We start from the raw sequence: 144,179 nt of genomic DNA on the forward strand, positions 1-144,179 counted from the left end.
ACCTACAGTCAATTAATCTATGACAAAGGTGGCAAGAATATACAATGGAGAAAAGACAAGTGGTGTTGGAAAAACTGGACAGTCACGTGTAAATTAATGAAGTTAGAACACTCCTTCTCACTATACACAAAAATAAACTCAAAGTGGCTTAAAGATATGACATGATACCATAAAACTTCTAGAAGAGAACTTAGGCAAAACATTCTATGACATAAATCATAGTAATGTTTTCTTAGGTCAGTCTCCCAAGGCAAAAGAAATAAAAGCAAAAATAAATTAATGGGACCTAATCAAACTTAAAAGCTTTTTTACAGCAAAGGAAACCATAAACAAAATGAAAAGACAACCTACAAAATGGGAGAAAATATTTGCAAATGATGTGACCGACAAGGGCTTAATTTCCCAAATATACAAACAGCTCATACAGCTCAATATCAAAAAAACAAACAACCCAATCAAAAAATGGGCAAAAGGCCTAAACAGACATTTCACCAAAGGAGACATACAGATGGCCAACAGGCACATGAAAAAGTGCTCAACATTGCTAATCATATGACAAATGCAAATCAGAACTACAATGAAGTATGGTATCACCTCACACTAGTCAGAAGGGCTATCATCAAAAAATCTACAACCTGGGCTTCCCCGGTGGTGCAGTGGTTGAGAATCTACCTGCCAATGCAGGGGACACGGGTTTGAGCCCTGGTCTGGGAAGATCCCACATGCCGCGGAGCAACTGGGCCCGTGAGCCACAACTACTGAGCCTGCGCGTCTGGAGCCTGTGCTCCTCAACAAGAGAGGCCACAACAGTGGGAGGTCCGTGCACCGCAATGAAGAGTGGCCTGCCCTCGCTGCAACTAGAGAAAGCCCTCGCACAGAAATGATGACCCAACACAGCCAAAAATAAAAATTAATTAATTAATTAAAAAAATCTACAAACAATAAATGCTGGACAGGGTGTGGAGAAAAGGGAACCCTCCTACACTGTTGGTGGGAATGTAAATTTGTACAGCCACTGTGGAGAACAATATGGACATTCTTTAAAAAACTAAAAATAGAGCTATCATGTGATCCAGCAATTCCACTATTGGGCATATATCCGGAGAAAACCATACTTCGAAAGGATATATGCACCCCAGTGTTCATTGCAGAACTACTTATTATACAATAGCCAAGACGTGGAAGCAACGTAAATGTCCATCGACAGACGAATGGATAAAGAAGATGTGGTACACATATACAATGGAATATTATTCAGCCATAAAAAAGAATGCAGTAATGTCATTTGCAGCAACGTGGATGGACCTAGAGATTGTCACACTAAGTGAAGTAAGTCAGACAGAGAAAGACAAATGTCATATGATTTCACTTATATGTGGAAACTAAAAAAAATGATACAAGTGAACTTATTTGCAAAACAGAAACAGACTCACAAACATAGAAAACAAACATGGTTTCCAAGGTGGGAAAATTAGGGCTAATTTTAGGGATAATGAGAGATAATAAAAATTAGGGATAATGAGAGGGATAAATTAGGAGTTTGGGATTAACAGATACACACTATTATATATAAAATAAACCACAAGTTCCTACTGTATAGCCCAGGGAACTATATTCAATACCTTGGAATAACTTATAATGGAAAAGAATCTGAAAAAGAATATATATATGTATAACCAAATCACTTTGCTGTATACCAGAAAGTAACACAACATTGTAATAACTCAACTGTACTTCAATAAAATAAATAATAAAAAATTAAAATCTCATAATATCTCATAACACCTAAATACCACCAAATATCCAGTCATTACTCAAATTTCCCCAGTTGTCTGATCAGTGTCTTTTTCATTTGAGCCAGGATACAATTAAGACTCACACATTGTATTTGGATTGTATGTCTCTTAAGTCTTTCTAAATCGATAATAGTAGTTCCCCATCTATTTTTTTATTCCTGCCATTTATTTGTTGAAAAATGCTGGGTCGCTGGTCCTGTAGAGTCTCCCCGATTCTGGATTTTGGTGATTGCTTCCTAGTGGTGTGTTTAACCTGTTTCTATTAGCAGGGAGTTAAACCCAGTGGTTCAGGTAAGATTGTTTGGGCAAGAGTATTTCATTGACAGCGCTTCCTATTAATCACACCAGGAGGCACATATTATCTGTCTCTTGTTTGATCTGATTGACTAGTGGGTTCAGGTGCTGCTGGCCTGGTTGATCTATTAGCAATGAACTCTTTGGTCTTTCACCTGGTGGTTAGAAGCCATTGACGATTATTGGCCATGACAATTTTCTTTTGAAATCCACATAAGAGAAGTTACCCTCTTCTTTCTTTCTCAAGGGTCCCTCACGACAAACTTTGCTCTTCCTCAGTGATGACCAACGTAGCTCACACTACTGCTCTCAGCAGTGATTTCTAAACTTTTGTGAGATCACAGATCCCTTTAAGAATCTGGAACTTCTAAAGAAAAAAAACCCCACCAGGTATGCATGGGTATGCATAGGCATGCAGAATGCCAGTGTCAGAGGCTCTTGGACCTCAGATTCGCTTGCACTCTACAAGCTTGTGGGCAGCTTTGACCTCATACGTAATCTTACTCCCCTGACCTCCCCCTCTAACTCGAAGACTTTACCTCTCGCATTTAAGTGATCCTGTCTTTTGTTCTCTGACTTTACAATTTTTCTACTTCCTCAAGCCCATTGATCTTCAGCTCCACTCAACTCTATTTCCTGTAGTTGTCACAAAGGGGATGTCATTCATTGTCGCTCGAAATTTTTCCTTTGCCGAGAATCCAGACTCCGCTTCCCTCAGGTAACCAACGCTTTACCTTTCCCTCTTGTTTTCTTTTGTACCTATTGAAGCTTATTTCAAGCCACATCATTTCCGCTAATCTTTTGACCTTTCTCAGATCATTGATCCAACCCGACCCATTACAGAGCCTCATGTCTATAATGGGGCATCTCAGGGTTGCTTTCCCTCATGTTTTAGAATCTTGACTCCTTGGTGTTCTACCATGTGCCAATCTGTGGGGCCCACTCTCACGTCTGCCCTATCTGCCCTTCCTCCCAAGATGCTGACAGTGGCTGGAGAAGGTTACTAAACTATGTTGGCAGGGTCCTTACGAATTCAGACTAAGTTATTAACTGGGCTCTCAGTGCAGTTCATGCACTTTCATTCATCCTCTCCTAATTCCCTCTTTCTTTGCAACTCAAGATGTTGCCCATGGGCTTCCCTGGTGGCGCAGTGGTTGAGAGTCCGCCTGCCGATGCAGGGGACACGGGTTCGTGCCCCGGTCCGGGAAGATCCCACATGCCGCGGAGCGGCTGGGCCCTTGAGCCATGGCCGCTGAGCCTGCGCGTCAGGAGCCTGTACTCCGCAACGGGAGAGGCCACAACAGTGAGAGGCTCGCATACCGCAAAAAAAAAAATGTTGCCCACAGACCAGCATCACCAGCATCACCTATGAACTTATAAGAAATGCAAAATCTAAGGCCCTTCCTGGAACTACTGTGTCAGAGTGTGCATGTTTAACGATATCCCCATGTGGATCCTATTACATTAATGATTGAGGAGCACTGTCCTCTTTGTTCTCCACAATGCTTGTTCTAAATTTTTCTCAGAATACTTAAACTTATCCTTGATTTCCCCTATGGATGACTGCATCAGTCAGGGACCAACCAGGAAAACAGAAAACACCCTAAAGATTTGAAACAGAAATAATTCAATGTAGAAAATGGCTTATACAGGTGATAGAAAGGCCAGGAAGCCAAACAGGAGTTGGTGAAATGACCCAGAGATTAACAATATGACAGAAGCCATGGCCTCCTTAGGCTGCAGGGACCAGTGGAAGAGGTGACATGACTGGGCCCCAGGGGCCAGGCTTACCTGGCAGGAGATGGAGCCTCAGAGAAGATGCAGCTACCAGGAGCAAAAACGAATTACCTTGTTTTCTCCCATTTTCTCACCTACTCCGCCCTCAGGGACCTCACATTAAACCCAGCCAGAAGTCAGCTGAGAAGGCAGCCTGTGAAACAGGGGAGGGCAGAAAAGGCATTGGACGGCGAGCAAGCCTAACCCAGGCACAATGACCTCCCCTTCTCCTGCTTCACTTCTACTTCCTTCCTCATGACCTCAAAGCATGTCTTTAGCCATTTTCCTTCCTTCTGTCCAATCTTGGAGAAAGAGATGTCCTTTGTCCTTTTTCTAAGAGGACTAGAACTGGTATAAAATGTAATTAAAATGCCTACAAAATACAGAATCCATAAAGGAGACCCTCCCAGCTCTATACGTCTCTAGGACATGAGGGAACTCTCTCTTAACATCAGGTGATAATGATGCTTCTGGAATGACACTACGGGTTGTGGAGAAATTGCCTGGTGAAGTCCTCTAGGAGACATGCCTCCTGCCGTAAAACAGGGCCCAATACCTTTCTTGATTTGTATAAGTAATAACAGACTCACATGCTAACTAAATACGGACAAGCTATTTCTATTAGACAAGTCACTGACATTTGGATTTAATATGCAGTTATTAAAATTAAAATCAAGAATGATCTCTCTTCCCTGAGTCCTTTCTCACTGCTGTCTCCCTCTTACAGACAACGAAATTGAGGCCAATGATATCAAAGCCTGAAACCATCATCTCTTTTTACAGTGAGGAGGTATAAAAAGCACGAGAATAATCTCACCAGTGAACCGATTCCTGCCAGCCTTTCACTGATTTTTCTGACTTGGGAGGACTCGGCTGAAAGAAAATTGCCTGGCTCTTCAGAAGCATGCAGGAGAGCACGTCTGCGTCTGCCATTCCAAGCTTTGAAAGCAGCATGGAGCTGACTGACCTACTCAGAGCTCATGCATTGTATGCCTTGCTGCCTGAGGACCTGGCTGGTGTCAGTGTGAGTCCCCAGTGTGCCCCCCGCCAGAGCCCAGCCCTCTGCCTGGCACATGGTAGAAACAATGTTTGCTGAATAAAAACTCAGAGCCAGCAGACCTTAGTCCCCGAATACTGACTGTGCCATTTTCAGCTTTTCGTGGAAGCTGAGTCTCAGTCCCACCATCTGTAAAATGGGAATCATAATACCCCCCGCCATTTACTTCACCGTATTATTGTTAAGATCAGATAAGATCATATTTGTGAGTTTGTTCTAGTAAGCAAAGAGTTTTTATAATGCTCTAAATGAACAAGAAATTCACATACTCATGCTTGCATACACATTTATTAAGATGCAGCCAAGTGAAATGTGTCAGCTCCTCCTGGGTACAATCTTCTTTATTGGTGTGTAATAATGCCCAAGGGCTGGATTAACTACATAATCAAAATCAAATGCCAGCCTTTTACAGACTTGGCCAAAACAGTGCCACCCGAAACACCATTTTAAACTGCAAGAAATCGGAGGACATTTCATTCATTTGCTTTTTATTGTTATTGACACATACATTTTAATTTTAATGCTCATTGCAGCTCCACATTTAAAGGAAAAAAGCTCTTATCCTAATTTAGCAGAAAGCAGAGCTATCAGTGTGAAGGACAATAAGATATCAAAATACAGCTGCTTTTCATCCATACTTGTCTAAATTAGAAACATGCTGCCATTCACAGGGGCTCTGACAACGAGTGCACTTAAGCAACACCAAGGAGGTCTGACAGGTCAGGTCGTGTGGGTTTCCACTCAACATCTTCACTTTACTCTGGGTCCTTATCCTCACCTGAAAAATGAGGGACTGACTTCTTCGCCACAACATTGTCCAGTCTCTGTCCTTGCAGATATGGATTGACACTCTGAAAAAAAAATACATGGTTGGAGTCATACGTGGACATCGGATACAGACATCGCACAGAAGTGAACGAGAATTGTTTCTGGCCTATTGGGTTAACAAGGTAACAGTGGTGCCTACTACCTACCAGATGATTCCTCCGGTGCATTAATCAATACCTCAGTGGCCAGAGAAACACTGACTGACAGATGTGCCTCTGTCTTTCACACAACTATTTCACACAGCTAAGTAACACATACAATTTGGTTCCATCCCCTTTTTTGGCATAAAGATTTGAAGTGAACCAGCTAAGAAACCCTCACTATTAACTTAGATACAAAGCCTCACATGAAACAGAATTATTATCCTATGGCCTTATCTTAGGGGAGAGAGAATGTGAACCGCATTAAATCATTTTACAAGAAGCATGTTCTAAAGACGATGACAGAGCAGGGCCAGATGGGGATTAGTATCTGCAGGGTGGTCACAGATCACCTGTTGCTGTGACTGATTCTTTCAAAGCAGTGTTCTACTTAAAGAGGACGCATCAGGGGCTCTAGCAACCATTTTCACCTTCCCTCAGTCAAATTCAAAACACGAAGAAAAGAAGGAAGTTATACAGAAAGCTCCTTTAGTTTTGACTCAAGACTCCACCATCTGAAATCCTTTTCAGCTGTTGGTATTCTGAATAAGTCAAGGTTTTTCCATTCCTTCTCTAGTCCATATCTATGTTTTGAGGTTTGGATTTGAACTAGTAACTGGAGCTTTACAACACAGTATTTAGCAAGCAGAAAAAATTCAGAAGTTTTGGAAGATATCTGTTTATTGAAGTTGCCTGCCAATAACTGAACAAAAACATAAGAAAGAAGCTGTAGTTACAAATAATCAGCTATCCCATCACACCTCTAGTCCCCATGGATGCATGGAGGCATTTTGCAGGGGGTCTCTCTTGCCCACGGGACATTGTCTGCCATAACTTTCGAAGGGTGAGCAGACATTCTCCAAAAGACAAGGCCTGGAATCTGAGTTTAGTATTTAATGAATGTCCTTCCACGTTCTGACAGGTAAAAGCATGAATGATGAAAGGTCCCACACATTCTGCAAAGATGCATCACCAACAAGCTGAGAATTACAAAGTATGCAATGTCCTCATATATCTGAAAAGTGATATGTCACCAAATAACAGTACTTTGCTGGGAAGCATCTTTAAAATATTTTAAATAACTAAAATACCTTTTTATATCAGGAATTGTCAACTGGAATGGCCTGGCCTATCCCAGGGAATCGTATCAGAATCTCTGGCTAGGTGGAGCGTGTGTGAACTGAAAAAGTGTATTCAGGATTATAAATATTTTGATTGTTTTTTAGTAAAAATATATTTTACTAAAACTTCTAATATATTTTAAAAGGATATGAGATATTCATGTTATCAAATATGGGAATAAAAGGTTGATAAACTCTTTAAATAATAGATCTCAAAAATCAATAAGATACATCTTAAGAGTTAGTTTGCGAAGTCATTTAAAAGGTGAATTGACCTTTTACTCTTGAAGCAACTAGGAATTCAACCAGATTTGAGCAAGTATAGAAATTTGCATAAAACCACCTGAGGCTCTGTTGTAACTCTGGGGAGAATCCCTCCTGGCAAGGGACTGTCATGGCAGCAAGTCCTTTGGCCCAGACCCGGAACATGCCAAATGATAGAGGGCAGGGGAAAGTGAAGTAATGAGGAAGTAACAGGAGCAATCAGTTGGACTTTTTTTTTAATTTAAACTACAATAGTATTTTTAAAAAAATATTTATTTGGCTGCACTGGGTCTTAGTTGCAGCACGCGGGGCTTGAACTTTCTTGATAAATGTCTATGAGTATTGAATCCTACACATAAGAGTAATAATAATGATGATACTTGGTTTTAATTATCCTCTGAAGAACTCAAGGCACTTAGATATTTACCTTCTCCCTTGGATGAGAGACTGGCTAGGTTACACAGAGAACATTATTGCCCCTTCACAACCGGCAGAACCATTGGGATGGGATCCCTGCTTTTAGTGACCTCTGGAAACCACAGCAGACGCTGAGCTCAGTTGGAGAAAGCCTTGATTTTTCACAAAAGCCCATAATTTCTTTATATTGATTCGCACACTTGAGGGAGTCGTTTCAAGTCTTCAGTCGAGGTGGGAACACCACCTGAGGCCTGATGACAGGGGAGGCAAGTTCTGTTTCTCCACCAGACCTGAAAGACCCCTGGTTTACGGCATGAGCGTGGATCTTTGTATCAATAGACGCCCAAGAGTAGGAAGAACTTGATACCTCTGGGTCAAAGTGATCGTTATTTTCATAAACTCTAAGCCTTTCCTATGTGGAGGAAGTTGAAGCCAAAGTAAAATCCTTTATAACATGTATTCTAGCCAGAGTCCTGAGTTTTGGTAGTCGCTGGTCTCATGGAAAAGTGACCTAAATCATGACCCACAGTCATTAACTGAGTCAGGGCAGAAGGAATAGTGAGCGAGGAAGGAGAGGCGATTAAAGCTTCATGCTAAGTTACTCATTTTGGTACGGTCATTGGTCTGATTTGGAAATATCCTTGTTGTGCCATGGGGAGATGCTCAAGCCATCTTACTGGTAAATTATGGGTATTCTGAGCTCTTGGAATAGAATTTCTTGATGTTCTCTCAAGACCACATTATACCTTTTGGATCCTTCCTGCCATCATCTGCCACTAGAAACTGTAATCACCCAAGAAAAACCCCTAATAACATCGTTAACTCTCTGAAGATCTGTTTACAAGCAAAACTTTGCTTCTCAAATAGAAAACTGGCCACGGGTCTTCTGTATTTTGTCAGGGGCTTGGAACTTTCTGTTTCAGGTGACCTGAGGAATTAATGCTGAGTCCAGAAAACCCACACCTCTTAAAGCATTCTCTGCCTGGATTCGGCAAAACTATTCAGAATGGCCACAATTACCACTGTCCAGATTCCCAAATTTTGCCAGGATCCAGGCACTTGCTATTCTAAATAAACAGTCAGTAGCCTTGGGTATACAGTCTGGTTTGTATATTTTAACTAAAACGGTGACTCCCTGGTAGCACTTTGCTATGTAATAAGCAGGACTTTAACTTTTTCCTCCATCTGATCCAAAACAAATGGCAGGTGGTTTTGTCTAGTAAGGCACCAACCACTGACCACTTGTTCAGTCTCAACACCATAAAACGCATTGTAAACCCAAAGCAAATTGACATCAGCTTTACGAGAGGCATCACTGTAGTGGGTAAATGCACAGCACCTTGGGCAGTTCAGAGACGGTTAATAACTAAGCCTGCAGTGAATTCACCAGTCAGCGAACAAATATAATGGATCTAGTGAATTTTTACATCAATCTGGCTAGAGCAAGGGAAAAAAGTATGTAGAAGGAATGAGGTTTGTTCATCTCATTTTCTGCCCCTACATTCCTTCAAAATTACTGCCTGGAGCAGGCAGTTCAACACTTCCTGGCTCCTGTCTAGAGTTTTTATATAATTGATGCAGAGGTGTGAGCAGTTTCCCCCAGTGGCCTACAGACCCTTTGAGGAAAGACATACCCTCCTGTACTCCCCGCGTCCCTACACCCATGGTAGGGATGCAATTAACATTTTGTGAGTGCAATGGAGCAGGTAGAATTGCCACAAAACTTAGCATGCCACTAAAAATTACATGCTAAAGCTTGGGGAAGACATCGCAGAAACCAAGGGCAGACTTTTTAGGCATGGCCCCTGTCACTCGGGACCACTGTTCAGCATATGAAAGGATTCTGCTACTTTCCAACCACTGAGGCTAACGGCCTGTCAACTGCCCCCGCTCAGAAAGCTCCAGGCATCCCCACAGCCCGCCAGCCAGTCAGGCGTTACCCTCCGCTTGCGTCTCTGTCCTCCTTTCATCTTCTCATAAAGGAGCTTCTTGTTCTAGAGTGGGGAGAAAAGGAAACACAAATGCAGAAGCATGGATCACATTTGGTCAACGTCTATTTTACACCTGGTGTGTCCCCCTGGATATTTGCATACACACATTTTGGAAACGAAGCCAGGTGAAAGGAACGTCCTGGCAGAAAGATAGACCACAAGAGAAAAGCCAGTGGTTGTACAGTTTTTAATAAAGTGCTCTGCAATGCCCCGAGGCACACCAGTGTCATCAACAATCACATAAACAAGAAAATACGACATTCTAACACACAAGGGGCACTGGAGACCCATCTCCTCACTTTGAACAGGCTTTGTTTAAAACAAACAATTTTATCTTATTTTACTTTGGTATCTAACTTCCTTTTTATGAGCTGTACACATAAATCGTTCTCTAGAGTAGGGTCTGACTATTAGTAACAATCCTCTGTGTAAGCAAATGAGACACCTGACTTCTGTGACCCTTCCTCTTGTGGCTTGAGTCAGTGCCCCCAGTCAAGGCAATCGGAAAACCATTCAGTCTATAACATTTTTACTAGAGTGAACCTTTTAAAAACTGCCAAAAAACTTCTTGGCAGAAGGAAAGTTGTGTTGGGGCTGGGCGGTGGGGACAGGCTCCGTTACCACAGTTTGTGTAAGTGTTGCCTCACGTTGCCAGATTTCAAACACGTAGTGGACTTAAATGAGCTCTAGGATATCAGACACTGAATAGATTTCCATTCTGTTGGGATTACAAGAGATAGAACACTTAACCCGAGGGAGAACGGGAGAAGGGGAATTGGGGTTCTTAGCTGTTGTTTTATTTGATTTTTTAATCAGAAGGGAGATAATGTATAAAAGAGGTGATTCATCTTACTCTAAATAAAATACCCTGACATTGATTGAAAAAAAAAAAAAAGGAGACGACAGAGTTCTGGTAAGGAACAAGTTTCTACAATCCTAGTATCTCCTGAGTTGTCTGGATATCAAAGTTTTTTTCATGATAGATTTGCAAATGAAAATGACAAATGCCAAGAACGAGCTTCATAGTTTTCACGTTCATTAAAACCTACTCCACCCACAATTTACAATGTGCATCTCTTGCCCAACCTCAACTATGCACGGAGGCTGTGCCAGGGCGTCAAGGAGCCTCCACAGCCCCAAAGGCCGGCCCTGGCCGCAGTCTCCATCTCATGCTCATTTGGAGAACTGATCAGTTTAATCTCAGAAGGGAGAAAAGACGGACTTGCAGATCATTCACTCGAGGAATGAGGATATTGCTGTGAAGCTCATTCCCATTGTCTGTACTTGCCTTTCTGTGGATGAAACAATTCCTGATGCAAGAGAATGTCCTGGGAGTTCGTGCTAAAGCTGGGGAAGGGGGTTGGGAGATAAGGGGCCAGGAAAGAGGCTTCTTCATGTGTAGCACCGGGATCAGCTGCCTGAGCGGGAGGGAGGGCACCGGGGCCCACGAGCTGGTACCATGGGGTGGGACAGACAATCAGCCATAGCAGAGGTCCGCTGTGCCGCCAGCAGGGTTAAAGACAGCAGCATTTTAGTTACTCCCCTTTAGAAGGTCATGGGACAGGTTATACTCATAAGAGCCTTCATTCAAAAAGAAATGCAAAGGTCTGTCAAGTCTTCCTCTCAAAGATGGTCCCTGTGTTTCCCTAAGAGCACAGGTTAGGATTAGCAGGATGTTTTCCAACCCCTGCCTGACAGTGGCCTTGGCATTCCCGATTAGCCCCGCTATCGTATGGATTTAAAGGCAGGGACTGGCAGGTGGTTGAAAGAAGTATACGAAAACGAATGAGAAGAAACCAGCCCCTCTCTTGACACCCATTCCCTGTAGGCGGGGTGGGGAGGGGCGAGCAGTGAGCCTGTTTTCCAGGTGAGTAGCAGGTTTGAGTTCATGGAGAGAGCTTTCCATGGTGCCATCCAGATTTTGGACAACTGCCCAGATCTTGGCTTCAAATTCCATTCCTAAATGGAACCAGAGAGGCTTCTTAGAGAAATGTCTGATTCTAGGGCTAGGGCAGGGAAAGTACAAGGATGAATTAAGTTGGGATACCTAATTGGGCCAGAAAGTAAGGAAGTACTCAAAAAGTGATGAGACATAGTGAAAGGAAAGAAAAGCCAGCCTGCAGAGACTCCCACTGGCTAAATCTAGGACAGTTTGAACAGCAAAATAAATAATAATAGGAAACAATGAATCTATACTGATAATAAATTTTAAAACAAATAAATAAATGGGGGAGCAGGGAAAAAGTCTTGCTTAGAAAAGAATGCCAACCAAGAAATGCCGAAATAGTAGAGTTTTAAAAAAATCACCATTTACAGCTACCATAGTTATCATTGATTCTGGTGAGCGTCATCAATGGATACTAAAATTGTTAGTTGAAAGTTTAATGGGTACAGAATATTTATACAGTCTTGAAGTAAATCCCCATAGATCAACGATTAATTTCGAAGGGAAAGATACTGATTTTACACTGGAGAAACTTGGCAGACACCACGTTGCCCAAGTCACCACCAATTCTGGGACAAACTGGCTTCATGGGCCTCCCGAGGAAAACACTAAGAACACATCAGAAAGGCATAGCTCATGTCTAATGACACGGAAACATGAGAGAAACCCAAACTGAAGAGCAGGTGACTCTTCAGACACACTGAGGGCATGAAAGATAAAGAAAGGCAGAGGGTCCTGTGTCTCATTTCTCCCATGGCTCAGGTTCATGGCTCCGTTCAACTGCATCCGATTAAAGACCTGAGCTGCTGATGAAAAGATGTGGAAAGCACTTGGAAAGGAGAAACGTTTGCTTTCGAGACAACTTTTGCCTAAGTGAGTAACACTCAGCAATGAATGTGTGGAGGGGGAGATGGCTGACATCTATGGTAGCCAGCCTTTGATATGGCCGCTCAATGCCGTGGATACACACGTCGTCTGAAAGACAACCAGTCCTAGATAGGACTCGACAGGACCGCTGTACAGGACACACTATGAGCGATGAGCCAAGAAAAGATACGGAATTTATCCAGTTTTTACAGAACTCTCAGAGTTGAATGGTCTGGTTCAAATCCCAGCTCTGCCAATCATCAGCTCTTTGGTATTGGGCAGGCTATTCAAACTCCCTAAGCCTGCATTTTCTCATCTATAAAATGAGCATGATAGGGAAGGGCAGACTGAATGAAATAATTCATGTAAAGTATTTCGCATAGTGTCTGCCTCACAGTATGGTGCTCAACAAATAGGACTATTGACTATCTTAGTATAAAATACAATGACTATTATCATCGTCTTTGTATTTCCATCACCTAACACAGGGCCTGGAAGGCATATGATGTGCATTTAATAAATGTATCCTGATGTATTAACAAAGAGAGAGGAATGCAGGAAATTAGACAGACACTGATATTTATAATATGTGAATCGCTGCTCAAAACCCAGCTGAGCTCCAGCTAATATCAAAGACAGGGAAACATTACTAGCAAATAAGGAATCAGGGTCTTGTGTGCAGGTCTCTTGTGAAAGATAATTCCTTTGTTAACTTAAAGGGTAGTGGAGCTTAAGACAAGCTTGAGACCATCATTCTTTATAAACACTAAGGAAAGCTTCGGGACCCCAGCTTGCAAAAGCAAGACATACTCAATTCACACCTCCATGCGAAGATCAAGCAAATCATGTTTGACTGCTGGGTGGTAATGAGAAAATAAATGAAGGAAACTTAAGTTTAAACAGACACATAATTACAGATGAGAAAGGTGTGTAAACATTGTTCCTGGTCATTGATCTGTAATAGTCCTAACTTCTAGTCTTTAGCTCTGATGTAGACAAAGAATGGGAGTGACTGAGAGAAAACAAATCAGTATTTAGAGAAGGAAGCAAGAAAAGAATGAGAGATGGTGGCTGGCCTTGCACTGGAGTGCTGGGAGTGAGTGGAACGTGATGAGAGAAATCTTTAAAGGTTTTCAAGAAGAGATGAGGAAAGTTGGCAACAGAGAAGTTTCCATCTCTCCCACTTCCTCAGTTGGGCTCTCTGCCCTCACTCAGACTGTTCTCCATTTCCCCCTTGCATCTTTTCCCTCATTTCAGGCCTATCAGTCACGCGAGGTAGACATGTCACCCTAGAATTCAGTGCTGCCCTTTTTTAGTGTCTTTGACGCCCTCAATTGTTATCATACAATTGACCACGTGAGTCCTCAGTCCTGGGTCTTCCTCTACCCTTCTCTTCCATTTTCCCCCAGTAATTTAACCTGGTATACTCATGCTATAGCTGAATCAGGATCAGGAAGCTGAACAGTGCTAAGTTGGGTTCATTTTATTTTCATGCAATTCATCACAAGATGGCAAGCTCATCGAAGACCACTACCATGTTGATGACTACTGTATATCAAGAACCTAGCACAGTGCCTGGAACAAAGCAGGTTCCATCCTGGCCCTTGCTTCAGTTTGGCAATACTTCTGCTCATCTCTTATGGATTGCTTCCCAGTGCTCTGCTGTCGTCTTCTACTTTTTCCTACCCTGTCTCTGCTTCCTTCTTTCTCTGCTACCTCCCTCTCTTCTTCCTTTCTTTTTTTTTTTTTAATTCCCTCAGAGGAAAAGTTCATACCTTCCATTTCTTATAAACCTGATATAGCTCTTTTTTCCTCCTCATGCTATGTATATGCCAAATACCAATTCTAGTCAGTTCCCTGGCCCCCTTTGAAATGTCTTGGATTCTCATTGTGTTGGTGAGATTCACTTAAATTCTCTATGTTCACAGCCTTCATAAATAGAATTACCTTCTCTATTTTTTTCCTGCCTTTAGTCTCTTCTCTATATACTTCATCATTCTCTATGCCACCCTAATAACTTTTATAGAAGACTTTCATGATTTCAGTCTCCTATTCAAGAACCTATAGATGATTGCCTATGAAATTCAACATATTTAAACACTGCTAGTAGGCTTCAGGACGGCTCTACAAATTCTCCCTAACAGAACTGCTTATGAAAAAGAAGAGAAATAGAATAATGCATAATGGAAGAAGCAAAATTAACTTGTTGCTTTGTTGCTTTAAGACAGGAAACATGTGCATGTTGACAGGAGAGGGAATCAAACTGCTTGGATGATGGAAAAATGAAAGTGGTTATTAATGAGGAAGGACCTCTCTCTCTGAAACAATGTAAAAGGAAGTGAGAGAATTCAGTCCTGAGATCACAGTATTCCTAGTAAAGTAGGCAGCAAGCCGGCTGCCAGTAATGACCTGAGAAGAGACCTATAATTTTAGAGGGGCTTAGGCAATTAGGAGTATCTCCTCATTCCTCATTCACTCACTCCTTCCACAGATGTGATGACCACCTATGTATATGCAAACTAACACTTCTTAGTATTTTTCCACTTTGCTCACATGGCTTCAGCATTTGATTACATCATCCAAGCCACAGGAAGATAGATCTCTCTCCACTCAATTGTGATCTTGTTCAATTCATTGTTCCAGCTTGTTAGGATCTTCTTGAATCCCAACTCTGTCATTCAGTGCTCTCCCTTCCAACTTCGTGTCTTTCTGAAGAATCTGATAAGTTCATGTTCTATAGTTTTTATTACAAACATTTATAAAAATGTGGAGTGCAATAGCGCTAAGACACACAGGATACCATGTGAAATCGCTCTCCCTCTTGACACGGACTCTTTAAGAAACTCCCTTCTGATAATTTTCTCCTGCCTAGGTTGTATCCCTCCACTTCTTCAAACAGGAGATCATGAAAGAGCTCATCAAACACTTTGCTGAAGTCCAAATGCACCATGCTCACTTCATTTCCCTCATCAAGCTGGCAAGTAAATGAATAATGCTGGCAAGTGGAAGAATACAATTAGATTGACAAAACTTGTTTTTTAGCAAACCTACACCAAATGGTCATGATTTCTCTTCTAAGTGCTTATAAACAATCTCCTTAACTGGCAGTTACAGATTCTTGCCTGGTATTGACAGCAAGTTCACTGCTACACATTTTGGAATTTATCTTCTCTTTCCATAGAGCAGGATTACATGTCTGTTTCTCAGCTTCTGGCATGGTCTTCCCTTATTTCTGAAGAGATCATCTCCCTCAGTCTAGAGATAAAACTTGCAAATTTTCTTAGTATCCTTTTTTTTTAAAAACAAAAATATCATATACTTCCTATAAGAGCTGCATGAAACACTGATAAGACTTTAGGACGTGTTGTGACACAGGCTATGGAGTAGACCAGAGTAGAAGCCTCTGGGACTACAGCCGATAAGACTGGTTCAGGTCCCTGACTCTTCAGATGGATTGGTGTATTGAGCCCTAGAGAGTGAGTGTGGTTTGGAATTAAAGTCCCTCTCAACCAGAGATTTCTGGAAAAAATCAGCTTCTAAGCAATTTTCCTTCTCTCTCCCCACCCATGTTGCTCATCTCTGCCATCAGTACCTTTAGAGTACCAGAGTATAAGACCTATTAGCAATTAAGATTGGACTTACCCACTTGCCCAAGCCTGGATAGTCATGTTCTGGATCAAAAAGGTGCTGGTGTAACTGGAATTCTCGACTGAACTCTGCTGTGTCAGGGGTGTTTTCTAGACATCCATCATCTACTGCAAACAACAAAAGGTTTTTGAGGAACAGCCACGACATCTACTGTTATTCTAAGAGTTAATTTATTAAAAACAACTAGGCACCCAAAGGTCAGAATCTATTCACATCAGTCACTCTAAGTCACTTTCCTTCTGGGATTTGCTCATCCCAGACTCCCACTCCTCTCCTACCCATGGCAGAGACTGGTCGGCTGCTCCCCAAACCCACTTCCTATTCCCCGTCGGCACATGGCTAATTTCCCAGCCTTGCTATGCAATCAGGTGGAGTCATATACCTGGGTTTGGGCCAATGGAATGTGGGCAGAAGTGATGTACTCCACCTCCAGGCCTGACCCATAGAAACCTTCTATATGACCCCCTCTCCTTCTCTCCCCAACCCCCCGCCTTCTGTCAGTCTGCTTGCTACATGTTGCTGACCAGGGGAACTGTAGATGTCAAGTGCAAAGATGAAAGATGGCAGTCTGCGTTGCTGAACCATCCACCCCTACCACACCCTCACCCACCTTTGGCAGGACTTCACACAAACAAGAAATAAACTTCTATTGTGTTAAGCCACTATTATTTTTATCTGTCATAACGGCAAGCATTTCCTTCACTGGTATACTTCCATTCCACATGACTCACTCTGTTTTCTCTTGGGTGGGCTCTTTAGAAATGATTCTGGCTTCTTGGCAAAAGTCCATTATATAAGAACAATAATTATTAGACAGTACTTGATGTTGTGTGTTGTAGTGGTAACAGGGTAAGCTTGGAGTCAGAAAGCTAGACCCAAGCTCAGGGTTCAAATCCTAACTCATGAGTGATAGATGGGTTTAGTTTCTTGGGAAAGTTAACTTAGTCTAAGTCCATTTATTCATCTATGAGATGGGAATAATCAAATCCTTACCTTATAGGGTAGCTATGAGGAATAGAGATGATCATATATAGAGCATCTGGCACATAATAGGTTTCCTCCATGTTTTAGTTCCCTTCTCACCATCTTTCTTTAAATGACAGTTCATATTATCAATGCTCTTTGAAATAAAGCATGTCTTCCATTCAAACCCAAGAAAGGTTATCCCTCTTGGCTGCTGCTTTTACCTAAGCCCTATCATTAATAGACACAATACTCTGAAAATAAGCCATTTTTTTTCTGTCTCTAATGTGTTTTAGACAACAGCTTTAAAAAGGGGGGCTGGGGGGCCTTCCCTGGTGGCGCAGTGGTTGAGAGTCCACCTGTCGATGCAGGGGACACGGGTTCGTGCCCCGGTCCGGGAGGATCCCACATGCCACGGAGCGGCTGGGCCCGTGAGCTATGGCCGCTGAGCCTGCATGTCCAGAGCCTGTGCTCCGCAGCGGGAGAGGCCACAACAGTGAGAGGCCCGCGTATCGCAAAAAAAAAAAAAAAAAAAGGGGGGGCGCTGGAGAGGGATGTGAATTTTGTGCAGGACTAGAATGAAAGAGACTTCCTTTCAAAGGGATAGGGAGGCATCAAAGTCAGTACTAAAGGGGGTCTAATACAATCAGTCAGGTAGTCTGGTCTCTTGAGACTGCTCTGACACCTTCCAGCAACTTTAAGCATCCAGTCTCTCAGCCCTTAACAGCATGAAGCTCCTGAGGAAGGCACTAGCATTTGGAACAAATCCCTAGTGTGGCTCTGACGTGGCTCCCCACTTCTCACTGAACTATTTATCTAACTTCATTTAGAGCAATTAACATGGAGGAAAGGGATAGCAAAGCAAGAGAGGTCAGGCAGTCTGCATATGGCAGTGTATGTTAGCTTAATGAAAAGACAGGGAAGGAAATGGCAGGTAATCTCAGACAAGAAAGGTCCTGGGAGCTGGGTCCTATTATCCAACTCTATCAGCCCACCCTGATTGCTCCATCTCGGAACTCCTAAGTACTCCTAATTATTGCTTGATCACATAGATCTATATATTGCTTTTCTTTCAGGATAAGCTAGGACGACACTGAATTTTTTTTTAAGGCACTGACTATGTCTTCATTTTACAGATGAAGAAACTGAGGTCCAGGGAAGTAAACTGATACACTATGATTAGGACAGAAACTCAGATCTCTTGGCTCAACCTCTGGTTCTCTTTCCATTCTCCAACAACAGTTCTCAAAACTTTGGTATGCTCCAGAATCACATGAAAGGCAGGTTAGAAGATGAATTTCTGGGTCCTATCCCCGGAGCTTTTGATTCAATATGTCTGGAGTAGGGCCTGAAAATCTGCATTTCCAGTAAGTTTCAGGTAATGCTGATATTGCTGGGACTATATATTAAGAACCACTGTATCATATGATATGGAATCAATTTAACCAAATCTCCATGGAGCCTGAATTGGCCTTCCTTCCTTCCCATCCAAAGTCCCACAAGCAAGTAAAAGGTGGCTGATTCAGATTTTCCTGTGGTCCTGGGCCAGCATCCCTGCACTAGCTTGGCCACATCCAAATACTCTGGTTGTTCCATCCCAGGATGAAGCCTCTGTCCCCCATGGAAAACAGAGATCTCGCCCTAAATGAAAAGAGGAATATCTTTCAGAGAGAGCCTGCATTGTGTTTTAGCAAAGCTGAGGGGCCAATACTGACCGAATTTTCAGAGCAAGACATCACGACATGGTGGTTGCATGCACAGTCCTGAATCAGGTAGATCCGGGTTTGAGCCTTGACTCAACTACTTGCTACATGGATAACCTTGGTGAAGTTACTTTCTAAGTTTCCTTATATGTAAAGTAGGGATAATAAATACTACCTAGTATTATTATTAGGTTGTGGGGAAAAGACTACTCTGTTGCTGGAAGCGAGTACAAGCCCAAGGAAAGAGATTCATTTCTTACTAGTGGCAAAGCTATTTATAATCAGGATGACATTTAATGAGTCCTTACTCTGTGCTGGGTGCTGTACCAAGTGTTTAACATGGATAATTTCATGTAATTCCCCAATAACCCCCATTTTGCACATAAGGAAACTGAGGTGCAAGTGGTTCACTAACTTGTTCGAGGTCACATATCTTGACCTTGGGTTTGAATTCCAGTAGTCGTCAGTCTAGAGCCACTACTCTGAACCACCAAGGTAAACTGCTCAAAGCCCAGCATAAGTGTAGCACACTCACCATTCATTCTCTTTGGAATTGGGTGGTAGGAAAGTGGGAGCGATACATGAGGAGCAAGGAAAGTTTCAACCTTCTCCCTTAACCAACTTCTTCCCTTCCAGGGCTCCCCCCTCTCATGCCGCCTCCCAGCCCCCAAAGAAATATTTCAGGATAGATGCTCACTGATTACAACATAGTTGAGATATCGATTGTCAAGAGAAGGTAAGGAAAACAAATGAGCATGGATCATCCACATACTAAAAAGTTCCAAAGACACTAAAAGTGTGCAGCGATTGTATCATAGAAGAGGCAAAAAAAGAGAAAATCCGCCTCCCTTTTATTAAAATTGGAGCCAGTGCAGAAAAGAGCATCAACTCCCAAAGAGGGAGAGAGACAGAAGATAAAGCCTTGGCTAGGGGAGTCCTCTGTGGGTGTATCGGAACACCAGAACTCACCAAGGGTTCTAGAATCAACTTCCCTTTCCAACCCACATACAGATACACAGGGGCTCATCGGAATAGAAATACTATTTCTCTGAACGTGTGCAGCCAATGTTAGAATTTTTAATTTCCCCCCAAAGGCTCTACCTTTCATGAGAACCCAAGGGCATGCCCACTACCTGTTTTTCCAACTGGACAGGGATTTGGAGGGTCTGGGTAGCCCTGATCTTCACTGAAGTCCTTGGGAATGTTGTCACCGGTCAACTCTGCCACAATGTTTGGGATGTTGCCAAAGGGACCCAAGTGCTGAAGACCTTCATGAGCTCCACCTGCCAGGGAATCATAAGTAGTTCATTTCAGTGCAATGACATTCATTTCAACTAATATTTATTCGGGCATACCATACAGACAAAGCACTGTGCCCTATGCTGTGGAGAGAAAAAAGGAAATCCAACAGTTCCTACCCTCTAGGGGGTTAAAATTTTAGTTGTGGAAACAGACACATACTGCACATATACCATTTCCACACAGGGCACACTGTATATGTGCTATAATAGACATGTTAAAATATAGCATTGGGAGCAGAGTAAAGGGAGTGTTTCATTTGGCTGATAGGATGGGGAGGGCTTCTTGAATGAGTTGGAGCTTGAGTGGCACTGACACAGATGGGCTGGGGTTTGGAAGCTGGGCATGGAGCTCAGGGAAGAGGATGCAACTGGCATCCAGGTAAAAGAACAGGCTGAATGACAACCAATGACCACAAAAAAGGGAGATGAAGGAAAAGGTCTTTGTCCTCCTGCCATTCTAGATCAACCACTTAAAACTGGGTGCATTTGCTTCAATTTTCTTCTCTGCACATCTTTTTATATCTAAGTGTTTATTGGTTTTCCACTTACTATTAAAGCATGTGGCTGCATGGTCTCTATGCCCTTGATAAATGAATATGTAGTCTCCTATCCAGTGGCTCTACCACAACATTTTAATCATTCCCACTTTGTGGGATGTTTAGTGTTTCCCAATTTACTCTTGGGCATTTAACTTTTTCCATATTTTGGATTCGTTTTCCTCAGGAGAGACTCCCAGAAGTCAAATTACTGGGTCAAAGGCTATAAATATTTTATGGCTCTTTATAGTGTTAAACTGTTTTCCAAAAAGGAGGTATCAATTAATAAAATATCATCAACAAAATCTGAGAATACCATTTTTATAACATCTTAACCAGCATTGGGTTCTACAAAAATAAATTTTTATGTTGTCTTTGCTAATTTAAAATCTTTTAGAAAAATTACTGCTTTATTTTGAATGTCTTTGATTACTAGCTCAAATATTTTTCCATGTGTTTATTTACTAGCTTTAATTTCTTTTCTGTGAGTTGTCTGTTTATGCTCTTGGAATTTTAGTGTTTCTCTTATCAATTTGCATGAACATTTTACATAATAAAGATATCAGGCCTTTGGCCATTACATTTCCTGCAAACACTTCCCCATGTTGTCTGACTGAATTCTGGTTATTAAATTTGTAATATCGATAGTTTGCTAACATAAGTTTTTAATATTTATTCACTCAGATTTGTTATCCTTTGTGATTTCTCCTCACCTTCTAAACTTACAAAACTATTGCCACTTCAAAAGTACTATCAACATTTAGATATTTCTTTCAGTTTTTCTGTTTTTAAAATTAACTCTTTGGTACAGCCACTATGAAAACAGGGTGGAGGTTCCTCAAAAAATGAAAAATAGAACTATCATATGATCCAACAATTCCACTCCTGGGTATTTATCCAAAGAAACTGAAAACACTAATTCAAAAATATATATGCGGCCCAATATTCATTGCAGCTTTATTTACAACAGCCAAGATATGAAAGCAACCTAAGTGTCCATCAACAGATGAATGGATAAAGAAGATATATATATCTTTATATATATATATATATATTTTATATATATATAAAGAATATATCTACCTATCTATATCTATCTATCTATTGAGAGTCAGTGGAATATTACTCAGCCATAAAAAAGAACGAAATCTTGCCACTTTTGACAACATGAATGGACCTGGAGGGTATTAAGCTAAGTGAAATACTGTATGTTTTCACTTATATATGGCATCTAAAAAGCAAAACAAATGAACAAATATAACAAAACAGAAACAGATTTGCAGATACAGAGAACAAACTAGTAGTTGCCAGAAAGGAATGGGGGTGGCAGGGGGTTGGGTGAAATAAATGAAGGGGATTAAGAGGCACAAGCTTGAGGTTATAAAATAAAAAAGCCACAACGATGTAACGGGCAGCATAGGGAATATACTCAATGATATTATAATAAATTTGTACATTGCATAACCTATAAAAATATTGAATCACTGGGACTCCCCTGGTGGTCCAGTGGTAAAGGATCTCCCTTCCAATGCAGGGGATGCGGTTTCGATCCCTGGTCGGGGAACTAAGATCCCATATGCCGCAGGGCAACTAAGCCCATGTGCAAACAACAGAGCCCATGTGTTCTGGAGCCCATGCCACAACTAGAGAGAAACTCAAGCAGACTGCATGCTGTAATGAAAAAGATCATACATGCCTCAACAAAATTTCCGTGTGCTGCAACTAAGACCCAACGCAGCCAAAAAAAAAAGGAAAATAAATATTTTTAAAAAACATCGAATCACTATGCTGTGCACCTGGAACTAATATAATATTGCAAGTCAACTATACTTCAAAAAAAAGAAAAGAAAGAATTAACTCTGTAATCTATACGCTATGTGTTTTAGTGCCTGTAAAATAATTAACCATTTTCGCATTTGTTAAGTGATTCTGTTCTTCCCCACATATTTCATTCCTTCAGCAAATATTTAGGTGCCCCATAGATACCAAAACCTGCTCTGAATATCAAGGCACAGCAGTGAAGAAGAGCAACTTATGTTGTGTAACTTGCTTTACTTAAATATAATGCATATCAACTTCCGGACTCTCCTCTTGTAGCCTTAATATCCTATAAGGTTCAGGAACCCTTACTTTTCCAACCCTAGAGCAGCCATTTCAGGAATGAATTCCTATTTATTAACCTTATTGTGACACAGCTCCCTTGATGCACAATCACCCTGTACCTAGACCTATACACAAAGGGCCAAATCAAAAGGTTCTTGTTTGATGTGCATGAAATCAGAACAAAATCAGGCTAAGGTAACCATACTTCCACCGTCATGAGAAGAATGGTCTTGCCAACAGTTTATATTACCTAAGTCTAGCTGGGTGAGGCCCTATTTTCCCCTGGATGAGCTGAGCCAAGGTGTGCCCTCTGACACTTGCTTTATATTTTTCTCTTTTTTGGTTGAACTAGCTCCCCTTTGGATCAACACAATTTTTCTTTGGAAATATTAATATATTCAGTAGGATCATGGCTAGCTCTTAGGGTCCTGGGAATCATATTGTCTCTTTGAAGGGACATTGTATCTTTTTGTCTTAATTTATTATGTTGAACATTTATTCTTTTTTGTTTGTTTCTTTGTTTTTTTGACCTCACAGCGTGGCACGTGGGATCTTAGCTCCCCAACCAGGGATCGAACCTGCATCCCCTGCAGTGGAAGTGCGGAGTCTTAACCACTGGATCACCGGGGAAGTCCAGATTAACATTTATTCTTAAAAGGATAATTGTACCTCCTTTAATTCCAAATTCCTCTATCTTCCAAATATAGACACTGTAAAGTAACCGGGTTGTTTTGTTTACATTTATACAATATTTCACTGCTTTGTGAGCAAGCCTGCAAAATGTCTACATTTAAAGAAAAAGATATTATTTTTATAAATTTTCCTTGTGAGTATTTAAGATGTATTTTTATATAATCCATAAACATCTAAATACAGCCAAGGGCTTCCCTGGTGGCGCAGTAGTTAAGAATCTGCCTGCCAATGCAGGGTACATGGGTTCAAGCCCTGGTCTGGGAAGATCCCACATGCCGCGGAGCAACTAAATCCGTGCACCACAACTACTGAGCCTGCGAGCCACAACTACTGAAGCCCACGCACCTAGAGCCTGTGCTCTGCAAGAGAGAAGCCACCACAATGAGAAGCCTGCGCACCGCAACAAAGAGTAGCCCTCACTAGCTGCAACTACAGAAAGCCTGTGCACAGCAACGAAGACCCAACACAGCCAAAAATAAATATATAAAGTAAATATGTTAAAAAATATATAGCCAATTATTCAACATTCTTAATCATATTCTTTTATGTCCTTATTCATATTTTACCTCTTTATCATAATCTGATGGCTACGTGTTAAAATCTATTACTACCAATAAGTGTCTGTCAGTATCTTTTATTTCTCACCGTTTTTACTTTAGCATTTTGATGCTATGCTAATTGGCATGTCCAAGAGTATAAATTCTTCATTTTAATTGTTATTAATGGGCAAAGTAAAAAATTAATGGACAAATCACATCTTATTTTTAAACATCTTTATTGGAGTATAATTGGTATACAATGGTGTGTTAGTTCCTGCTTTATAACAAAGTGAATCAGCTATACATATACATACATCCTCCCTCTTGGGTCTCCCTCCCACCCTCCCTATCCCACCCCTCTAGGTGGTCACAAAGCACCGAGCTGATCTCCCTGTGCTATGTGGCTGCTTTCCACTAGCTATCTATTTTACATTTGGTAGTGTATATATGTCCATGCCACTCTCTCACTTCATCCCAGCTTACCCTCCCCCCTCCCTGTGTCCTCGAGTCCATTCTCTGCATCCGTGTCTTTATTCCTGTCCTGCCCCTAGGTTCTTCATAACCATTTAATTAATTTATTTATATTTAGATTCCATATATGTGTTAGCATATGGTATTTGTTTTTCTCTTTCTGACTTAACTTCACTCTGTATGACAGACTCTAGGTCCATCCCCCTCACTACAAATAACTCAATTTCATTTCTTTTTATGGCTGAGTAGTATTCCATTGTATACATGTGCCACATCTTCTTTATCCATTCACCTGTCGATGGACACTTAGGTTGCTTCCATGTCCTGGCTATTGTAAATAGAGCTACAATGAACATTGTGGTATATGACTCTTCTTGAATTATGGTTTTCTCAGGGTTTGTGCCCAGTAGTGGGATTTATGGGTCGTATGGTAGTTCTATTTTTAGTTTCTTAAGGAACCTCCATACTGTTCTCCATAGTGGCTGTATTAATTTACATTCCCACCAACAGTGCAAGAGGGTTCCCTTTTCTCCACACCCTCTCCAGCATTTATTGTTTGTAGATTTTTTGATGATGGCCATTCTGACTGGTGTGAGGTGATACCTCATTGTAGTTTTGATTTGCATTTCTCTAATGACTAGTGATGTTGAGCATCCTTTCATGTGTTTGTTGGCAATCTGTATATCTTCTTTGGAGAAGTGTCTATTTAGGTCTTCTGCCCATTTTTGGATTGGGTTGTTTGCTTTTTTGTTATTGAGCTGCATGAGCTGCTTGTAAATTTTGGAGATTAATCCTTTGTCAGTTGCTTCATTTGCAAATATTTTCTCCCATTCTGAGGGTTTTCTTTTCGTCTTGTTTGTGGTTTCCTTTGCTGTGCAAAAGATTTTAAGTTTCACTAGGTCCCATTTGTTTATTTTTGTTTTTATTTCCATTTCTCTAGGAGGTGGGTCAAAAAGGATCTTGCTGTGATTTATGTCATAGTGTTCTGCCTATGTTTTGCTCTAAGAATTTTATAGTGTGTGGCCTTACATTTAGGTCTTTAATCCATTTTGAGTTTATTTTTGTGTATGGTGTTAGGGAGTGTTCTAATTTCATTCTTTTACATGTAGCTGTCCAGTTTTCCCAGCACCACTTATTGAAGAGGCTGTCTTTTCTCCATTTATATTCCTGTCTCCTTTATCAAAACTAAGGTGACCATATGTGCGTGGGTTTACCTCTGGGCTTTCTATCCTGTTCCATTGATCTATATTTCTGTTTTTGTGCCAGTACCATACTGTCCTGATTACTGTAGCTTTGTAGTATAGTCTGAAGTCTGGGAGCCTTATTCCTCCAGCTCTGTGACAAATCATATCTTGATACATATTTCTTCGATTAGCTTTGCCACTCTCATTCTGTTGTTTTGTCTGGTGAATCTTTGATCATTCTTTTATTTTTAACCTTTCTTTATCTCTCTGATGACTTTTCCAATTCACACTGAGGTGCCTGCCTTCAGAGACATTCTAGAAATTCACATTTATTAACTCACATTAACCCAAGACCTGCAAAAAGTTAGAGAGACAGATCAGTACACTTGGTATTGATATATTCGACGTTCTGTACAATCTTGGCATTAGAGCCACCACTGTGCTTGCTATAGGGCATGCCTTCTGGTGTGTCAATACATGTCTCAACTTTTGAAAGCACCCTAGCCTTAAGTGCCAGGAATTATCCAACTTGGCTTCAGGAAGAGTGCATGTCTTAATGCTCCATTAGTAATTAATGAAAGAAGCAAACACAGTTTCCTTTATGGAAGACCTGCCAAGGCTCTGTTTACCTCTGTGTACCAGTGCCATTAGAATGAATGGCACTCTTGTTAGGAAGCAACAGATGTTTAGCACCAGGCAGATACATTATAACACAGGCTCTTTTAAAACTATATTTAATGACATCAAATCAAGAAATACTGAGGAACTATGGGACATAGATGGAAGTAAAACCAAAAAAAAAGCTATCCTTTGCTCTCCAAGAGCTTGAATTTTATAGACAAGTAACCACATATAGAAAATAATTAGAAAAAGATATAATTGAGTATACAATCAAATGCTAGTTATCTGGTTCAGTATAATGTTTAGATTATGCTGATCTATTGCACCTGAAACCAAGTCAACCAAACTGTTAGGATGCCATGGATGCTATTTGGTCCATTCGTCTCATACTCAACCAAACATATTTTTAAATCATTATTCAGTCAGCTTAAAAAACTATGTACTGAGTACATACTACACATCAAGACGTGGACTAGAGGGTCAGTGATGAACCAGGTAAATATGGGCCCTGCTCTCACAGAACTTACAGTCTGTAAGAGATACACAATGAAACACATATTTAATGATACAGATGAACTTATTTACAAAACAGAAATAGACTCACAGACATAGAAAACAAACTTATAGTTACCAAAGGGGAAAGGGTTAAAGAGGGGAGGGATAAATTAGGAGTTTGGGATTAACATATACACACTAATATATATATAAAATAGGCTACTCTATAGCACAGGGAACTATACTCGATATTTTGTAATAACCTATAATGGAAAAGAATTTGAAAAAGAATATATATATATATATAGGTATATAACTGAGTCACTTTGCTATACACTTGAAATTAACACAACATTGTAAATTAACTATAACTCAATAAAAAAAAGAAGCACAGATTTAAGATGCAGAGTTGTGATGCACTTATAGTGTAACTGGGATACAGTGAGATGTCACAGGTGTGTAGAGAAGAAACATCTAACCCAGATCTAAGATGTGGAGGATTGCCTGCAAGAAGCAATGTACCAATGATTATGTGCAGTGCTGTAGAAGACACAAACATAAAAGACACGATTCCTGCTCTCTACTTGGTTCTTCATTCTAGTTGGTTGTTTAACACCAACACAATAAGCCAGTGGTACGTGATAAGATACATTCCCTGATATAATTCATTATGGCATAGACTATAAATGATGTAGACATTCAGGAAATAGGGAACCTTCCAGGAAAACTTCCATGGAAGAGGTGACACTTAAGTTGAATCATGAAAGGCAGGATCCATCCTTATAGGTGGCAACGAAAAAAACCACACGCGAGGGCACAGAGGTAGGTGTGAGCATGGGATATTTGAGCACCAGCGATGAGCACTGCTGGGGAAGGGAGAAGCTGGATGGGATAGGAGAAGGCCAATGCCAAGCCGAAAAGTATGAATTGATATAATAACATATAGCAACCAAAGCTTTCTGGGCAGGAGAGTGATAATAATAATTGGATGTTGTATAGAACATTAATTTATCAACAGTTTAAAGCCCCCTTTCCTACCTCGGGGTGCACATCAGTATCACTTGTGGAGTTTTTCAAAATTCCAATGCCCTCTACTCCAGATCCACTGCACCCAAGCATCCTCCTGAAGACCACTGTACATAGGTAAATTGGAAGGAAGTTAAGAAGACCTAATAAAAGGCTATTGCTAACAACTCAGGGGAGAAGCGATAAGGATTGGGGTTGGGGTGGCCACAGCATGAGTAGAAATAAGAGAAATTTCAAACAGTGCACAAGGGAGAGATGAGTCAAGAGTCCATGAGGTTTCCAAAGTCTAGAGTCCCCTTGATTTGGGAAAATAATGCCATTGGCAAAGACAGGATCTTTCATTACAGCTTTTAAATTATTTCAGGCAATTAATTATTTCTATCCTGTGATGATACATTATTTGTTTCCGTCACAGCCACATGTTTCTAGAATAGACAGAAAATATTTAATTCTTGCCAAATAAATTATAAGCCCTTTTGCTTTTATAAACCTTGCTTTATACAATAAAACTGGGACCACCCAGCTGTTTATTTTCAAATTCTAGATATCAAATCATTGGTAGGTTTTCTCTGCATTGTTATGGCAATAACGTGCCAGTCAGTTGTGATGTTCAGAGGCAAGGGAGAGCAGGGAAGGGGAAGAAGGGAAAGAGACCTGGGTTGGTCTGACCTAGGCCAAGGCCCTTAAATCTCCTTCTTGGCCTGCACTGGAGCCCTCCATAAAAATCTGCCAAGGCTGTTTCCACATCTTGGGGGAACTTCTCCAACATCTCTCAGCTCTTTCCTGCACTCCCATCCCTGCTTTGTGCTGGGATTCTCCCTCCTCTGCGTGTCCTTTTAGTTTGGCAATTCTGATGGGTGGTTGATCTTGTTGGTTTCAGACAGCTCTCTGGTCAGCCTCAGCTCCATGCTTTGCCACCTGTAGCCTTGGCCGGTCTCAACATGGCAGCTCCCAGCAAGACTCCAGAGGACCACCAGCCGGGAGCCAGCACCACCAATAATCACTTATCCAGGAAAAGGCACTCACTCTTCTAGTTAATTAAAAACTCCATTCAGTTTCAAATCCATTTTCCTGCCTTAGTGATTCTGAAGATCAGTTGTCATTATCTAGTAAATGAAAATACGAAAACTGAATACTACTTACTGATCCCTAAAATTTTACCCGGCTCTGGACAGTCATGGTTTTTTTTTTTGTTATAACAGTTGAATTTTTTAGCTGTTTAGTTATGCAGTAAATCTTCTGTATCGCACCTTATCTTGATGTCATCTCACTCTCCTGAATGTAGTGCATAAAAAACAAAATCTGAATAAGAACCTGCTGTATAAAAAAATAAATAAAATTCAAAACAAAAACAATAAAATCTGAGCGAACTGGGGTTTCCAATTACAGTAACGTCTCGCTTATCTCTTTACTGGAAAATGTGGTTTTCCACATAGTATCCAGATCACTGAAACACCCCCATGAACATCAATATTCATGTATTTAACCACTTTAAGGGGAAATTTTCACCATGAATTTTAGGTAAATACTGTAAACAGCAGCTTTGAAATATGGCTTTACCTCTTCTTGATAACGTGGGCCTAGTATTGGGAATAGCCGTGACTATGTAGTTTTGTAGCAGTGTGTTCTCAGGGCATCAAAATGCATATAGCAATGCAACTGTATTAGACGGTCCCGGCTGCTAGGGCTCTTAAAGTTCTTTGTCTCCTCCCTCTTTGTAAGCTATTAATCCCAGTCATCCCCAGTGCTTTTCATAATAAAGCTCAGTGCGTAAATAAATAAACTGAGTGGGTCAAGGCCCTGTAAGTCTTGTCTTCAAATTGGCTTCACCACACACATATGCATCACACGAGGATCTCGTCAAAATGCAGAGTCTGATCAAAAGATGGGGTGGACCTGCCTCTGCCTTTCTTACGAGCCCCCAGGTGATGCCGATGCTATTGCTCCATTAACCCCACTTTCAGCAGCAAGGGCTCGAAAACCAGAGGGCCAGACTTATTCGAATCATATGCAAAATAAGAGTCAGCACTGAGAGAGACCTTGGAGTGACCACCTTGGTTCATGGAGTTTGTGACATTCAGCATGGCTGCTGAGAGGCTTTTTAAAAGTCACTTGAGGTTTCAGATAAGGGAGCTCTAGCTACAGCTGAAGTCCCTTTATTTAAGGTTGTATTTTAATTACAGAGGCACTCGCACCCATTTCACAAGAAAAGGAGCCCACTGCACCCTTTCCCATTCTAATTAATTCTGTGGGCACTGGAAGTAAAGACCTGCTCATGAAGCACGAAGGTATGTTCTCAGGGAATAAGCGACGTCCTCCGCGGAGCCCGTTGGTTCGCGCCACGATGCAAGAGCCCGGGGCTGAGGGGGCTGGTTTTGGTAGAAGTCAAGGTTGGTCAGAAAAGAAAAAAATGAACAGGGGCTGCACCACACCCCCGCCTTTTTGTAACGCTCTGATTTCAACACTTTCAAAGTACTTTCATCTCCTTATTAAAACCATTTTCGTGAGGTCAGTGGGACGAGAGTTACTACTCATAACTGTGAGAAAGGGAGTCCTAGGAGATCGTTACTTGCCTAAAGCCGCTCAGCGAGTCAGTGCTATTGGGAGCCTGGGATCCCAGCGCTGTTTCCAGGCACCAGGAGAGCCCCCCGGGGCCTCCTGCCGTCCATCCAGACCCTTTCCAGCAGCGTCCATCATCCACAGATCAGCTCGTGCTCCCGAGCAATAGTTGGTAGCACGGCCTATCCACATAAAAGGGGCCTCTCTCGTATTTTCTAGCTCACTCCGAGGCTCCAGAGTGTCAGCGACCAGGGCGGGGGTCGACGGCTCCCCTCGAGCCAGGCACCAGCGGGGTGACTCTAAGACAGGGCTCCAGCCGCGGGCCTCACCACCGTGGGTCCCGCGTGTCTGAGCGCCAGCCTCACGCCAGAAGGCTGACAGCGGCCAGGCACAGCCCCTGCCCGGCAGACTCGGCTTCACAATCCGGCAACACCCTGCCAAGCTCGCAGCCAGGAGTCTCACCCGCAGCCCCGCGCTGGGGCCGCCGGGGGGACCGTGCGACGGGGCAGCCTGGTGCCAGGGAGCCGGTCACCTTCCTCCTAAAGAAGGAGTTCCGTGAGGAGAGTTTGGCAGGCAGCGGGCACACTCGTCTGAATACCAGCCATTCGGCTGAAGGGAACGGATCCAGCAGTTTTCACTTATGTTACCACAAACAGCAGATGCTAAAAATACACTGCGGTCTGGGCCTTCATTCCAACCGCGTGTCTCCATATATCATTTATAAAGCGATGTCCAGCTTTCCTTTTGTTCACGGTCTGGGAGACTGAAGCAGCCAGAGAGGTGATCCCAACTAATGCTGCCCTCTTTTGGTTTGTCCCTTTGAAGGGGCAAAGGAGGGGGCAGCTGAGAAAGGGGAAAGAAAGCCGAAAGACAGCAAAGGCCCCCGGCGGGGGCTGAGGAGGAAGGAAAAGTGAAGCAGGCAGGGCCCCTCATATTGGTTTCCGAGGCCACAGGGCAGGTGTGGGTGTCGTGATCAGGTAGCCCCGGCTGGACATGAGGGGACAGAGGGGGCCTTAAGGAGGAAGGGCTGGCTGGCCCCAAAAGCTTGCGGGTTTTTCCCCACAACCTATAAACACACTTTTACAAAAAGTGCCGTCACTTCTCAGCTTGGAGTACAACAAGCGGGCCTTGGGGATGTGGCGGGTTCAGTTCCAGACCACCACAATCAAGCAAATATCACAATAAAGCCAGTCCCACAAACGTGTGGGTTTCCCAGCATATATAAAAGTTATGTTCCCACTATACTGTAGTCTGTTAGGTGTGCAATAACATCATGCCTCAAACAAAATGCACAGACCTTCATTAAAAAATACCGTCTGGGGCTTCCCTGGTGGCGCAGTGGTTGAGAGTCCGCCTGCCGATGCGGGGGACGCGGGTTCGTGCCCCGGTCCGGGGAGATCCCACATGCTGCGGAGCGGCTGCGCCCGTGAGCCATGGCCGCTGAGCCTGCTTGTTGGGAGCCTGTGCTCCGCAACGGGAGAGGCCGCAACAGTGAGAGGCCCGTGTACCGCAAAAAACAAACAAACAAACAAAAAAACGTCTTACTAAAAAGTGCTAACCATCCTTCAGCAAGTCGTAGTAGTAACATCAAAGATCACTGATCACAGATCACCATAACAAATACAATAACAATGAAGAAGTTTGACTTATTGAGAGAATTACCAAAATGTGACACAGACACAAAGTGAGCAAATGCTGTTGGGAAAATGGCACCGATAGACTTGCTCATCACAGGGTTGCCACAGACCTTCAATTTGTCAAAAACGCAACATCTGTGCAGTACAATAAAATGAGATATGCCTGCAACCTGTCACCTCCCGTACAGCCATGGGTTTCTCCTTAGCGCAGCGTTCAGGCAAGTTTCAGGCAAGCACACGACTGTCTGCACTGGAGCAAAGACAGAAGCAAGGAGAAAGGGCTAGAAAGAGACAAACAACTTAGCCCTTATTAACGGGGGAAAAACACCTGAAAGAAATGGCCAACTTAATGGGTGAGATTTTTAAATTTTTGATGTCTGACACTTGTTTCTTCTTCCTTCAAGCCCAATAATTTAAGTGGGATAAAAGGAAGAAATGAAAACAATTAAGAGTCGTTTCTGCAGATTCACAGACATAGAGAACAGACTTGTGGTTGCCAAGGAGGAGGTGGGGTGGGGGAGGGAAGGACTGGGAGTTTGGGGTTAGCAGATGCAAACTATTATACATAGGACGGATAAACAACAAGGTCCTACTGTATAGCACAGGGAACTATATTCAATATCCAATGATAAACCATAATGGAAAAGAATAGGAAAAAGAATATATATGTATATGTATAACTGAATCACTTTGCTGTATAGCAGAAATTAACACAACATAGTACATCAGCTATACTTCAATAAAATTTTCTTTTAAAAGTAGCTTTCTGGGGCTTCCCTGGTGGCGCAGTGGTTGAGAGTCCGCCTGCCAATGCAGGAGACACGGGTTCGTGCCCCGGTCTGGGGGGATCCCGCGTGCCGCGGAGCGGCTGGGCCCGTGAGCCATGGCCGCTGGGCCTGCGCGTCCGGAGCCTGTGCTCCGCGACGGGAGAGGCCACGGCGGTGAGAGGTCTGCGTACCGCAAAAAAAAAAAAAAAAAGTAGCTTTCTGTACATGTCCATTCTCAAAACTAACTCTGTGCATTAAGGCCTTTTTTGCTTTGATTCCTGGTGAGAAATGAGAGTCCTAAAATTCAAACATAGTTATGAAAAACAACTAATTTTCATTTACTAAGACCCACAGACAAGAGAGCACGTTTTATATAAAGAAGCTTTATAGCCTCCCTTTGTTCGGGCCCTGGGTTCAAATCCACATGCTGTCGCACATCTGGTGACATCCCAAACTCTTTTTCACTTGGGCATAATTTGCTAATTGCATAGCTAAGTGCCTGGAATGTAGTAAGAACTCAATAAATGTTAACTGCTTTCATTAACCAATCCATGTTTCCTAACAGCGCAATTAACAGAGCCCAAATTCACGATCCTACTTATTTTTCATTCTGATGCCCACAGTTCTGTATTTGGGGCAGTGAGAAACAGGGGCTCAAAAACAGTTGAACTTTTTACTTACAGCAGCGCCTCCTCATCCACTAAAAACTAAAAAATTAATGCTTGAACTCATTCTACTCAGTTTTTTCAGGGCAAGCACCCCTCTGCCTCAACCAGGCAGCATAATCTCTTTCTCAAGGCTTTGCCATCCACTTACAGGGGACAAAACACATCCACATAAACACATATAGGTGCCAATTTCATGAAACAGACCATGAGCACAGTGGGGGAAAAGAAATACGTATCCTAGAATGAGAAAATGAGCATCTGATCAGGTACAATTAGAGATGGATGTTATGTCCTCAACTCTCCTCCCTAGTAACAGAATGTAGTTTAGGCTGTTTAGAACGGTGAGGACTTATGTTGCAACATTCACATTCTCTAAACTCATGACAAGTGACCCCAAAGCACACAACATTTGGTAATTGAGAAAAACAAAGGAATGATTCTATCTATGCTGAACTGGCTTATTCATCGATTTGCCCCAGGGCAGGGGGCTGGTCCAGGCAGCTTGCTAAAGCTATCCTAATGCTCTGAGTGCGAGCCTGGTCCCTCAACAGGGACTTACCCACGTAGCCTGCATCACTGGCAAATGCACCCCATTTCAGCGGTATCATCCTATACATACCGGACAGATCTGAATTGAGTTGCGCCTGTTGGCAAGGAAGCAAAAATGAAACTCACTGTTGATATTTTGTCTTGAAAGGCATTTGTTTTCATGGCTTTTCTTTCTTCTTTTGCTTCCTCCCTCATCCTAGGATCTAAAAGACTCAGGCTCCTTTGGGACCAAAGGCAACATTATCAGCTTCTACTCGGGAGGCACGCAAACAGTGAAGGCAGAAAGTCGGGGTTGAAGTGTACTGCGTTTGTAGCTTTCACATCTCCATATGGTCCCAATTTAGGATCACAAGCAGAGTTGTTTATTTTAGAAAAGCTTTTTAGTTCACTTTTAAGGTATTTTGCTTAGGCATTGCTTGCTTTTCAAAAGGAGAAAATGTGTATTTTTTTCCAAAGTGGTGTTTGTTTTGGCTGTTTACTCATTTGCAAAAGTTCAGATTCTATTCTGTGAATTTAACTCATTTTCCTGCAGCCACAAGCCCCGCCCCTGCCCAACACATACACCCCAAAACTCCAAATTAAAGCAAAATACATTAATTTGAAAATGAGGCATTTTTAGGGTAGCTGTGAATTTTGTGGGTTTTGAAAAAATCATTTTAACAGGTAATTTACAGTAGCATTTTCAGTCCCTTCATGTAACTTCACTTGCTGCCTGAAATGAAGTCTCTATTTGGCAATTTGTATGGAGGCCAGGTATGTTTTTGTACTGAGGTTAAAACCCATTTAGGGTCCTTTAAAACCTGTAGTCTATGATTCTTGCTGAAATTATATGACTTAACTGGGAGGCAGTGGAGCTTAAGTTGAGGTATCAACTAATGTTGAAAAATGGGACATACAGACAAAATTGTGGGGGGATTGGTATTAGGTGAGGATATTGGTAAAAAAGTCAAACTATGAACTTGGACCCTCTAGCACCTGGTTCCATCCAGGAGTCCTGCTGTCTCCAACTATTCAAAGCCCCCAACTGCATCTTCCTTTCTGAAACTTCACTTACTGATGACATCCTCTGTCCAGAGCCTGGGCGTCATTCCTGACACAAATCCTGGGTGTCATTCCTCTACTAAGAAGTATGAATTAACACGTGGTACTCTGCTCCTGTATAATATATTTGCACCTTAGAGAATTCTTGGGATCATTATTTTAACTTAAAGTCATAACTCCACTGACAGGAGTTCCAGTCCCCCTGGTGTACCAGCTAGAGACAAGCAGGCTATGTCAGGTTCTCAGGTCAGGAGAAAGGACAATGGCAGTGACAATCCTGATAGGCAGGCAGAAATCAACGTAAGGAGGACATCAGAGGCCAAACCGGAGCCAAGTAAATGGCTGCAAGGTTCATGATTAGTGATTAAGCATCCAAGGAAATAGCTTCCAACACAAAGGGAAAAAAAGGAGGTCTGCAGAAGTGTAGAAAATAGGGAAGCAATGACTGGGTGAGCAGACAGGTGACGTCAACGACAAGCCATTTCGGATCGTGGAGGTGGTCCCCTGCTCCAGACTTAAAGCTCTTTGATAATTTCTTTCCCACCAGCTTGAGTGTTACAGGGGCAGCAGGTCACTAGGAACACAGGGCTGAGAAGGAGGCGTGAATAAGGGGTAGCAGAGGCCATGGCGGGTCCATTCTGGATGGGATGGAGATGGGAGGTGACAGGGCTTGGCAGTCATGTGCTCGGTGTCAAGAGTCTCCTTTCTGAGGTTCTGTACTGGCCAGAGGAGCAGCAACCTAGCCCAGAAGGTACATGCCCAGGAATGCAATCATTTCCTATGGCAGTCCCCTTGTCTTCAGATTAAGACAAAGGGACTCAATTCCGGTCAGGGAAGGCCTCTGGGCCATGACAAAGAACGATCCCACCTGGTCTTACCAATTGGTATCTGCATTATCAATCCCCTATTTCCCTTTCTCCATCCAAAGCTGCTGTAAGTAACTAAGCATCTTATAAAGAGCTAGCATAAACATTTGTTTTGGACAAACAGTGATCTCCTTATAGGACATTCTTTTCTGAGTTTCTAGCAGTTATTACCTTTTTTCTTTCTTTTTTGTTTTTGAATTGCAGCCTCAGGAGGAGAGGGCAGGTGGTGTGTGTGTTGGAGGGTTGGTGGGCAGGGGGAACACCGGGACTAAATCCTCCGCAAACATTTGGTATAGTTTTTCTGGCCTGTAGTTTTCCCATCTCACACACATATTCCCAACTTCTTCCTTTTGTAGCCACGTAATCTCTGCCTGGCGATGTTATTAAGAATAAAACAACATCGTCACACACTGTGGATGGGAATGTACTAGGATACAGCTGCTTCAGGACACAATCTGGCAGCTCTTCAGACGGTTCAACAGAGCTATCATATGACCCAGCAATTCCAGGTCTAGGTATATACCCAAGAGAAATTAAAACATACACCCACCCAAAACTCGTACTCAATGTTCATAGCAACATTATCCATCATAGCCAAAAAGTGGAAATAAACTAAATGTCCATCAACTTTAAAAAGGAATAAGACAACGTCAAAACCAACAAAAAATGCTTAGTTACTTACTGAGTATAAAATAAGTGCCAGGCACCATACCTGGAGCTAGGGGCCCATGGCATGCTGGAGGAGGCACAAAGTTGGTTGTCACAAAGCTGTGTGGAAAGTGGAAGCAGCTCCCACCAGGGAGGACAGAAGAAGGGCATATGCCATGCAACACTGAAGTCATAACTCACGCGTTTCTTCTGAACCTTGAAAATGGCAATCTTTCTTACCCACAAATGGTAACAGGAGTGAAGAAAGCATAATTCAAATTCATTCATAAATCCAGACTTACATTTTCAAATAGCCTTAAAAAATAATTTAAAAGATTTTTAAATGGCTTCAGCCTCCTCACCCACCTTACCAACCAAAATTTTAACTAGAACTACTGATGAGAAACAATTAAATTTCATTGTCTCTCTTTACTTGCAATAGTAGATAGCAGCTCTGTCCTATAGAAATATAACGAAAGCTACATAGGTAATTTAAAATTGTCTAGTAGTCTCATTTCAAAAAAATAAAGAGGAACAGATGAAGTTAAATTTAATAACTAGAAAAATGTATTCCAAACTATGCAAATTGCTATATCAACATGTAATCAATATAAAAAATGACTTATATATTTTGCATTCTTTCTTTCTTTCTTTTTTTTTTTTTTTGGTACTGCCTTCAAAATCTGGTGTGTAGTTTATATTTAGAGTACATCGCAATTCCAAGCAGCCATATGTCAAGTGTGTAGTAGTCACCCATGGCTGGGGTCTGTGTGGACAGCTCAAGTTCACAGAGGAGGTGAGGCATGGTGGGCAAAAGTGGAGGCTCTGCAGTCTGAATGCTTGAGTTTGAATCTTTGCTCCATCACACTACTGTATGACCTCATCTGTAAAATGAGAATACAAATAATGCCAATTTGAAGGGGTTGGTATGAGGATAAAATAAAAATAAAAAATATAAAAAAACAAATAAATTTTAAAATAATTTAACAAATTTAATTTCAAATTAAAAATAAAACAAATAATAAAATAAAAATATAAAAACTAAAAAAATAAAATATAGACCTTGTGAGGTTTTTTGCATGGATCTTGGCAAATATTAAGTTGTTGTAATTTTACAATACATGTGCTCCATACTTAAAAACTTAATGTGATCCTGGACAAGTTATCTTACTCCTTTAAATATTCATTTTCCTTTTCTGTAAAACAGAGGTGATAATAATACTTCATTAAGAAGATTAACTTGTACAAACATAGCACTTAATAAATATTCGTTTCTTTCCCCTTGGATTCAGGTGTCAACAAACAGAGAAATAGTCAAAGGGCCAGCACAGTTGGAACAGAGGTAAACGGGCCTGGGTAATTGGCAAACTGGATCGTCACAAGGTACCTGCGACAGGCAGGCATCTAGATGGTTCCAACCTACCTCGGGCAGTTTGAGAGTGCCCACGAGATGTGCTTCTTTTGTAGTCCCTGTACTAGAAGCCATCTAACAACAAGCAGGCTCACTGTTTCATAGGCTGATGGAGGATGGATTTGCATCTTATATGATACGTCGTTATGTATGCCCAATTCAACAGACAGCCATTCGGTATTTTAAAGCTACAGCCATGACTTGGTTCTCTTGGTGTTAATAAGAAGAAAAACAAACTATTTAGTTACTATATAGTTCAAAATCTCTATTGGTAATGGCCTTGACTGCTTTCCTACTCCGAGCCTTGTTTTTTTCATATTTAATGTCTTATACGAGATTTTGAGAAGGAAAACTTAAAAATTTTAATTAGAACCATATCCTAAATATCCTTCTGCTCCTCTGCATATTTGTTTATTTTTTCTTAGGATTGATTTGTTAAGAGTTTTGGAATTACCGGAGAAGAGCTTTTGAGGATGTTTGAAATCCATGATTCAAAACAGGGAAGGTCACAAGAGTGATGGGATTGGTTATGACACCAGAAGGATCCAGCCATTCCTCAAACCAGGGGCTCAGAACACTCCACCCTGCACTTCAAGGAGATGTTGTAAACCCTCCCAAGGTTTTAATGCCCCTTCGTGCTTTAACGTTCCAGAAGGCTCATTTCTGAATAATAATAAAACTGCCACGAAAAACAAAGTGAGCTTTGGATGATACCAAGGGCTCAGCCATTTCTCCCACCAATGGAAAGGGAAATTTCGATAAGACACGAACAGTACTTGATTTTACCTAATGGGACTCACAGCTCTGACTCCTTCCTTCTCTAAGAATTCAATAAAACTAAGTGTAACAATAAAAAATGAAATAAAACAAACATCACAAAAACACCCTCCACTAAACTAGGTCCCCTCGTGACCCTAGATTTATCTCTGTAGCCATGTTATATCTTTCAGAAAGTGGCAAAAACCACTCTTTTTTTTTTTTTAAATACAGGAGTTAATGTTGATATGATCAATTAAATAAAACAGAATTGGGCACAGACAGATGCCTTACCAAAATGGAAATAAATATCCTGAGAATCTGCATAAGAGATTATTCAAGATACTCATGTTATTCTAACTACTTCAGTGGCATCAGGCACAGTTTTAGGGAAAAGGGGCCCTGATGAATAAATGTACTTTTAATTCATTTAAAGGCAGTGATTTGAGATTTAAGGGACTTTGGGGTGAGTTGAGGAGGGGTGTGCAACCACAGAAATGTCATTTACACCATGAAAAGCTTTTCATCCAGAAATCCCAAGGGTTTTACTTATGTTGATGTCTATTCCCCACCTGATAGAGGCAGAAGAATGATTACGAGAGGAAGAAGGGTCTCTGAGATCCAAATTGGAGGCACAGATAGAGGCTGGGTTTCCTTAGGCATCCCTGGCCCAGCCCACAGTTGTGAAGAAATTGTTATGGATTTATTATTATGCTTTGGAGCCTCATCTCCTAAGTGAGACTGTAGCCTCCTTACCTCTCTCTGTCCCCTTCAGTATTTTTTTTGGCCGCACAGCTTGTGGGATCTCAGTTCCCTGACCAGGGGTTGAACCCAGGCCACGGCAGTGAAAGCCCAGAATCCTAACCACTAAGCCACCAGGGAACTGCCCCCTTCAGTATTCTTTACGTACAGCAGCTATTCAAGACATATTCGTTGATGGAATGGCCTCCGTTCTGTGAGACTGGAGGTAACTAAACGGTTCTCAGCAGGTTATGTGTTATTTATACAAACAAAAAATTCTAGCAGAACACACATGACTAGTTGCTATAACTGCTCCTAGAGGTGGATTTACAGTGAAGTGAATGAAGCTGAAGATTCAAAACCTCACATTTTCATAAACTGCTTCCAAGGCCCTGGACCTAATTTTGTAATTTGGTGTTATTTGCCCTAAAGAGGGTTTCCAAATTACATAAGCTTCAGGCCTCACAAAGCTTGGATCTTCTCTGAGCTGTTCTTAAAAGCCTTCCATGAATACCACTGTGGAGTTTTTATCTGCCATTATTTTAACTCCTACTTATCCAAAGCAAATATAAATCAATTAGCTCTGGAACCATGGACAAATTAGGCCTGGGTTTCCTCGCTTCTGAAAATGACAAGCAACTGCATAGGATTTTCCTCAAGTCCCAAAAGAGAGAGATGCGGAGAAGGTACAGTGGGAAAAGAAGGCCGCAAAGGACCTGAGCCCCCAGCCCCAGTCCCCGCTGCACTGCTAACAGCTGGTATGTGACCTTCAGGGAGGAACTTCACCTCTCCAGACCACAATTTTCTCCACTGTGAAACGAGGCAGGTGGACAAGATGCTCTCTGAAGCCCCATCTTGTCCTGTGCTTCCAATACCCTAATTTATGCCGTAGGCCACACCTCTCACCTACTCTCACCAGATGCTCACAAGAGCCCCAGGGAGTATTCAGTGGGGTATTCTGGTGAGCTTCTGGCTTCTAATTCAGTGTTCTTTCTGCTACACCCCACTGCAGACATTTGCCAGCCGAACAGTAAATAAGGCTGATGTCACCGGCTTTGATGGCCTTCAAAAAATGCGCTGTTGTCATGCCGAGTCAAAGATGACGCTCTGACATGAACCAGCCCCGTAGCGTGTGGACGTGGTGATCACAAGCGTGCAGCTCCCTTCCCACGAGAGGCAGTGGATTTGAAGCTGCAGCTGGTACAGCTGGTCTGCAGGGAAACGTCATTTTTTTTTCTCATGCCTCCATTCCAAACCAGGTTTCATTTTCTCCATTACTTGACTGTCCATTGCTGACAGCTGGACAATCATTGGAATCACCTGGGGCACCCAAAAAAAAAAATCCTCAGCAGCCCCAACTCCCCAGAACTACCAAATTCACATTCCTGGAGATATTGGGGGCCAGGGATCTTTAATTCTAAAAGCTTCCCAGCTGATTCTGATTACCCAGCGGGTGAGAATATCGCTGTTCTCGGTAGTTTTCTCTATCTTAACAGGCCTGGAAATGTCACAGCACTTGAAACAGTCTATCCCGCTACTCTGATGCCCCTTGTTACAAAGTCAGCTGGGGCAGTGTTGGCCGGGACAAGTAATAGCAGCCAGAGAACACCCCTATCACAAAAGACACGCATTGTACGATCCCGTTATATGAAGTGTCCAGAGTAGACAACTCCATAGAGTAGATTAGTGGTTGCCAGGGGTTGGGAAACGGGAATAGGAAGTAAAGGGAGGGGATGAGGCGGGCAGAGATGGAAGGAGTGGTGCTGGCTAAGGGGAATGGGGTTTCTTCTGGGGATGATAAAAATGGTCTAAAGTTGACTGTGGTGATGTGAATATGCTGAAAACCATTAAAATGTATGCCATAAATGGGTGAATCGTATGGTATGTGAATTATATCTCAATAAATATATAAGTAAATAACCAGCCCTGGGCTTCCCTGGTGGCGCAGTGGTGGAGAATCTGCCTGCTAATGCAGGGGACACGGGTTCGAGCCCTGGTCTGGGAAGATCCCACATGCCGCGGAGCAACTAGGCCCGTGAGCCACAACTACTGAGCCTGCGCGTCTGCAGCCTGTGCTCCGCAACGAGAGGCCACGACACTGAGAGCCCCACGCACCGCGATGAAGAGTGGCCCCCGCTTGCCACAACTAGAGAAAGCCCTTGCACGGAAACGAAGACCCAACACAGCCAAAAATAAATAAATAAATTAATTAATTAAAAGAAGATTCAACATTTAAAATAAAATAAAATAAAATAACCAGCCCTAACCTTCCCTTCCTCCTCTGCACACACACATAAACACACACCCACACACGTACCATGCCAACTTGTGATCACTGGCAGGTTAATCACAAACACCCAACAGGTGAATGTCCTCCGTGTTTGGCATTCAGCCGCCTTATCACCTCACTCACCTGTGACCACTTGTTATGACCCTCCTCCCACCCTCCCAGACCAGATCCCAAATTGTCCCAGGCCAATGGCACCACCTGGTGGCCAACCCAGGAAATCTCTGACTAGGTATTTCTGAGCTACCTCCTCTCTCATTGTCTGAGGACCTCAGGCATAAGCCATTCTCTCGTTTTCTCCTGCCAACTTCAGGGTTCAGTTAATTCTCATTTAGGTAATCTCCAATTTATACACAAGCATTCCCTTCCATCTCTTCTCCCAATCCTTTCCCAGAGTCCAACCCTTCAACTGCTGCTAAAAAGCTTAAGGAACTTCAGTTATAAGCCTTCACTGTGAAGAAGGCAAAATCTGAAAGTGGTTAGTCACAGTCCGATCTAATAAAGAACAACGCACCTTATTAACAAATATTTTGGAGAATATGAAAAGCAAATAGCTACATAATAGATGGAAAGATGGTCAGTTTTGCTGGTAATCAAATAAATACAAGCTGAAACAATGTCATTTTTGCCTGTCAAAAGATTTTAAAAGGTAATACTTATAGTTCACAAGGGAGACAAGATTCCCACAAACAGAGGAAGAGAGAGCAGCCCTATTACTCCAACATTTACAGAAATCAATCTGACAGTAGGTAGGAAATGGAGCCTAAAAATATGCATGGAGCTTGACCCAATTTTTCTTTTCATAGAAATATATACCCTAGAGAATTTATCAGGAGTCTACACAAAGATTCATATGCAAATATGATCACTGAAACAATGTTTTTGATGGGGACAAACTCTAAATGTCCTGTATTTGGGGAATACTTAACTGAACGTGGGATAAACATATAATAGAATATAATTCAGTTACTAAGAATAATTACAGTGATTTTTAAAAATGATAAACAAAAAGGCTCTTGATATCATATTAAGTATAAAAATCCAGATTAAAATATTTACAGTATGGGGGGAGGGATAAATTAGGAGGTTAGAATTAATGCATACACACTATTACATATTAAATAGATAACCAACAAGTACCTGCTGTACAGCACAGGGAACTATACTCAGTATTTTGTAATAACCTATAAGGGAAAAGAATCTGAAAAAAAATATATATGTATGTATAACTGAATCACTGTGCTGTACACCTGAAACTAACACGACATTGTAAATCAACTATACTTCAATAAAAAAATATTTACAGTATGATTTTTAAAAATTACATATATATGCATAGAAAAAGAGACTGGAAAGAAGCACAATAAATGTTGAAAGTAGGTATCTCTCCGTGGTAAGACTGTAAATAATTTATTTTCCAAATCATCCACAGTGGCCTTTATTACTTTTTTAAAATTACTTTTATAATAAGAAAAATTACTGTAAATATAAGTAGTCCATACCACCTAGAGAGTCTTTAAAGGTACCCCAAATTTCCTTCTGAAATGTGCTGCACCAGGAAAAATAAAGCCTGCAGAGAAGTGGTTCTCCACAGGGGGCGATGTTGACCCACAGATGACATTAGTTCTGGTCGTCACAAGTCAGGGAGGTCTGCCGGCATGTAGAGGGCAGGTGCCAGAGATGGAGCCCTCACAGCAGAGAAGTCTCTGGCCCAATGTCACGGGTGCTGAGCGTGAAAACCCTGCTCTCAAGTCAAACTCACACGATTTGAATCCAGACCTGTATCTGTATCCCCCTTAGCTGGTCAGTCCTGGCCAATTACTCACCAACTCTGCACATCAACTTGCCCTTGTGAGAGAGCAGCATCTGCATAAGATTTCTGAGGGCAAAAGTAAGCATGTGTATATATATATATATATATATATATATATATATATATATATATATATGGTGTCTGGCACATAGTAGATGCAAAATAAACATTAGTTCTCTTCCCCTAGAACCACATTTAAAGGAAAAATACTATTACGTATTCAATTTTGTGTTTCCTTTTGTTAGGTATTATAAAAAGAGAGCTTCTTAACCTTTTAACTAACCTCAATTACCTTTTTCAAACGTACATTTGGAGTCAAGTCAGCTTTGATGTGCTCTCCCCAGATTCTAGAGCTTTAATATCAGGTTGATAGGATGAAAAAAAGTGAATTCTTGAATCTACCAAAAACTCATGGAAGCAAATGTTCTAAGTACTGGGGCTAATGTAGGTGAAAAGCTGATCTTCTGTCCTGACACTGCCCACTGGGTCCACCCTGGGGTCTGGAGGGGGACACAGGTCACCAAAGGACACACAGGTGTTGCGTGTGCATCTCTGCTTAAATCGGAGGGAGGCTGACGGTCATCACGTGCTCTCCTCGGTGCTGTAAGTGGGGGTGAGGGATGAGATCTGACTCATCTTGGACCACAGATGAAGGCTCTGAAGCAGGGTGGGGAGGCCTGGGTGGGTAGGCGGGCTGCAGAGAGGGTTGCGTGGGTACCAGGTACCGATAGCTTACTCTGCTCAAGGCCTGGATCTGGAGAGCTGGGAGGAGCTGACCACTTCCTGCCTGCAGGCACGTCTTGCACAGCCCAGACCCCCAGGCTCCACAACTCTGCCTGTAAAAAGAAGCCAGAGGCGCTGACCTGGCTCCAGAGTGCTGTATACAGACCCAGTTCAATGAGAACCAACTGCCAAAAATCCTCTTCACTGACCCCATGTGAAAACAAAGAATCCTTCTGATATTAGTAAAATGCATCATTTACCGTCAGAAGAACTGCTCTTTTACCCTTCCCTTCGGAAACATGTTCAGGCAATAGCACCTGCACTGTTGCCATATTTTTGCACACTCCAGCGACCAAGGGCTATTCAGAGTCTGGACAAACTCAACAAGTGGTCCTTCCCGTCAAATGCTGAAGGATTAAAAAAAGAAGGCAGGCAAGCAAGAGACAGGAGAAGCGACCCGCTGGTTCAGTTCAGGAGACGGGTGTCTGCGGTAGTTTACAGCAAAGGGACTCCTCCCAGCAGGCCCAGCCACTCTTGCTGCTCAGGTGGAGAACGTGAGTCACTCACATCTCGTCCAAACCGTGCCGGGCTTGTTGACACAGGCCTGCTGAGCTCTCGGACCAGGAAGGTCCCCTAGGCCTCTACAGGGCAGGCCACTCTACTGGACTGACCATCTCCCCAGCCACAATCTGTCTCACGCAGATAAACTCGGACAGGCCTCCGGGGGAGATGGCCAGTAGTGCCCCGAGCCTGTCACCTTGGTTGTTTCCAGCCCTGGGGGGAGTATCACCCTGCTTTGCTCAGGCCAAACACCATGCCAAAGTTCTCACTGCACGGTGTGCCACACCCACTGGGCACCAGCGTCCTCTGAAGTGCTGGGAGGGGTCAGCCTCTGGCCACCTGAGAGCTTACGATCTAGTGTGTCCAACACAGAACAGGTGGAGCAGCTAGAGGAAAGAGCTGGTCCACAGACCATCCAGCCTGTGCTGAGCACGGTGGGAGGCACGCTCCCTCGATTCTCTCTCTGACGTCCACACGTGCTGAGTGACTGAAGCAACACCCACCTCCGTCCCCCGAGATCCCAATGGTGTTGGTGCCTGATGCGCACGTATCTGACCAAGACACAGAGAAATACCCCACCCACCTCCCACCTAAAACCACCACCACCGCCGTTGTCAGCCAGGCTCGGGGCAGCCTTTTTATCTGCAAGGAGACAGAGGAGGGTGCAGGACACTCTGCAGAGAAGGGGGACAGGCAGAGTCACACGCACCATGTACCCCTGTCCCCGGATGCTCTTAAGTAGAAAAACTCGGTGACAACCCTCAAAGTGACCAGCTTTCCTGTCACCTCCCCTCCACCCCTAACCACCCTGCACTCAACACATTCTGGATAAAATGTCTATTTCTTCCCGCCTCCTCCTGCCTGAACCTGAGTCCCCATGATCCACAAGATCCTTCCTCAAGGAAGCCCAGCTCAAGTTCAACTGACCTGCAGCGTTTTTTTTTTTTTTTGTGGGGTTGGGGGGTGCGTAGGGCAGCGCCTTACCTCCCCTCGGAGCTCCTGCGTGGTGACTGTGAGAGCCACATTCTGGACTCTCAGCTCCTATCCCAGCGTGTGGAAAGTGTGCATTTCTGTTTTTATGTCCCTTTCCCTCACCTAGACTTCAAGCTCCTCAGACAAGGGCTGCTATAGTCACAGTTAAGAGAACACGGGCCCGGCCGCTCCCCTGCAGCTCCGCGGATACCAGTCTGTATCACACCCATTTAACTGACCCACTCCACTGGAGCGAGTGGGTGTATGAAAATACAGTTTATCATTCCTGATCTTGCGTGTGTTTTCTCATTCTCACCCCTCTGGAGCACTGACGGAAAATGCATCCGGGGATGGGGTGAGGGGAAAGGCAGTCTAGTCCTGTTCCGTCCCCGATCCTCGGGAAAACTACCCAATTCCTCAGGTCGGAGTTTAACTTTTACTAACAGGCTAAGAGAAGATAATGACTGACTCTTATTTCACAAAGATCCTATGTAAAAAAATTAGATGTGTGTTGGTTGGTTTGAAAATGTTATCAAGGTTACAGCACCTGGCATGCGGTAGGCACTCAGGAATTACTTATGGAGTCAGTAAAAATGGAAATGTGTTAGATGATATTTTGATAGGATGCATGGTTCAGGGAAGCATACTGATCATGGCCTGCTAGTCACGCCAGCACGTGGACAGTCTGCTCTCAAGCGACTGAGAACACGCTTTCCAACCCGTCTGCACACCATTCTCACACCAGCATCTCCTACATGCACACAAGCGTGCTTCGCTCTTGGCTCGGCAGCTGACTAAACAGTCAGTCCTCTTGACTTTTAAGATGTTTCTATAACCCATGTCATGGCCAAACACAGGACATATAGTCATAAGGATAAGAAATAGAACAGAGCATGGTTGGGTACGGAAAAATTGCTATTTACTGGTTTTTAGGAAGCATCTCTCTTCACTATAGTCACATGTTCCTAACTCTTAAGGTCAACACTAGTAGAGCACTTCATAGGACTGGGGGTGGGGGGATTGGGGGGGATGGGGACAGTACTGGTTCCTCCAAAGTCTTACATGCAGCTATGGTGGGCAGTTTCCCCAGGCCAAGCCTAGGAGGACACAGGGAACAGGGAACATAGGATATGACCATAGACATGACCATCTTCCAGCCCTGAAGCCATTTATACCTAGAAATATACATGGTAGAATGAAACAGGTAATGACCATGACAACAATGCTTCCCATATGAGTAATATCTCATATTGTCCCAAACACTTTTATATGTATGATTTAACCTGACTGCTATATCATCCCTGTGAGATGGCCTGGGTAGCTTACCTCCATCTTCAGACTGGGAAACGAAACTTCATAGAGTTTAAGGGACTTGCTTAGTGCCACAATGGCGGGTCTGAGCCAGGACTCAAACCCCTGGGCTTCGAGCCTCGGTGCTTTTCCTGCTACACCACGTGATGTTCACCTCCCCCACCATCCACACCACGTGCCCCTTCTGCCACTCCAGTCCCATGGCACACCACGGGTAAAAGTCACACTTAGTTTTCATCGTGGTGCCAAGCTGTGGTCTGCTAAACCCTCCCAGCCGGCTTTCACAGCTTGCTTTATGAACCGTGGTGCCCAAGGTATTTGCATCAATTTGTTCCAAGAGGGCAGTTTGTCGGAAAATTTGCTTTCTGAAGCTTCACGTCCCTGAAACACCATCTGCCCCAACCCGCCTGTGGTTTACCACGACTCCCAGCATCATAACAGCTTCTCAGCTAAATATCACAGGATTAGCCAAGTCTACGGGGATGGAAGACAGCTGGTTGGAGAAATTCAGTCAAACCTAACACAGCTGGCTTGCCAACTAGATCGAAAAGCTCAAGCTGTGTGATTGTGGGCAACTTGACACTTTTTTTTCACTGTTAGAAAGGTTATATCAAACGAGACAGGGTTTGGGAAAGTAGTTTTGCAAACCATAAAGTATTATATAAGATTTTGTTACCACTATTCCATTTCCCATATGTGTGTGATCTGCTTTGTCCATTATCTGTGGAAATCATGTCCTGTGGTGACTCAGAACGCTGCTATTGCCTTGCCCTGTCTCCAGATGGCAAGTCTCAGGTGACGAGGTCCCAGCTTGAACCTGCTCTGGGCTTCAGATAGCGCAGCTGTGTCTGGGAGGACACCAGCCAGAAGCTATTTGCAGGAGGAACTGAGATGCCTCCTGGGGAAAAGCTCAAACCAAAGGAAGGAGGAGTCTGGCCCACAGACCCTGAGGCACGGATAAGTCCTGCCTTTGTGGTTAGTGGGCGGGGTGGGGGAGGGATTGTTAACCCCTACGGTGCCTGATGCCTAGTTAGGCTTCTCTCCCTGTGCAACCTCTCCTGTGATCTATGGAGAGCAAGGTGGGGGGCTGGGTGTTGCTGGAAACAGTGAGAAATAAAATGGAAAGCTCTGTTTTCCTAAAACTCTCCAGGGTTTAGGGGCACACTGACGGGGTACACTGACAGGGCTCCCCATGCCCTCACCACCCAACACTTTACGACAGGCTCCCTGAGGTTGTAACAGCTCAATGCTCTGTGTTCAGAATCATACGTGGATTTAGGGCACTTTGCAGGAGCTGAGGTCCTAAGTGAGTAGGTGGGAGAAGAGCCAGTGAATTTTAAATTATTAGGGTTAAATTGCTCGAAATAGGGAGTTCCTGGCGATCCCGTGCATCCACTGCAGAGGGCAGGGGTTCAATCTCTGGCTGGGGAACTAAGATCCCACAAGCCGCGTGGTGTGGTCAAAGAAATAAAAAAATAAAAATAAAATAAAATGCTCAACATATAGTTACAGGCTGGATGATCTTGACTGATCTAACTCTAGTTTCACCTGCTGGCATCTCAGAGGTCAATGGTGTTTCCAAAGAGCAAATACAGTGAGAGGTTCTTTCGAAAGATATTTTGTGAGCATCTATTATGTGCCTGGCCCTGTCTAGGCTCTGCAGATACAAAAAGCAGGGCAGACATTGTGTCTGCTCCTGCAGATCTTACAGTCTGGTGAAGAAGGCAAGCAGCAACCTCATCATAAATGCCAATTCACAGGCAGTCTATATAGAGCAGCAAATTCAAAGAAAGATCAATAATGAGCCCAGGAACAAGGATCATCCTTAAAGATAAACCTACTTCCCCAGTTTGGTCCAAGATCAAGCCTGTCCTCAACCACACCATTAATCAACTAGCGTAAGAAGGGTACACCAGGGTCCAGCTCAGGCTCTGAAACACATTCAAATACTAGCTGCAACCCTGGACAAGTCACTTCTCTGACCTGCTTCCACATCTGTAAAATGTGGCAAAGAATACCTGCCCTCCTTGCCTGAATCAAGGAAGCAAGTGTGAGGGGCAAACATGAACTTCACAGCATCCCGACATACTTCTGCCTCTTCCCTTTTTTCCCAGCTGAGGAAAGACCTAAATCCAGGCCTCCATCTGAGCTCCCGGTTTCATCTCCCACCTCCCCAGGAATGTTCACCCCTCAGTCATCTGCTCTTCATCTCACATCTTTAACTCTCTATTGGGTCTTGCCAATTAGCACTTCAACAAGTGCAAATCTCTAAAACAACCACCTACACAGAAACCTTCCTCATCTCTACATCACCAGCCCCCCAACCTTCCACAACTGTTACTCATTCTTCTCCCCACTACCCGACATTCTGGAACAGATGTTTATATCGTGTCTTCTCTCCTGTTTCCTGCACTGTTTCTGGCCCCACTACTCTGCAGAACCCGTTCTGCCCAAAGACCCCCGGGAACTTCAGTGTTGCTACACACAGTGTACACTTCACACACAATGGTCCTTATTTCACACGGCCTCTCTGCTGACTTTGACAAAGGTGACTGCTGCCCCTTCCTGAGACACTCTCCTTGTTCACACTGCACATTACTGGTCCTCCTTAATGCCCAATCGTTCTTGGTTTCCTTCACAGATCCTTCTATCTGGCCCTGCAGACTCAGTCGTCCGGGCCTTTTCTCAGGTGTCTGCTCTTCTTTTTTTTTTTTTTTTTTTGCAGTACACAAGTCTCTCACTGTAGTGGCCTCTCCCGTTGCGGAGCACAGGCTCCGGACGCGCAGGCTCAGTGGCCATGGCTCACGGGCCCAGCCGCTCCGCGGCATGTGGGATCTTCCCGGACCGGGTCACGAACCCGTGTCCCCTGCATCGGCAGGCGGACTCTCAACCACTGCGCCACCAGGGAAGCCCCTGCTCTTCTTACTTGATACCCACCCAGGTAATCTCATCCATTTCTATGGCATCAGCTGCCACTAATATGGGGATGACTCCCAAACCCCTTCCTTTACCCAGACAGCTCTCCTGTGTCAGATACATCTGAGTGCCTTCTGCACACCTGCACCTGGATGTCCCAGGGCACCTTAAACACAACAAAGTCATCATTTTCATCTCCTTATCCTCCCCCCGCCACCAGAAAAAAAAACACAGACCTCCCCCTATTCCTTTTCAATTTCTTATCACTATCCATGCAATTGCCTAAGACAAAACACTGGAAATCATCCAGGGAAATTTTAAGGATTTGAGTTCAGGGTGGTCTCAACGGAACCCCAAAGGACATGGGCCAAACTGGAGGCCCTGGTCCACTGAAAGACAACCCTTCAAGCCCATTGCTCTCATTGGCTCTCCCAGGATGAGGATAACCTAGAGAGATTTTAGTCAGGACACCCGGGTCAAGAGTCAGCCCCACCCCTTCCTCCAAATGCCGAGAGAGGCTAGCCTGAAACTGAGAGGCCCAGGTCGGTTGTTCAATGTTAACAACTCTTCCCTCCAACCTTCAAATGGGAAGCAACCATTGCCACCCTGTGGCCAAGTGGAGGCACTACGGCTCCTTTACGAGGCCAAAGGTTGGCCAAGTAGAGACTCCTTAGGATGTGCCCCTTCAAATAGACCTTATCTTACAAAGACTCTCCCCCTGATATTTATTAAGAAAATAATCTTGGTTCTCTTTATTTTAAAATAAGAAAGATGAAGCCCAAAAGTTAGTGTTATAAAAAGGAATTTTGATATTTTTAGGTTTGGCAATACTGGTTTAAATTTAATCGGGATCCATCAAGTGGCTTGGTATCTGGGGTTATCGTGTGGTCTAGAATGGTGGGGAAAATGAACCAGTGGTATTGAGGAGACCCTCTTTTACCTGAGGCTGCTATTCTGAGGACTGAAGCACGTTTTCCGGTTGGATTCATCAAAAGCTAACATTAGTGTCAGCTGGCAGAGCCACTTCTGATTCCCACGCATCTCTATCCCATAGCTAATGGCTCTCTGAATCAATCCCTTGGAGAGCTGGTGGCTTTGTTTGTTTCTGGGGATAACAGCAGTAGCCATTTAGCTATGTCATAGGGACCAATGAGCCACTTTGAGCTTGGAGGGAGGTGGGCACTGCTGACATACAAGGTGCACTGAAACACAGCCGAACTGCACTGCTCGCTGGGGGAGTCACCCAAAATAATATCAGGGAAAGCCATTCAAGACTGGAAGCGTGTTCCTGACATCCACAGAGTGAGAGGAGGCAGGCCTACATTCAGTTACTAACGGAGCCCACTTGTGAGAGCGGGCTGAAGCCCCACTATGAGAAAACCAGGTTCCAGAACAGTCGCTGAGATCACACACAGCTAATAAATAGTATGGTTAAGATTCAACCCGTGACCACCTAGAGGGCTGGGGTAGGGAGGGTGGGAGGGAGACGCAAGAGGGAGGAGACATGGGGATATATGTATATGTATGGCTGATTCATTTTGTTATAAAGCAGAAACTAACACACCATTGTAAAGCAATTATACTCCAATAAAGATGTATTTAAAAAAAAAAGACTCAACCCCGCTTTTCTTTACCATCCAAGTGTGTTTTCTTCTCTATAAAACAAGTTGGTGCCTGTTTTTTACTTTATATTTTTGTTTTGCTTTGGGTTAAGAATTTACACATTTGATGACCATCCTTTAATAATATAGTCTCTCTCTTTTTTTTTTTTCTTTTTGCGGTACACGGGCCTCTCACTGTTGTGGCCTCTCCCGTTGTGGAGCACAGGCTCTGAGGCCACGGCTCACGGGCCCAGCCGCTCCGCGGCATGCGGGATCCTCCTGGACCGGGGCATGAACCCGTGTCCCCTGCATCGGCAGGCGGACTCTCAACCACTGCGCCATCAGGGAAGCCCTATAGTCTCTCTTTTTCCCCAGACAGAAGATGAGCACAAACCACAACTCTCCATTAATTACTTAATGGTTAGCAATTCTCATGCTAGAAGATGTTTCTCATACAAATTTTTAAACTCCATGATTATTTTCTCTACACTATATGCAAGGTTAGGTAAAATCAGTTAATTTGGGGGCAAAGTATGATTAATCCTCACAATGTTTATAACATCATCAAAAATCTTTACAATTGTAATTAAAAGAACACATTTATTTATGAAGTTTCATAAAAAGAAAAAAATAGAATTTACACATTTGAAAGATGCTCCTTACCAAGTCATGTTTAAGGTACCTATGGAGAAGTGAAAAATAATCTCCAACCTCTTAGGATGTTTTGGGCAAATGCTTCCTCCCCAGGGACCACTTAGAGCAGGTCAACCAGAAGGCTGGCTTAACAACGAGTGACTTAACAACCAGGAGGCTGCATACCAGGTTTCAGGAATCCTCTATCTATTGCCTCAAGTCTAGTTGGCCCCCTGCTGGTTTCATTCCATAACTGCAAAAAGCCTTTCCCATTTCTCAATAGGCCCCTGTACAGAAGGTTCCAACCTTGCACCCTGGTGATCAGTCACAGTCAAAGTAAATAGACCTTTTGCCAAGCACATTATCACTGAGTTCCTGGCAGAAACCTCTAGGTAGATTTTTTGAAACACAGAACAGAAATGGAATATTTTCCTTGAACTGAAAGGAATAGAGTCTCAAAAGATCCAGAAGTCAAATAGAATTTATGTACTTATTGCTGCCAGATATACTTATTTTTAAAATATTTATTCAAATATACATTCATTCTTCAAATATTTACCAAGTGCCTACTATGTGTCTGGGTATAAAGCAGTAAATAAAATAGCTATTGCCTCATGGAACTGCCATTCCAGTGGGGAGACAGACAATAAATAAGCAAGGAAACAAACATTCATTATAAATTTTTAAAATGCTCTAAAGTTTTAAAAAAACAAAAGGGCTCTGTGGCAGAGAATGGGGGCCACTCAGAGAAGCCGGATAGGCCTCTCTGAGTGGATGACTTTGAAGCTGAGCCCTGCAGAGGAGGACAGGTATACGCAGAGTGGAAGGAACAGGTGAGAGCCTGGAGGAGGGAAGACACTGGTGTGGGTGTGGGGCTGCAGGGAGGTTGGGAGGGATGAAGGCAGAGTGCAGGTGAAACGGGCAAGGAAGTTGTTGGCCTTCACAAGCACAGCCTAAAAGGCATCTCAACATTAACCTGTGCAGGGCTTCCCTGGTGGCGGCAGTGGTTAAGAATCCGCCTGCCAATGAAGGGGACACGGGTTCAATCCCTGGTCCAGGAAGATCCCACATGCCGCGAAGCAACTAAGCCCGTGCGCCACAACTACTGAGCCTGTTCTCCAGAGCCCACAAGCCACAACTACTGAGCCCGTGTGCCACAACTAATGAAGCCCACGCGCCTAGAGCCTGGGCTCCACAACAAGAGAAGCCACCGCAATGAGAAGCCCGCACACCGCAATGAAGAGTAGCCCCCGCTCGCCGCAACTAGAGAAAGCCCGCGCACAGCAGTGAAGACCCAACGCAGCCAAAAATAAGAAACAAAAAAAACAAAGAAAGTTCCTTTCCAGGATATCATGTCAATATCCTTGCGGCACCCCTGGCTCCTCTCTGTTTTTCAGTTCCTACCTCTAACCCACCGGCAAATCCTATTGGCTCCAACTTCAAATATATCCATCCTCTGACCATACCTCGCCACTTCTCTAGCTGCCATGCTAGTACACCCCTCACCTGGATTATTACCTTAGTCTCCTAACTCATCTCCCCCATTGCAGTCCTCCCTCCCTACAGAGTATTTTCAAGACAGCAGTTGGAGTGGTCCTTTTCGAAGGAAGGCTGATCACATCACTGTCCAAAGTCTCCAGCGGCTTCAGATACACGCTCAAAGGAAAAGCCAAAGTCGCTGTAGGACTGTAAGACCCTATGACACGATCTGTCCCCACACACCACCTCCCACCTCCCCTTCCTGCCCTTACCCCAGTCTCATCTCTTCCTGCGCTCCTGAGTCCTGGGCTACAGCCATACTAGCCTCCTTACTCTAACCTTATGGCTTTCGCATTTGCAGCCCTCTCCATCTAGAAGATCACACAGCTGACTCTCTCAACTCTTATTTTTGCCTGTCTTCCCAGTGAGGAGTCCCCTGCCCCTGTTTTGTTTCCTCCATCCCCCTCTTCTGCTTTATATTTTTATAGCACTTATGACCATTTGACTTATTACATATTTTACTTATTTCTTTATGTAATGACTCTATCTCCCTTGTCCTGCCAATCTTTCAGGTTCATGTTCATTTCTTCAGTACCTAAAACAGTGCCTAGCATTCAAACAATGCTTGTTGACTTGACAAATGAGTGGTGAGAACAGTGGACTACAAATGGACTAGGAGAGGACAGGAGGTCAGGAAGTACATTAGCATGTGTGGAAAGGCTGCTGTGGAAGAAAAATGGTAGAGTAACTCGAAGGGATATGGGATCAAAGGAGGAAATATTTTTTTAGCGGGATATATGACCCCAGTGACCTAATAGTAAGTTACACTGATACTACATCCTATTTTAAAAGGAGAGTTTATAATGCTATGTTTGAGAGCTTATATACATCTTCAATAGTGAGATTAATCTAAGGATTATACAACTAATTAATCAGAGTAGACACAATAAGAGGAAATTGTCTTCCATGTGCCACTTATTAGACAATGAACAGCGCTGCATGCAAAGAATTGAAGAGTCCAGTAATTGTCACCTAAAATGACAATGATGATTCATTTAGAAATGATTTCATGGTAGAATAGTTGGGAGTATGCTAAAACTTTACTTTTGTTTCTCTGAACTGGAATATTACCTGCTTGCAGGTGAAGAAATTTAAATCCTACCCCCAAGCTAAATGGAAGCTTCAAGAAGTAATTCACTCAAGGTCACGTTACTGATAAATGATGGAGCTGCCGGTTAAATCCAGATATCTTTGGGAACAGTTTATGTTAAATGTGCATTAAAATTCACACCAGAATATATGTATGTATGTGTGTGTGTGTGTGTGTATATATATATATATATATATATATATATATATATATATATATATATATATATATAGTATTCTTTCTATAAAAATTAGAAAGAAAAACTTTCTAACTTGGTCCTTCATAACAAAATACTAAAATAAATGTTGAAGGGATATGGAAGATACCCCATGTATCTGTCAGACACCTGGGAATTAGCATGAATGAATGTCAGCAGAGACAATGCAAATAAACGGATGAGTTGAAACAATCCTACACTCACATGAGAAAATATTAGACCACCCAATAAATTAAATGCCAAAGTCCAGGACAGGGAAAAGTCCCAGGCTTATTTTGTTTCCCTGTTAGCTTGCACCCAGCTGGCAGAATTCTAAGATGACCCCCAAGATTCCCACCTACCGGTGTCCACGCCCTGCGTAATCCTCTGTCTTTGAGTGTGGGTAGGACCTGTGGGCTATCACTCCCTTGATAACTGACAAAAGTAATGAGATAGTCACTCCTATAATTATATTGTATTATGATTAGCAGACTAAAGGGATATTCTCCCTCCAGATTTAAGGAAGTAAGCTGCCATGTTGTGAGAGGGTCAGTGGCTTACAACCAACCTGAGAGTGGCCTCTGAGAGCTGAAAGGGACCCTGCTGACAGCCAGCAAGAGAAAGGGGACTTTGATCCCACAACAGCAACAAACTGAATTCTGCCAACAACCTAGATGAGTTTGGAAGAGGACCCCAAGCTCCAGCCAAGACTGCATCTCCTGTCAACACTGTCATTTCAGCCTGATGAGACTGAGCAGGGGGCCCAGCTAACCCATGCCTGACTCCTGACCAAAGGAAACTGTGAGCTGATCAATGGGTATTGTGTTAAGCTGCTAAATGTGTGGTAATAGAAAACCAAAACACAAGCCGATATTCATCCCTTCCACAGACACTGAGGAGACCCAGCATGGCTATGACGTCACATTACCCCAAGGTAATAATGAAAGCAGTTTTTAATTCTGAATTGTTCTAATCCATGCTCTTTCACACCTCCAATGCCTTTTCACTTGACATTCCCTGATGAATTCCTATTCAAACTTCAAATCCCAGGTCAAATGTTGCTTCTTCAAAACAGCATTTCCTTACAGACACCCCCATCAACTCCCAAGCAGAATAAATTACTGTGTTCTTTACTTCCATGGCAGCAGCTTGCCTGTCCATCTATCAAAACACTGGCCATGATACACCATAATAACTTCTCCCGGCTCCCACCCCGCAAGACTGAGAAACTTTTAGGGCAGAGCTGCCTCAGTCTCCTGCACGGTGGCCGGCACAGAGCCGGTGCTGAATAGCTGGCTACTGAGTAAAGGAAAGGAGGCTGTGGATACACGTAGGCTGTTGATGCCCAGGGAGTTGCTGTTTCTTTTCCATACAGATAATCAGGCCTCCAGTATTAATGGAAACCTAGAAAGCCGTCTCCATGACAACAGCTGGGTGACTAATCAAGCACTTTTACTGGTCAAAAGGGCAGATATTTACTGTCTTGAAAGAGCTGGTCTGAAATGGGTATGTGTATTTGAAGCCAGAGTTGGCAGCAGATGCTGGAAAGGATTTAGATTCACCCAGAAGGGGTGGTGTGAAGCTCTGTCTGATTTGTTCTGCCTCAAGCCCTGTGCTAGATTTGCATGCTTCTGATTCAAATCATCTGTGTTAATCCATTCCTGAAATCAAATGTCAGCCTAAATAGACAACGACTCCACAGAGTTAGTTTTACTCAATGGTTTAAAACTATGGGTAACAAGACAGAAATGAGAATCATATATCAACAATATCCATGGCATTCCCAGGACCCCCAAAGCAGATAGCTGTTTTAGAAAATTATAGACTCAGACAAAATTATACAAAATCAATGCACAGGAAATAGTATTTTCTGGGTGTGTGTTTTGACAAAACTCAGAGAAAGAATTCATGTTTTTCCTTAGGCCCCACTCCTGTGGGCAAACACTTGAAGTGCTCTTTTGTGTTCAGACTAAATGAACCATGCTACTGCTTTAGGGCTCCAACTCGGTGGAGAAAGAGAGCATTCAGAATCAGAGGGATACAAAGCAAGGCATGGAAATAAGGCACCTGCTCTTAAGAGCTGCTCATCACCACCTCATAAGAGCGATTCCAATTCTCTCTATAAGTAAATCACTAAACAAAAAAAGTATCACTTTCTAATAAAAGTATTACAATCATATTGCCAGAAACTTAGAGGAATTCAGGTGGCAAATGGTCTTATCACCCTAAAACAGTTAACTTAACATCTGTTATATTAAAAAAACTTTTTTTAAAGTTATTGACATAAACTCTTAACATCAGTACCTCTTTTGGTTCCCTTGGGTTTATCTGACATCATCCCTAAGAATCAAATCAGATCTTTTAGGTCCTATATTTTGAAGATCTTTTACAAATACTGGCTGGCAGTGGCTCAGAGGCAGCCAGCTGGGGACACAATTTCCCAAAGATCAGTTTGGGAGAAGACATGGGGTCTGGGTTCTAATCTTTTTTTAGTGATAATGCTAGATGCTCCTTCATTCACTTACTAAATATTAATGTACCAGATTTTGTGCTAGATGCTAGGGCTACAGCTGTGAATTAGATAAGGTCCCTGCCCTCACAGGACTTACATTCTCATGTGTATGTATGTATCTATATACTGTGTAGCATAAGAAGAAAGGGAAAACAGAAGGAGGAAGTAGAGTTTCTTCAATATGCATTAATTATTTTACTGCTAATGGAAACTGCAAACTGGCAGAACACAGTAAATACCTTCGATGCTCTGTGGGCCCACAAGGTTCATGGCCTGGTGAGCTGGATACTCTACCCGTGGCCTGGCAATGCCCAGCTGCTCCATCACACCATGGAGCAGCCTCTGGATATCTGTTTCTGAGACCCGGTCAGGGGTTCTCGGGCTATAAGCAGCTGTTGCAGTCCATCCAAATGTCAGCCAAAACACGAGGCCAGACAGCATGGTAGAAACCATCCTGGCAACCATTTTTAACCTGCAGAAAAAAAACCAAACATGTATCGATTGGCCACAACTGGCAATTGTGATGATACAATCATGTAATCACTCCAGGGAGTGATTCAAGGACCTCCCAGGACGGGACTGCAATGAAAAATTCTTAAGGATTTGCTTAGGCCTTATGTGTCCACCCTAGCCAGGACATCAGCTGTGAGAAGGTATTAAAGAAACAGAATAGTCTGTCTGAGATAGCCAATTCCCTCTGTCCCCACATTCTTGGGAAGACTAGACTATAATGGCACTTCTCACTCATTTTTTATTGTCCTTACAGCTCCCTGGAAGCTCTGCATTACGCCTACCCCACCACTCTCTCCCTCCCTTAAACCAACAAAAACAAACAACAAAAAAATTTGCCTCAATTTTGAGAAAGGGAGAGGGAGAGTGACATCTTGACTTTTCTAGTCCTGGTGAAGAAAAGGCTCAGGGGAAGGAGTTGGAAGACACAAATGGTAAAGAAGCATAGAAAGCTTAGGCGTGGTACAAGGGAACATCAATACACACAGCTCAGGCCTGCCCTCTAATCTGGGAAGGATTCTTGCTGCACCACATGCTGGCAGGGCGAACTTGGGCAAATGCCTCAACTTCCTTCTCTGCAAAAAGGGATGAGAAAAGCATCCGTCTTATAGGGTTACTCTGAGGTTAAGTGTGAGGGCACATGTAAGAGGACTGAAAACAATGCCAGACACACAGCCACCCAGATTGCTATTATTATGTTGGCAATATTGCCTTACTGTTCCGGAGGTTCGAATTTGGGGAATCGAAGGGTGATGAGAGAGAAAACAGAACAGGTGAAGGAGACTGAAGAAACCTAGTCTGGGGAGTCACCTGTCCTGAATGTTGGCTTCCACGCAACCAGAAGCCTGCAGAACAAGAGAACAAATATTCACGCAAATTCCCTCTGCAGCTGCTGAACGTTAGGGTGGAGACTGCAGGCAGTGGCTATGCAAACCCTCTTTTGACCACCCTTCTATGCGAGCGCGCGGAGGTGGGGGGCGGGGGGAGAAGGTGGTGGCGGCATGCATTTCTTCCCTGAAACCGAAATATTTATAATCCCCAATATCTACTTCTGTAAAGGAAAGGCTTTTTAAAAAGCCACTCAGATGTAAAACCCTGTACTACAAAGAGCTGAGACAGCAAAGCCTGCAAAATCTGACGAAAAAGGCCAGAGGCAGACACCAGCCTCTCCGGCCATCTCCATCTTTCCCTCCTCCGCTCTGAATGCAGGATGTCTTTGTTTCATTTACACCCCCAGCCAACAGCGTTCTGATTTGATCTCCTTCCTCGGTACTCTTTCCCTCTTATTTAGAGCCGAACCTCCGGTTCCCACACCCATCCTTTGTCTACCCCCAGCCTCCAGCTCAAGGATTTCAGCCCGACGCCCTCCCCCACTCCCGATCGTGAAGAGCCCGTTGGTCTGGGTGGGCGTCAGGAGGTCGAGCCGGCCTCAGCGCAGCACTCACCGAGCGGCAGCCGGAGGAGCCTGCTGCGGTCTGGGCCTCGGTGGGGGTCGGGCGCGAAGCGGGGAGATCTGGGTCTCTGGTGCGTCACCTCCCTCCTCGTCTTAGCCCCGCCCCGTCCCTCCTCCAGCAGGTGGAGGTCGCCTGGCCAGGACTCCCCAGAACTCAAACTCAGATGCTGGGGCCTTCCGTCCACGCATTCCACATACACATCTCACAGAGACCCTCTTCCTCTATCGACCTCTGTGTAAGTAATTAACCTTTTCTCAAGCAATTATCCAAACAATGTGCCAGATCGCCTCGCCATTTCTGTCTTTCGTTCTCAATAGCACACCTTCCAGCTTTTTAGAAGTGTTTTAGCTTGAAGAGAAAAGCAGCACTGGGGCAATAGAAGAGACAAAAGTTGAAGAGGCCTTAAGAGCTTTTAATGATGGCAATGATTAGGTAAATCATGAGGGCTTTCAGAAGCCTTTTCATTGAGCAGGAAACCTATGGGGATATTTAATACAAGCTGATAGAAATTTCTGTTAAAGTGATAAACCAAAACCACGTGAAAACCGCTAGGAATATTAGTTCCGAGAGCTACTTCTAAACTTCCACACCAACAACTATCAAGTAAGATTCCTTTTGCCGGAAGAGAAACCATACTCCCTGCACATTGCGGAAATGTATCCAGGTAGATCCAGAATACCTTCTGTAAAAGATTTATAGGGCAACTTTGAACATTTGAATTTTGTTCAAACACAAGAATTGAAATGGAAAACCATACAATGAATATAAGTACTTAAATTTCTTTCGTCAAGCCTGGGGATTGAGGGACTTCCCTGGCGGTCCAGCGGTTAAGACTCCCCCTTCCAATGCAGAGGGTGCGGGGTTCAATCCCTGGTTGGGGAGCTAAGATCCCATATGTCTCTGTGGCCAAAAAACCAAAACATAAAACAGAAGCAATATTGTAACAAATTCAACAAAAGACTTTAAAAATGGTCCACATCAAAGAAAAAATCTTTAAAAAAAAAAAAAAAAAAGACTGGGGATGAGTAAAGTACCTGGAGGTCCAAGAATAAGTACCTTGAGGAGGTTAGAATCCAGAACTCTGTACATACCCTAGCTCCGTTCCCCAGATCCATTATCATCTACAGCAACTTTATGCAATGAAGAGGGGGCCTGCAAAATTCATCCATGGCCTTTTGGTTTGAAGCCAACCTCCTTCCTGGCACCTTTTCTTCCATGGATGCTCTTCCGTTTCCAGCTTTTTGTTTCAGTGCATGCTAAATCAGCTGGACAAATATTGTCTATTGGTTCTAGGCTCAAAAGACCATGCTGGGGTTTAATATTTATTATTCACACATACTGAGGTTTTATTCAATTCTGAATTTTAAATTAATGTTGTTTCACTGTTATCTTCATTTTGTGCTTGGAAAAATGGAGAAGCCGTTATTACAATTTATCACCTTCGTGCTGAATGGAAATTTGACTGAAATACACTAAATTGTTTATGCTTCATATGAAATTTGATTTTCTAAAAACACCTATTATATGTCCTGGGCTTGATGATTTTCAAAATCCTATATCAAGTTTTTAGTGATTTTAGAAAATTGCCAAGCAGTCTATTAAGTTCTATGTATAAGTGTATTGTTTGTTGCTCATAATAATCAAATTAATATTACTAATTTATTTACTTGTAAGAACAAAGTAAAAATAGTTTTTGGAGTTACTACACATGTCCAGACACTTTAACTTTGTTAAGTATGTTTGTATATCATTTGATCAAATATCCCCATGAGATTGGTAACATTATCTCTATTTTTTATAAGAAAAAAATGAAAGCAGGAATATTAAATCAAGTCTAAAACTCAGCTTTCACGACTCTCCAATTACCTCATCTCCAAGGTTTGCACCTTCATAATCCTTTAATCTGTATTGCAGCTTTCAGCTAACAAAAAATGGGAGTGGTATATGGGTAGTTTTCTTTTTTAAATAAATATCTTTCATTATTGATTAATGATTAATCTCTCAGAAAATCCACTAATTCAGGTGATTTGTACAGTTAATTTCCTATGACTGCTTACTGAATTAGTCTTCCAATTCAACATTTCACCTACCCCCATGGATATAAAAGGACACTGATGTATTTTTAAAAGTTTAAAAGCAAAGTTTAAAAAAAATGCTTTGAACCAGACAACGAACATCTCAGAATTTATAAATATTTTCTATATCCACTTACTCTTAGAAATACCATAAACATCTGAAATGCATACCCAGTCTACATTAAAAACCTGTTTTCATGTCAGATAAACATGATGTTTATATATCTACAGATTTTTAGTCTTTATATAAGTAAATACTTACGAATTCTGAGAAAGGGTCGATTCCTAGGTAGTGAATATAGAAACAGGAAATAGCTTTGAAATAAAACAGATGTACTGCTATTAGGGAGAACTTGGTAAAGCAAACCTCTGATGACTTTAAATCCCTCACACAAATTCATGCTGCCTGGTTGCTCCGAATGGTGTGCAGTGTGGTTCTATTCTGCCCCAAGCTTGAATGTGGCACCCTAACAACTGACCTGCAAAACTGTCTTTAGTGGTTGAGTCTGCATGCATATTCCTTCCTCCAAAACTCAGAGAATACCCTCTACTGTTGATATTATTCTTTCCTTAAAGATCTGTTATTTCTAATAATTTAAAATATAAATTTAGATAGATTTGCTTGACAATTTGGGTCAAATTCTAAAAGGTTATTTTGAATTTCATTAGAGTCTCAGGCAAGTCATTTTCCAGAAAGTTATCTTTAATGTCTTTGCTAAATAAATAACATTTACACACACGACAAAACCATCACAGGCTCCTGTAGGAATCCAAAGTGTAAGAATCCAAGGTAAATGTAGAGGTGCATCAACTATTTCAAAGTCTAAAATCAAGCATCTGTATATAAGCAATCACTTTGATTAAAATCTTCCAAGCTTAATTACTCCCTCTTAAAACATTTAAAATTCTATATTGGACAAAACAGATATAAATGTACTTGTGCAAATTAACTTTAAAAAACATAGTATGGCTTTAAAGTCACAGTTACTTCTGCAGCATCATACTATATGAGCACACTTGAGTCATCATTCTGCATTAGCCATTATTCTTAGTTCAAGTGAACACACTGTCACATCTATAGACAATATATGTCTAATTACTCTGCACCCAAAAGGAATAAAGGATTAAGATGCTATTGAAACAAATTAATTTCACGGGACTTTGATAAAGACAATAAACATTAACAGAATTTGGGAAATAAGATTTGCAGGGCTTATCTCTCTCTCTCTCTGTGTTAGACATTTCTTAGAGAAACCTCATCTGATTTAGGAGTAACAGGAAATAGGCACAACTCATTCCATTCTTCTATCGCATGTTAAAAAATAAAATTCATGCAATTTCCAAAAATTAATTTCTTATAAACCCAGTCAACAATTTCTTTAAAAAAGTAAAGTGTAACCTCTGCTTTTGAGAGATGACAATAAAATTATTAAGTTTAAATATTGCCATAATTAAGAAAAACAAAGTCATCATTTATACAAGCTTAAGAATTCAAGTTGCTTGTGCAATGAAATTAAAATTGACCACACACCAATCATTCTGAGCTATAAACTAACACATGATTACCTTGCAAGTCATATCACCAATTGCTAATTTTATTTACATTAATGACAAGTAGTATAACATTTACCAATTACAAGTCTACAGGTCTACTTGTTGGTAGTAGTTGAGCTTTTCCAATAGGATTTTTTGGAGAACCTTTATACCAGACCCTCTCTTTATCTGATGGTCTTCTAAGGACCCTGTTATTTATGCCACGAGAAAAGCCCATATCATTATTTACAACAGATTTTACTATATCATGATTTGTCAGATCATCCAAGGGAACCTTAATTTGGCCATTAGATATCACTTCCTGCTTACAAACTCTGGTGGACCCAAGAGAAGCATTTCCAGAGTTTGGGTGCCTCTTCATTTGTGAGAAAGATGTAGAAGTTACCTCCATGCTTGATTTTGAAATCGTATCAACATTCGACTGTTTGTATGATGTAGACTTCTGTTCTTTAGGACTTGACCTGGTACATGGAATAGAGGAATCTTTTGATGTACATTCTACACGAGAGGGAAGAGCACTATCACAGCTCACTGATTTAACCAGAGGAGAAGCAGCATCACCAAGACTTGCTAGTTTATGTCTTGGAGATTGTCCACCATACAACAACAAAGAATTAATTCTTCTGACAGACTGACGGACAGGCATACGCTGAAACTTAAGAGGTGACTTAACTTTTGTCCTATTTGGTTCATTTAAAGAAAGATTGTTAAACCACTGTATGTGGTCTGAAACCTTTCCGTGCTCTGTCATTTGTAAATGTTCAGAAACCGTTTTATCACATGTTTCCACCAGTGACTGCTGTTTAACAATTCTCACAGGCCTAGGTTTTGACAGGTTTGCACTATTACACGTAATCTGCTCTGAGGAAGAGGCGCTAGCCACGTCCTCTCTAGAAGCTGCACATTTCAGTAAGTTCTCTTCAATCCTATTTTCATTCTCCTTTAATTTAATATTTAGTGTATCCCTTGGGGACTCTTGTTTCTTTATTTGCTCATCACTGGACAATTCCTGCTTGCTTAAATAATCTTTTGGTATATTCGAATGAATGTTGTCTTCTAGTTCTATCTTCATCTGAGTTGAGTAACATTTTATAGTGGCTTCTCTACCCAATTTTTGAGTTTGATGTAGTGAGAAGTCTCTTTCTGAAAAACTATTTTCATCTTTACTAGTGTGGTGTTCACTGGATTCTATCACAGTGAAATTATTAATTTCAAATAGATTTTTTTCTGTGCTACATTTGATAGAAGATGTTTCATTAAATTTTTCTTTCCCTACATTAGTTAATGATGACTGCCTGTGATTTATCAATGCATGAAGATTACTTCCAGATTCAGAAAATGCTTTCTGAATTTTCACCACAGTCTCTGTGGTCAGGTTATTTTCATCCCCACTAAGAGAGCTGCCAGTTACGTTGTTATTATGCCTACTGTGTACATTAGAAGGGGTAAGCTCATATGACCTAACAGGTGACTTTTCAACCATCATATCGGGCTCCAAGGAAGAGTTTTCCATCTCAAGAACTGCATCTATTGGAGAAGCTTCATTTCCATCTATTTCTTGAAAACTTGAATTACTAGGTCCTGTCCAAGACATCCGGTAATTTCTTCCACCTAGTCGCTCTGGAGTTAATAAGTTTTCCTCAGACTTACTGATCTTTTTTGAACCTAAAATAAAGCAGTTCAGTGTTTTTAATCATTTATATCTGACCTAGTTTTCAAATGTTATTCAAATACATGACAAATTAAATACTAAGCATTTAATTCCGATAAATTAGATTTGTGTTAAAAGAGATAATTTTTACCTATAAACATGTCAAACATATTTATATTTACATTTTTAAAGATCCTCCAATTATTCATAGAAAAATACATTGCAATTCCAATATTTTCATTATTCAAACACGAATTTTCAATTTCTAGAATAGTAAATTACTTAATATATTTTATCATTAAAAACAACTAAAGGTTATATGTCAACTATATCTCACTAAAATGGGAAGAAAATTTTTTAAAAAACAACTAAAGTAGGCTTTTGGGATAAAACTAACAATATCATGTAAATATACCTTTTTTTGTTAATCTTTCATCAATATATGGGCTAAAAAGCAGACCTGTTTTTACAGATTCAATCCTATTTTTTAAACTTTGTTGATTTGCAAGTCGTCGACCAACATTTTCAGATCTACCGACACCAGAACACACATTCTGTACAGAACAAATTGAAAAAGTTTTGGTTAAGAAATAAACCTAGTTAATTCAAAATATTACTTTGCAATTATCAAAATCCTCTACAGCTGATTTTAAAAGGTGTGTACATAATTGAGGAACAATTTTATAGCAAACACAATATACTTGCATGCATGCTGATGAAAATTATAAGCATTTGACTTGGCTATTAGTGGATATTTTATGATCTAAAATAAAAACAGCCTCACACATTAACTTACAAAACTTTTTTTGTGTGTGATGACTGTGCCAGTACCTGTTCACAAGAGTGAAAGAAAACAGAAAAACAGAACAAAATCTTACCTCATGGAATTTACATTCTTGATGGGCAGATTTAGACCAGAAGACGACAGACAATAAACTATAAAGTATAATATACAATACATAAGGTGAAAAGTGCTAAGGACAAAAGCAAAGCAGGATAAGGAGGATACGGAGTGGTGAAGGGTGGGGTATAATTTTAAACACAGTGAACAGAAGATGATTTGTGAGTAAAGAAAAATGAGAGCGACAGTCATGAAGGTATGAGGGGGAAGAACATTCCAGGACAGGAAAATGCCAGTGCAGCCTCTAAGGCTGAAGCAAGGTCTGGCACACTTGAGAAACTGCAGGAGGCAAAAGTGAATGAAGCTGAGAAGGCAAGGGAGGGTGGCAGGAGGAGAACTCCAAGAGGGAGGCCAGGAACAGATCATGCGGGGCACTGCAGATCAGTGTAAGAACTTTGGCTTCTCTTTTTTTCCCCTCAGAGTGAAGCAAGGAGTCACTGAAGGGTTCTGAGCAGAGGAGTGACATGAGTGACATGATTTAACTCTGGTTTTTAGAGGATAATTTTGGCTCTAGTACTGCAGCAAGGTAGAAGCAAGTATACCTACTAGTAGGAACTTGTAGTAATCCAAGTTCCAGATAACATAACTTAGAGAAGGTTAGAAATGTAGTACTGGTGAGAAATAGTCAGCCTGGATAGACTGAAAGCAGAAGTTAGACAGGATTCCCTAATGGTTTCGACAGTACATGTGAGAGAAAGTGAGGGGTCAAGAATGTCTGCATGCTGTTGGTGGGAATGTAAATTGATACAGCCACTATGGAGAACAGTATGGAGGTTCCTTAAAAAACTAAAAATAGAACTACCATATGGTCCAGCAATCCCACTACTGGGCATATACCCAGAGAAAACCATTATTGAAAAAGAGACAGGTACCACAATGTTCACTGCAGCACTATTTACAATAGCCAGGACATGGAAGCCACCTAAGTGTCCATGGACAGGTGAATAGATAAAGAAGATGTGGCACATATATACCATGGAGTATTACTCAGCCATAAAAAGAAACGAAATTGAGTTATTTGTAGTGAGGTGGATGGACCTAGAGTCTGTCATACAGAGTGAAGTAAGAAAGAGAAAAACAAATACCATATGCTAACATATACATATGGAATCTAAAAAAAAAGTGGTTCTGAAGAACCTAGGGGCAAGACAGGAATAAAGATGCAGATGTAGAGAACAGACTTGAGGACCATTTCCTCTCCTTGGGGAGAGGAAAGTGTAAGCTGGGACGAAGTGAGAGAGCATGGACATATACATGGCATGGATATATACACACTACCAAATGTAAAATAGATAGCTAGTGGGAAGCAGCCGCATAGCACAGGGGGATCAGCTCAGTGCTTTGTGACCACCTAGAGGGGTGGGATAGGGAGGGTGGGAGGGAGACGCAAGAGGGAGGGGATATGGGGATACATGTATACGTATAGCTGATTCACTTGGTTATATAGCAGCAACTAACACAACAATGTAAAGCAATTATACTCCAATAAAGATGTTAAAAAAAAAAAAAAAAGAATGCCTGCATGGTTTTTGGCCTAAGTGATTAGAAGAATGAGTTGCCATAAGTGAGATGGTGAAGACTACAGGTAGAATAGAAGTGTGGGTGGAGGAGATGGGGAGGAGTGGAGAAATACCAACAGTGGAGAAGTGCATCTTGGGAGCTCTATTTGGGGCAGGTTACACTTGAGATATCAACACCTCCCTACTTGGGATCAACACCCAAGTAGGGAGGTCAAGTAGGTAGGTCGGTTAAACAGTCAAGTTGTTCAGGAGAGCATTTGGGGCTAGAGATATAAACTTGAAGTCATAAGTATATACATGATGTTTAGAGCTGATGATCACCCTGAGTGAGTGGAGTGAGAAAAGAAAAACCCAAGGGCAAAGTTTTGGGCACTCCAATGTAAAGGAATTAGAAAACTAACTGACAAAGAAGGAAAAAAATCATGAGACTATATGTCCTTGAAGCAAGGAAAGAAAGTATGCCAGAGAGGAGCAAGTCATCAGCCAGGTTACATGCTGCTGACATATCAAGGCTAATGAGGACTGGTATGAGCAATGCTCAATTCATGAGTGATCTTATGAGAGCTGTTTCAGTGAGTGTTGGGGATGAAAGCTTCACTGAAATTGATTTCAGCAGAATAGAAAAGAAGGAACTGGAGATAACAACTCAAGTGTAAGGGCTGGTATAAAGAAGAGCAGAGAATGGGACAGTAAATGGAAGAGAGGCAGGGTTGAGAGAGTCTTTTAGCATCAAGTCTTCAGCTTTATCCTAATATAAACTTCAATGAAATCGTGAAAGGCACTTACTCCATCTTTGCTACTTTTCCCTAGATTAAATTTCAAACGAAGAGATCTTCGAACCTTTTCTTTACGGCTGATTTTAGGAGAGAAGCAGTCTGCTTTTCCTGATTCCACCCTAGAAAGAGTCAAATTAAAAACATCAGTTTATAGCATAAGAACTGGAATTCCTACAAAATAAAGTTTGAAAGTCCAGAGCAAATCACATTGTTAGTAATTGAATAGAGTAATAATTTTTTAGGTTTAAGATACCATATAGGAACACATTGTATTTGCATAAAAAATACAAATATTTTATAAAATAAACTTTCCTGTTTATCACCAGAGTTTAGTCACTTATAAACCAGAATCATTAGGGTAGACTAGCTTTTTATATTAACAGGAAATTTAAAAATTACACACATCAACATAAAATAGGATTTTAAGCAAGCAAAATGGATTCAAATTAGGAATCTTTCTCTAGAGGATATGCACTTGATTAATAAGACTATAAAGGCAAAGGGCATTTTTAAAAATTATGATTCTCAGTAGAAAGACACAAAATATTTTATTAACTGTATATACCAAATTTTTATCCAACCTGGATAAATTACCTGCAAACTTTTTTGCTTGCAAGCCTTTTACTTCGCCTTAGCACACCTGTACTGATCAAATGGTTTCCATTGACGGCGACAGGAGAGAGTGAACCCTGAGATGACCCTTCTGGGCTTGTATCAAAGTGAACTATAAAAATAACCACATGTGATAGACCACACATACTCATTTTCTTTTCAAAGTATAAAATATTAATAGCAATTAGATTTGAAGTCTTAATTTCCACCCCTAAACAACCACAAAATCACATAATTTCTGGTTAGAATCTTCAGGGGTCAAATAACCCAAGTCAACTGAAAAAAAAAAAATCTATTTCTTACTTTTTAGTTACCAATTAAAGGTCAGATTAAACATTATTTTTATATTAGAGTTTTGCTTTAAACTCTTTTAATACTACAAGGGAGAGGTGGGTGCTGTTGCAGATTGGATAAGGAGCAAGCTTTCGAGACAGACTTGAGTTTGTCCACCACTTACTAAATGGCTTTAGGCTCTAAAATTGGACTTCTATGGTGAATATAAATATTACTGTAACGTATATAAGATGTCTAGCACAGTACCTGGTACATAAGATTAATTAATGCTGTTATCAAAAATAAACTACTGAAAAACAATTTAGTATCTGAGTATCCAGTATGTACCTGCTAGCCAACTTGATGTCTACCTGACTCTGGAGTGCAATTTGTCCAAAATTTTTGGCAAACAAACAAAAACCGATGATCTATAACATACACCTAACCACTTGGCTACTGCCATGTTCCATGATAACAACTGGAGGTTACAACAGCTCATTTTGATTAAGTTATTTAACACTATACCATGAAACCAACTATAATAAAAAATTACAGAAAAGTATAATAGTTATGAGCAAAGGCTCCATATACATTTGATTTGTATTTGACTATTGCCCAGGATACATTCAACAAACATGAACCCTCTCAACTTATCATTGGTATTGATAAAGAATTCACACAGGTCCCCAAACAGAAATATCCATGTTTTTTCAATTACAAAACCAGAAAATAATACAACCATTACAGTGACTTTTTGGGTGCATTTGGCTAAAAAGAAAGCTTGGAGGCAATATGATATATCCAATGTGACATAGGTAGCTTTATTCTAGGGCTGCAGTCTAGTTATCTTGAAAATATATCAGTGGTGACAAGGAGGCACAGTCAGAATAGATGGAATAACACACAGTTACAACACATATTAGAAAAAAATTAAAAATAAGTACACTATGGATTGTAGATTAATATTGTTGCCTACATATATTAAAGAAAAGCATCATATCTGTTATAATCCAAACTTAGAAACCAACTCATTTTCAATTTTGCAGATGCAATTTACTGAACTGTGGCTAAGAAAGGGTCAAAGAAAAATGGTGAGTTAAAATAATAGAATTACTGATGCTGAACTTGTTAATTTTTTTATAAAAGAAGTTTCGCTAGTTAAGCAGGCTCATACTAATGTTACAGTAACATAATGTTTAATCTATTTTTGGGGAACTTGGAGAGAAGGAATCTGCAGGTTCATTTCTTGGGGAAGATGATGTATTGTCAATAAACAAAGGCAGGTAGAACTATGATTCACATCTGTCATTTGGAAGTAGTCCTCCAAAGCAGAAAGCCTTTAAATACTAAAAACACACTAAGTTACTTTAAAGGAGTTTAAGTCTCCAGCCTGTGAATACCGATAGAACTACAGACATAGCTTCAGAGTTCTTATCATTACACTTTAATGAACCACAGAGAACCTGAAGGACCATAGAGAACAAGTTGCTATTCTGTTCACCTTTTTAATAAAACAAACAAGGAAAATGTAAACCTTTCGGATAACAAAAGCGAAAGAGAGGCTTTTGGGAAGAAAAACTCATAACCCAGCTAACAAATTCAAACTGAAACTCTTATCATTGTGTGAAACCAAAGAAAATCTAAAAGAATCAGAGGCTACTCACATTTTGTCTAAATGTGACACAAATATGAGATGGAAGACTCTGGGCTTAGAGTTTCAATTCATTTTGGGTTGACCACAGGTTAATACGAGCCAACTTGTATTCTACACATGCTAAAGGAGCCGACTCAATCCAAGATCACACTAACAAAAATTTGGTATTCAAATTAGCATGATTATATTTTTCTCTGAAGGCTCTGGTTGGCCACATTAGGAACTTGTATTTCATTTGGAATAAAATGGCTGGGCTGGTAAGGGATGTGGAAACCATGCCATAAGGATGGCTTTTTATAAAAGCCACTTGAGTATAAAACTTTAAAAATACCGCCCTCCAAATTAACCCACAATGGTACTTCAATGGTAACACCCCTACTCTGGATTCAGAGATGCTCAAACGCTGGTGACCTCAACTCAACAAAAGACAGCAATCCAGCCACATCTACAGATCCAGAAGTAACTAAAGTAGAATTTAGGATGTTCAATCACGTAAAACCTGAGCACAAGTGCTATCCTATCCACAGTGACCCATAACTTTCAATAGGTATGGCAGTAAAACACACACACTCACACACACAAATTATACTGAACCACTGTCTATTTTAAAAGTTAGGGGACTTTATAAAATTCAGAGATCTGACAAAACAGAGAATAAAACTCTGGCTCCTAAAGGGTCATATTAATATGAAATAGCACTTTGCCCAGAATAGGCACTCATGTTAATGTTTATAACCCAATTATATAAATTCCATTTGTTACCTGATACTGGTGTAGAAGTGCTACTGAAGAGATTACCTGGCAACAACTCAAAGTTACAATTGTGCTTGATGGACTTCCTTTTCTTACTTGAGAAACCATGGGACTCTACCGGTAGTTTACGCTTAGCATTTGGTGTAAGAATCATTGGTGAAATGGATAGCTGGGCTGAAAAAAAGAAAACTTGTTTTTTCTCCCACAAAGTTGATAAAATACAAACACTTTATATAATTTCTTCTTATAAAGCTATTTCTTAGAACCAAAAATGGGGGGGATATGTTTACATTAACATTATCAAATATATATTATAAAACTAAATTAACACTATGCAATTACTGAAAATAAAAACAGTGAAGTTGCAAAGAGGCCAGACTCTTAGTAACTTCAACACCAAATAGACTAAAAGGTGCATATAATTCACATTAAAGAGTATTAAATAGGCAAGAAAAATTATAATCAAGGTGTTGAAACAAAAACTGATCTAAATATTTTTGATTTTCATCATAACTGAGTATTAACCAGTTAATGTCTTCAATCTAGAAAACAAAACAAGCAATCAGATTTTCTATTACTGGGTTGAATAATTTCAGCCACAAACAAACCAAAAAAAAAAATTGGAACAAATATTAATAAACTTCTGGTTCTAAAATAAAAATGAGATTTATTTTCACATGTTCAATATCATCCAACTTACAAATGGAAGAACATGATTCAGAAGATCAAAGATATAAAATAGACTAAAATAAATTCATACCTACAATTTTAGGTTCATTATATCCAATGTAATTATATATTATGTATTACATATATATATCCAATGTCATAATATTATAGTACAATATCTTCACTGAAAATTACATTTGGAATTGATTAAACAAAATAAGTTAGGTAATCATTACCGTAATTAATTTTTGTATAATATATATAAATGTCCACTTAAATAAATATAAATAATACCTACCAGTTCTTTCCTGTTGAGGTGTAATAGAGGGTGTCCTGTTAGATTTAAGTTTATTTAATGCTCCACTAACAAAATCTGAAATGCAAGGCATATTTATAATCATATAATCAATTATAACAACATTTACTTAACTTTTATCAATAATTCATATTGCTATTTGTGGTCTTTTAGCATCTAAGTTTATATCAGCTTATATGTTTTAAAGTCACTTAAGGTAATGTAAAAGGAATTATTTCAAAATAGGCAAAAAATACTAAAGGATATATTTGTATTCCATTCCCCTCTTATACTCCCATATCTCTCAATAAATAAATAAATAAATAGATAGATAAATAGGAAGACATTAAATACAGAATGAGAGACTTCCCTGGTGGTCCAGTGGTTAAGACTTTGCCTTCCAATGCAGGGGGTGTGGGTTCAATCCCAGGTCGGGGAGCTAAGATCCCACATGTCTCACAGTCAAAGAACTAAAAACATAACTTTAAAAATGGTCCACATCAAAAACAAAAACAAAAAACATACAAATAAATACAGAATGAACTGTTAAACAAGTATCTACAATGTATAGAAAGAGTATAGAAGAGGAAATCATTACCTTTTGAGGAAGGAAAGAAATGGCATTAAGAGAGGAATCTTTGCAAGGGAAATAAAACCTGGACAGTGTTCTGAAGGATTTGTAGGTGTTGATTAAGGTGGAAGGTAGAATTCAGGCAAGGTGACTAGTATATGCAAAGGTATGTAAGAAAAAAGAGAATTTATGTATACTAGAAACCAGGAGTTTGATACTGCTAGAGCAAATAGTGAACAGTGGATATGGTAAGAGATAAGTCTTGTGTATTAGGCAGAACAGGGCTGTGTATCATTTTGAAGAACTTGAACTTCTCCAAAGGCAAAAAGGAACAAAGTCATCATTTCTGCACTTTAGGAAAATCACTAAATCTGTAGCAGTATGACAGATATTTTGGGGGGTAAGCCTCCTTGGATGGAGACAAGCACACTAGCTAAAGTTTATTCTAAGTATGCTATTCAGTCATTCAACAAATATCTATTTTGTACCTATTATGTGTCAGACACAATGAAGATACAACAGTGGCCAAAATATGAAACAGTGACCTTTACAAAACTTATCCTATTGGAGGAAACAAACATTAATATACTAAGGAAATAAATACCTATTGACAAATGGGTAAATAGTGTGAAGTACAAATATAACAATGGATTTAGACTGTGGAGTTAGAGGAGGTATCCTTGAGGAACTGGTATTTAAGCTGAGACCTGAAGGAAGAGTGGGAATTAGCCAGGCAAGAGAAGGTCTTAACTGAGGTAGCAGCTATGGAAATGGAGGCATTATTAAAGGTATTTAAGAGATCAAAGTGATAAGACTTGGTAGACTTAGTGGGATGTGCGAATGAGGAAAGAGCAGATAAGGACGTCTAGAATTCTGACTTTGATGACTGAGTAGACAATGGCGCCATCCAAAGAAACTCAACAGGCCAGGAAAGAATGGAATGACATACTCAAAATATTTAAAGATAAAAACTGTCAGCTATATCATTCAGATATGAAGGAGAAATAAAGGGTTTCCCAGATGAACAGAAGCTGACAGACTTCATCAGTGCTAGACCTGCCTTACAAGAAATGCTGGAAGGAACTCTTCTACCAGAAAACAAAAAGGCAAAAGTAAACAAAATTTTGAGTAAGATGATAAACAGAATCAGAAAATTGCAACTCTATATCAAAATAAGCTGTCAAACAATTCTATAATAAAGGTTAAAGGGAAAAAAGCAGTAAAACTATAGCTACTTCAATTTGGTAGAGAACACAAAACATAAAGAGACAATTTCAGACAACAGAGAGGTAAAAGGAAAAGGATGAAACTCATATAGGCAAATGAAGGTAGTAAGATGCTATTGGCAGAAAAAGGACTTTTATCTGTAAGACAATTTACACAAACCTCATAGTAATCAGAAAATATAAATCTAGAGGGACTTCCCTGGTGGTGCAGTGGTTAAGAATCCGCCTGCCAATGAAGGGTACATGGTTTCGAGCCCTGGTCTGGGGATCCCACATGCCACGGAGCAACTAAGCCTGTGCGCCACAACTACTGAGGCTGCGCTCTACAGCCCACATGCCACACTACTGAAGCCCGCATGCCTAGAGCCTGTGCTCCGCAACAAGAGAAGCCACCGCAATGAGAAGCCCGCGCACTGCAATGAAGAGTAGCCCCTGCTTGCTGCAACTAGAGAAAGCCCTTGTGCAACAATGAAGACCCAACACAGCCAAAAATAAACAAACAAAATAAACTTATTTTAAATATATATATATATAAATCTAGAGCAGAGACACAGAACATAAAAGAGAAAACTGAGAAAAACATCATAGAAAACCATCGAACCAATATGGCAGACAGAAACACAAAGAAAAAGAAACAATGTAGATACAGAACAGTCAGAAAACAAAAGATAAAATGGCAGTACTAAGTCTTCATCTATCAATAATCATCCTAAACGTAAATGGATTGAATACACCAATCGAAAGACAGAGTGGCTGGATGGATTAAAAAACAAGACCCAACTATATGCTGCCTCCAGGAGACTTACTTCAGCTCTAAAGACAAACATAGGCTCAAAGCGAAGGGATGGAAGATGATACTCCAAGCAAATGGCAGCCAAAAGAAAATGGGTATAGCCATACTCATATTAGACAAAAATGACTTCAAGCTAAAAAAGTTAACAAGAGACAAAGGTGGACATTATATAATGATAAAGGGGACAATTCACCAAAGAAACAACAGTTAATATATATGCACCTAATATATGAGTGCCCAAATATATAAAGCAAGTATTAACAGACCTAAAGGGAGAAACTGACAACACAATAACAGTATGGACTTTAACACTCCACTTATATCAATGGATAGTTCATCCAGAAAGAAAGTCAACAAGGAAGTAGCAGTTTTAAATGAAACATCAGACCAGATGAACTCAATAGATTTATACAGAACATCCCATCCAAATACAGCAGCACACATTCTTCTCAAGAGCACGTGGAACATTCTCATAGATTGACCATAACTTGCGACACAAGTCTCAATAAGTTTAAGAAGACTGATATCATATCAAGCATCTTTTCCAATCATAATGGTATGAAACTAGAAACCAACTACAAGAAGAAAGCTTGAAAAATCAGAAATATGTGAAGACTAAACAACATGCTACTGAACTACTGGGTCAATCAAGAAATCAAAGGCGAAAAACAAAACAAAACAGGTGAATCCTACCAAACATTCAAAACAGATTTAATACCTATCCTTCTCGAATGCTTCCAAAAGACTGAAGAGGAGGGAGCACGTGCTAACTCATTTTATGAGGCCAAATTTCCCTGACACCAAAACCAGGCAAGACAATGCAAAAAAAGAAAATTATAGGCCAGTATCTCTGATGAACATAGATGCAAAAATCCTCAACAAAATATTGGCAAACTGAATACAACACTACATTAAAAGGATCAAACACCCGCAAATCAATCAACATGATACACTGCATTAATAAAATGAAAGATAAAAATCATATGATCATCTCAATAGATGTAAAAAGCATTTGACAAGATTCAACACCCATCTGTGACAAAAACTTTCAATAAAATGGGTATAAAAGGGAAGTACCTCAACATAATAAAGGCCATATATGATAAACCCACAGTCAACCTTATACTAAATAGCAAAAAGGTGAACACTTTCCCTCTAATATCAGGAAGAAGATAAGGATACCCACTCTCACCCCTCTTATTCAATACAGTATGGAAAGTCCTAACCAGAGCAAGCAGGAAAGGAAAAAATAAATAAAAGATATCCAAATTGAAAGGAAGAAGTAAAACTGTCACTATTTGAAGAGGACATAGTTTATATATATATATATATATATATATAAAACCCTGAAGACTCCACTAAAAACCTATTTGAAATAATAAGAAAACAATCCCATTTTACAATCACAACAAAAGGAATAAAGTACCTAGGAGCAAATTTAACCAAGGAAGTAAAAGACCTGTACATTGAAAAATGCTAAGACACTGTTGAAAGAATCTGAAGAAGACACAAAGAAATGGAAAGATACTGTGTTCATACATTATTAGAATTAACACTATTAAAATGTCCATAGTACCTAAAGCAACCTAAAGACTCAGTGCAATCCCTGTCAAAATCCCAATGACATTTTTCATGTCAACAGAATTAAAAATCCTAAACTTTCTATGGAAACACAAAAATTCCTGAAAAGCCAAAGCAATCCTGAGAAAAAAGAACAAAGCTGAAGGTATCACACTCCCAGATTTCAAATTATATTACAAAGCTATATAGTATTCAAAACAGCCTGGTATTGGCAGAAAAACAGACACATATCAATGGAACAAAATTCAAAGCCCAGAAATAAATCCATACATATATGGACAATTAATTTATGACAAAGATGGCCAACAGGCACATGAAAAGATGTCCAACATTACTAATTATTAGGGAAATGCAAATCCAAACCACAATGAGATACCAGCTTACACCTGTTAGAATGGCTATTATCAAAAAGGCAAGAAATAACAAGTGTTGGAGAGGGTGTGGAGAAAATGGAACCCCCATACACTGTTGGTGGGAATGTAAATTGGTGCAGCCACTGTGGAAAACATTATGGAGATTCCTAGAAAATTTAAGACTAGAACCACCTTATGATCCAACCATTCCATATGAGGGTATTTATCCAAAGAGTATGAAAACACTAATTTGAGAAGACACACGCATCCCTATGTTCATCGCAGAATTATTTTCAATAGCCACGATAAGGAAACAACCTAAGTGTCCATCATCGGATGAATGGATAAAGAAGATGTGGCACATATATACAGTGGAATATTACTCAGCCATAAAAAGAAACGAAATTGAGCTATTTGTAATGAGGTGGATAAACCTAGAGTCTGTCATACAGAGTGAAGTAAGTCAGAAAGAGAAAGACAAATACCGTATGCTAACACATATATATGGAATTTAAGAAAAAAAAAAAGTCATGAAGAACCTAGGGGTAAGACAGGAATAAAGACACAGACCTACTAGAGAATGGACTTGAGGATATGGGGAGGGGGAAGGGTAAGCTGTGACAAAACGAAAGAGAGGCATGGACATATGTACACTACCAAATGTAAGGTAGATAGCTAGTGGGAAGCAGCCGCATAGCACAGGGAGATCAGCTGGGTGCTTTGTGACCGCCTGGAGGGGTGGGCTAGGGAGGGTGGGAGGGAGGGAGACGCAAGAGGGAAGAGATATGGGGATATATGTATATGTATAACTGATTCACTTTGTTATACAGCAGAAACTAACACACTATTGTAAAGAAATTATACTCCAATAAAGATGTAAAAATAAATAAATAAATAAATAAAATGGGGCGGGGGGAGGAAACAACTTAAGTGTCCATCAATGGATGAATAGATAAAGAAGATGTGGTATATATATACACAATGAATACTACTCAGCCATAAAAAAGGACAAAATCTTGCCATTTGTGACAATATGGGTGGACCTTGAGGGTATTATGCTAAGTGAAATAAGTCAGACAAAGGCAAACACCGCATGCTTCCACTCATGTGGAATAAAAATCCCAAACAAACTAAAACCACCAAAATAAATGAACAAACCAAATAAACCAAAATAAACACATAGATACAGAGAACTGAGTTATGGTTACCAGAGGGAAAGAGAGGTGTGGGAAGGGCGAAATGGGTAAAGGGGGTCAAATGTATGGTGATGGATAGAAATGAAACTTTTGGTGGTGAGCACACCATAGTGCATACGTAAGTCGAAATTTAATGTCCACATGAAACTTACAATAATGTTATCGACCAATGTCAGATCAACAAAAATACATAAACAGTAAATTTTTAAAAGGGGGGGGAAGCTTGCTGGATAAGACATTTAGGCTGGGTTTTGACAAGTGGATATTATTTGAACAGTAGAGGTAGATGGAAGTAAAACATTATATCAAAAAGTATAAGCAAAAGAACAAAGTGTCTAAAAATAATGAATAAAGAAAGCAGTTTGACTAAAGTATAGACTGCATAAAGGAGAGATAGGATACAGTAGAAAGGCATGGTAAAGCAATCCTATGAAAGATCTTTAATGTCAGGCTACAGATATCAGTATTAATGAAAGTTTCTGAAGGGTATGCATGTGAGATACATGATTAGAGTTATATATTAAGAATATCAGCCTTGACAGCAATAAGCAGGGCAGATTCAAGGAGGAGGCACAAAGACCAAGAAGGAAATTCTTACAGTAAACATGCAGTAAACACTGCAGATAGAATCTTACAGAATCTGAAAACTCTGTGAATACAGACGGTAAAGTAATAGTTAGGCACCTATGGCTTAAAGCTGTGACTAGAGAATGGTGGTACCATTAATAGAAAAAAGAATTCGAGAAGAACCAGTTTAAAGAAGGTGAAGATGATCATTTCAAAATGCTGAGCTCAAGCACCAAGGAAAAGCAGAAGTGTGATGTCTGCCTAGTAGAGACTTTTACTAAAGTGGTTTGACATTTGTGAGATAACAGTGGTAGAGATTTAAGTGTTCATCTATTTAGATGCAATAAGTGAAACTTACAGGAGTGAATGAAATCACAAAGGGAAAAGGGTAATAAAGATGATCTGTATCCAAGAATATCTGAATTTGGGGTAGGAAGTTTTATGGGTTGAATTGTGTGCTCCAAAAAGATATGTTTAAGTCCTAACTCCCAGTACCTGTGAATGTGACCTCATTTAGAATTAGGGTCTATGCAGATGAACTCAAGTTAAGATGAGGTCATTAGTACACCCACTGGTGCCATGACAGTTCAGAGGCCGATCATAAGAGGCCAAAAAAGTGGGTGGTACTCCAACTCCTGGAAATCCCCATCCCTCCTCCAAGATAGTTAGAATATTCCTCCCACTTGTTAGCCTATGAAATTACCCAGCCCATAAAAACTAACGACCCTCACACCTCAGGGCCGCGCTTTCCCTTCAAGACAGTCTACCTATTGCCTTCTGAGATGGCCCACACTCTGTCTGTGGAGTGTGTATCTCTAAAATAAACCTGCTTTCACTTAAAAAAAAGAAAAATGAGGTCATTAGGGTAGGCCCTAATTCAATGTGATTGGTGTCACAGAGAGACACCTAGGGAGTTCGCCATATGACAACACAGGCAGAGATTGAAGTGATGCAGCTGCAAATCAAAGAATGGCAAGAATCGATAGCCACCACCAGAAGCCCGAAGAGGCATGAAAAGATTCTCCCTTAAAGGTTTCAGAGGGAGCATGGCCCAGGCAACACCTTGATTTCAGACTTCTAGCTTCCAGAACTGTGAGACAATAAATTTTGGTTGTTTTAAGCCACTTAGTTTGTGGTACTTTGTTACAGTACTGTACTGTACAGTACAGTACTTTGTTACAGAACAAAGAAGGCATAAGGGAAATCTACAAAGGAGGCAAAAAAAAAACAGGAGGAGGCAAAACCATATCAGCCAAAAGATTCAAAAAGGCATTGGACAGTTAATAGAAATTGGTTCTGATACGCAAAAGATAAGAAATTTCCTAAGGCAACTGGAGGAATAGTCTGTCTTCCCAATCAAGAAGATTAAGAAGTCTCATGATTGATTCCACCAAGAGGAAACTTTGGTTCTTTTTGATTCTTCCTTGGTAATGTTTCCTTCATTATTTAGTTCATACTGCTAATTCATATTATTGTTTCAAGTCATGATCTCACACATGGACTACTGCCACACATTTTTGACTATTCTCCCTACCTCCAAGTCTCAATTCTCCAAACCAGATGATTTTCTAAAATAGTGTAATCATGTTATGCCTCTCTCCAAACCTTCAATGGTTCTCCAATACCCAGTTTAATGTTCTAATTCTTAAGTTTATCATAATACCGTCCTAATCCCTAGGATGAGCCACTCAAGTCATGCAGACATAGATTACTTCTACCTTACAGACACAGACATAGATTACTTCTAGCTTACGCAAATCTTTCTCCATAGCACCCTCGAATAGGATACAAATATTCTGACCCTCCACCCAGTTCTCCTAGATTCTACCCATTCTTCAAGAAGGTTCAGTTTAACTTTCTTTTTATAGTGTCCCTGGTCATTACAACCAGGGAACTTTTCTCCCTGGAATGCAGTTTATGTTTGTGCTAAACATCTAGCACATAATATCAGATTATATTGTCATTTTTATTTTTCACATGCATATGTCATGCCTCTCCAACTATGCTGTAAGCACCAAAAAGGCATACACCATAGCTTATGCTTTTTTATGTTCAAACACATTTCAGGCAAAAGCAAATTGCTGTACGTCCACAAACAGGACTGCCATGACCGCTTACCTCCTACACTTTGTCTTCGCTTTCTCTTACAGTCACCAGGAGTTTCATAATCACCTTCTTCAAAGCCTTCTAGTGATGGAGTAGCACAGAGATCATCAATACCCAACATAGCTGGTATCTTTTCTAGGATAAAATCTGGAACATGTCCTAAACAAAAATGTTCACAATTAAGATTGTTCCTCTACTCCCCCTCAAAACATTTCAATAGTATATAGCCACTTTCTAACAGTTGTCTTCATAGTTCACTTAGAAAAAGCTGGGATCTCCCTCATTTAAACAAATCCCATTATTTAATAATGCAACTACATCTTACCAATATCTGATGCATAATCAATAAGAGTTTGTACTACTGCAGCCTGTAATCGTAGCTTTTTTTCTGTGTTAGCAGACATCTTCTCATGCCCTTCACTTGTCTGAAGAAGATTTGGTGCAAATATCACAGCAAGATTGCTGCTATCCATCTTATTCTCACTGCACCTTAAAGGAAAAAAGGTTTTATGAGATGGAGCTAAAGATAAAAATACAGAGTTAAAATAACATATTGGGCACATTTTGCAGACCTCTTATTTTATCAGTTAAACACAAATCAAGATACAGTTATCCTTCATCTACCCATCTACATGACTGGCTTGAAATAAGACAGAACCAGAAATACACAGCCTCTCTGTGCTTAAATATATGTCATAAAAACATTGCTACCCATAGAGTTCACACTTTGTTTTTCCACACAAATTGAACACATTTCTTTGATTTTTCAAACCCACACACAGAAAATTCAAAGTACTGAAGGCAGCCAAGTATGTCTAAAACAAGCAGTCTCAATGACAGCAGGGAGAAGGGAAAAATTTGAAAAGTAAATCGCAAATATTTTAGAAACACAATAATCTGAAGCCATTCAATGGACTAAGAAGCCTATAAACACCAATAAGCCATTAAGGCATCCACCATGACAACCCTAAGACAGCAAGGAAATATTATATTTGGTATATTGTTTTTTTAAATGATACAGGGTATACCTCTTATAGTAAGGAAAAATATAATATTTTTAAGAAAAATTTCCATGCCAAACAAAATTTAATTTCTTATCATAAGGGTAAATCTAGCTAGTAGAGAAATTAAACTACCATCTCCCAAAACTTTTAATTACTACTCACCTAAGAGAAACTTTCCTGAGAAAGTTAAAGAAGTATCTTAATATATCAATTGTGTGGTCAGCCATAAGACAGGAAAGCAACAAGGTAGCTTTATTCTTCTCCTCTGTTCTTAACTGTTGAGCTTTGAAAAGTGCTTCATGCAAATCAGCTGGGAGAATGGGCTCTGGCAATTCCCTAAAAAACTGCTTAAGAAGCCCTGCAATATCACAAGGAGGTGCAGAAGACAGGCATCTTTCACCATGATCCAGTTTATTCTGAAATAAATACAACAATCTTGAGTGTTCGGGGGCTTAAGGGTTTAATGCAAATAAAGTATCCTTTCTTATACTCTAAAGAGCTTTCTTTAATAAATTTCTCTTAACTCTTGTTTTAGTATTTATCACTTCTCTTTAGAAGGCTAAAAACAAAATTAAAAAAAAATTTTCATTTCATATAGTACATTATAGGAACAAGGACCATGAATCTGAAAGTACTGTAAACTTTTAAAGCACTATATAATATAAATGGCTTGATTATGACAATCATTTCACAACATATACATATATCAAAACATCAGGTTGTACACCTTAAATGTATTTGTCAATTATACCTCAATTTTTTAAAAAAGCATTATATAAATGATATACATTTTGGAAAAAAGAAAAAGGATTCTTCTGCCATGAAAAAAAGCTTTCTGCAAACTCAATTTCTGTCCATAATTCATGTAATAGTTCTAAATATTTCAATCCTAAAAACCAAATTAAAAAGTGGTACAAATGAAAATTTATAGTTCAAGAATATGCTTACCTTTAGTGCTTTTAGACGAATAACAGATCCTGATTTCCTAAAAAGCCCTTCTGTATGAATATGCTCTTCTAAAGATGTGCAAGCATCAACAAGAAAACTGAAAGAGAGAACTCTTTTTAGGTGGTAAGACACACATCTCACTAAATCCTATTCTCCTGCCAGAGACTACACCCCTTTCAGCTCTGATGCTACAAATCCCTTTAATCTCTGTGATAGAAGGTTACTTTTAGTTTTCCTTCTTGCTTCCTAAATTCTTCTCTAAAGCCCATCTTTTTACCCATGACAACGTCAGTGAGGCTGCTCAATCCCTGATCCTTGCCAATCTTAATCCATTTCTCTGCTTCAGCTCAGAGCACAAGATTTGTCTTTTTTCACTGCCTTCACTTCATATCCCAGTCTTTGCTCAACCCTCTGCAATCAGACTCATCCCCATTACTCCATCAAGATCACTAATGGCCTCTGCCTTGCCAAATCCATGGTCAATTCACTGTCTTTATCTTGCTTGTCCTACCAGCAGTTGATACACTCGACCACTCCGTGATGGCCCTGAAAATACTCTTCTTCACTACACTTTTGGAATTTCTGCTGTCTCCCTGACTGCTCTTTCTCAAACTTTTTCTGGCTCCTCTTTTTCTGCCAGACTTCTCCATCCTAGGATCAACCAGGGCTCTAAGGCCTTCTCCATTTCTTTACCTATTCTCTCTCCACAGGTGATCTTGCACAGCACACATAGCTTAAAAAACCTACCATCAACTACATTTGCCCAAAAATAAGGCAAGGCTTTTTTTTTTTCTCACCAACATTACCTGTCAGAAAGTCAGATATATCCATCCCAGTCCTTACAATCCTTCACACATTTAGAGGTGTGTGCTCAATTTCTTTATACTGAATAATTTTTAACAATCAATATTGGCTTTAGATGCTTAGGTAACAGCTGGTAACAAAAAATTTGAATGGATGTCAGCTGCAAGTAAATGAAAGCATTGTACTGGTGCATAGTGGCTGAATGTTGCAGAGTAACTGATAGAAAAACTTTCTTTTTAAAAAAGCAGACAAAGAAACTACAACAAAGATTTAGTCATTATTACTAGAGATATGACTGCAATTCTAAACGCTGAAAATCATCATTTAAAAAAACCTTTCATAGGCCATTTAAAAAGCAAAATAGTAAGTGGTTACCTCATGAAGATCGTGAATCTGTATCTATAGGGTGAGTGAGGGAAAATTGTTCTAAGGCAGCAAGGTGTTCAACAAATACTTTCGGACAATGCACCAATTAAAAACCTAAGTTATTAGACTCGAGTAGCCAGAATGAACCTTACTTTGGATAGAGGGGAAATGAATTAGTAAGAGCTAAGGTAGTATCTTTCTACTATGCATTTTTAAACTATTTTCTTAAGCCGTAAACTTCCCTAGCAACTTCTGATGCAGTTAGTCCAAAAGGTTATTTACAAACAGTGACACAGAAAAGCTCAAGTGTTAAATAATTTATATTCACAAATACTCTGATAGCTATTCTTTTGTCCAACATTTCTAAGATAAAAAATATTAAAATTATAAATGAATTGGTAGTTTAGTATATTACTGAGTATCATCAAAACAGCAATGAAAACATCGGTACACAACAGAAAACTCTGCCTTAGAACAAAAATAATTTGCTTTCTAACATTTATTCATTACTAAACCTTAAAATTCAATCCTGAAAATGAGTACAAATTAAAAAGTTAAAATATGCAAAAGTTTAAAAAACAACTTTTAACATTAGTTGAGAAATAAAATCATTTGCTAGTTCCAACTAATTTTGTGCGCCATTCAACTATTTATTGTTAAACATTCCAATACCAGTTTGAAATATTTACTCTTCATTTCAAAGTTTGCTCACCTTGGAATATGTCCATATTCTGGAACAACAGACTGGGGCAATGCATTAAAAGGTACTCCAAATATTTTACCCTAAAATGACAAAGTCAGTTACTCTAACACAAATATTAGGCTCAATATAAGTTTTCTTAAACATTAGGCAAATTAAAAACCTCACAAAATAAAACAAGACAGCAGAAATAAACTATTGGTCGAGACACAGAAAACAATTCCATCAAGTATATTTGTTAAAAAATAACTACTTTATACTAGATATTATGCTAGATGCTGGGAGTACAAAAATGGTCAAGTTAGAGTCATTGCCCTTAAGCAACGCAGCAAATTCCCTCAGTTTCCAATCCCACAACAGAAAATCAATCCATTTAGTGTTCAGTAAGGAAATTCTTAAACAGAATTTGGCCCAATATGCTAACATTTCTGGAAAATACTACAAGCTCCTTTAGTAACTATATAAATACTGACCTTAAACTTTCTGTTGGTCACCTTATAAATACTAACTTGAACAAAAGGCCAAATTGGCCTATAACAGTAATTCCTGTCACTCAGTACTTCCTAAAATTATATCAGGGTGGTTCCTTTTATACCTGATTATCTTTTCCACACTCTATGGGAGAGTACTAATCAGACTGTTCTGAGGTATCCAAGGAAGGGATTCTGCAAACAATCTAAATTTCACGTCGTACTTTCAAAACCAATTTTAAAAAGTCAGAGTGGAATGTATTACTCGCATTCAAATTTTAATACATTTGAAGATCCCAAGAGCACATTTGTATGTTGGTTAACTTGAGTGTTTGTGCACACCTCTGAATAAAGAATCTGCCACTATCTTTGGGCATATATTCAAACTTCTTAAAAACGAGTCACTGATTAAGAAGGTTGTAGCTTTGCCTTGGACTTAAACGTAAATTCAAGGGATTTCCCTGGTGGCTCAATGGTTAAGAATCCGCCTGCCAATGCAGAGGACACAGGTTCGAGCCCTGGTCCGGGAAGATCCCACACGCCCACTAGTGGAGCAACTAAGCCCGTGCGCCACAGCTACTGAGCCTGTGTTCTAGAACCCGCGAGCCACAACTACTGAGCCCGTGTGCCACAACTACTGAGGCCCGAGCGCCTAAAGCCAGTGCTCTGCAACAAGAGAAGCCACTGCAATGAGAAGCCTGCGCACCACAGCGAAGAGTAGCCCCTTCTTGCCGCAACTAGAGAAAGCCCGTGCCCAGCAACAAAGACCCAATGCAGCCAAAAATAAATAAATTAAAAAAAAAATTCAAGCCTGTATATGTCTGCTTATATGAAATTAGATTAAGTGGGCATACCTAATCACTCATATTGCCCAGCAACAAAGACCCAATGCAGCCAAAAATAAATTAATTAAAAAAAAATTCAAGCCTGTATATGTCTGCTTATATGAAATTAGATTAAGTGGGCATACCTAATCACTCATATGTTAATTTAGTTTAGATACATCTGCTCTCCATGAATGCTCTTGAAGCACTTGTGTTGTAAGAGTACCTTATTTAACCTGTTATTTATAATAAGACATCATTCAGGGAATTCCCTGGCGGTCCACTGGTTAGGACTCCACGCTTTCACTGCTGTGAGCCTGGGTTCCATCCCTGGTCGGGGAACTAAGATCCTGCAAACCACGGTGCAGCCAAAATCATTCAGTATTCTTAATGATTTGACAAAATCTTACTAGTCCTTTTTCAAGTAGCTGGCTCAATTTAATTGACAAATATAGAAAAGACTGTGTAGCCTAGTGCTTAAGTGAGCAGGCTCCTAGTGGCAGGACTGCCAAGTTTTAAATCCTGGCTCTTCCATCCTTTCAGCTACTTACACAGACCTCCCTTCTTTCTTCCATATCCTTTCGGTTCCTTGTACCACGCCCGTTACCAGCTTCTCACTATTTCAGGCCACCTTCCTCCAAACCTCCCTTTGCCCTCCTCTGTCTCCGAACTGTAAAGACAACCCTTCTCCTCGCCCCTCCTTCCCCCCCGCCCCCCCGCAGACTCAGCTGGGCGTTAGTCCCTGCGGCCCCGAGTCCCCCACCCTGGCCCATTAGCTGAGTGACCTGGATTAAATGGTCATTCTCTGTGCCTCAGTATCCTTATATAGGTCCTAAGTCATAGAGTTGCAGAGAGAATTAAATGAATTAAAAGATGTAAAACATCAGTGTCTGACAAAGCAAACATTCAAAGAATATTTGTTGCTGTTACAATTATTTCAAGGTGAGCTATTAAAAAAAAAAAAGTTAGGGGGACTTCCCTGGTGGTCCAGTAGTTAAGACTCCGTGCTTTCATAGCAGGGGGCACGGGTTCCATCCCAGGTTAGGGAACTAAGATCCCGCATGCTGCATGGTGCAGCCAAAAAAAAAATTAAATAAAAAAAAAAACTTAGTATGGGCAACACCTTATTTGGGTAAATCAGAATTTTCTTGAGACTGTGCAACCAAACAAAATGCAAAAATAAATCAGATGCTGAAGCTGATTGTAAGTTTACAAATGTCTTACATAACCAGAATTCAGGGTTTTTTTTTTTCAAATCTCATTACGCTCAATAACTGGCTTCACAAGTAAGTGCTATAATTTAATCTCATAAAATAAAACTAATAATATGCTTTAAAAATTTTATGTATTAGAACATCACTTACAATACCATCTTTAAAAAGATGTCTAGCAAGTTTCTTAAAGAGCTCAAAACTATCATTAGATAACAAACATCAAAGAGCCAAAGAAATCTAGTATTCAAATAATTACCTAACATGTTAGATCTCGTTCGTGTTAACACAATGATCTTCTGTATTTCTCTATTAGAATATTTTTATTAGGGTTTCTAGCATGATTACCAATTAGGATGAGGACCTCTGATTATCATAACAACTAGTGGCATGTGACAGGCATTGTGTGCTAGTCTCATCTACAGATCTTATAATTTTTTTAAATCCCCTAAACAACTCAACGAGAGATACCGTTCCCATTTTATAGAGTAGGAAACTAAAGCTTAGGACAAGCAGCCCAAGATCACACCCCAGGTAGGGGTAGAGCAGGAATCAAACTCAGGTCTATCTGACTCTAAAGGCCAAGCGTCAGTTTTTCTTGAGGGGTAAGAAAAAAATCTACATACAAATTCTTTCATATACGTACAAAACCTACTATATTTGAGATCTTGGAAAGCCAGTTTTACAATCAGAAGAAACCACTTAGTTTTTAAATATAAACAAATATGTTGCCAATAAGTTGCAAACAACAAAAATAATTTCTCCAGAATTTATAAGCTGTTAAGAGGAATATAAATTATTTGTCAGTTTTCTTCTCCAAGTACTTATTTTCTTTCAGAAACTATAAACTATTGAGTTATGAAAATTAATTTTTAGTTTTCATCTGTATTTAGAAAGCACCATATAATTAGGCAGGTAAATCTAAAACAAAATGCTTTATATTCAACTTATTTTTCACAATGAAATTCTTGACGATTCCGTAGAGATATTAAAATCTCATTCGAAATCCCCTAACCTCAACCACCCAAAAATCAACAGCTTCTGAATCATTCCACTGTAGTTTCTCAATTTACTCATTAATAAAAAAAAAAAACCTTTATGTCTCAAAAATATGATATAGCCAAGCAGCAAGCATGTTCTTTTCAAATAGGTGAATATAAAGTTATTATCTAAAGCCTATTTCTAATACTGTCACACCTCATCTACTGATTCATTTAAAAAAGATACTGGTACCCCTTGTTCCTCTCCAAATATTACTCAAACTGTGGTGGTGGGGTAGTGTTTGTCTCCCTTCCCACGTGCAACTTGTTCAAAATGCAATAACTTAGCAGTATCTGGAGACATTTTTATTTGTCACAATTGGGACACGCTACGCGCATCTAGTGCATAGAAGCCAGAGATGCTGCTAAACATCCTATAATGCACAGAACAGCTAACCCCAATGCCCCCCAAAGAATTATCTAGTTCAAAATGTCAGTGTTGCTGAAGTTGACACACTTAAACATATTCTTTTTTGGATCCATACAGAATGAACATTTTAGCATGACATGGTAATAAGTGATGGTAGGAAATACACCCCCCCTCCTTTTTTAACCTAAATCTCTTTCCCCAGAACTTACCACGATTTCCGTGGCTGCTGTCTCCTGTCTCCTGCGATCGCACTGCCCACGGCCACCCTTGACCTTAACGCCATAAACAGCCCGAAGCTGCTGTACAACGGCCAACCGCACCAGCCTCTGATCCCACATCCCGGACACGTCGCCCACTCTCCGAGGTGGGATCTGAGTCCTGACCCTCTTTCGCCACCAAGTCTTCCAATTTCCGAACACTCTCAGTTTTGCGCTCAGCTCCGCTGCCTTCCGGCCACGTCTGGCACTCTTCCGGCCCCGGACCCCAGCCACTTCCACGGCTTTTTCCTTGCTCCACCGACCGTCTTCTCTTAGCCCTTTGACCTAGCCACACCTCACGTTTCCTTCACTTACACCGGCTTTCTTTCTAGTCACTTAATCCTTTCAGCTACTTACACAGACCTCCCTTCTTTCTTCCATATCCTTTCGGTTCCTTGTACCACGTCCGTTACCAGCTTCTCACTATTTCAGGCCACCTTCCTCCAAACCTCCCTTTGCCCTCGTCTGTCTCCGAACTATAAAGACAACCCTTCTCCTCGCCCCTCCTTCCCCCCCCCCCCCCCGCAGACTCAGCTGGGCGTTAGTCCCTGCGGCCCCGAGTCCCCCACCCTGGCCCAGTCGCCGGACCAGCCGGCTGTTCAGGGGCCTCTTCCAGTCCCGGTCCCCGCCCGGGCTGGTGGCCGCCGTCACCCTGTTTCACAGGCTGCTCCCTCCCTCCTCCATCAACCTGCCTGCCGCCCCCGGCCAGCACATCCGGGTGCGCTCACTGAAAGTCAAGTGTCCCTCCTCATGCCTCCGCCCCACCGCCTCGACAGACAACCGGAGCCACCTCGGCCGGCCCACCTTCTGTTCCAGTCCAGCCTCAAATGGCAGCGCCAAAAAACGTTCCACACTCTGATTGGCCCGCTCCTCTTTTCAAAATCAGGACCCCGGAAGGTGGCCAGAAACTGCCTGTCTAGTGAGTTAAGGGCAAAGGGGCGGGACCACGAAAGTTGTGGCGGGCAAAACTAAGAAACACGAAAAGACGAGTTACACTTGCTCCTTCTTAGCCATATTTTGGAGGAAAATACTTTTAATCGTGTATTTTAAAACACCCGGCCTGCGCCTGAGACAATATATTCGGGGATATGTAATAGACACCTCATTCTCATTTTTTTCAGAACTTGGCCGAGGCTGAAGGCCTTTTTACAGAGAAACCTGTTCTACGGAACCGGAGGGGAGACAATTTGGGTCAGAATTCACAAACGCTGATCTTAGTAACCCTCAGCTGGGGCGTTTGGTGGGAACTTCGGCTATGGGAACTGGTCCATACTTGGCTTGGGGGCTGATGGTGACGCCCAAATCTTACCTCTTAGGTAAATACAACAAAGAAAACCCGTCATGAGAGAGTATAGAGTGCGGGAGGAATGCGAAGTTCGCGAAAGGCGGCAGCTGCAGAAGCTTCATTTGGTGGAATGATTTAGGACACCAGGGAGGAGCCTGGCTCCGGGCCCACACAATGCAGAAACCTTGCTTATCTTGTTGACAGACAAGATTACACATACTAGGCCCTAGTTCCCGGGCTGCTTTTCCATTCTCAAACATCAGCAATCCCATCAGGGTGTTTTCTGTTTTGGGGGGATGTAATTTGTTTAGGGCTGGAGACTTGGACTCAAATACTGCAGACAATACAGCATACATTTACTACCACCCTTGCCTCACTCCCATGTAAACTTGGTAAGAGTATCAACAGAACTTTATCTGCATTATCCACTTGTGTGCCTATTACCTAACTGTGCCAGGGGCCAAATGCATATTTGCGGACGTGAACGGATTTAAGTGGGAAACAGTTTTCTTAGAACCATTTTGCTCCTTTTGGAGTTGAGGTCTTTAGGTGTGCTACCTTCCCAATCTAAAGAGGATTCTCTGAAGAAGTGGGAACAAAATGGAAATTAAACATTTTGCTTTATCTTAACAGTTGTTTGTTGAGCCCCTATCATGCAGTTTGGTATAGGATGATGAGCAAAACCAGACACAATTTTGGCCCTCGAAGGGAGCGGGGAAGAATATCAACCAAGTAACTTATGAATGGGGGCATAATTATTAACTGAGAGGCGTGCACTAGGAAAGGAATATTATTCCATGACAGGGTACAATGAAAGATCCTTGATGGGGGAGGGGCAGTGTACCAATTGACTGATCTGAAGAATCAGCAGAAATTAACTTAGTAAAACGTGAAGGTGGGATGGTGGACTGGGACCAGCATTTAGGAGACAAAAGGCACGGCAGAAAAAGCCATCAGTTTTAACAGGAGCCAGTACATCAGAGGCTATGCTGAACCCATTTCTCCTCTTTTCCTTCAGACATAACTATAAATAATTACTTATGTTATCTTTAGCCTCCTCCCGTCCCCAAACTTCACATTGTTTTGGGCTTTAGGACCCCCTATGTCTCTTAATATTAATTTTTCTAACTATGTATTAATGCTTTTTTAAAGCTGAGCTCTTTGATTTTGTGTTTTGTCCTTTAAGATGAAAATATTAGTTCTTAATGATATTAACATAATTACTTAAATTTGCTTTATCCATGTATATAAATATATACACACATATATATATAAAAAACAGAATAGGAATAGCAATATTGCTAACGTAAGGCTGCTGAATGAAGTTTAAATTTGTTTGTTTTTTTTTCTTCACATTATATCCCATTGGAAATGTACAGACAAAATATTGTGTTTTAAATGAACTGGACGTACATCTTCTCTTTGGTTATTATGGATGTACCGTAGTTTAATCAACCAGACCTATATTGATGGATACATGGGCTATTTCCAGTCTTTGCTATCACAAAAAGTTACTTGCTAATGGATCTTTAGCATAGATTGGGACAAATGGGATTACTAGGTTAGAAAGTAAAAGAATGTTATTTTCTTTATTATTCCCAAATTCACCTTCATAGAAGTGGTGTGATTTTGTATTCATACCAGTAATATATGAGTTCCTATTTCCGCACATCCTCTCCCGTAGAATGGATTGTCAAACTCCTAGATTTTTGCTAATATGATAGGTGAGAAATGGTATCTCAGTATAGTTTCGCATTTATCTTTTTATGAATGATATGGAGCATCTTTCTGAATGGTGCATGAATAAAATGAATACATATAATGAAATGCGAGGATGAATCTGTTAAGGAATATGGAGGATATACAGCTATGAAGTGGCAAAAGCAAGGCACGGAAGACCGTGTGCAGTATGTATGTAAGAAGGGGTAGAAATACATACACAAATGTAAACTTGCTTACATTTAAAAAAATAAACAATGGAGGGGACTTCCCCAGCAGTCCAGTGATTAAGACTCCACGCTTCCACTGCAGGGGCCACAGGTTTGATCCCTGGTCAGGGAACTAAGATCCCACATGCTGCATGGTGCAGCCAAAAAAAAAAAAAAAAGATTAAAAAAATGGAAACGTAAATCAAAATCTAATAAAAATGGGAACCAATAGGGGAAGAGCAAGGGGAGGGAGAGAGCAGGAATGGAAGCTAGATTTCTGAATATATCTTGTTTTATAGTTTGACCTTGGAGTCATGTAAATGGTTAACATGTTTAAAATACAAAATAAAGTTTAAAAGCAACCACTGAGTGGAAAACAAACTGAAATAAGTGAATCAATCTTTTCATCTGTTTCTTTTTATCTGAATTTTATTTCTTGTTATTTGACTTGTCAATCCATTACCTATTTTCCATCAAGATGGCCTTCGTTTTTAAAAAAAAAATTTAGAAACTTTTTATATATTAGCCCTGTGTGATATGGGTTGCACTTTTAAAAACTAACCTTTATTGGACTTTCTGCTTTGCTTGTTTGTTTAACTTATAGTTAAGATAATCAACCTCATCCCTGAGACTCTGAATGATAGGAATGTTTTCTCTACTCCCAAGTTACAAAATAATTTATTCTTTTTAAAAAAAATGCCAGTTTTTAAATGCCAGGTTTGTTTGTTTGTTTCTTTTAAAATATTTAGATCTCTGATCCATTTGGAATTTATCCAGTGTAGAATAAAGAATGGATCAAATTTTATCATTTTCCATATGGCTACCCAGTCCTAGACATTTTAATTTCATCTCACTTCAGCAACCCGACACCTGCCTCTGAAAGTAGCAGAACACTGCTACTGAATGCCCATGGAGTACCTTGACTGGGTAAGGGGAAACTGCTTTTACTTGAACATTAGATTATGATTTTATTATTTTATTTTCATTTTTATTTTTGGCTGTGCTGCGTGGCTTACAGGATCTTAGTTCCCCTACAAGGTATCAAACCTAGGCCCCCAGCAATGGCAGGATGGGGGCCTACCTACTGGACCACCAGGGAATTACCTAGACTTTGCTTTTAGTTAGTGCCACTAGATGGCACACATCTTTTTCTTTAGATATTTCACTTAGCTCTCTTTACCGTGACATAAATCACATATCTGCCAAAGGGCTTCCCTAGATTTTCTTCTTGCACCCCTGCTTGGGAAAAGGTGACTCAGGTAGCTTTTCAAGTCAGATACAGAGCGTTTCTCTGTAAATCTAAAGTGATTGTCCTTGAAATCACTGCCTCCAAGGCCTGGCACATTGCACAGACACAATTTCAAAAACCAAAACATTTGGGGAAATCTCTAAAATTCAGACTTGACTAAAATAGAAAATAATACAATGATTTTCTCAGGTCACTGGAGCTCTCACCAAAACAATGGACACAGCGATGCTTCACCTAGATCCCCCTCCAGGGCTGAGGTGCTTGCTTTCCCTGCTCGCAGGAATTTTGGCTGCAGATGGCTCAGAGCCAAGTCCCCTGTGAGAAGTGAGAACTGCTCTCACAGAAGGGAGCTGCCCCACCTCACATGATGCCTCCTGGGGGCGGTCTGCAGTGTGCTTACCGTGTCTGGTTTGTATGGGGGTCCATAGGCTTGGCCCCTTGCCTCAATTCAGGGCAACTGAAGGGCCTCCCGGCTCCAGAGCTTCCTGTGGGATGGGCTGAGGCTTATGTGGCAATCGTATCACAGCTCAGCCTTCCCATCTGTCCAATCCTACTTTCTTCACTCCTTTACTCGTTATTCCAAGAATTTGACCCAGTAAGACTCCTGCTCACGAATCTCCACCTCAGTGTCTGTTATTCAGGCAGCCCAACTTAAGACACAGGGTTGATGGTTTTCCCTAACCAGTGCTCTCAACTAGAGTCTTGCTACCAAAATGTGGTCCATGGACCAGCAGCATTGTTGTCAACACGGAGAAGTTAGAAAAGGAGTAACTCAGGTCTCACTCAGACCTACTGAATCACAATCGCCTTTTGATAAGGTTCCCAGATGATTTGTCTGTACACTAAAGTTTAAGAACCTGTGGACCAGGTTCAAAGGACAATGGTCTAAGTTCAAAAATGTTTCTTACTCTGGGTTGTTAGGTGGGAAAACCAAACAAAATGTTTTGTTGTGTTTTATATTACACAAATTAAACAAATAAAAGTGGGGGGCACCCAGAGAGTAAATGTCATCACCTGACTAGTCAATTTTAGGTCTTTTAGTCTCAGGTCACAGGGTTTTCTCTTGCCTTTAAGGTTGCCTTGTATGGTGTTCCAATATCCAAAAGAATAGTCCAGGACTTGTGCCAACTCTGAAACGACTGACAAAAAATGTCAAACAGAGAATAATAGCCTTCTGAGACTTGTGAGTGGAAGAGACACATACAAATTTCTGTTCTGTTCTAGAGCAAGAAATTCAAGCTGCTTTTTGGGGGGGGAATGGGGAGCATGGGGGAAGGTAGGAAAAATGAGATGGAAAAAGATAATGATAGATAAGCCAAAATGATAAAATAAAAACTGTAAGTACAGAAAAGCTTAAGAATTTTTCTGTCTTTGACAAAACTACAAAATGGACAGTTTAATAGTGCCACCAACCACAGTACAGGCTTGATTAGATAAGTTATTGTGCACCAATTACAGAGATATATTTATATTTATTGATTTGGAGGGTATCCAGGATATAATTTGAGAAAAGGAAGTCACAAAGTTGTGTGTATAATATGATTGCTGTGCTTTACATGTGTATATGCAAAGAAAAATGGAAAGATATTAACAGCAGTTATGTCTGAGTGGTAACTTTGCAAGTGACTTTTTTTTTGCATTCTTCTTTGTGCATTCTTCTTTTCTGCTATTATCATTTGAATATTTCATAATGGGTTTATTGTTAGGGGTTGAATTGTGTCCCCCCAAAAGATGTGTTGATTTCTTAACCCCCAGTATCTCAAAATGTGACCTTATTAGCAGATGTACTTAGTTGAGGTCATACCGAAGTAGGGTGGCCCCTTAATCCAATATAACTAATATCCTTATAAGAAGAGGAGAGACACAGCCATGTGAGGTGAGAACGCATTTGATGATGGAGAGAGAGACTAAAGGGCTGCCTCTGCACACCAAGAAACACCAAAGATTGGTGGCCACCGCCAGAAGCTAGGAGGCGGCGAAGAAGGGTTCTCCCCTACGAGTTGCAGAGGGAGCACTGCCCTACCAACCTTGACTTCTAGTTTCCAGAATTGTGAGAAAATAAACTTCTGTTGTTTGAAGGCACCCAGCTTGTGGTACCTCGTTAAGGTAGCCCTAAGTGACTAATACACATGTTACTTGATAATCATTAAAAAGTAAAGTCACTGCCATTATGAAAATTTAATGGAGCTATAATTGACGTGAAGGAAGATGACACTTGTCAGCCAGCACAAAGGTGACTTCTCTCACAAAACCTTCCCTGACAGTTCAGAGGGCAACACTAGAGTCCTCGTCGGGAGCAGCTATTTGCACGCCTTACATTTTCTCCTCCAGGTCTAAGTCCCACAAGTGGGCAGGGGCCAGGTTCATGTTCACTTCCCATGAAGTGTAGCCCTGAATTCTGAATAAAGATCTCAATGAATCCTTTTTGAATTATTGAATGAGGAATTCCTATTAGCAAGAAAAGCTTTCCCTCCCACTCTTACAGAGTAGGATAAACAAACAAACAAAAGCAACAAAACACCTAAAGGATGAAAATTGAAAGACTCTAGATTTGGGAAGAGAGGAAGGCAGGGGAACCGACATGTCTATGGGCACAGACTCCAGATTCCTAGTTGTGTGGAATGTTAAAAAGATCTCCTGTCAAATAAATGTGGGGATTTAAACCAGTTTCCTTACCATAGGGTCTCTAGGGGCCTTTAATACACCATTGTGCACTGGGACTTTCCAATAAGAGGAGGGAGTTGGACTGCACTTCCTAGTATTTCACTGTTAAATTATTCTTTTTCTCATTATTTCAAAGCACTTGGTGGTTAGTGTTTGAGGAGTGAGCTTTGGTGCCCTGTGCACCCATTGAGACATCCTTCAGCAATGCTCTTCTCATTATTGGTGGGCTTTCCTATCTCTATACCCACACCGGGTCTGCAAGCTTTAGTCAAATGTTTACGTGGTCTCTCAGATCTAAGAAGTTTGGACATAGTTGTAGATCATATACGTTTCCCATTAAAGGAAAGCGAAAATAGAGTGGGTATGAGGAAAGTAACTGTTTGAAATCATCCAAAGCCTTTCAAACACAGATGTTCCATCAATCTAAATATCCCTGGCAATTCTTCTTTTTTTTTTTTTTTGCAGTACGCGGGCCTCTCATTGTTGTGTTGTGGCATCTCCCGTTGTGGAGCACAGGCTCCGGACGCGCAGGCTCAGTGGCCATGGCTCATGGGCCCAGCCGCTCCGCGGCATGTGGGATCTTCCCGGACCATGTCCCCTGCATTGGCAGGTGGATTCCTAACCACTGTACCACCAGGGAAGCCAGTGCCTTTGGTTTTTAAATAAAAGTGAAAGACACATTTTTCATTTTCACCAAGAACTTTATTGAACAACGTATTCATCCTTTTGTTCCACTACCTTCTGCCATTTTTCAGGCAACTTCATAATTCTATCTTCCCAAAACTTTTTATCTTTTTGAGCAAAGAACTGTTCCAGGTGCCTTTTGTAGTCTTCCAGGGAATTGAAATTTTTTCCATTAAGAGAATTTTTTTCCATTAAAGACTGAAATAAATGGAAATCCGAAGGTGCAATGTCTGGTGAGTACGCAGATGAATCAGAACTTCCCAGCCAAGCTGTTAACAGTTTTTGCCTGGTCATCAAAGAAACATGCGGTCTTGCGTTTTCCTGAAGGAAGGTGATGCGTTTTCTATTGACTAATTCTGGATGCTTTTCAATGATCGCTGCTTTCAGTTGGTCTAACTAGGAGCAGTACGTGTTGGAATTAATCGTTTGGTTTTCCGGAAGGAGCTCATAATAGAGAACTCCCTTCTAATCCCACCATATACACATCACCTTCTTTGGATGAAGACCGGCCTTTGGTGTGGTTGGTGGTGGTTCATTTCGCTTGCCCCACGATCTCTTCCATTCTACACCGTTGTACAGTATCCACTTTTCATTGCCCATCACAATTTGTTTTAAAAACGAAACATTTTCGTTATGTTTAAGTAGAGAATCGCATGTGGAAATACGGTCAAGAAGGTTTTTTTCACTTAACTTATGTGGAACCCAAACATCAAAGCGATTTACATAACCAAGCTGGTGCAAATGATTTTCAATGCCTGATTTGGATATTTTGAATATGTCAGCTATTTCCCGCGTGGTATAACACTGATTGTTCTCAATTAATGTCTCAATTTGATCGCTATGAACTTCAACTGGTCTACTCGACTGTGGAGCATCATCCAGAGAGAAATCTCCAGCATGAAATTCAAACTGAAAGAATTGCATTGTAGAAAATCTTTTCATGATTTTCAACATGATTTTCTCTTACAGTTTTAAAAACACAATGTTTGTATCAACTTTTTAAAAATTAAGCACTATATTAGAACTTACCAGCAGAGGGGAGTAAAGGAACACAAAACACCTTTCAGTTTTAGGCTAATTTTTGTGCATAAACAGGGCAGAAAAGTCCTCAAATCCATGCTTTTATTAGCCAGTGGACCCACATGAACACATTAAATTTTATGAACAGCCCAGTCTTTGACAAACAGACAAACAGATCTGTAGGCCACAAAGGCATTGACTTTTGATCAAAAGTTATGGTTGATGAGAAGAATGAGCTACCTTAGTGCATTTTTATGGCCAAGTTTGCCAAGTGTGAAGTTTTATTTTCCAAGTTTCTTAGAACTATGGTGAAATCAATTTTACTGTATTAAAATCAATTTCTTTTCTTAATTTTGCATGCCTAGTTTTGAATACTCATTTAGAATGAAATTCCAGTGAAATGCACTTTTCAAGGCAGCTCTGTGTTATTGTGGGTGGAAATCTGACTCTCACAGACTGTATCTCAGACATATACAGTCTTTATTCAGATGAAGAGGGGATGTGGGAACACAATCTGATGCCTGTTCAAAATGTATCAGAAGCACATACGCAGACACACCTTTAAGAAGCCAGTTATTTACCTCTAGATGGATGGTAGTTAATGTTCCAAAATCTCTTTCTCTGGATCTTGAAGGAAGGTGACTATAGATTAGAAGGTTTGAACCCTTTCCTAGAGGGAAGAGATCTCAGGGATCATTGTCAGCAACCCGACATATACATTGAGCGATTCCCGTGCTAGGCATTAGAGACACAGCAATATTGAAGAGGCCATTACCTTGAGAGGGAACATCTAGTTGAGGAGGCAGACCAGAGTATATTTTGCAGTGAGATATCCCTTGAAGGAAAGAGAAGACCAATCACCAATAGGTTAGAATTGCAAAAGCAAACCAAGGTATTATTCACCAAGTTTTCCCCTCACATTCATTCAGTCCATAGTTTTCGTAGAGTGGTGTTAACAGATAAACTGAGGCGTATTAAAAAAAAAACTTAAGAGTTTATCTGAGCAAAAATATATTTGAATCAGACAGTGCCAAACCAGAAGTGGTTAGGAGTGCTCCACTAACAGGAGCTCAGGGAAAGACTTTTATAGAGAAAGGGTGGAGCAAAGCAAGGAAATTATTGATCAGGTATAGTTGAAGCCTAGTTGGCTGTCTGTGATTAGCTGTCCTTAGGCTTCGATTTTGTAACCTGGAGGCATTTATAGGCTAAGACCGCAGTTTACTTATGTGGGCCACAACAGCAGTAAAGCCACCTTGGCCTCATGGTCTCCTTGTTCAATTAATTTAACAGTGGTAACCAGAGTTTTGTGCTCTTACCAGAGAGTTCCAATCTGGTAGGTGAGAGAAGGAAAGTGATAGCTTTAGATTTCATCTCAAGAAGTGTCCACTCATCAGTTTCATCTTCATTGGTTATTTTTTTATACAGGATCTAGAAGTAATACCATCCTCTTTCCTTTAATGAGTATACGGTACACATTGTTATTTACCTGTTTAGCAGCTTTGAAGTTCTTCTATTCATATTGATATTTTCCAGTCCCAGAATATCAAGTATTGATAGAGGTCTTGATAGAAGACTTGATATCTAATGATCCATCATAGTGCCAGCATGTGTTGTCAGTTGATAAGATAGGCTTGATTTGTTAGTGGCCTTAGTGAGGGCCTAAGTCAGCACACCAGACAATCAAAGAGTTCTGGGACTGTTGGGGAGGTCCTGATAAGAAAATGGAATGATAGCAGGCTTCAAAGGTAAGCTAAGAATAAAGAGCATTAAAGGGGGAATAAAACACTCAGTCCAGGGAGGAAAGTGCTTGGTAAGTAAGAAAGCAGTTATATATCAGGTGAGTTATAAAAAATGATGAGTACGAGAGGGTTCAAGTAGTAGAGATCACTTAGTCTTCTGGAGTTTAAGAGACGCCCTACCTGGAAAAAAGAGAGGAGACTGTCCTGGATCTAACACATAAACCTGAGAGCAACTCCAGTAGATGGTGGTTCCTCAAGTAGATAAGGATAATAACTATTTCACAGGTTTGGGAGATAAATGAGATTATGTGCCCAAGGTTCCCAGCCTACGAGTGGGACCTAATCAATATTAGCTCCCTTTCCATTCTCCCAGTCATCATAATTCATCTTAGAAATACAATTCTCCTCAAAAAGTGACAGTGGGTAAGCATTAAATGTTATCTCAGTATTACACAAAATACATTATTATCAAGAATTTTAATAATAAATATAAGCATAAATAAGAAATATTGTATTCCTCTACCACCTTCTTGTGCTCTATGCTCAAGAAAATAGTACTTTGAAGCTCATAAAAAATGTTCATACTTAAATCCTATCTATAATTCTTTATGGCAGATCTTTTTTATTTTTCCCTAGCAGCAAACGATGCAACTGTACAATGGATGGGAGTGTTTCTAAATGAGGTCACTAACAACTCTTAAGGATTTCCCTGATTTCTGTTCTGGAATGGACATACGCACTATTTTTGCATCATGGGCTAAATGAATGCTGAAATTCCAGTTAAGGAAACAAATACCCTTTGTGTTTTATGGCAAATATTCCCTTTCAATAAAGACCACCAAATTTATGGGGGAGGGGGAGACAGCAAAATGAAGTAGGGAGTTATGTTCACACTTAAAGTCAGGTTATTTTCTGTGTCAGGCCATTGTGGTAGATAATATTAGATAGTGACATGGTTGCTTAGCAACCTTGACATCAATGAACTTGGGATCCCTCTTTGCTGGGAATTCCTAAAGAGTAATGCCTAGGAGAGTCCTTCTGTTGTTTTTGGATCACTCAAACCAAAGGTGATTTTTACAAAAGATTTAACTATAGTTCAAATGACTAAGAGAGGAGTAGAAATTATAATGGAGAGAGGTATTGATCCTTTTTCCATCTTTGCTGAGAATTAAGAGACTTGCTGTAAAGAATAAGGAATGATCTCACTTACATATAGGGGTGTGTACCCCAGAACATCTTTTTTCATTTTCTTGTAAAGAAGGGACCCTTCTTTTGTCCAATGCTAATGTCTTCACTTGCACTTTTCACTTGCACTTTTGAGCCCATCCAACTTTTAACTTTAGCATCTTGTTCCATCAGTTTTCCCCCTTCTCTTCCATTGCCAATTTTTCTTTCTCCACTGGTTCCTTTCTCCCAGCCTAAAAACATATTCATCTCAGAAAAACAACAAAAAAAGTGAAAAATAAAAACTTTCTTTCAGTTCTCCAGCTATGCCTCCTACCCTCTCCTCTTCTTTTTACAAAAACCTTGAAAGAGTATTCTACATTTATGGTTTTCAGTCCTCACCTCCCTCAGGTCACTGTAATCTGAGTTCTATGGCTATTAATCCACTGAAAGTGCTCTTGCCAAGGTGACAATAACCTGGTTGCCAAATTCACTGGACAATTTTCAGTCATTATGTCACTTCTCTGGCCAACCAGAGTACCCTTTTCTTCTGGCTCTTCTAAAGTCCTCCCATGTCTCTCACCCTGTGAAGACTGGGCTCCCCGGAGTTTTATACTCAACCTTCTCCTGTTCTGCGTGGTCTGCCTGAATAATGGCATCCCTTCCCATGGCTTTACTAATTTATCAGTGGTGACTTCCAAATGTATGCTATTCTGGCTCAGACCTCATTCTGGGACTCCAGGCTCATTTTTCCAATGACCCCTTTAAACATCTCTCTATCTGTATCCTACAGGTGTTTCTTACCTCTCTATCTCCTTGTCATCCTCCTAGAGTCCCACCCCAACAAACACCAAACAGCCTGCTTGGCCTTCTTCCTATATTCTCATCTCAGTTAATGCCATCACCATCCACCCAAATCAGAAATATGAGCCATCCTAGATTCCTCACCTTCCATTATGTACCACATCAAGAGACTCATCAGAGCCCATATATTCAGCCAATAAGTATCTTTTGAATCTGGTCCAACATTAACATCTCTACTTAATTTAACCTGTATAGGACAATTGAAGTTTCTAAATTGTCTTCCTTATCTTCAGTCTTATCCTCCCCACTGGTCCTCCAACTCCATTACATTTTGCATCCATGTCACTTCCCTGCTCGTGGAAGTGACATCCTCTTCTAGAGCATGACACACAAGACTCTTCACATCTGGCTCTTGCCTACATTTTAGCATCAACTCTGCCATTTCCTTTGTCACACTCCTTTGTGCCTTTGTCACATTCCACAACATATCCTATGCTCTTACCATATCCAGAGAAACAACTGGGTTTCCTAAACTTGAATATTCTTTCATTGCTTTGTACCTCTGCAAATGGAAACTCCCTAAGCCTTTCCTTTCTCGTTCTCTGTCTAATGCTTCAAGAATCAGCTCAACCATCATTTCCTTGGGGTTCTCTTCCAAGTAGTTAAGTACTCACTCCTTAGTACTGTCTTGAAACATTGTACCTGAGTGTATTTTGACACCTACCACATTGCTTATGTGATATAAATATAACATGTTATATCACATGTAAATACATGATTATCTACAGGTCTGTCCCTGATGAGACTGTCAGCTCTCTGATGGCATGCAAGATGTCTTTTTAAAAAGTCTTTGTATCCCCTATCCCCAGCACAAAGTAGGCACTAAATCAAGGCTGAGTGAACAATTGTAAACCAAGGTATTTCAATAGTGAAGATTACAGGACACTAAAATAGGCCCTAATAGAAGTTATGGAACCTGTTAGTCAAAAGTCAGTAAGACTCATACCCATTAGGATGGCTACTATCGGAAAAACAGGAAAAAACGAGTGTTGACGAGGATGTGGAGAAACTGGAACCCTTGTGCACTGTTGGGTAGTACTGTAAAAAGGTTCAATCACTACGGAAAACAGTATGGTGGTTCCTCAAAAAATTAAAAATACAACTACAGTATGATCCAGCATTCTCACTTCTAGGTATGTATCCAAAAGAATTGATATCAGGATCTCAAAGAGATATCTGCATGCCTATGTTCATAGAAGCACTACTTATAACAGCCAAGAGTAGAAGCATTCAAATGTCCATGATGAATGAATGGATAAACAAAATGTGATATATACATTCAATGGAATATTATTCAGCCTTAAAAAAGGAAGGAGGGCTTCCCTGGTGGCGCAGTGGTTGAGAGTCCGCCTGCCGATGCAGGGGACACGGGTTCGTGCCCTGGTCCGGGAAGATCCCACATGCCGCGGAGCGGCTGGGCCCGTGAGCCACGGCCGCTGAGCCTGCGCGTCTGGAGCCTGTGCTCCACAACGGGAGAGGCCACAGCAGTGAGAGGCCCGCGTACCGCAAAAAAAAAAAAAAAGAAAAGGAAAGAAATCCTGTCAGATGCTGTGACATTTGAGAACATTATGCTAAATGAAATAAGCCGGCCACAAAAAAGACAAATTGTATTATTCCACTTATATATCTAAAGTAGTCAAATTCTTAGAAATAGAAAGTAGAATGGTAGTTACCAGGGGCTGAGGAAAAGGGGAAAGGGGGATTGTTGTTTAATGGGTATAGAATTTCAATTCTACAAGATGAAAAAGTTCTTCAGATCCTTTGCACAATGGGAATATACTTAACCCAACTAAACTGTACACTTAAAAATGGTTAACATGGTAAATTTTATGTTTTGTGGTTTTTGCCACAATAAAACAAGTCAATAAAAACACAATAGACAGTGCATCTGACATGAAACAGATGCTGCCTGGAGGCCAAGTGTTTGAAAGGAAGACCAAACATTCATGACTTTTGTTTTTATAGGTCGCATCAGGCTGACTGTCTTTATCTCATCTATCCTGAATGCATTATTTTTTTGGCAAAAAAGGCAATACTAAAAAAACATAATATTTTAATATAAGAATAAAATATGACAATGTACATTGCTAATATGAATTATAATATGATATGAATAACCCCAAAATTCCAATTCCCTTTTCAGGAAAGGTTCTCTGTCTTACACTATCTCTATTATGCTTATGTTTTAAGCACCATATAATAATATAATTCAATACTCACAGACCTAGAAGTAGTCCTCTTAGAGCTTATGATTCAAAGAATATGATCCCAATGCAGACAATTATCTAGAAAACTTAGAGAGTTGTCCAAAGAGAGCACATGAAAATATACACACGTGCATGTGAGCATGCATGAACGTGCGTGCACACACACACCACACCACTTGCTAGCTGTAGCTCATGAAGCATTCATGAGTCGGGTTTTTGAATAATTAAGTAATGTTGAGAAACTAATTAAAGAATTCCATAAAAGGCAGATGTTGCGAAAATGTTTCCAAAGAAGAAAGTAGAGCTGGAACTTCAAAATGTCTCTACCAATCTTCATTGACTTAAACAGGCTGACATAAAGTCTCTAAGTAGCAATCACCAGTCATCCAAAAGGTGGACCTCAGTTTGAGCTGATTCTTTAATCTTTAACAATCCATTAGCAGCAGGAAACATCTCAAACTTTCCCATTAGGGTTTCAGAAATTTCCTTTTTGTGAACATACACATTTTAATCTATCCCATGGAAAACATAAACACCAGGGGTGAAATGGAATTTAGGATTCTTAAATGGTCCTCTACTCTAATATGCCTCATTTTCCATCATTGAACCTCTGGGGTTACTTTAATAAAAAAGCCTGTTAGCCACTGAAATTGGGTAGCTGATTCAAACTGGTTAAACTGACAAGGAGAAGATCTGTGAAAACTGCCATGTGTCTAGGGTGCAGTAGAAAATCCCTGATATACTACTACTTTCCTCTATATCTACTGACTGGAGACTCAGCACAACCCCCAGGCCTGGCTTCTCACCCCTTCCAAATCTGCACGAAGTGCATCTCTGCTAGTCTGAGCCCTGCCATTTGAGTTGCCTGGGAGCTATAGGAAAACATCATTAACTCAATCTGTGTTAACCTGAAATGCTGAAAATAAAAATAGCATCTAGGAGGCCACTTCCCTAGATTCCTATTATTTCATATAAAGGTTTTATTTTTCCTTAAGCTACTGTTGCTTGCTATCTTCCTCGTTATAGCTACTCTTTTATTTTTCCAGCTTTATTGAGATATAATTGACATATAACATTGTGTAAATTTAAGATGTACAAGGGGATGATTTGATACAAGTATATATTATGAAATGATTACCACACTAAGGTTAATTAACACATCCATCACATCACATAATTGCAATTGTGTGTGTGTGTGTGCACTGAGAACATTTATGATCTACTTTCTTTGCAGCTACTCTTTTAAAATTTCATTTGCATCCAATTCTGCCTGTAAGTAAATTTACTTGGGAGAAGGGGAAGTATCCTTCCTCTCCCTGTGCAGAGGCAAGAAGTGGAGGGGGATGCCGGTCCACTACACTGTGGGATCTCCTCTACAGGCTCACATACATTTATGCAGACAGAGCAAGTAAAATTCAATTCCTTTAAAAAGCAGGTTTAATGGGAGAAATCACCAAAGCTAAAATCCTTTAGAAACCCTTTGAAAGAACAAGGAGGAAGAGAGATCAGGTGTGATACAACCCCAGGCACTTGGACCCAGGGATGGTGGATGTTTTCTAGGCTGATGTTGTCTGTGTGTTTGCGTGTGGTACAGAGACCTATAACAATGTACTAAACCTTGCTTTTTATTTGTTAGCGTGCTCATTTGTTGTGTGGTATGTGCTTGCCACACTGCCGTGGACGCCCGGCTCCTTTTCTCCTTCAGCAAATCACCCAGGGAAACTGTTGCTTGATTTTCTGATCCCAGCTCGAAGAGGTTTCTTGTAGAGATGCACGTTACCCCAACTTACCTATAAAGATGACTATATCACTTCTCGTATAAGTCAGAACACATTTCAAAGTTAAAGTGGGCACTAAAAAGAATGAAAAGACAGTAACTGATCTACAATAGGTGAAAACATATGGTCAGTAGTTTACCACTAGGCGCCTGGGTAGTGGCAGTAATCCAGATCCAGAATCAGCCCAATTCAGTCTCTAAGAGGGCTTATGGGTGATACTGTCTTCCTCCAAACACCCTAAAACAAGGGTGAAACTGTAGGATCATTGGGCCATTTTATTTCTGCTTCACCCTGTAGCCTCAAAAAGAAGTCTCTTATTTTATTTGTTTAAGTGCTTATTAATAATTATTAATATATGTATTAATTTGCTAGGGCTGTATTGGGGTGCACCCCACAGGCCTTCAAGCCTTCCAACTGCCCAGCTGCAAGACCAAAGAAAGAGCCCAGAGACGGCAATAGGAGACATCAATGGTTTGTTGAATAGGGAATCTTACAAGTCTGAAGCAAAAGGTCCTGGAGCAACACCCCACTGTGAACAGCAGACAGCAGGCAGGACAGTCAGCAATCTTTACTACTCAGGGGGAATTAATGTCAGGTAGGCTCATCGGTTACCAGGGAAACCAGTGGCTGGGGCAGGGAGCAAGCACATAGGCAGTTACTGATTAAGCTGCATAGTTAAGTGGATTGGATAGTCATGTGAGTGAAGGGACTAGTCGAGCAGGGGATGCACAGAGAGCAGGAGAACAGCCATCTTGAATGGCCTGACCATACAGGCTGCCGTAACAAAATACCACAGACTGGGTGGCTTAAAACAGAAATTAATTTCCTCATATTTCTGGAAGCTAGAAGTCCAACATCAAGATGTTGGCAGGACGTTTCTTCTGAGGCCTGTTTTTTGCAGACGGCTACCTTCTCTCTGTGTCCTCACAGGGTCATTCCATGTGCATCCCTAGTGTCTCTCTGTGTGTCCTAATCTCCTCTTCTCATAAGTACATCAATCAGATTGGATTAGGGCTGACCCTAAAGTCCTCAACTTAATCATTCTTTAAAGACCCTATCTCCAAACACAGTCATTCTGAGGTACGGGGGCAGTGGGGTAAGGGCTTCAACATATGAATCTGGGGGGGACACAATTCAGTCCATAATACTGTCTCTTCTCAATCTAGCTCTCCAACATGTGAGGACACAGCAGTAAGGCATTCATTTACAAACCAGGAAGAGGACGCACCAGTCCCCAAATCTGCTGGCACCTTGGTCTTGGACTTCTCAGCCTCCAGACTGTGAGAAATAAATGTTGGTTGTTTAGGTCCCCCAAGTATATAGTATTTCTGTTATAGCAGTCCAAACAGCTAAGACACAATCTGATCATTTTGCAAACTGCAAATACGTGGATTTACCGAGAAATATGGATGAGGTGCCAAGGTGTTGTGACAGGCCTCCAGTGACAGTGGTGACACCACCAAAACTGAGCCAGGTGCTGCAATATGATAAAATGTGAACTGGGGGACTAAAATCATCTCAAAATACTACAGTCAAGTTTCTTGGATGTCAGGTGCCTACTGAAATCAGAAAGTCTGTCTGTTTTCATTATAACCCAGAATGAGGGAGCCCCATGCAAGCATTCCAAGCTGATGATGCCTTGATACTAGTCAGTGTAACAGCATTTATTATCCTCAGGGGGTGGCAGCAGGGGAGCTCCTGGTGACATTTCATTCTTTCTGTGAGAGAGATTGTAAACATGGTCTCCTCTGACACAGAAAAGTGATTCTATGGGGATCAGAAATTTGAAAACAAATCATTCAAAAAGTATTGTTTAGCTTTCATTGTTGGCACTTATGGGCTACAAATAATTAAATCTAGGGATAAAATCATGAAGTCATGAGAACTGGAAGAACTTTGATAGATTCCAAATGTGTTTTCCTGTCTTCAAGAAGGACTATACCAAACCATGACTGATGAAGGATGGGGGAATGGCTGATAATGGGACCGTTTGGCCTAAATGGCCAAATGTGACTGATTAGTGGGTTTGATGTATGTTTTCTAACATCACCAAGCAATTCTCCAATTCTCAGTGGACACTGACTGGGTGTCCTGAAAATTTAACTCAACTCTGACACTACATACCTGGAGATTGTCAGATCCCACAGGCTGAGGTCTCAGTCCTACAAGACTGTCCCACTTCAGATGGCATTCACAAGGGCAAGCTGTTACCTGTGCTTCTGACCTACCGGCTATAAACTGGTGGTTCCTGTGATTCCCTCCTCAGATTCAAGCATTTTACTAGAGCAGCTTACAGAAGTCGAACATTTACTTACTTTTATCAGTTTATTATAAAGGATATGATAGAAGATAAAGATGAACAGCCAGATGAAGAGGTACATAGGGTAAAGCTCAGAAGGACCCTGAGCACAGGAGTTTCTGTCCCCATGAAATTGCGGTACATCACCCTACCAGCACGTGGATACATTCACCAATGTGGAGTCCCATCAACTGTTGTGGTTCAAGAGTTTTTATAGGGCTTAATCTGCAGCCATCCGCTTCTAATTCCCAGAGGTCGGCGGGTGAGGCTAAAAATTCCAGTCCTCTAATCGCCTAGGCTTTCTGGTGACCAGTCCCTTCCTGAGGCTCCCTATGGGTCTCTAAGTCACCTCATTAGCATAAAATCAGGTGGGCTCAAAAGGGGCTCCTATCACTCAGGAAATCCCGAGGGTTTTGGCACCTTTGTGCCAGGGACTGGGGACAAAGACCAAATATATTTCTTACTGTACCACAGTGGGGAAAGGATGGCACATAGTTTTTCAGTCAATTGTGTTTTAAGACACAACAAAGCAAAACAAAAAAAATCTTTTATTCAAATAGGTAAGCAAAGGCATTTGTAGTTTGTGTCATGGGCTGAAAAGAACGTCCAAAATAAAAGCTTGGTTGGAGAAGTGGATATGAAAGGTACAGACATGAGGTATGCACAAAAGGAATCATCTGAAAATCTCCATTTTAAGGAGGGATCTGGATGTGCCTTTTAGCTGAAAAGAAGCAGATTCAGAGTTGGCAAGCTGGAAACAAAGCCTAAAGTGTCTGCCAAATAGGCGGTAACAGGCACACTGCGGGAATGGACCAAAGTTTGAATCCAGTGAGTCTAAACAAACTGGCTTAGATTAGCTCCAGAGGACCAGGGAACCCAAGGAGATGGCCAGGGAACAGACAGGCCAAGCCTCAGTACAGAAGGGTAAGCTCCATGCTGCCAGTTTAATAGTTATCTGATCAATGATCAGACTAGCTGCCTTCTCCTCATGTGTCATGTTTTGCCCAGGTATGGGTAGACAAGGCATCTGTGAGCTGGTCTGCAGCCACTCATCCAGCCTCATCTCCCAGCCTGCAGTCTCTACTTCAGCAGGATCTAGCTTCTTTTTCCTCAGGGCCTCTCTACTGCTGAAGTGCTGTTTATTCTGATTTAAACATCCTCATCCTTCTTATCCACCAGGAACACTCATCCCTCAAGACTCAGCTCAGGAGTTACCTTCTGAGTGAAGCCTTCACACACACATGCACACACGCATGTCACACCTACCATGCACATGAACACTTACACATACCACACACTCATGCACCAATCACACACTCAAACACACACCCACGTACACACACCTCACACAGCCCCACCACCATCGCAAAGCTAGACACCCTTTCCTCAGTGTTAGCAGTGCAAGTTGACATACCCCTATTGTTACACATATCATACATTTTAAACAATAATTTCCTTATAATTATATTTTAAAACTATTAGAGCATTTCAAGTGTTATGAATTCCAAAGTGGTTTGCAACCACTGCTTAATCCTACCCCAACCCCCCACCCCGACTACCCTAGAACTGTAATAGTTTTAGGACCCTAAGCCAATGTCAGTTCAAAATCTGTTATAGGTGGGTAGAAGGAAGCCACAAAGTACTGACAGCTCATGATTTAATCAGCAAAATTTGCTTTCAAATTCCCTTGGTTCAAGTAAAAAGAGAAAGATCTCAAGCACATGAAAAAAGCATATCATTTTCTTCTTAGAGAAGGAAAATGCCATGATTTCACTTTCCTGTTAGAGAAGAGGTGCTTGGCTTCTGATTTACTTCTCTTCACCTTAGCTCTTTACCCCTGAAGCTTCGTTATTTTCAACATGACACCAAGTATCTCCTTAGCAACTATCTCAAATAGGATCAGATATAACTCTTGTCTGATGAAGATTACTTCTTTCTTTAAAAAAGAAGAAAGCACTCCTTTTATAGTTTAAAACCCAAGCCTAATAGAACATGCTTTTTAAAAAGCAAACAAAAGTAAAATGTAGTTTTATAATAGAAGACCCTGCAAGCAGAGGTCTAATTATACCATACAAGATATAATTAGCCTAGGGATGAAGTCAGCTATGAAATAGCCGTGAAAGGGCCAAAAAGCAGACGCGAGGAGGAGTAGACAACGAAAGAAAAACAAGAAGCCTTGGTAATTGGTCCATGAATCATCTAAAAAGCTGAGCCTTTCCACATTAATGTGGAATTTTAGCGTTTCTGCTGGAAAGAAAATGAAGATATTACATCCTCTAATTCCATTTAGCGTCACCCTGAATACAAGGGCTGATGTTACACACCTAAAGGGCAGAACAAGGTTTTACAGTTGTGGGTTTGGAGAAGGGCTCAGCGTTCCATCTTCCAATTCATTACCACACATTATCTATGGCTTTTGGGTAATTGAGCAAATAATGCCCTTGACAACAATTCTCCCTCTTTAACTCCAAAGCAAGGTAATTAATTAGGTCCAGAAGGGGATTGTTAACGGTCGTTAATGAACCACAGTTGAGGGAATTACTTATAAGAGCACTCTTAGAGACTATAAAAGTACATGAACAAGAGTAGCTTGGGTGTCTAATGTTCTCTGTCCTTCCCATCACTATTCAGTCATGGAAGGACATAATAAATGTGAAACAACTGGGGAATTTCCACAACATAGCCCTGTCTGATTGTACTTGTACAATTTTGAGTGGCTATTTATTTTCAAACCCCATGATAATTTCTGAATAAACTTTTCTAGGACACACACGTCATGTGTAGCACACACCAAAATATAATGACACAGACAATTAACTGATTAACCCGTACTGATTCACTGCTGTGTGATATGATTTAAGCATCACACACACATATTAAAAAGGACGTGAGGGGAGGACCTTCAAGATGGCGGAGGAGTAAAACGTGGAGATGACCTTCCTCCCCACAAATACATCAGAAATAGATATACATGTGGAACAACTCCTACAGAGCACCTACTGAACGCTGGCAGAAGACCTCAGACCTCCCAAAAGGCAAGAAACTCCCCACGTACCTGCAGGGTAGGGCAGATGAAAAAAGGAAAAACAGAGACAAAGAATAGGGACGGGACCTGCACCAGTGGGAGGGAGCAGTGAAGGAGGAAAGGCTTCCACACACTAGGGAGCCCCTTCGCGGGCAGAGACTGCGGGTGGCGGAGGCGGAAGGCTTCAGAGCCGCGGAGGAGAGCGCAGCAACAGGGGTGCGGAGGGAAAAGCGGTGAGATTCCCGCACAGAGGATCAGGGCCGACCGGCACTCACCAGCCCGAGAAGCTTGTCTGCTCACCTGCTGGGGCGGGCGGGACTGGGAGCTGAGGCTCGGGCTTTGTTCGGAGCGCAGGGAGAGGACTGGGGTTGGTGGCGTGAACACAGCCTGCCGGGAGTTAGTGCGCCACGGCTAGCCGGGAGGGAGTCCAGGAAAAAGTCTGGACCTGCCAAAGAGACAAGAGACTTTTTCTTCCGCCTTTGTTTCCTGGTGCGTGAGGAGAGGGGATTAAGAGCGCTGCTTAAGGAGCTCCAGAGACGCGCGCGAGCCGCGGCTAAAAGCGCGGACCCCAGAGACAAGCATGAGACGCTAAGGCTGCTGCTGCCGCCACCAAGAAGCCTGTGTGCGAGCACAGGTCACTATCCACACCCTCCTTCTGGGGAGCCTGTGCAGCCCACCACTGCCAGGGTCCCGGGATCCAGGGACAACTACCCTGGAAGAACGCACGGCGCGCCTCAGGCTGGTGCAACGTCACGCTGGCCTCTGCCGCCGCAGGCCCGCCCCACACTCCGTGCCCCTCCCTCCCCCCTGGCCTCAGTGAGCCAGAGCCCCCGAATCAGCAGCTCCTTTAACCCCGTCCTGTCTGAGCGAAGAACAGACGCCCTCCGGAGACCTACATGCAGAGGCGGGGCCAAATCCAAAGCTAAGCCCCTGGGAGCTGTGAGAACAAAGAAGAGAAAGGGAAATCTCTCCCAGAAGCCTCAGAAGCAGCGGATTAAAGCTCCACAATCAACTTGATGTACCCTGCATCTGTGGAATACCTGAATAGACAACAAAGCAGCCCAAAATTGAGGCAGTAGACTTTGGGAGCAACTGTAGACTTGGGGTTTGCTGTATGTGACTGACCAGTTTCTGGTTTTTATGTTTATCTCTGTTTAGTTTTAAATTTTTTTTTTTTTTTTTTTTTTTTTTTTTTGCGGTACGCGGGCCTCTCACTGCTGTGGCCTCTCCCATTGCGGAACACAGGCTCCGGACGCGCAGGCTCAGGGGCCATGGTTCACGGGCCCAGCTGCTCCGCGGCATGTGGGATCTTTCTGGACCGGGGCACGAACCCATGTTCTCTGCATCAGGAGGCGTACTCTCAACCACTGCGCCACCAGGGAAGCCCCCTATCTGTTTAGTTTTTAGCGCTTCTCATTGGCAGACTTGTTTATTGGTTTGGTTGCTCTCTTCTTTTTCTGTTACTTTATATATATATATGTGTGTGTGTGTATGTATATTACTTTTTATATTTTAATAATTAAAATTTTTTATTTTAATAACTTTATTTTATTTATTTTTCTTTCTTTTCTTTCCTCCCTTTTCTTCTGAGCCATGTGGCTGAGAGGGTCTTGGTGCTCCGGCCAGGTGTCAGGCCTGAGCCTCTGAGGTGGGAGAGCTGAGTTCAGGACATTGGACCACCAGAGATCACCCGGCCCCACGTAATATCAATCGGTGAGACCTCTTCCAGAGATCTCCGTCTCAGCACTAAGACCCAGCTCCACTCAACGACCAGCAAGCTACAGTGCTGGACACCATATGCCAAACAACTAGCAAGACAGGAACACAACCCCACCCATTAGCAGAGAGGCTGCCTAAAATCACAGTAAGTTCACAGACACCCCCAAACATACCACCGGATGCGGTCCTGCCCACCAGAAAGACAAGATCCAGCCTCATCCATCAGAACACAGGCACCAGTCCCCTCCACCAGGAAGCCTACACAACCCACTGAACCAACCTTAGCCACTGGGGGCAGACACCAAAAACAACAGGAACTACGAATGTGCAGCTTGTGAAAAGGAGACCCCAAACACAGTAAGATAAGCAAAATGAGAAGACAGAGAAATATGCAGCAGATGAAGGAGCAAGGTAAAAACCCACCAGACCAAACAAATGAAGAGGAAAGAGGCAGCCTACCTGAAAAAGAATTCAGAGTAATGACAGTACAGATGATCCAAATTCTTGGAAATAGAATGGAGAAAATACAAGAATCATTTAACAAGGACCTAGAAGAACTAAAGAGCAAACAAACAATGATGAACAACACAATAAATGAAATTAAAAATTCTCTAGAAGGAATAAATAGCAGAATAACTGAGGCAGAAGAACAGAAGTGACCTGGAAGATAAAACAGTAGAAATAACTACCACAGAGCAGAATAAAGAAAAAAGAATGAAAAGAATTGAGGACAGTCTCAGAGACCTCTGGGACAACACACCAACCTTCGAATTATAGGGGTCCCAGAAGAAGAAGAGAAAAAGAAAGGGACTGAGAAAATATTTGAAGAGATTATAATTGAAAACTTCCCTAATATGGGGAAAGAAATAGTCAGTCAAGTCCAGGAAGCACAGAGAGTCCCATACAGGATAAATCTAAGGAGAAACATACCAAGACACATTAATCAAACTATCAAAACTTAAATTCAAAGAAAAAATATTGAAAGCAGCAAGGGAAAAGAAACAAATAACACAAGGGAATTCCCATAAGATTAACAGCTGATCTTTCAGCGGAAACTATCCAGGCCTGAAGGGAGTGGCAGGACATATTTAAAGTGATGAAAGGGAAAAACCTGCAACCAAGATACTCTACCCAGGAGGGATCTCATTCAGATTGGATGGAGAAATTAAAACTTGTACAGAGAAACAAAAGCTAAGTGAATTCAGCACCACCAAACCAGCTTTACAATAAATGCTAAAGGAACTTCTCTAGGCAGGAAACACAAGAGAAGGAAAAGACCTACAATAACAAACCTAAAACAATTAAGATAATGGTAATAGGAACATACATATCGATAATTGCCTTAAATGTAAATGGATTAAATGCTCCAACCAAAAGACACAGGCTGGCTGAATGGATACAAAAACAAGACCCGTATATATGCTATCTACAAGAGACCCACTTCAGACCTAGGGACACATACAGACTGAAAGTTAGGGGATGGAAAAAGATATTCCAAGTAAATGGAAAACAAAAGAAAGCTGGAGTAGTAATTCTCATATCAAACAAAATAGACTTTAAAACAAAGACTACTGCAAGAGACAAAGAAGGAAACTACATAAGGATCAAGGGATCAATCCAAGAAGAAGATATAACAATTGTAAATATTTATGCACCCAACATAGGAGCACTTCAATACATAAGGCAAATGCTAACAGACAGAAGAGAGGAAATCGACAGTAACACAATAGTGGGGGACTTTAACACCCCACTTTCACAAATGGACAGATCATCCAAAATGAAAATAAATAAGGAAACACAAGCTTTTTATTTATTTATTTATATATTTTTAAGATCTCTATTGGAGTATAATTGCTTTACAATGGTGTGTTAGATTCTGCTTTATAACAAAGTGAATCAGCTATACATATACATATATCCCCGTATCTCCTCCCTCTTGTGTCTCCCACCAACCCTCCCTATCCCACCCCTCTAGGTGGTCACAAAGCACCAAGGTAATCCCTATGCTACGCACTGCTTTGACTAGCTATCTATTTTACATTTGGTAGTATATATAGGTCCATGCCACTCTCTCACTTTGTCCCAGCTTACCCTTCCCCCTCCCCATGTCCTCAAGTCCATTCTCTACCTCTGCGTCTTAATTTCTGTCCTGCCCCTAGGTTCTTCAGAAACCTTTTTTTTTTTTTTTTAGATTCCATATATATGTGTTAGCATACAGTATTTGTTTTTCTCTTTCTGACTTACTTCACTCTATATGACAGACTCTAGGTCCATCCACCTCACTACAAATAACTCAATTTTGTTTCTTTTTATGGCTAATATTCCACTGTATATATGTGCCACATCTTTTTTGCTTTTTTTTTTCTTTTTTAGATTCCACATATAAGTGAGATCATAGGGATAATACAGTATTTGTCTTTCTCTGTATGACTTATTTCACTTAGCATAATGCCCTCAAGGTCCATCCATGTTCTTGCATATGGCAGGATTTCCTTCTTTCTCATGGCTCAGTAATATTCCATTGTATATGTGCCATTCACATATATACATATATATATATAACTCTTATGTCATTCGTGTGTGTGTGTATATATATCTGTATACACACACACACACACACACACACATATATATATACATACACACCATGATTCTTTATCCATTAATTTGTTGACAGACACTTAGGTTGTTTCCATATCTTGGCTATTGTCAGTAATTCTGCAGTGAACATGAGGGTGCAGATATCTCTTTGAGATAGTGATTTTGTTTCCTTCAGATATATACCCAGAAGTAGAACTGGTGGATCATTTGGTAGTTCTTTTAATTTTTTGAGGAAACTCCATACTGTTTTCCACAGTAATTATACAAATTTACTTGCCAACCAACTGTCCACAAGGGTTCCCTTTTCTCCACATCCTTACCAACACTTGTTATCTCTTGTCTTTTTTTCTTTTAAATTTTTAAATTTAATTTTATTTCTTTATACAGCAGGTTCTTATTAGTCATCAATTTTATACACATCAGTGTATAAATGTCAATACTAATCTCCCAATTCATCACACCACCACCACCACCCCTCCGCCACTTACCCCGCTTGGTGTCCATATGTTTGTTCTCTACATCTGCGTCTCTATTTCTGCCCTGTAAACCAGTTCATCTGTATCATTTTTCTAGGTTCCATATATGGTATTTGTTTTTCTCTTTCTGACTTACTTCACTCTGTATGACAGTCTCTAGGTCCATCCACGTCACTACGAATGCCCCAATTTTGTTTCTTTTTATGGCTGAGAAATATTCCATTGTATATATGTGCCACATCTTTAGCCGTTCATCTGTCAATGGACACTTAGGTTGTTTCCATGTCCTGACTATTGTAAATACAGCTGCAAAGAACACTGTGGTACATGACCCTTTCTGAAGTACGGTTTTCTCAGGGTATATGCCCAGTAGTGTGAATGCTGGGTCATATGGTAGTTCTATTTTTAGTTTTATAAGGAACCTCTATACTGTTCTCCATAGTGGCTGTATCAATTTACATTCCCACCAACAGTGCAAGAGGGTTCCCTCTTCTCCAGCACCCTCTCTAGCATTTATTGTTTGCAGATGTTTTGATGATGGCCATTCTGACTGGTGTGAGGTGATACCTCACTGTAGTTCTGATCTGCATTTCTCTAATGATTAGTGATGTTGAGCATCCTGACATGTGTTTGTTGGCAGTCTGTATATCTTCTTTGGAGAAATGTCTATTTAGGTCTTCTGCCCATTTTTGGATTGGGTTGTTTTTTTGTGATATTGAGCTGCATGAGATGCTTGTAAATTTTGGAGATTAATCCTTTGTCAGTTGCTTCATTTGCAAATATTTTCTCCCATTCTGAGGGTTGTCTTTTGGTCTTGTTTATGGTTCCCTTTGCTGTGCAAAAGCTTTTAAGTTTCATTAGGTCCCATTTGTTTATTTTTGTTTTTATCTCCATTTCTCTAGGACGTGGGTCAAAAAGGATCTTGCTGTGATTTATGTCATAGAGTGTTCTGCCTATGTTTTCCTCTAAGAATTTTACAGTGTGTGGCCTTACATTTAGGTATTTAATCCTTTTTGAGTTTTAGTATATGCTTTAAGGAGTGTTCTAATTTCATTCTTTTACGTGTAGCTGTCCAGTTTCCCCAGCACCACTTATTGAAGAGGCTGTCTTTTCTCCATTGTATATTCTTGCCTCGTTTATCAAAGATAAGGTGACCATATGTGCATGGTTTATCTCTGTGCTTTCTATCCTGTTCCATTGATCTATATTTCTGTTTTTGTGCTGATACCATACTGTGTTGACTACTGTAGCTTTGTAGTAGAATCTGAAGTCTGGGAGCCTGATTCCTCCAGCTCCATTTTTCTTTCTCAAGATTGCTTTGGCGATTCAGGGTCTTTTGTGTTTCCATACAAATTGTGAAATTTTTTGTTCTAGTTCTGTGAAAAATGCCATTGGTAGTTTGATAGGGATTGCACTGAATCTGCAGGTTGCTTTGGGTAGTATAGTCATTTGCACAATGTTGATTCTTCCAATCCAAGAACATGGTGTATCTCTCCATCTCTTTGTATCATCTTTAATTACTTTCATCAGTATCTTAGAGTTTTCTGCATACAGGTCATTTGTCTCATTAGGTAGGTTTATTCCTAGGTATTTTATTCTTTTTGTTGCAGTGGTAAATGGGAGTGCTTCCTTCATTTCTCTTTCAGATTTTTCATCATTAGTGTATAGGAATGCAAGAGATTTCTGTGCATTAATTCTGTATCCTGCTACTTTACCAAATTCACTGATTTGCTCTAGTAGTTTTCTGGTAGCATCTTCAGGATTCTGTATGTATAGTATCATGTCATCTGCAAAGAGTGAAGACTTTACTTCTTTTCCGATCTGGATTCCTTTTATTTCTTTTTCTTCTCTGATTTCTATGGCTAAAAATACCAAAATTATGTTGAATAATAGTGGTGAGAGTGGACAACCTTGTGTTGTTCCTGATCTTAGAGGAAATGGTTTCAGTTTTTCACCACTGAGAACGATGTTGGCTGTGGGTTTGTCATATACGGACTTTATTATCTTGAGGTAAGTTCCCTCTATGCCTACTTTCTGGAGGGTTTTTTTTCATAAATGGGTGTTGAATTTTGTCAAAAGCTTTTTCTGCATCTATTGAGATGATCATTTGCTTTTTATCCTTCAGTTTGTTAATATGGTATATCACATTGATTGACCTGTGTATACTGAAGAATCCTTGCATTCCCTGGATAAACCTCACTTGATCATGGTTTATGATCCTTTTAATGTGTTGTTGGATTCTGTTTGCTAGTATTTTGTTGAGGATTTTTGCATCTATGTTCATCAGTGATATTGGCTTGTAGTTTTCTTTCTTTGTGACATCTTTTTCTGGTTTTGGTATCAGGGTAATGGTGGCCTCGTAGAATGAGTTTGGGAGTGTTCCTCCCTCTGCTATATTTTGGAAGAGTTTGAGAAGCATAAGTGTTAGCTCTTCTCTAAATGTTTGATAGAATTTGCCTGTGAAGCCATCTGGTCCTGGGCTTTTGTTTGTTGGAAGATTTTTAATCACAGTCTCAATTTCAGTGCTGGAAACACCAGCTTTAAATAACACATTAAACAAGATGGACTTAATTGATATTTACAGGACATTCCATCCAAAAACAACAGAATACACTTTCTTCTCAAGTGCTCATGGAACATTCTCCAGGATAGATCACACCTTGGGTCACAAATCAAGCCTTGGTACATTTAAGAACATTGAAATCGTATCAAGTATCTTTTCTGAACACAACGCTATTAGACTAGATATCAGTTACAGGAAAAATACTAAAAAATACAAACGCATGGAGGCTAAACAATAAATAACAAACTGATAAATAACCAAGGGATCACTGAAGAACTGAAAGAGGAAATCAAAAAATATCTAGAACCAAATGACAATTAAAACACAATGACGTAAAACCTATGGAATACCCCAAATGCAGTTCTAAGAAGGAAGTTTATAGCAATACAATCTTACCTCAAGAAACAAGAAAAAGCTCAAATAAACAAGCTAACCTTACACCTACAGCAATTAGAGAAAGAAGAAAAAAAACCCCAAAGTTAGCAGAAGGAAAGGAATCATAAAGATCAGATCAGAAATAAATGAAAAAGAAATGAAGGAAATGATAGCAAAGATCAATAAAATTAAAAGCTGGTTCTTTGAGAAGATAAACAAAATTGATAAACCATTAGCCAGACTCATCAAGAAAAAAAGGGCGAAGACTCAAATCAATAGAATTAGAAATGAAAAAGGAGAAGTAACAACTGACACGGTAGAAATACAAAGGATCATGAGAGATTACTACAAGCAACTATATGCCAATAAAATGGACAACCTGGAAGAAATGAACAAATTCTTAGAAAAGCAAAACCTTCTGAGACTGAATCAGGAAGAAATAGAAAATATGAACAGACCAATCACAAGCACTGAAATTGAAACTGTGATTAAAAATCTTCCAAGCGGGGCTTCCTTGGTGGTGCAGCAGTTAAGAATCTGCCTGCCAGTGCAGCGGACATGGGTTCGACCCCTGGTCCGAGAAGATCCCACTTGCCACGAAACTACTAAGCCCATGTACCACAACTACTGAGCCTGTGCTCTAGAGCTTGTGAGCCACAACTCCTGAGCCTGCATGCTGCAACTGTTGAAGCCTGCACACCTAGAGTCCGTGCTCTGCAACAAGAGAAGCCACCCTCAATGAGAAGCCTATGTACCGCAATGAAGAGTAGCCCCCACTCGCTGCAACTAGAGAAAGTCTGTGTACAGCAACGAAGACCCAATGCAGCCAAAAATAAATAAGTAAATAAATAAATAAATTTATTTAAAAAAAAAATCTTCCTACAAATAAAAGCCCAGGGCCAGATAGCTTCACAGGCAAATTCTATCAAACATTTAGAGAAGAGCTAACACCTATGCTTCTCAAACTCTTCCAAAATATAGCAGAGGGAGGAACACTCTCAAACTCATTCTACGAGGCCACCATCACCCTGATACCAAAACCAGAAAAAGATGTCACAAAGAAAGAAAACTACAAGCCAATATCACTGATGAAAATAGATGCAAAAATCTTCAATAAAATACTAGCAAACAGAATCCAACAACACATTAAAAGGATCATAAACCATGATCAAGTGAGGTTTATCCAGGGAATGCAAGGATTCTTCAATATACGCAAATCAATCAATGTGATAAACCATATTAACAAACTGAAGAATAAAACCATATGATCATCTCAATAGATTCAGAAAAAGCTTTTGACAAAATTCAACACCCATTTATGATAAAAACCCTCCAGAAAGTAGGCATAGAGGGAACTTACCTCAAGATAATGAAGTCCATATATGACAAACCCACAGCCAACATCATTCTCAATGGTGAAAAACTGAAACCATTTCCTCTAAGATCAGGAAGAAGACAAGGTTGCCCACTCTCACCACTATTATTCAACATAATGTTGGAAGTTTTAGCCACAGAAATCAGAGAAAAAAAAGAAATAAAAGGAATCCAAATCAGAAAAGAAGAGGTAAAACTGTTACTCTAAGATCAGGAACAAGACAAGGTTGTTCACTCTCACCACTATTATTCAACATAGTGTTGGAAGTTTTAGCCACAGAAATCAGAGAAGAAAAAGAAATAAAAGGAAGCCAAATCAGAAAAGAAGAAGTAAAACTGTCACTGTTTGCAGATGACATGATACTATACATACAGAATCCTAAAGATGCTACAAGAAAACTACTGGAGCTAATCAATGAATTCGGTAGAGTAGCAGGATACAAAATTAATGCACAGAAATCTCTTGCATTCCTATACACTAGTGATGAAAAATTAAGGAAACACTCTCATTTACCACTGCAACAAAAAGAATAAAATACCTAGGAATAAACCTACCTAAGGTGACAAAAGACCTGTATACAGAAAACTATAAGACACTGATGAAAGAAATTAAAGATGAAAACAGATGGAGAGATACACCATTTTCTTGGATTGGAAGAATCAACACTGTGCAAATGACTATACCACCCAAAGCAACCTGCAGATTCAGTGCAATCCCTATCAAACTACCAATGGCATTTTTCACAGAACTAGAACAAAAAATTTCGCAATTTGTATGGAAACACAAAAGACCCTGAATCGCCAAAGCAATCTTGAGAAAGAAAAATGGAGCTGGAGGAATCAGGCTCCCAGACTTCAGATTCTACTACAAAGCTACAGTAGTCAACACAGTATGGTATCAGCACAAAAACAGAAATATAGATCAATGGAACAGGATAGAAAGCACAGAGATAAACCATGCACATATGGTCACCTTATCTTTGATAAACGAGGCAAGAATATACAATGGAGAAAAGACAGCCTCTTCAATAAGTGGTGCTGGGGAAACTGGACAGCTACACGTAAAAGAATGAAATTAGAACACTCCTTAAAGCATATACTAAAACTCAAAAAGGATTAAATACCTAAATGTAAGGCCACACACTGTAAAATTCTTAGAGGAAAACATAGGCAGAACACTCTATGACATAAATCACAGCAAGATCCTTTTTGACCCACGTCCTAGAGAAATGGAGATAAAAACAAAAATAAACAAATGGGACCTAATGAAACTTAAAAGCTTTTGCACAGCAAAGGGAACCATAAACAAGACCAAAAGACAACCCTCAGAATGGGAGAAAATATTTGCAAATGAAGCAACTGACAAAGGATTAATCTCCAAAATTTACAAGCATCTCATGCAGCTCAATATCAAAAAAACAAACAACCCAATCCAAAAATGGGCAGAAGACCTAAATAGACATTTCTCCAAAGAAGATATACAGACTGCCAACAAACACATGAAAGGATACTCAACATAGCTAATCATTAGAGAAATGCAAATCAGAACTACAATGAGGTATCACCTCACACCAGTCAGAATGGCCATCATCAAAACATCTACAAACAATAAATGCTGGAGAGGGTGCTGGAGAAGAGGGAACCCTCTTGCACTGTTGGTGGGAATGTAAATTGATACAGCCACTATGGAGAACAGTATGGAGGTTCCTTATAAAACTAAAAATAGAACTACCATACAACCCAGCAATCCCACTACTGGGCATATACCCTGAGAAAACCATAATTCAAAAACAGGTACACAATGTTCATTGCAGCACTATTTACAATAGCTAGGACATGGAAGCAACATAAGTGTCCATCAGGAGACTAATGGATAAAGATGTGGCACATATATACAATGGAATATTACTCAGCCATAAAAAGAAACGAAATTGAGGTATTTGTAGTGAGGTGGATGGACCTAGAGTCTGTCATACAGAGTGAAGTAAGTCAGAAAGAGAAAAACAAATACCGTATGCGAACACATATATGTGGAATCTAAAAAAAAAAAGTTTCTGAAGAACATAGGGGCAGGACAGGAATAAAGACGCAGACGGAGAGAATGGACTTGTGGACACGGGGAGGGGGAAGGGTAAGCTGGGACGAAGTGAGAGTGGCAGGGACATGTATACAGTACCAAATGTAAAATATACAGCTAGTGGGAAGCAGCCGCATAGCACGGAGATAAACTCGGTGCTTTGTGACCACCTAGACGGGTGGGATAGGGAGGGTGGGAGGGAGACGTAAGATGGAGGGGATATGGGGATATATGTATATGTATAGTGGTTCACTTTGTTATACAGCAGAAAGTAACACAACAATGTAAAGCAATATACTCCAATAAAGACGTTAAAAAAAGAAAAGATTAAAAAGGACGTGAGGCACTCTCTGCCCTAAGGAAGTCATCTCAGTGGGGTCATATGAAAGACACAAGACATAAAGGGAGACCATTGAGAATTGATGGTATATAATTAAGTGCTACACTTAATTAGTTTACAGACCACAAGTGCCACAGGAGTTTAGAGAAGTGAGAGACAGTTGTGTGAGGTGGGTGAGCAGGGCAGGGTTAGAAAAGGTGGAATGTAAACTGCTCTGAGGGAATCAGAAGAGCAGAGAGGAGCAGGGATAACACGAATAATGGCAGGGAGTCTGGCCTGTTAAGAGAATAGAGTCCTGCCTTAGGAAAAGAATTCCCTGCCACAGTCTACAGCATTCTCCTTCTTTCTTTTTTTTTCCTCTTCTTTTCCTTTCCCCCTCCTCTTTCTGAAGTTTAAAGAGACAATTTGAGATTACCAAGTCTTGCTACACACCTCCCAACACACACTCACACACACATATACACACAGAAAGACACACACGCACAAGCTCACACAGGTCTTTAGTGACAGAACCGGGAACGAGACTCAGACAAGAAATCAGACTGCATCGTGTTGAGTCTGATGTGCAATGCTTTCCTCACGAGGGCATAAGGCTAGCCAGCTAGTGTGGGGACAGATTATAAAAGGCATGAATATCAGCCAGAGTTCAGGCAGATGATGCTGTAGACAAGTAGCCTCTGTAGGGAAGTACATACTGAAGAGGTGTTGGGAATAACTATTTAATAATGTCTAAGACTTATTAACAGATTACTGTGTGTCAGGTTCTCCTAAGGCTCTCACATGAATATTCTTATCTAAGGCTCACAACAACTCTCTGGAGTGGTAATAAAGTTTATTCTCAGTTACAGTTGAAGAGATGGGTTTAGAGAAATTAGCTATCTTGCCCAAGGTGAGTAACAGTAGGACCAGAAGTTCTAAAACCTGAGTTTCTAGCGATCATTCTTTATTGCGTCTCATATAAGTCTAGCTTGTGGTTTTTATAACTTTTTGCTTAAATACCCTGAAAACAATGGTTCTCAACTGGGGGTGTTTTGCCAACCACCCCCCCCCCAACACATTTGGCAATATCTAGAAACACTTCTGGTTGTCACAATGTGGGGAAAATAGTACTGGCATTAGTGGAAAGAGGCCAGGGCTGCTGCTAATAAGCATCTTACCATATAGGGTAGCCCTTCACAGCAAAGACCTATACAGCCACAAATGCCAATGGTGCTAAAGTTGAGAAGCCCTGCCCTAAAAGAATTCTGAAAAATATGACCCTTTTACACATAGGCTGACACGTAACTATTTCATCATAAGTTTAAACAGTGGCAAAGGATTGTAATGGCTGGTATATTATTAAGTCTGATATTTAAAAATAAATATTTAACAATACAAGTTATATCATTGTTTTTAAAGATATCAGTGATATTTAAGCACCATATCAAATTGATATCTAACATCATCTTTTTTAAAAGATACATAAAAACGGGTATTTCCATTCCACTTCCTCTGTGGAATATTATTGCAACATAATATAGTTTATGCTTGTAAGACTTATGACACAACCATTTTCTCTACAAAATAAATAAATTGAGATTTAAAAAATTATTTCCTGTGAACCTGAGACTCTAAGTCTGCTACTCCCCAACTATTTACCCAGGTATGCCAGGGGCTCTTCAGTGAATCTGCAGGGGAACTGTGGGGTACTTTAAATTTGCAAGGGAAACACGGTGTCAACAGTTTAGAAGTAGTTTATAGCTTCTCTGTTAGACTGAACTACATTCCTTTGATGAGGTTATATTTTTGCAAAGCTGGTTTTTCGGCAGTTGCTGTGATTCGAAAGCATGTCAGAGCAAAAGATGGCGTGGGACAGGAAATGAGGGTGTGGCGCCCAATCTGATCCCCAGGTTTGAGAAGCTGTGCAGAGTACAACAGGTGCACACATCTCATTAAGTAATTGTGATTGTTTAAGAATGAAATTAAAAAATATTAATTTTTCTTCCACTTTACGTGTTTTATTGTTGCCAATGGCTACTATGTTGTTAGGATATAAATACTTATTACGTTGTTGGTATCTAAGCAGTTAATAAATGGAACCGATAGGTAATTCTTTTAGTCTGGGGACACTGGAAATATTGCTGGCTCATTAAGGGTGCCGTGAAACAAGAAAGTTTGAGAACCTTTGGTCTAAGTTTTAAAAACAGTCTTCTGGGTTGAGATGTTATCAAAATGACCATTGGTATGTAATATATCAAAACAATATAATTATATTATAACCTTTGATGACTATTAAAGATAAAAGTAGATTCCACATATAAGCGATATCATATGATATTTGTCTTTCTCTGTCCGGCTTACTTAAAAAAAAAAAAAAAAGATTCGATGAGTTTATTTCCAAAACAGAAAGAGACTCACAGACATAGAAAACAAACTACGGTTACCAAATGGGGAAGGGAGTGGGGCATAAATTAGGAGATTGGGATTAACATATACACAGTACTATATATAAAATAGATAACAAGGACCTACTGTACAGCACAGGGAACTCTACTCAATACACTGTAATAACTTATATGGGGAAAGAATCTGAAAAAGAATATCTGAAAAAGAATATGTGTGTGTGAGTGTGTGTGTGTATAACTGAATCACTGTGCTGTACACCTGAAACTAACATGATATTGTAAATCAAATATACCTCAATAAAAAAACATAAAAGTAAAAAATTTGGAAATACATCTCTAGTGGGTGTCACCACCAGCCCCCCAATTAGTCATATATCTGTGGGTAAACAGTATTATATATCCATGGATGAATATTACAAATGAAGGTACAATTATATTCCTAGTTCCATTTTAACAGATGTAAGCACTAAATAATCTTGTTCACAACACATCTGAAGAGTTTTTTTTTTATAGCAATGTCATTCAGTTCTCAGACTCCTAAATCATATGTTAAAGTCAAGTGGTACACTAGCATCAACAATTATTTTTAATGATCCATCATCTCTATTAGGTAGTGTTTCAGTTTTGTTGAAACATAGATTTTCTAAAGAATATGTTATCCAATCACTAGAGTTATTCACTTTCTCAGCTCCAGAATTGAGGCCCTAGATGTTTACAACCTGGGACAATGAACCGTATCAATATTTGAGAAGGTTGAGAGGTGTGCTCTTCTGTTAACTGGAAGAAGGGCTACTATGGAGGGGAGATGGGAGGGAGAGCCTGCCTGTCCATGCTGGTAAGTTCTGAAGAAGATCCATTTTAGGAAAGAACACATGGAAGGTGGGGACATGGAAATCAGTCCCCTTAAAACTGACTGCACCCACATTACCCTGGAAAGCCTCTGCATATGCCTAGGGGCACTCATTCCCAGGTGTGAAGACCACTGCTGACCTTGGGGAAGAGAAGTTTTACTCCAAGACATGGACACCATGGTGTACTCAGACATACCCATATGGACGGTGGCGCTAATAGGCAAAGCATTTTTGGATCACTTCCTTCTTTCCTTTTCCTTTCTTGAGGGGCAGCTGAACGTGGCCTCTGAAGTCAGATTCCAGGGTTTAAGTCCTGATTTTCCTACTTGTCAGTTTGCTTTGCACAGGTTACATAATTTTGTGTTTCAGCTTGCTAATGTGTAAAATGTGGATTATAATAGCATTTAGCCCATAGAATGGATGAGAGAGTTAAATTAATCCAGGAAATAAAGCTCTCAAGAATAGGGCCTGGCATATGATAAGTACTCCATGTCAACTGTTGCAGAGGTTCAACTGTACCCCTTTGGGGGAGTCCTGCCCTCCAACCTGGAAGGCCTAGCAGGGCCAGGGTGGGGTCCGAGGGAAAGGGAGCCTTTGTGGTCAGTTCTTAAGGGGAAGACTCTAGCTTCTATACCTGAAGCCCATAAAGTACAGAGATCAAGAAAACAGACTTACTATAGACTCAGAGGAAAGGAGTCAAGGAACAAGCCACTTGAATTTCCTGTTTTAGACAAAAGGAGCCTTCATGAGTTTGCAGGAATTTGGAGCCAAATTGCTGATCTATAACAAACAGTGGGCATTAGCTTATGTTGAATGTGTTTCAAATAGAAGTGGGGAGTCTACACTGGACTCAATTAAGCTGACAAGACTGGAACTAAAATGGCAGAAACTCAGAAAGAATCTAAGTTCTAAAAAAAACCTAAATGTTTCTTCTCTTTTGTTCTCCAGCATTAAGCACATCTGTACATCATCCTGCATTTCCTTATCTGCTCAACAAAGCAAACTGTCTGGTTTTGTCTCTTTTTCCTTAGAATAGTTTGCTAGGTATTGTCTAGTTAATACTCAGCATTTAGGTAAAGTCTGCATTTCTCTGATCTGCTGGAGCTGGGCACTGGGGAGGACAGAAGAGATAACCTTGATGCCAGAAGATGAGGTAGGCTGAAAAATCCATAAAATAATGTCATAAGATGCTGAGGGTTCTCAAGGAGAAGGATTTGTGAAGACAGACATCTCCAAATTGGTGGCAAAGATTGTATTGCTAGGCTGACTCTTTCATTTTCATTTGCTATTTCCCCTGCTGCTCTACTTGGTAAATAGGCAGTTAGGGTAATGAAAAAGCGTTGAAACTGGGAAGGAATGAGGAATATTTGCAATCAGAGAAGGGCTTTGGTGATTTATATAAACCTGAGTCAAAATAGTCGCCTTTGAGAAAGGAGGGAGACATTCATGCTTTGTTTCCCTACCAACAGGAATCAGTAAGATTAAGATTTGGAAGCTTAACATGTTTTTGTCTTCCTTATGTTACCCCAGGACCCTAAGAAGCCATGCCGACCAGCTGTAGGAAACAGAAAAAAATTCCCAAATCAGTACTTGGAGAGTCAATGGGGGTGAAGTGATAAGCGTGGTAGATAATGAGATAGTAGTCAAGAATTTGGAAATATTGGTTCTGATCCTCTTCATCATGGCTAAAAGATAACTCTGTGAGAGTGTCATCAACTACTGCAAGTCTTGATGGCAGAGGGACTTTAGGGGATCTGGTACATCAAATGTATGTAAGGTAGCTTGGAGGCATCATAACTAGAGAAAGGCTAGCTGTGGAAATGAGCACCTGGAGGAGACCCATGAGTGTGAATATGATGGTTTTAAATCCACTGGGTGGTGAGGCAGTCCGATGAAGTTACCTCTAAATTTAAAGCAAAATATAGTGGTGGCTAAGAGGTTTGGTGCTCATTCTCTAGACAAAGGGTAGGCTGTCAATACACTCCAGCCAAAGAACACCAGGAAAACACTTGCAGTTGAACAAGTTGGGCTTATTACTCATTGCAGTGAGAGGCAACACACACCACAGAGAGCCTTAGGGCATCTCAGTAAGAGGGTATAGAAAGAACCTGTTATGAGATTTGGGTTTTTGTTGGCTTACTCAGGGGACGGTCTAAGCCAGTAAAAGATTTGCTCTAGCTTGGATGCTGTCAGTGGGGGCAATTCTTTAATTGGGTATCTCAGTAAGTCTTATCTACAGAGAAGGAAGACTAGAATAAGTATAAAGTTGTAATTGGTAAAGAGGTAACAGTTGCTCATTTTGGCTGAGAGAAAGGTATTTGGTATTTTGTAGTTGGCATGGTGACCTTGTTTTTGTCTGTGCTTAGGCAAAACTATGACATGGCCTTGTTTATCATGATCTCAGAGTGACCTTGTCTGCAGCTGGAGTTCTGTGAGATTTTCATATCTAAGAGGAGAGCCACACGGCTCAGCTGTGAGTGCCAGCCACCTCTGAACATCACGGGCTATCCCCTCTCGCGCCCCCGTCCCCACTCATTTTAGACCGGATCCAGCCACTATTATGATTAGGTTGGGAGCTTAGGGAACTAGGAAGGGGCTATTTGAAGAGTCAGGTTAGAAACTGTAGAACGCAGAGCTAGGCAGGCACCAGGTAAGTTCCAGATGTAGCAGAAATAGGCAGCTCACACAGGTGACAGCCAGAAGGGCTAGTGAGTATGCCTGAGCCAAGGCAGTTACGCATCAGGGGACACTGCATATGGGGCTCCAGCAGAGGCTGTGTTTCCTAGGTCTTCCATCCATGGCTATCCTGGCTTCCTGAGGTGTGCCCTGTTCTCACAGCAGAACACTTTGGACATTAAAAAGCATGAAACATGCATCTGACTTCTGATCCTCTGGTGTGCAGAATCCTTCTTATCCCTTCAAGACAGCCAGGTCCATATTGACTTATGGAAGACTAGAACTGGAAAGCATTATACAGGTGTTCTTTCTATCACAATACTGCCTGTCAATTGTTTGACTGTAGCAGATTTACAAAGATCTTTTTTAGGTTAAGTGAAAAACGTCTGTCCTGTAGTTTTAACAAATGGTCCTTGTTTTGCCTGTTGGAACCACATAGTCTACTCTGTCTCTCATGTGACAGCCTTCCAAACATTAGAGGATGGCTATCACACCCCACTCCACCCTGCCTTGTAGTGTCTCCTCATGAGTCCTAGGGAAGCACTGGGATTGCTTCCCAGGGCTGAGTCAGGCCTTATGTAGAGGCACCAAGCTCCTCCTGGGGCAGTTTGTCTGTCAAACTCTCCCCTTTGAGGCAGGGATGGAGGCCCTGTTAATTTCATTCATGATACAAGAAGACATTTCAAAATTACTTTTTAAAAAATCCACTTCTGATCCGGGGTTTCTCTAAACCTGACTGAAAAATCAAATGCTTCCCTGCTGCCTCCATTCACCCTTAGGCTTCAATCCATTCATTTCAGCAGATGTCAGGATGGATGTGCAGGCTTGGGGTCAGCCTCTGTGTACTCTGAGGCAGCCCCAGCTTCCTGAGCTGCAGAGCTGCTGCACCCTTGGTCTTCGTGCTCAGGTCCAGCACTGGGCTCCCTCTGGAAGTGCCCAACGTGCTGTGCTTCAAGAAGAGGGTGTGAGGCTGGGGTATGCATGTGAACTCAGCCCCCCAGGATAGTAGCACTTAAGTGGGGACTGTTCACTGCAGATCTAGCTGGTACTGACTCCTAGAAGCCTACATACAACAGGCTCTGCACTGGGCCAGATAATTCCCCAAAGTCAGTTGTTCCATGTCTCAGGGACTATTTTTTTGAAGTTTTCTTATGATAAGGATCATCTGAGTGTTTTCTAGTGGTTGGCATTGTGCTGAACATTTCTTTAACCCACACAATGGACCTATGATGTAGGTTCTATTATGATACCCATGTGGAAGCTCACTGAGGTCAGGCGATTTATCCAGTAAGGAGCAGAACCTGAGAGGCCACCATACTGCGGCAGGAAGGCTCATAGTCAGTTCTATAGGCTAGTTATGCTTTTGTGTCAGAGACAACAGAGTAAAGGGTGTGGGCACTGTGAGGGCGCTCACTCAAAGGACGGGATGTGACGGTGATGGACTGTGATTTTTGAAATGGAGATTCTGGAGGGGTGTAATTATTGCCATAAGATCTATAGTATTTGAAAAGCCTCCAAGCTTATGAAGACCTTCATATCCTTTCAGGATGATCTCTTGAAACGTGAACCTTGGATGCCAGGTACACGTGACCAAAGAAGTCATCTATGACATTTCTAATTCTTTTCTTAATTTACAGGATAGAATCATTGCAGGTGAGCATTTTTGCTTTAGCTTGGGAAAGGCAGTAGAAAGAGAAGGAAAGAGTGAATGAAAAAGAACAACAGGGAGTATCCTGGACTGATCTGTAGGCTTCAGCAGTGAAAGAGGAAGATTAAAATCATTCTCCCCATCACAAAAAAAAACCCCAATATCACGAGCACTTTGGTTACGGAGTACACTAAGCATAGCCTCCAGAATCCAGCTCCATTTGACAATGTAACACTATGTAATGCAGACTATTTTAAAAAATCATCTCTTAGCTGCTAATTTAAAAGTGGTGTAAAATAATGGAAAACTATGAGCTTGGAAACCAGAATGTCCTAGTTCAAATCCCAGCTCTGCCTCTTTTTAGCTTCATGACATTGTACATGTGATTGAATTCCTATGAGCCTTGTTTTCCTCACCTGTAAAATGAGTATAACAGGATCTTCCTCATAGGGTTGTTGTAAAGATTAAATGGAATGATGTATCTAACACAACTAGCACAGTGCTGCTAGCCCATCATCAGACCTTTGCAGAGATGGTGGGAGAATGAAATGAGGTAGTGTATTTAAAGGGCTTAGCATTGCAGCTAGTCCATACTAGACTCAGTAACACTGTATCATAAGATAATGGTTAGTGTCACCATGCCATATGAGGAAGGCAACCTGGGTTAATGGTAAAAACACAACACCAGAAATCAACAGTCCAATGCTTTTTAGCTATGTGATTTTGGACCAGTCACTTCACTTTTCTGTACCTCAGTCCCAACAGTGGTTCCTGCCCTGTTTATTTTACAGTTATTATGAACTCACAGGAAAAAATATGGGGGAATCTTTTAAAAAATATAAAGTGGGTCACAAATGCAAGAGAGTAATATGAATGATGAGTTAGTATACAGTCTGAAGCATGTAGTCGAAATATTTTAGGGTTTCACCTTCGAATGTGTAAGCTTGAAAATGATGTTAGTTTTTTCTCCATAAAACTTCCTCTCTGACTCCACAGTTAGACTAGAACCACTTACAGTCTTCAGAGGTGATATGACCAGGTTAGACAGAAGAGCTATTTATTATTTCCATGTAGGACATTTCAAAATCTGACCCGCCCAGTCTTCCCTCCCTGCCCAGGTCAATGTTTGTTTTTCTCTATTATTGATACTACCATTCTCCAAGGCTCCTGAAGGCCTTGGGATTTTTTTGATTCTACCTCCAAATCCTGATCCTATCAGGAATATGCACTCTTTCTTCATGGCTTCAATGTGTTTGACTTTTTTCTCTTCATTCTATACCCAATACTCTTTTCCAGGCCCTTGGTTACCCACACCCAAACGACTACACCATTCCCCAAGGGGCTAGATCTTGAATTTTTCTTGTCCTGGGCCATGATGCCGACCGATCCCATGATTAACCCCCTTTGAATATCATTTGACATGTGATTCACCCACACAGCAACTCTCAGTGGCAGAGCATCAGAAATCCCCTAGCCAGATATTTGAAGTTCTTCAAGCCTGGGTCCACTTTACTCTCCATCCTCATCTCTCTCTACTCCATTGCACAGCCACCTGGTTAGAGCGATGCCGGCCTCTGAACTGTCCCTTGTGCTCTGCCTGTTCACTTCTCCTCAGTGCCTTTGTTCCTGAGGGTCCCCCACCTTGGAATACTCCTCCTTTTTTCTCTACTGAGGAACCTATATGCTGCATTTCTTTTGAGGCCCAGAGTAAGAATCAGTTTCTCCAAGGAGTCTTCTCCAATTTATCTTGCCCAATACTTTTCATTTCTTTATATTTTGCATCCTTAGCGTTTAGCCAAGCACTGCTAGCATGCATGACATATGGAGCCTTGTAATTCTTCTCTAGTGTGCCAGGAACACAACACACAGTTAATAGACACTTGTTGACTTGGCTTCATGCCTTGTCTTCTCCATTCAACTGTAATTTCCTTTAGAGTGACGCTTGTGTCTTATATTGCTTCTGACACCCCATGGAATCTAGTGCAGGGCTCTGCTAGTAGTGGGAACTTCATTAACATTGAAAATGAATGCATAAGTGATAAGGGAAATAGCTAGACCCTGAGGTCCTAGAGCCTCCTCCATCCCCTGGCTTCCGGGGGCTTATAAGACCCATCTGCCTCACCTTTTTAGCTTCCGCCATGATGGGAGGCTGGAGACAGACAGAAATTGGTAAGAACCAAAGGTTCACTCATCTAAAAGGAGCTAGCTGTGGAGCAGGTACGTAGTTCTCAGCAGGGTATCAGGGCAGTACCACACCCTCAGTTCTTGCCAGCAGCTGAGATTGTTTAAGGAGCCTCAGAATACAGGCTCCTGCCTTGATGAGGGAAACACAAAGGATCTCATTCCTGGGGCTGGAATAGACAAGGGGGGAACATAAGGCTTCTTTATCCCCAGCTGCTTCCTGGCCCTCCACTTCTCTCCACACTGAAGTCACTGAGCAGGTAAGTGAAAGTGATAAAATCTGTGCAACCTCAAGTTGATCAAATCCCATTGACTGTATTTCAGTTCCAGCCCGAGCACCGTCATAGCCCAAACTCTCCAAGTCTATCATTTGTAATATAGCAACAAGCCCTGACTGACTCTTCAGATACCCAGATACCAATCTCTCTCCACTCTTGTTCACTGTCCACATTGCCACCAACGTTATCTTTCTGGAGAAAGAAGAACCCACACACAGTCATTTGGCTGTTACTACCTCTGCTGACTCTCACCACCTATAGGAGAAAGTTCAAATTAATGAGGTGGTCATGCAAGTCTTCAAAAATTTGGTTTCATCTCTCTTCAACCTCCTCTAGCATTACTTCGCTCCACACATTCTAGGAACTAACAAGCAGAGTTTCTGAATATTCTCAGATTAGGCCATACCCTTTGCCAAGGATGCCTGTCAGTTTTATTTATTTATTTTCTGGCTACTCAGTTTATGAACCCCTTTCCTATTTGGGGAGAATCTCAAGGCGTGAGTTTGGGTGGGAGTCCAAGGGTATTCTCACTGGGGAGCACTGAGAGTATGGGTGTATCCTCTGGTTTGGTCATTTGAGTGTTCTGGCCCAGGACTTTGAAAGATGCAAAGGCCATTGATAATCCATTCTGCTGGTGGCAGTGGCAGCAGCATTCTGTGTGCAAGGACAGTGGTGGGGTCCTCGTCCAGTGACTGGGGTCCTGATAGGCTGCTCCTAGGTTAAGATCCAGCCCTTTAGCAACAATCCCTTGATTCCTGCCAGTTTTCCAGCCCTAGTTCCTAGCCTTTCTGTTGACTCTGAGCTATCAGCCATACATCTCATGAATTCCTTTTCAAATTAAGTTGGCCAGAATCAGTGGAAGCTGATTATAACGAAGAATTCTCAGTTGTTCACTTTTCATGATTACATACCTTTGTATAAGCTTTCCTCCCCACACAAAAGAAAGGTGGTTACCTCCCTCTCTTCTCCAGGACGCAACTCCCACTGATCCTTCAAGACACATTTCAAATGGTATTTCCTCACTGTGGCCTTTTCCTATTTCCTGGGGTTTAGTCACTCCCTGCAGAGGGATCCAATAGCACTTCCTGCACTATATTAAATGCTGCTACAATGGGCACTGCAGTGTAACTGTCCCCTGACCTGCCTGTCTCTCCCATTTCACTATCAGTTACTTGAGGACAGTGGCTGTGTCTTATTCTTGGAATCAAACACAGTGCTTGACACATAACAGGCTGGTAAAAGGCATTTATCATTTTGGGAACTGCTCACCATTTTGCTCCCTTTCTATATTTGAGGGAATTATTCACTTTATGAGTCTCGATGCTATTCAAGTAACCAGATTGGGCCCAAGATGGAGTCACTCATGCTAAGCCCCACATCAGCAAGTCCAGATCTAATTACGATTCTATGCTTAACTCTCCCAGAAAAGGCAGTCCTAGGTCAGCCAATCGGCTTTTGCTTAGTTACCTGACCTGGCTCTAAGACTTCCCTTTGTTCCATATAAGGAAACAAACCCTGCTTTAACCAATCAGCAAACGCCCAGCATATCTCCTTTGTTCCTGCTCACTTTGGCCTATAAAATTCTCTTGCCTTATTCAGGTCTTCAGAGCTCCTTTCTCTCTGCTAGATTGGATGCTGCCTGACTCAGGAATTACTGAATAGAGCCAGTAAGATCTTTAAAACTTACTCAATGGGATTTTGTTTCTTAACAGTTTAAGACAGAGTACACCTCCCACTAAGAAGTGAAAACCTTGGCAGTTTTATATCCCCAGCTCTGTAGATAGGGCATGGGTGGGGCCTGGGGTTGACCAATCAAATGAATGCTCCCCAGGGTGCCTTTGACACAAAGCGGAAGAGACAGCCAAGAATTCACTGGAAAATTTTGCAGAACAGCAAACAGAATGGAATGGAAATTTTCCTTTCTTTGATATGTCCTTCTTCCATCTCTGTGCCCCCAGTTTCCCTACCCATTCTACTAGATTAAAGGAAGCCCTTGGCTTCGTACTCTAGAGAAGATATAATAAAGACATTTACATGAATTTGTTAATATCTGGTGGTAGCAAAATATTACCTTTCTAAGAAATATTTGCTTTTGAAAAGGGGCAATTCTATAGCTTAAGTGAACAACTCCATAATGGTGGCATTTTGCATATACAATCCAAGTTAGTAGGGAGGTATTTTATAGCAGAGAAACCACAGTGGCATTCCTATACTACAGAATATGGGTGATCACCCAGCTGTCTATTTGTAAGACTGATTCTGCACGTATGTAATGCTTATTTGCATGGTACGGTGTTGGGAATTTTCTATGTGTGTTTAAAGGATAGATTTGTGCAGAACTGGCTTGGCAGGGGTGGGCAGGTAAAACTCAGAGGCTACCAACAAATTGAACTGCATCCTTGGAGAAATCCATGCTTCTGTAAATCAAATGTCTCTTGCTCTAATGCATACATACTTTTGATAAGTGCTGATTGATGGAGGCAAAAGGCAAGAAGACCACAAGAGCACAGTTCTTTGGGTTGCTGACTCAGCTGTCCATTCCCCATTTTGCAGGCAGCTGAAGAGAATACATTCTGTTTGGGTTCTAGGCAAGGAGAGAGGGTAAAACAAAAGCCAATATTTGTAGAGTTTATAAGCCATCCTCACATGTGTTATCTCAGGTAATCCTTATATCAGTCCTGAGATGTGGACGCTAAGCCCCATTTTGCAGATGAGAAAGCTGAGGCTCCCAGAGTTAGCTGACTTCTCAGCGAAGGGGAGGGCCATCTCGAGGGAGTCATGCTCCGCGCACATGCACATACATGCTCCGATTGAGCTGAGTGAATTTACCAAACAGGTAAGGAGACAAGGGAAAGACTTCAAATCAGACCTGACATGGAATCAAAAGAGCCCTCCAGCATGGTGCATGGCCAGACACAGGAGCACATTTTTACCTTGTCGTGAGTGTTTTATACTGCTTTGAATCTTCCTGAAGCTAGCTGACTAAAGGAGACCCATCTGAAAGTTCAACCAATATTCCTTAGCCCACCTCACACAGTTCAGTTTCATTTTTTGCAGCGGGAGTAGGATCTATGTAGTGCCTTTCATTTCTTCTTGCCTACAGTTCTGACATGAAGGTTAGCCTTAATCTGCCGACTCACTCTGATGAGACTGCTTTGGAAGTCACCCCAAAGTCACTATGGCTAAATGGGATGTGGCTGTTAAGATAAAAATGCATTTCAGTTAATACCTCGACTGCACTGAAGTTAAGCCAGTGCCAGCCCTAATTCCTAAAGGAAAACAAATCCACAATAATCCATCTTCTAATTTTGCACAGACTGGCACAACACCAAGTCATATCAGCTGTGAGTCCTCCTTCCTTCACACCGAGGCCCAGGCCAACCGCCCACAGGCATTCACTGAATTTGAGGTCAGCGAGTCAACAGTTTCCTTGGTTTATCTGAAATGAGAGCATTCCCTCTGATGAGAGAAATAAGCTCATTCTTTTTCAATGAAAAATCAACCTGACTTGAGCTGTAACCAAAGCAAGCTGTTTTGCAGGTGTCAGGCAAGGCTTTGCTGGGTTAAATTTGGCTTTATCTTATTTTCTTTCAAGTATCCTTGACCTAAATTTTCTTCCAGCCTTTGAGGAAAGGCCTTGGCTATTTACTCATTCCCAGTGAGCTGGAAATGACTGAGGAGAGGGTCCATTACTTTCTAGAAATATCCACATGTGCATATTTGCATGGCCCACACAGCCTAAAGCACTTACTATCTGGCCCTTTACAGAAAATGTCTGCTGCCGTCTCTAGGTAGACTGCTGAGCAGCAAGCAAACAGTTCCCAAGAAGAAAGCAGTTCACAAGGGGAACAATATACCCTTTCAACAACAAATGTGTCTGAGCGAGCAAACCTTTTACTTCAGTTAGCTTCTCCCTTGCTAGCATTAAACATAGGTTCCACTCTATGACATAAATCACAGCAAGATCCTTTTTGACCCACCTCCTAGAGAAATGGAAATAAAAACAAAAATAAACAAATGGGACCTAATGAAACTTAAAAACTTTTGCACAGCAAAGGAAACCATAAGCAAGACGAAAAGACAACCCTCAGAATGGGAGAAAATATTTGCAAATGAAGCAACTGACAAAGGATTAATCTCCAAAATTTACAAGCAGCTCAATATCAAAAAAACAAACAACCCCATCCAAAAATGGGCAGAAGACCTGAACAGACATTTCTCCAAAGAAGATATACAGATTGCCAACAAACACATGAAAGGATGCTCAACATCACTAGTCATTAGACAAATGCAAGTCAAAACTACAATGAGGTATCACCTCACACCAGTCGGAATGGCCATCATCAAAAAATCTACAAACAAATGCTGGAGAGGGTGTGGAGAAAAGGGAACCCTCTTGCATTGTTGGTGGGAATATAAACTGATAGAGCCACTATGGATAACAGTATGGAGGTTCTTTAAAAAACTAAACCTAGAACTACCATACAACCCAGCAATCCCACTACTGGGCATATACCCTGAGAAAACCATAATTCAAAAAGAGTCATGTACCACAATGTTCACTGCAGCTCTATTTATAATAGCTAGGACATGGAAGCCACCTAAGTGTCCATCAACAGATGAATGGATAAAGAAGATGTGGCACATATATACAATGGAATATTACTCAGCCATTAAAAGGAATGAAATTGAGTTATTTGTAGTGAGGTGGATGGACCTACAGTCTGTCATACAGAGTGAAGTAAGTCAGAAAGAGAAAGACAAATACCATATGCTAACACATATATATGGAATCTAAAAAAAAAAAAAAGGTTATGAAGAACCTAGGGGCAGGACAGGAATAAAGACGCAGACATAGAGAATGGACTTGAGGACACAAGGAGGCGGAAAGGTAAGCTGGGACAAAGTGAGAGAGTGGCATGGACTAATATATACACTACAAATGTAAAACAGATAGCTAGTGGGAAGCAGCTGCATAGCACAGGGAGATCAGCTCAGTGCTTTGTGACCATCTAGAGGGATGGGATAGGGAGGGAGGAGATATGGGGACATATGTATATGGGGACATATGTATATGCATAGCTGATTCACTTTGTTATAAAGCAGAAACTAACATACCATTGTAAAACAATTATACTCCAATAAAGATGTTTAAGAAAAAAATTTTAAAAATGCAACAGAAAAGACGAAAAACAAAACAAAACAATAACATAGGTTCCTCCCAGGGACAGGAGGCCATAGAAGACTTCCCAGGGCAGTGTACCTTGGGATATCTTCCCTCCAAAATACTTGCTAAGGCAGGGTGCAGATGATCTCACCCATGGCTGGGCAAGTGTGCAGTGGCTTTTGGGTGGCTTCCAAAAAGTGATACTGCTCTGGTGCCCAGCTGCCACCACAATTTTGACTTAAGGGCTGCATAAATAATTTTAGCTGCTTGTGTCTAAATCTCCCAGAAAAAAAAAACTCCTTCAAGTTATCTTTTGGATAAAGGTAGCTTTTTTTTAATGTATTCATTTATTAACTCATTTGTTCCATAAACATTTGTAGAGCACCTACTATATACTAGGTACCAGGCATACAAAGAAGACTGAAATACAACCACAGTCCCTGTTCTTCAGGGGCTCATGGTCTTGTGGAGAAACAGATAATGGTTGAAACAGACAGTTTAAACATAGGATATAGTTTCATAATAAAGATACAAGTAAGATGCCTGTGGGAGCTCAGAGAACATTAGAATTTGGGATGGAAACGGTGAAACTAATGTTTCACTATGTACTAAGTAAATCTATTGACAAGTCACTCGATTACACAGAGAATTTTGAAGAAAAGTTAAGACTGACACCACATAATGGGCCCCTCCATAATACTTGTGGATTTCTGAAAGTTCCGAGCTCTTTCTCCCTGAACTAGTTTGCTAGGGCTGCCACAACAAAGTACCACAGACAGGGTAGCTTAAACAGAAATCTATTTCTCACAGTTCTGGAGGCTAGTAATCCAAGACCAAGGTGTCAGCAGGGTTGGGTTAGCATCTTTTGAGAACTCTCTCCTTGCCTTGTACATGACTGTCTTCTCCCTTCTACCTCTGTGCTAGTAATTCTACTTCTTGATCCTAGGGAAGGAGAGTTGAAGGTAAAAACTGTTTTTTTCTTTTCCTTTAAATAGAAAATCTGTAAGACACTAAAGCACAAAGCCTTTGGTATCCTGGTAACAAAATGTTACATAAAAAAGAGGTGAGGGGGTGGGACTTCCCTGGCGGTTCAGTGGTTAAGATTCCACTCTTCCACTGCAAGGGACGCGGGTTCGATCCCTGGTCAGGAAACTAAGATCCCACGTGCCGGGGGTGTGCCCTCCCCCCCAAAAAAAGAGAGATGGGGGCCATTCCCAATGCTTTGAACTCAAGAGCACAGGGCACCAGGAGCAGTGTCTAGCAAAGTGGTAACTGTGACAGGAGGACCGGTTGCTACAGGGCTACCAGGAGGGGCCGGGAAAGAAGTGGTGAACAACTCATGGTATCTGACTAGATGCCTTCACAAGCATCTGTGAGACTAGAACACTCTGAAGTATTTGGTTAGAAGGATTTTGCAGGGGGCTGAGATCATGCAGTGAAATAGGTTACAGTAGATTTTAGATAAAAGGATTATGGGTGTTAGTTTTGAAATTATACCAATAGGAAGTAAAGTTCACAATCTGTATTCTTCCTGTTTGTAATCTTATTTTCAGATTTACTTATTTTTGTCTATTTTTAAACTTTTCTTCCTTCTCTTTATCATTGAACAAGATGATGAGATATTCAGCAAGTATACCTAGGAAGGAAGAAAATATGGCTATTCGCCTTCTGGTGAAGGCAGGGGAAATTGGGTAAAATCTGCCTTAACATCCTAAGTTGGCTCAGTCAGTCTCCAGGCTCAGACCTAGTCCAAATCTGAGGTTTCAATCAGCCTTGGTTTCAAAAGAAATCTTTTAGTCCTGAATTTCTCAAAATTGACCAATGTGTGAATCTTTCTTAAAGGAAAAAATAAGTGCACACAGAATTCCAGCATGAACTAACATGTTTAATGTTACCTAAATACAAACATGCATATATTTATGGCTCTTATGTAAATACAAAACCCAAATTTGTACATTAAATACAAACAAAATACAAGACTAATGAAAATTAAATTTAAAATACCAATTAAATATGATAAATAATGATTTGCAGAAGCAAAACATGATTTTGGGTTTAATGCTAGAAAGAAGTAGCCTCTGGTACAATTCTAAATTTAGTAATTTTTATATTTCAAAATACAAGCATTAAAGCAGTGAATGCTGGTTTTCATAAGTAGCTATTATAAAATGGTATTAGTAGTAATAATCAAAATATTTTTATAGAATTGAATAAAAGAATGCTTTATTGGCTATTTGTCACTCCGCTCACTGTCAATCACCTGTTGTCTCAAGGTGGTATATTCACGACTGGTATCCCCTGTGGCGTATCCATTCACAAAGCAAATATTGTAGGACTGCTATGCTATGAAAATGTGATGACTCCATTGTCCCATCTTTCTGTAGTCAACTACCAAAGTTTTAGGGCAGCACTCAGCAACATCACCAACCCTTTGCAGGGTTAGAACGTAAACACAATTTCAGGTACCTATAGCAAGTGGCATCTTAATTTTAAGGTAATTAATCAGATGATCAGAATTGTGCTAACATACTGTTTAGAATGACATGACAGCATAATATTAAAAATATTCATTAAAACTCTTGGACTCTTGAGGATACAACTATGGTCCTGTGCCCCATTTTGATAAAACACTTTTCGTTTATCACAGTCCATCAAGAGAAAGAGGCCTATTTCCCTAAACATCTGGTGTCCTTCAAGGAGGGCACTGGGCAGGGCCAGAAGGTGGCAACCCTTGGAAAATGAGAAGTAGGCTGCGTACTAAAAAGTGTTCATTTCTTGTGATGATGAAATCAGCTCTCTCTTATTGGCTTCTACTTCTCCCCTTGTTCTGAGAAGTCTTTGACCCTGGCTTATATGTTTAAAGTCAGCCGTCTGAAGCACCTTTTGTTTGCTGGGGGGAAAACCATGAGTTTAGTTTGAATATGGCAGTGGAAAAATTCTGTCCTCTTGTTATTCCATCAGAATTCACATCTGTTAACCTCTGGGGCATCACACCAAAACCATCTGCTCAAGCGGTATTTTCTAGGGCGACTGGGAGTGAGGGCGAAAGGGACAGAGAAAGGGTGAATTGGAAAACCGTCCTTTGGCCTTTCAGGATGCTAAGAGGCATCTGGGTTCCACTGGTGCATGAGATCCAAAGAAGAAATATTCCTGTCTTTAGACTCAAGTAAAGGTGAAAGTCAAGTTTTGGGGCACCAGAGGAGGGCTACATAATTCTCTTTAACTTATAATTTTTTGAAAAAGATTAAGAAAACGCTTGAGAACTTATAGGTATATAAAATTTGGGTCATGCATAGATCAGCCACCAAAAGTGAAATATCGCAGGTGATCAAGCCACATGAGTGAAAATCTCAAATAGCCCTTGATTCAAATAGTCAACCTGACGCTTAGGGGGGGTAAAAAAAGCATTTCTACATTGACAGAAACATCACTATCCCCGCCTCCTGCAACTGAGTTCTCTCTTTGTGAGTGCATGATTAGTACAGTAAATAACCTTTCTATTTATTTAGATCATGGTGCTCAACCCTGGTGGCCCATTAGGGTGATTTGGGAAAATTTTGAAACATACTGCAATTAGGTCCTAATTCTGGATATTTGGATTAAATTGGTCAAGGATGCAGTCCAGACACTGACATAGTTTGAAAGTTCCCCCAGGTGATACTAATGTGCAGAAATGCTAAGGACCACTGACTTGGAGACAAGCCTGATACTTTTCTGCAGTTACTGTAACCTAATTTCAGAAGCTAATTATTCAAAGGAATCCATAAGGTCAGGAGAAGAGGTATTAGAATGAAGAACCAAAAAGTGTGATTCAATGAAGAAAAGGAATAATATCAACACCAGCCTGGGTTTCTCAACCTCAGTAATCTTAACGTTTGGGGTCAGATAATTGTTGTGGGTGCTGCCCTGTGTGTACTGTAAGAAATTTAACAATGGGGAGGGGGAAGGGTGAGTTTTGACAGGGCGAGAGAGAGTCATGGACATATACACACTAACAAACGTAGTAAGGTAGATAGCTGGGGGGAAGCAGCCGCAAGGCACAGGGATATTAGCTCGGTGCTTTGTGACAGCCTGGAAGGGTGGGATGGGGAGAGAGGGAGGGAGGGAGACGCAAGAGGGAAGACATATGGGAACATATGTATATGTATAGCTGATTCACTTTGTTGTAAAGCAGAAACTAACACACCATTGTAAAGCAATTATACCCCAATAAAGATGTTTAAAAAAAAAAAAAAAAAAAAGAAATTTAACAGCATCCTTGGCTTCTACGCCAGTAGCAGTGCCACCTCCCTACACTCCCCCCACCAAATTCTGACAACCAAAAATGTCTCCAGCCATTGCCAAATGTCTCCTGGTGCGTAAACGCCCTCCCCGATCCCATTTGAGAACCAATGATTTAGACAATTAGAGTGCGGGTTTTCTCTCTTCTTTTATCTAATGATCGACTTTCCTAAAGTTAACATGTCTAATAAATTCTTAAAACCCATCTGGAACTAGCAGAAAAGTTACCAGCTTTGCTGAAAGGCCTGGAAGGCTCTGTTTAATAGTAGAAGTAGCCATCTTCACGGATGTTTTAGAATTAAGGTAGCGTCCAAAATGGAAGGATTTCTTTCTTTTTTTTGTTTGTTTTTTTTGCTGTACGCAGGCCTCTCACTGCTGTGGCCTCGCTGTGGAGCACAGGCTCCGGACGCACAGGCCCAGCGGCCATGGCTCACAGGCCCAGCCGCTCCGCGGCATGTGGGATCTTTCCGGACCGGGGCACGAACCCGTGTCCCCTGCATCGGCAGGCGGACTCTCAACCACTGCGCCACCAGGGAAGCCCTGGATTTCATTTTTTTAAATGAGGACTCATGGATCTTACTACAAATTTGTCTTTGGGAGGGAAATAAGATCTTAGATACAAAATTAGTTTTAAAAAAATATAAACCACGATAAAACCGTACCATAGTCAAGCCAATTGAGTTTTTGAAACAGAACTATTTCAGAGACACCGGAAAGTAATTTTGATGCAATTTGTCTTAAATTTGCTTCTTAAAGGATCCTTAGATTTATCAAACAGAATAAGCAATCTGTGAACTAATATAAGGAGGAAAGCCCTAATGGAAGACTGACAGTGAAATCATTCACATAGTACCATGACAAATCTCAGGGGGATTTCCTGGGGGATTGTTAATTTCCTGGTTTCAGAATGAATTGGTTGACACCAGATATTACAGACATTACAACAGTTACCATGGCAACAGCACTTGCTTTGAGAAACAGAAGGCTTAAAAATGAATTTGAACCTGACGTTGTTAGGGTAGTTAGGGCTAAACTTACAGTTTCCAAGGTTCTGTGGATTTATACTTGCCAGTGTTTGTTGGTCATTTACTATGTGCCAAGCCCTGTGCTAAATTCTTTACTTGCACTATCTCATCTAACTTTTACAACAGCCCCCAAAAGTATTTAGTCTTATTATCCCTATTTTCCTTATTATCTTTATTATCCTATCCCTATTTGAGGAACTGGTAGCTGAGCTTGTAGTGTTAACTTTCTCAAGGCCACAATGCTGGAAGTAGCATTACATGTCCATCTCAGAGTTCCCAAACTTTTTCAGTTCTCTGTGCCCTAGTGTTTCATTAATTTTTTTCCAGTGCACAAAGGCCAAAAGAAATAACTAACAGTTCCATTTATTTATAAATATTTCTGTCCTGACAACTTAGTAGTCATTTCAAAAAACAATACATATAAATTGGGAGAAAAAAAGACCACATTTTATTTAATTCTTAACCACACTCACTTACTAATGGGATGTGTGTACATGTTTGGCATGCATAGCTTCCCAAACGTGGTGTCAAACTGGATACCACCGCCCTCATTTTCTCTTCCATGTTGAGTTTTATGTGTTACTTCTTTTTTAGCATAATAACTTCCAAAAACCTAGCTTTGCAAAGATATGGCATCATTGAAAGGAGTGTTTCGTCCTAATTTTGAAGCTGTGAGCTACTTTGAGTTAGTTTGTGCCAGGTCTGACAGATGTCAAGCATGGATGTGTTTTTCTTGAAAATTTATAAGGTACACAGAGTTTGGGAACTGCAGGTCTCTCTATTTTCCTCCACTAGGCTGTGAGCCCTTTTGACAGTCAGCCAAATTCTCTTCTTTATCCCTATATACTCTCCCTTAGCATATGGCCTGGCACATAGCAGGGCACTAGTGGGTGAAAGTAGAGGCCTGAATTGCTCCTGGTTCTCAGACCCACCTCTTGTTCTCTACAGAGAAGATCTGAACTCTTCTGCGCCTCCTGGGGTGATCTTCTTCCCAAAGCTTGTCAATTCCAGATCCCCTCTTCTAAAAATGAGCTCAAACTGGTCTCCCAGGGCTGGGGAACCTACAGCCCCATCGCCAAGACCTGTTCAGTCTAGCAAAGGCAAAGTCAAGCAAACCTGTCCACACAAAGTCAAACTCCCTGACCCCAGTGATCTATGCAGCTGTCCCCAATAGCAGCAGCTCTGACAGTCAAATGTGTTTGCCTCCAAGGCTCTGACGCAGCTCTTTTTGGGGAATGAGAACAGGGAGGGATGTGGAGAGAAGTTTGCAATTAGGACAAAGAGTGAAATAGATAGCTAGTGAGAAGCAGCTGCATAGCACAGGGAGATCAGCTCGTGCTTTGTGACCACCTAGAGGGGTGGGATAGGAAGGGTGGGAGGGAGGGAGACGCAAGAGGGAGAGGATATGGGGATATATGTATGTATATAGCTGATTCACTTTGTTATACAGCAGAAACTAACACAACAATGGAAAGCAATTATACTCCAATAAAGACATTAAAAAAAAAAAAAAAAAAAAAAAAAGAGTGACCTTAACAGGAGTGAATGCTCTTGCATTGGTTTCCACAGTCCTGATACATCGGTAGATTTATTTGAA

The 144,179-nt window shown here is 40.9% G+C and overlaps 2 protein-coding genes across 5 annotated transcripts; both read right to left on the reverse strand.

Moving 5' to 3' along the window:
* Positions 1-5,195: 5,195 nt before the first annotated feature.
* Positions 5,196-59,627, reverse strand: SCG5 (secretogranin V). Of its 4 annotated transcripts, none has more exons than XM_065871169.1 (6): positions 59,532-59,627; positions 57,816-58,048; positions 19,944-20,093; positions 16,139-16,248; positions 9,634-9,687; positions 5,196-5,774 (listed from the first exon to the last, which is right to left on the reverse strand). In XM_065871169.1, exons 2-6 carry the CDS (start codon positions 58,039-58,041, stop codon positions 5,679-5,681), a joined length of 636 nt encoding a protein of 211 aa, XP_065727241.1. In that variant the 5' UTR covers positions 58,042-58,048; positions 59,532-59,627; the 3' UTR covers positions 5,196-5,678. The 4 variants fall into 4 exon arrangements, with proteins under 4 accessions (XP_065727241.1, XP_065727240.1, XP_065727244.1 ...); XM_065871168.1 differs by having other exon boundaries at positions 16,139-16,251; positions 59,532-59,626; XM_065871172.1 differs by lacking the exons at positions 9,634-9,687; positions 59,532-59,627 and having other exon boundaries at positions 5,679-5,774; positions 57,816-58,041.
* A 3,621-nt stretch (positions 59,628-63,248) lies between these two features.
* On the reverse strand, positions 63,249-88,741 carry ARHGAP11A (Rho GTPase activating protein 11A). Its single transcript, XM_065871167.1, has 12 exons — positions 88,613-88,741; positions 84,501-84,571; positions 82,619-82,715; positions 81,833-82,086; positions 80,992-81,155; positions 80,679-80,825; positions 72,277-72,351; positions 71,319-71,483; positions 68,612-68,741; positions 68,028-68,136; positions 65,236-65,374; positions 63,249-64,834 (listed from the first exon to the last, which is right to left on the reverse strand). Exons 1-12 carry the CDS (start codon positions 88,739-88,741, stop codon positions 63,249-63,251), a joined length of 3,066 nt encoding a protein of 1,021 aa, XP_065727239.1.
* Positions 88,742-144,179: the final 55,438 nt, after the last annotated feature.

This window comes from Phocoena phocoena, chromosome 2 (assembly GCF_963924675.1).
Source record: "Phocoena phocoena chromosome 2, mPhoPho1.1, whole genome shotgun sequence".
NCBI classification, from domain to species: Eukaryota; Metazoa; Chordata; class Mammalia; order Artiodactyla; family Phocoenidae; genus Phocoena; species Phocoena phocoena.

What these genes read in the sequence shown, in the direction of transcription:
- SCG5 (XM_065871168.1), bottom strand. Translation starts at nt 58,041, where the DNA reads ATGGTTGCCAGGATGGTTTCTACCATGCTGTCTGGCCTCGTGTTTTGG. An exon ending in ATCCAGGCTTGGGCAAGTGG is followed by an intron (nt 9,688 to 16,138) that starts GTAAGTCCAATC and finishes TCCCCACTCTAG; the next exon opens with AACAAGAAGCTCCTTTATGA. An exon ending in GACAGAGACGCAAGCGGAGG is followed by an intron (nt 5,775 to 9,633) that starts GTAACGCCTGAC and finishes TTTTTTTTTCAG; the next exon opens with AGTGTCAATCCATATCTGCA.
- ARHGAP11A (XM_065871167.1), bottom strand. Translation starts at nt 88,741, where the DNA reads ATGTGGGATCAGAGGCTGGTGCGGTTGGCCGTTGTACAGCAGCTTCGG. An exon ending in CTCAGGAAAGTTTCTCTTAG is followed by an intron (nt 81,156 to 81,832) that starts GTGAGTAGTAAT and finishes TTTTCCTTTAAG; the next exon opens with GTGCAGTGAGAATAAGATGG. An exon ending in GCAAGCAAAAAAGTTTGCAG is followed by an intron (nt 68,137 to 68,611) that starts GTAATTTATCCA and finishes GACTCTTTCTAG; the next exon opens with GGTGGAATCAGGAAAAGCAG.